This window comes from Chenopodium album, chromosome 27, assembly GCF_948465745.1.
Source record: "Chenopodium album chromosome 27, dcCheAlbu1.1, whole genome shotgun sequence".
In the NCBI taxonomy this organism is placed as follows: domain Eukaryota; kingdom Viridiplantae; phylum Streptophyta; class Magnoliopsida; order Caryophyllales; family Amaranthaceae; genus Chenopodium; species Chenopodium album.
The window spans coordinates 27,754,009-27,895,442 of NC_137860.1; the positions used below are offsets into that span (position 1 = coordinate 27,754,009).

Consider the following 141,434-nt stretch of genomic DNA (forward strand, 5'->3'; position numbering starts at 1 on the left):
CAGAAAAAGTGTAATTAACTGGGATTTGTTTGTAATGCCGCGTTGCAAACTTGCAATTTAGGTCATAACACACAAAGGAGTAATACAAAATAGTCAATTGATTATGTGCCTGACTATTTACTACTCTGAATTGAATTTACTTAATAAAAAATAAAAAAAAAATAGTTATTAGGGCATCGATAGTTGTGGAAAAAAAAAATGGTTCTCAGACTTCTCACACAATCATAGCCTCATCAGACATTATCAGTTGAAGTTAAACTTGCCAAAAAAGCATAAGTATCAGAAAAGAATTGCTAATTCTACTCTTCCTAGACTATGAACACAAGTAGACATGTGCACCGACTAATACTTACCAATAATGATCTATAAAAGTGAGCCTAGGCAAGACCAAGCACATCTTAACATAGATATTCATCAGGGGCAAGAAAAGTATAAAAAGAGAAACAGGCCGTTAATATAAATGCAGACCAAGCTAATGAATTCGCCTTCAAATTATTAGTTTTATATAAAGAAAACCATTAGCAACTTCAGTTGGACTAGCATTATAACATCAACCATTAAATTACGATAGTTATCACAATAACAATAGCACACCATATAATTGCAAGGTTCATTGCATTTTGTTTCAGGAACATCCTCTCACTTCTTTCCACTCTTCTTCAGTCCTGAGCCTCCGAACTGTCCCTTCTGAGATGCCTTTGCTCTAAGTTCTTTAAGAGCCTGCTCAAGAAAAAGAAAACCAAATCAGATGACTGTCTTTCCCACAAGCCAAAACACCAAAGAAAAAACATCCCAAGTACTCACCTTCTCCTCTTCCTTCTTCTTTTGAAGAGCGGCCTTGTCATCCTACATCACAAACAAATGAAGTCATGAAAGTATTTCAGCAAAAACTGATCCAGATACATGCATAAACAAGACCCAACACGACAAATTTTTAATAAAGTTAAGTGGCCAACATGGGATTGATGCATTTTCACATGTCCCCAATAGAAGAAAACATTTCACAACAGCTAGAAGAAGATATGATTTTACTTAAGGTACCATGGAAAGCCAGATACATGCATACATCCAACATGGAGATAAATTAGCACATAAAACACTACTAGGAGATCCTTAGCATATGAGAAATATATCAAGAGCTAATACTTGGTATTAGGAAGACGGGAACAAGAAAAATTAATTGTTGCATTTTGGAGCAGGAGAACAGCTTATAGTAATGTTTCCCACAGCAGCCATATAAACATATGGAATAATTGATGCCTCACAAAAAATAAATATTAGAAAAGGTAATCTTTTAGAGGGCCAATGATAGAAATGATCGATCAAATCAAGGAAATACAGACAATAGACTTCCTACTCTGCGTTAGATGTGGACTTTGTGACAGACACTCAACTATGTGTCCCAGGATAGCATAGTTAAACATAGTGCTAAAACAGAGCCGCTACACTTTGTTAAGTAGAACTGTAGAAGATTAACAATATAAAGCAAAGATCATGGTAAAGAACATATTGATTACTCAATACACCACTAAACAATAAACGGTACTCATCATGGATCAATCATGGCTCACCACAATTTTTGAGGCAAGAACACAAACAACCGAGCCCTCACTCTGCCAGTCTGCCTAAGGCATGAACCTTGTATCCGCCTTAGGCATGAACATTGTATCCGCCTTAGGTTTCACAGTAGTCATCGTGGATCAATAAAGTTTACTAATTCATATACAAGCTTAACTCAAAGATTTACTACATCCAGGGCAAACAGATGCAGCCTATAAGTAAAACCTCGACGAACGATTGTTCCACGGATTCTTGAGCCAATCTATACCATACTATCTAAGTAGCAGTTCAATTATTGAGTTGTAAAGACTCAATTTCTGGACCTCCGATGTAAAAAGTTCCACAAGTGACGCAAATATATAAATAAGGCACAAATTACTGATTTAAAAGCAAAAGAGTGGCAAAACAACTAAATTAACGTTCAAAGTTAGCTCAAAAAAGGCAATCAAACAACTTTTCATTCGACAATCACCAAAAGCAAATCAAACCACAATCAATACAGATCAAAACCTAATTTCCGATCCAAATCACAAAAAAAATCACACTTAAACAAAAAAAAGGTAATATGTACAATTAAATACCTCATCCAACTCAGTCTTATCCTTCTTAGGTTGCTTCAAGGGCTTCAATTTTCCACCTGCAAAAAAATTAGGGCAAAAATTGTCAGTTTCAAAGTAAAATTCGATGATCGATTCAAGTTAATTGGCGACAAAAGATGAGAGAGGAACCTTGCTTAGACATGATTGGGCGTTGTCTAGGGTTAGGGTTTGGTCTGGTTATTGAGTTTGAGAATAATTGGGGATTTTTTCCAGAAAAGATAAACCCAGTAACCTCCCCTTTTCGAATTTATTTTCAACACAAAAAGTCAAAAAGTAGAGACACCACGATATATAATAGCCGGACGTACCACCCACTTGACCCAAATGGAACATTGTGGGCATAATTTATCTTTACAAGGGTTCTTTTTTAGCGTTGGCTATACGATCATCTTGATAAGCGAATTTTATCAATTGAGGACATGTTTACTTCAGCTTAATTTCAATTTAAGTCTTGTTCTCATACGTTGAAATTCAGTTCAGTTCAACTCTAATTTCCTTCTCTTATAAAATATTCATTTCAGTTCAGCTGAGTTCAATCAATGAGAACAGGCCTTTAGTTTAGTTCAGTTCAATTCAGCTTTAATCAGTTCAGTCCAGCTCCTAATTATCTTCTCTCATAAAATATTCATTTCAGCTCTATTCAGTTCAGTTCAGTTCAGCTCCAATCATTTCTGTTCACTTCACTTCAGTAAATGTGAACAGACCCTAACAATGCATCAGTGCTTTACTATGTTTGCATGGTATGTACGGAGTATAATTTATTTTTATTGAAATTTTCTAAAAATACTTTGTTGTTTGATTGAAGGTAATTTTTCATTTTTTTTCCTTACTTAAGTGATAATGTTACCAAAAGTGTAATTAATTTGGTCGCCTATTACTCCGTATTTGATATGATGTGACAAATGAGGTAACACTCTAACCCTAGATATTTAGGGGTTTGCTCTGCCCTCATTAACTTCCATTTTAATTAATGATATATGTATAGATTTGAAGTATACAATGCATCATTAAATTTTATACCCTAAACAAACTAATCTATACTTAGGGCCTGTTCATATTTACTTAATTTCAGTTCAGTTCAGCTTCAATCAGTTCAGTTCCAATCAGTTCAGTTCAGTTCAGTTCAGTTCAGCTCTTGATTTCCCTCTCACATAAAATATTCATTTCAACTCAATTCAGTTCAGTTCAATTCAGTTCCAATCAGTTCAATTCAGCTCCAATCAGTTCAGTTCAGTTCAATTCAGCTCAGTTCAGTAAATATGAACAGGCCCTTAGTATTTAAAAACACAAACCGCATATTTTTCATATGACACATGTCATCATAAGTTACTCATTACTCCATATAACACATGTCACCTCCCTTAATCTTTTTGTTTAAGTCTATGCATTTTTTAACTTGCAAATTCAAGTAAGAAAATGAAGGGGTTCATTTCCACTATAATAAAATAAAATTAAACTAATTAATACACATTACATAAACATATAAATTATAATAGAAATTGTCTTTTCATCTCCTAGACTTAAAATATAACTTAAACCAATATGCCATTGCATATCCCACAATCTTCATGTATATATACATAATTAAATTCCTTTATCTTTTTCCACAATTCTCTTTCTCTTTTAAGTTTTAGCATTGAAACAATTACTTCCTCAAAAGTTTCAACTATTAAAAAACATACCTACATATGAAAATAGCCCAAAGTAACAACCCGTGCATCAAACGGGTCAAAAGACTAGTTCAATTTGAATCCTTTACCATCTCCCCTCATATTATTTGTCTCTTCAATTCCTTCTTATTTGGACACTCTCATTATCAAAAACAATTATTTCCCCTCTTTTTAAGACGATTGGTCTTAAATAAACATCACCATAAGTCCATAATTGTATCATACAAAAAAAAAAAAAATGTAATTACCCGATTTGAGAGAACTTTTTTTGAAGAAAAGTAAAATGTCATTCATTAATCAATGAACAATTTGTACATGAGAACATAAGAAGAGATTACAAGATCAAAAAAGTTTGATTTGAGTGCAACTTGGTTATATTTTAAATGACTAGAATTCAATTCCAACATGTATGAAAACACGGACGCAACTCAAACTCAATATAATATGGCTTGATTCTTAACCCAACCCACACAGTTGATCAGCACATAGTCACATATTTCTAATACTAGGATTACAAGCTAAAACTATAAGCGAATATAAGCATGCATCGCTTCAAAATATAATTACAATAGAAATAAAAAATAATACTCCCTTTGTCCCAATTTATTTGCAACATTTAAACTTGACATGCTTGCCGATGCAAATGTTTGACCTTCAATATCTTTATTATATATTTATAAAGTCTATAAAAATTGTATATTGAGAAAGTATATATTAAAATAAACTCAACAACATCTTATATGATTATATTGACTTTTATATATTGCCTCTAAAAAAAAATATATATTGACTTTTATATATTAGTTAAAAAAGATGGTCAAAGTGAGATATGTGAATAGTACGTACAAAAGTCAAAACGCTGCGAGTAATTTGAGACGAATGGCGTAATTAAAAAAAAATAAAAATAAAAAAGAAACATGTTGGAGTTCATGTTGGCCTATTGGGCCCCTGATTTATTCATTTTGGACAGCCATATTGGGCCTTTGATGGTCTTTTTTTATTTTTTTTATTTTTTATTTTTTATTTTTTATTTTTACATAATCACTCTAGTCTCTCATATTCTTTTCTTTTAAATGCGCATTTTCAGAATTACTGTAGTTTTTTTTTTTTTTTTTTTTTTTTTTTTTTTTTTTTTTTTTTTGGACTCAATACTTTCCTACATCCTCTTGCAAACATATACTGATATACAGAAACACTTAGGTAAAAGGTTTGAGTCAAACCTTTATTTACCTTATTAAACCTTCCATTTTGCCCCAAACCTATCCTAATCAGACACCATCTACAATTTATTACAAGGTATTACATTTGTTTCATAATAATCGCAATACTTTTACTGACATATATGACAATACATAACTTTAACCATTAATATTTATAATTATATATTATTAAGAAGTATAAAGTTATATATATTGAAAATTTACATCTAGACTAATTTCAAAATATTTACATGACAAAGTATGTTTATTATATATTCATAAAAAAATATAGTCAAGTTAATTATATGAATAGTGAACCGTCATTCAGACAAAGTGTTAGGATAATTAAATAATTACAAAACAGAGAGATTTTGATACATTTCTCCTCGATCAATTACCCTGAACCTCTCTTACAAAAAAGCTCATGCATGGTACTAGCTTATTCAGAATTAGCCTTTTGGACTTCAAACTCTTATCCCTAAATTTTTTCTCAACCAAACACTCAAATTAGAGGTTTGACGTTTGAGTTAGTCAAACAATCTCTCTCTCTCTCTCTTTTTTTCTTTCTTTTTTTCTTTTTTTTTTTTATTTTTATATTTTGTATCAAACCTCTCCTAACCAAACACTCGCCTCACTCGTAATTTCGTAAATGGATGACATGATAGTGTGTTACACGTCATCTTTCCAACATCTCAGGATGTCACATCATCACTCAAATAATGTCACATCCCCCAAGCAACCCTCAACCTCTTATAAGAGTGATAACTAATTCACCATCTAAGCCAATTATCTAGTATGTTATTAATATGTAAAAAAAAATTATATAAGTGCAAAGTTCAATTAAAAAAATATACTAAAAAAAAAAACTCAAATTTAGTTTGATAATGACAATTACAATTTTAAAAAGCCTTTAAAAAATTACTGATTGCAAGCTACAACAATAGCAACCCCGGACAATGTCTGAGCTACTCACTAGTTGGTATAATTATTGTTTTATCCATTTATATTATAATAAAGTAAAATATTTGAGTACAACAACTCAAGGTAGTGTTTAATTGCAAGCATTAGCTAATTCAAAATTAAAGCAATGAATCAAGTATAAAAATTAAACCTTGTGGACCAAGCAATTACAAAAACGCAAGTAATTGGACACGAAATTAAGGTAAGACATTCCATGTGATTTGTATCACAGCTGTTTTCCTCTCTTCCCACCCTCCTTTCCTTTGCTTTCCTCTAGTATTTATTTCGTCTCTAATTGTAGTAACTTTTGTTACTAATGGCAACAAATATGGACAACTTTAGGGTGTAATCTAATGCTTAACGAAAAAGGCCAGTTGATGTACAGACAAGAGTAAGTGTGGATTGTATGTACATTCATCTTGCAAGACCTAGCTAGCTACCACTTTCAACATTATCATCGTATCATAATCTAAGCATATATATCATGTAACATTCAGTAATCCCGCGTATATGCTTTTAAAAATATTTTATGCATGCATAGTGTGCATATAGATCTATTATTTGTAGCTAGAATATCGGGAAGAGCTAGAATGTATACTAACTTGTACTATATATGTCAAACTGCACTATAAAATTGTATTACTTGTATACAAAACTTTAGATGTACTTTGGGCTTGTTCACATAACTGAACTGAGCTGAACTAAACGAAGTTGAACTGATCTGAATATTTTATGAGAGAAGAAAATTAGGAGCTGAACTGAACTGATTGAAACTGAATTAAAATTAATAAGCTGAAGTGAACAAGTCCTTTGTATGTGCTTGGGTTAAATTAGTTGGGTGCATCTATCCAACTATATCTTCATTCATTAATTTGTTTGAGCCATTCAAAAGAGTTAAAGGTTGCCTCGATTAAGATAGCATCGGATCACTTAGCTTGATTCTGATTTTATCTTTGAACATGTAAAGGATATTTTCATAATAGTATATCATTATATTCATGATATATATGCTTAAATAATAGATCAAGTTGTAGTATTTGGAATGGAGGTTAAAAAAAAAAAAAAAATTTGAAAGTTTATTTAGCCTGTAAAAATTTTATTTAAAAAAAATTGACACTTGGCACACATTATTAAATGTATTCACTTCATGTACTGTGTTTAATTTCCATCCTAAATTCATTGTTTAAAAAAAAAAAAAAAAAAAAAATTCCATCCTACATTCAATTGTAACAAAACTTTCATGTTTGTACATGTCCTTTCAATTCAAGCGCTTAAGATCAAAAGCATAATAAGTAAGAAGTTTACACCCTTACACCGGGATGTTAAGTAGATAACTAGTTACCTTCATATCTCATATATATACTCCATATTTACAATCTAAAACCTTAGTAAAAAGGGAAGAATAAAACATTATACCATTATACAACAAGTATATATTATGTTGTATGCTTAGCTTAGGTTGAAGAAAAAGAATCCCAAGTATTAATAAGGGAAGCATAATTGCAAAAATCATGAACAAGAAGACCAAATCTAAAAGTATATACTTGTATAACGTAGGACAACGTTTATAAATAATTTGTGTATACCATATAGTAAGAGATAGAGAATCAGATAGAGCCCCCACCACAACCCTGTTCCGCCGGCTACGTAAGTATCAAGCATAACTTAATTAGTTTGTTACAACCCATTGCCTTGCAATCATCCAGCTCATTTCTAGCTTATCTATTTTTTCACCCTTTTCCTCTTCAACTTTATCTTAACCAATTAATATTCTTTGCTAGGTGAGACGATATTATAATGGTTATGATAAGTGCACTCGGATTACTTTGTAATTTACGTTGAATGTATCTGTTTAGAAATTTGTGATAAAATCAGACGTCGATTGATGTAATAATGACTTTATATCAAATACTACAACATGACGTTTCATCAAATCCATCAATCAATCACACATCATATTAATAATTAAAAATAATATATATATTATTTAAATAAAAATCCACAAGGCTATGTTCCTTGACTTCTCTCAATCCACCCTACAAAAAAATCACATACTTGTACAACAATTCTAAATGTTTGAATAAATTTTAACCATTTCTAGATGTTGGAAATAATTACCTGAGTTCTTAATTATTCTAGCTTGAACTTAATTAAACTTTGAAATATGGAGTATACATTCTAAATTGTTAGAGATATGATATATATTTCCGATATATCATATCTCTAACATAAATTTCTAATGTGTGTCAAGTAGCCATCCATAAATCACACATTCTTAATTTTTTTTAAAAGAGAAAAACCTATTTATTAAATTCCATTTCTATTTCTAAATACAGACATTCGAAAAAATTGTCACATTTCTATTTCATAAAGAATAATTATAAGAATTTTCCAATAATATCTTTAAAACCCGATTCGGCCATGGATATAGTCCCACACTACACCTTACAAATTGAAACCTCCAAGTTGAGGCAATCACAACAACTTGACATTAGAAAAGTTCAAATAATCTCCAACCATGTCCTAATTTCTTACACCCTGTTTTATCATTTTATAACCATATTGTATATTTTTGTATGACTATTACAGAGATAAACCAACTCCCTTATATTCATATCACCTTTGTTAACAGACTCTCTTGCCCTCTTTTTCAGCTTTCTCTCTCCTACGTGGCATCCTCCCTCCACCTCAGCTGCTCCTTCTTTTACTCTCCCTATAAATTTCATTTTTCTGGGTATTTTTTCTTCGTCACAGTTCATCAATTATCAGATTCTTTTCCTTATTTTGCTTTTCTTGATTATTAATTTTTCTGGGTTGAATTTTGTTCTTATCCAAAATTTTCCCTCATTCTTTCCGTGACTTGATTGGCTTAAACACAACCAATTATACTTCCCACATTCGATTGAATTTTTCATTCTTATTTTCTTTTATATATACTATAATATTCTGAGGATATCAAATTATTCAGAACAAATGTTGAACGGAATTTTTCGCAGTAATTTCAGAACAAAATGGTATGATTTTAAGAATTATTTTGATGCTCTGTTTTTTCTTCTTCGAATGATTTTTATTGAAATTTGTGGGTTTTTGTGTGGATTTTATCAATGGGATTTTGGGTTTTTCGGGGTTTATATTGATTACTAGTGAAATGCTTTTCTGGGTTTTTGCTGATTCCTGGTTAAAGATTTTTTCTGGGTTTTTTTTTTTTATTGATTGTAGTTAAAGATGTTCATGTTTTCTGGGGTTTTGTTGCTGGTATCAATTATTGCGAATCTGGATTTAGTTGTTAATGAAGATTTTTATTTAATTGAGTTTCTGGGAATTGCGATTTGATGTTGATTTGTGAATGTAAAACAGCAAATCGTTGTTGAGTCGCACAAAAACGCGATTAGAGGTGATAAAGAAGAGACGCAATGCAATGCAGAGGTTTTTGAAGAAAGATATAGCTGAGCTTTTGAAAAGCAACCTTGATCGTAATGCCTATGGCAGGGTATCTTATTATTCTTTCACCTATTGTTTCTTGTTTCGAAAATATTTCATGATCAAAACTCGTCTACATTATTAGCCCTCTATTTGCCGAAATAAAAGATATATCCGGTTTAAGTGTATTTGGAGCTTGCATGCCATTCTTTTCGTAACGTTTTGAAAATGATTTGTATGCTAATTGCTAAACCATATTAACTACATTTTAGAATTAATAGGGCTAATCATCATCAATTTAATGATTGTATTTAATGTAAAATAAACTTTAGGTGGATAATTAATAACTTGCTTTCATTAAGTACAAGCTTGTTAATTTCATATACAAGCACCTTGTTATAGGGTGAGTGCTAACATGCCCCATGTCATGTTGAGCGGCTTATAAAAAATATGATCAACATTCCTACAGAAAACTGGAGTGAGCTTTTTAGCTTTTTTATGGAGTCGTCTCGAATGGGCAAATGTTTTATCTATGGTAATTCTTAATGTTTTGGACATTTCTTGGTGTGATCTTCAAATGTACTAGTCGTACGTACATGATGATATTTAGGCGTGACATGATTTATGTGCCATATTTTTTCTGTTCATGTAGGCGGAAGGGCTATATGTCGAGTTAAACCTGTCTTTGTGTTATGGGTACGTAGAGCAATGTTGCACCTGCATCATCGAAAATCTCAAGGAAATGCACAGGCAAAGGTATCATTTGCATTTGGTGAATTGTGATCATAATGTCTATTTCTTTGTAGACTATGATTCTGCTAATTTATTTTTAGATAGAAGACTTTTATGACATTTTATTAACATGTCTACAACTATCAAGTTATGATTGTGATTGGCAAGCATGTGTTCTCTTCATTAAGGAGAGTTTACTCATAAACTTTAATTGTTTTACCAAGTATCTCAGCTATAAAGTAACATGTAAAGTCAAATTGGTTGTAGTTTATTTTTTAGAGATTTTGTTAAGTCAAATAGGTTGTTGAAGTTGTGGGTAGCAATCATATCAACTGCCTTTCATTTTGTTTTGACCCCAGAATAATTAATTCTCTCTTGTATTTTATACAAGGAAGGATGTCTAATATTCCCTTAGATGTGCAGATAGTCAGATACTGATAGTAACATACAGTTTGTACTAATTTTAGCCGTCCATTGTCACTTGTTATAACATACTTCGTAATAATGGTCCCGATTTTGTCATATGTCCTTTATAAGGTTGAGACAATATGACAACTAATTTTAAATGGAAGGAGTATAGAGGTTTTACCTTTGAAAATGGATTAGATGGTATAGTTTGTAAACTCGCCTAACATTAAAACCACATGTAATTGTTTAGACCATGGGACATTATGCTTGCTATAGGATTTGCAAATGGTACATTTAACAGTATGAAATTAAATATACTCTGTTATATGGAGTATGAAAGTACTAGTCTTTAAATTTAGAGATAACACTGAAGAGGGCCTAAGGGCTAAGACTTTTTCCTTAATTGCAAGGTCATTTCTTTTTTGTGCTTATGTTCATCTGTTTGCTGAAGACAATAGCGCTACGTACCACAGTTGTATTGATATCAACTGCTTTTTCTGCAGTGAGTGCCCTGAAGAATGCAAAGTTGCTGTGGCATCTTTGATACACGCTGCAGCTAGATTTTCTGATCTGCCTGAATTGCGTGAGCTAAGAAATCTATTCTATGACAAATATGGGAAAGCGTTAGAGCCATTCACCAGTAAAGAGGTAATTTTGATTGACTTACTGCTAATATGGCTTAAGTATATTTGGTCTGTAGTTGCATACCTGATCTTTTGTTCATTGACATTATGGTTAGTTCACGGAGAACTTATTGTCGAGACCTCCTTCAACACAAATGAAGCTGCAATTGATGCAAGAAATAGCACAAGAATTCTCCGTGGCATGGGATCCTGTACAAATGGAGCAGCAACTGCAAAGTCCTAGCCTTCCTACTCAAGTAAGTCGGTTCACCACCAGGTTTCATATACACGAGTACGTGCTAATTCTAGGCCATTATTTCTCACATAATACCAATCATTTTCAGGAAAAACCTGCAAAAACTGCTGCTGTAAATGGGGCTAGTGATGGCCAAACATTGTTCAGAAACAAGTCTACCACAGATCTAGTGAAAGGAAAACAAGTTGATGCCAAACAGAATAATGAAGAGCAGACTCTTCCAGTTAAATCCAGAAGGCGAAACTCTTGCACAGGACTGAAAGAAAATATTGCAGAGGAATCACAGGAAGAAAATAGCATGCAAGAAGAAAAAATTCCAAACAATGCTTATAGAAAGCCGTTCACTAATAGAATCATTCCTGCTCCTTACATCAAATCCAGTAATAATACAGACGAAGATAATAATCAGAAGAATGAGGTTGATGACTTGATTGGCAAAACTAAAGCAAGACCAAGATCAGTGAGAACAAAGTTCTTGAAGCCATCAACAAGCACTGCGAGCACAACCAGAAATGCTGAGCATGAGATTGATCCAAGGGGTAGCTTAAGTGCGAGGGTCACAGATTCAAGGAGATACGATCTTGATCTAGATGATGATGAGGAAGAGGAAGAAGCAAAACTCGATAAGTTTTTCACTCAATTCGGTAAAAAAAAGGTACCAGAAAGTGCTCCAGCTGCTCTAAGAAAAGAAGATAGTGGAACACCAAAATCTGAGCTGCCTCTACCTCCAGGTAGACGAAGATACTTTTCTTCCGAGCCTGATCAGCCTGCATCTCCAAAAATTAAGGAAGCAAACGACAGTCGAAGGAAACCGGACAAGAGTATATCTCTTCAACCAGATCAGCAGCAGTCTGAATTGCTTAAAACTTCAATTAGACACGTAAGATCTTCTTCATATGTCAATGATGGGCATGTGCATCCGAGGATGCCAGAATTTGATGATTTAGCAGAAAGGATAACTGTCCTGAAAAATGTACAAGGTGATTTTGAATTGTAAAAAAAAGATGCTGGTCCTTTCACCTATAAAAACTTCTAGTATTTTTTAAAATCTTGTTTTACACAGTTGTAGGAAGAAGTATACTAGTCTTTGGTTCTCTGTAAATTTTTTTTTTCCTGGGTTCTGAACTGTGTAAATTTGCTTAGTTCAATAAAATCCATGCTGATGGGCATTCCTTGAAAGTATTAATACTAACAGTGTTTCATTAGGAAAATCACTTAATTTTACTAGTTCATACAATTTGTAATTACATGTATCATATAAATATAAGATTTGAACCACGTCTTATTTTCTTATGTATCATATTATCATTGCGAAGTTTCCATAACAAAAAGTAGGGCTTCAAAACTATTTTGAGCTAAGCCTTAGCTCGGCTTTTGGCTTCAACCAGTTAGATTGAACAAACCATCAGTAAACAAAGTAAACTTTTTTTTTTTTTGACAGGAAATACAACTGAGTTTGACTTTTTAATCTAAATCAAGGTTACAGTCTTTAGCTTAAAGGCTTACTTAGAAGCTAAATGTTGGGTCATTTGATCATTTCAGTATATATATCTACCTGATATTTATTAAACTTAAATTATTATTTATTGCTAAATTGAAGTTTTTTACTACTCCAATTTAGCAAAAAACTTAATAATTTAAGTTTAATTTAGCAATAATAATTTAAGTTTTTGTAAAATTAAAGTATATAGCTCGTGTTATATTTACCTGATATTTGTAAATTTAAATTGAGTAAATAAAAGTTATTTAATTTTACAAAAAGTTGTTCGGTAGATTATTTTTATTGAATATCGAAGTATACACTCGAGGAAATACAAGTTTATAAGGCTGATATATATGAGGGGTTATATTGGTCGTTTCACCAATAAAATTACATGAGTACTAAACTACTAAGGCAGCCAGTTTTGAGTGAGCAACAGTACATGAATGGAAGAACACAAAAACGAATGTGCAAATATATCTATGGCGGAAAATGAGGAGGTGATGAGCGAAGTTCATCTGGGTTGCCCTGCTAACTTCTCTGGTCCTTACACCTCTCATTTCACCTTCTCTCTCCCATTTGGTAATCCCTAATTTCTATCTTCTTCGTTTCATTCATCTCTTCTTACTGTTTCTATGCTATTATCGCCGTTAATTTGAGTTTTGTGTCGTGTGCTCTATGAAGAATGTTGGGGATTAATGTTTAAGTTTGTTTGGATTGAGTGTTTACTACTTTTGGTTTGTGTTTTAATTTTAAATTACTGAATATAGCTTGATTTTCATCATGTATGAGGTTTTGGCTTGATTTTATGTTGTTTATAATGTTACTCGAATTGGGTATTCGTGTGATACATGGGTATGTGTCCAAAGTGTCAGACTCGTTTAATTTGTGAAAAAATTCCATGATTTTGGTCCAAAACTAAGTGTCGTAGGACTCATACCCATGTCATAGTGTCGAGAAGCCAACACAGGAACATTAGATCAAATGACAAGTTTGAATTGAATGGCGCGCTATGTTGGTATGAGGGAGGGATTGAATTGCTAGCTAATAATGTTTCTGTAAAATCACTGAATTGAATGAGGGAATAGGCTTTTATTCATTTATTATTTCGTACAATCAACTAATTAGGGGCCTAGATTGATGAATTTATTTGAATTTAGCTTGGGATAATGAACTGTCTATTTGAGGCATTAGTTATTTTCCGTCATCTGTGGAAAGATTTGATTCACAAATAGTGGAGTTTGTTAGAGAAAAAGCATTGTGCATTATAAGGTAGAAGTGTAGTAGGCACTATTGACTTACAGGAAAACCTTGATGAGAGGGAAAGAAGTAATTGTGGTCATCAGAAGAAAATTTGGGAGGGAATGTTATAGACTATTCAGTTGTTCTGCAAATTGGAAAATTAAGTCCGTAAATATAAGTGTCGTGAATCTTGTGACAAACTTATTACTTCCTATGCTTCTTGGATTTGATCATTGATTCAATGGTGTTAGAGACTGGTCTTATGACAAACTTATTACTTCTTGTTACTCAGACTTGACCATTTGTGTAGAGACTAGTGTGTATTTGATATAAATCTAAGAGTTGTGAATCTTATGACAAACTTATTACTTCCTATATTACTCGGACTTGACCATTTGTGTTAGAGATTGTTATGTATCCGAATTTTGGGCTATCTGTTTGTATGAAAAAGTTCCATGTTTTGGTTAAAAATGATGTGTCAAGTATCCATGACCATACCCATGTCAGAGTGTTGGATCTGACAGGGGTGCTTGTGAAGAAACTAAGAATCTGAGTAAGATAGATTCATTATTACTTGTGTGGTAAGTGTTGTAAACTTGTAACATGTAGCTAACAAACACAATCAGTTGTGACCAATGAAATCAGCTCTCCCTGCAAAGTAGTATAATATATCATTCAGTTAAGTATTTTTTCTCTAATCTCACATGAGTACATGACTCCTTTTTTTTTAATTTATACTTCTGCAACCCGGTTTGCTGACTTTATCCAAAATGTTCGTACAGAGTCCATAGATTTCTTGTTTGTTTCAGGGACTATATTAAGGAGCCAGAACTTGACCCAGGTGTCTCTTTGGTCATCTTTCGCAACATCATTTATACTGATTTATTGTGCCACTCAGTCACTGACAAGCCCTGGGTTTTTGTTTATATGTCTGAGGATATTTGGGGCTCTGTTGACATCCTCTGTAGTCAGCAGGCCATAGTGTTTATTTAATGCTTGATAAGATTCAACCCAATTTTTTTTGATGTGGAAAGGAAACTAGGTTAGGCCCTTTTTTAGGGCCAACCTAAAGTGATTGAATCCAGGCCATGGTACCAAAACAAGGATTTTTGAATGTCATCCAAACTAATTTCAGAATGATTGCAATTATTTGTCATTGGAACAAATCCTATGCTGAAATAGGCAAACAACTAGGGTTGAAATAAGACTTATTGAGAAGCAGCTATTTTTAAAACCAAAGCTTTGGAGAGACTAGAGCAAATGGAAAGCTAGGGAATGGTTGAAGGTGAACATATTAAAAAAGACAAAGCCACATGCTCTTCTCAGCTTTCGCAGTATACCTAATGGCACTAGTAACCTGTAGAGAAAACTTGGCGAGATAGAGGACATTAGGTATTTTAATAGGTTGTTCAGTTCAGTAATACAGAAAAATCCTTTTTATGTTGCAACCACTGTATTACATTGAAGTTGCACTTGTAGCTAATAAATACATCAGCAACTATGCTTTGAGCCTATGACCATACTTTGCTGGAAATGGACAAAGCTCATAGAAGTTACATATTGAACAAAAATAATTAGCTGTTAGATACTGTGTGGATAGAAGTAACTCTTTTCTGCACCATCAATTTTATAGTTGATTTTCGCATTGAACCCTCTTCAGCCTGCATTTTGGTGGAGCCTCAATTGTCGCTTATTTGTGCTCTTTTGTCTTAACTGTTAACTGGAAGAATTCCACCCATTAAGTTTCTCTTGTTTTTGAGTGTTATAGGAGATGACCTCACCGGGAGTAGACATGGTGACCATGTCAAAGATGAATCTAGTTCTCCAGAGCAAACTATTGATTTAGATGAAGATGGTGATCTCATTGTAGCTCGACGAACACGAACCAGTAAGTCAAAGCATGTCCACATTTATCATCCTCCTTTAATTGTGATTTTCCTCCTTTATCCACTTTTACTACTTCTGACATTTTTGTACGGTAGTGACCGGACTTTTGAGCTTACCCTGGTGCTTAATGATCGATATCTAACCAAACCAGTCTTTAAAACTTAAATTTTCAAAAAGTCAATTTCATTTGTTATTTGTCGTGTTACAGTGTCAACTAATTTCTTAAAGCTCACTCTGTTATATTTTGTGCCATATTGTCAAGTAAAGTATCTGTTGCTATTATGCCTGAAATGCCATTTTGATATGTGCCTTGTTCTAACATATCATGGAATGATTTGGCTTTAGGTCAATGGTAAGAAGTTAAATAGTGTTAGTTCAATTGTTTTCTGCTTTTATTATTAGAAATCTTGTGAGTGGCTTTAATTGCTGTATTTTTCCTTAAATAACATGCTTGGTAAAAAATGGAGGGAAGGATAGGGAAAAGAAGTTGAGGGAATGGAAGAAGTATGCTAAATCTTTCTTTCCATGTCTTTCTAGCAATGGAAAGATCTGGATTTTGAAGAGGAGAAGAAAAATGAATCCCTTTATTGCTTTTCCCATTCCCTAATTTATATTTGTATCGGGTTAAAGGAGATTGTATCCTTGACTCCTTTCCTTCTGAATTCGCTCATCTAGATACATTGCAAGTTACCAATCTTACCATACCTATGATTTCTGCTTGTCTGAAGAAATCTGTTTTTGTGCAGAACAATCTTACCACACTGGTGTTGTCAGCATTCAGCACAATATTACATCAACCATTCCAAGTGTGGGTCTGCAGGTGACTGTCCAATTCACTCAAACTAAAAGATAAGAAAGATAACTAAGGATAAGATGAAATGAAAATCTATTTATGTGTTCAAGCATTCAAGATTTCAAGCCATATGCAGCTATAAATATTTATGCTGAAAGCAGTACACAATCTGTCAGTAGTGTATGTGTGTTACACTGTTACTATTTGTATCATTATGCTCCAACAGTTGCATACTTGCATGTAGTTCACGGCAATGATGTAGTCAAATTTGGAACACGATTTAGTAGTTCACTTCACAGCTCATGGGAGTTTTATATGACTGTACCAGTGAAAGAATTTATAGCTTTTCATACACCATTTATCGACTTTACTCTTTTTGGGTTTCATGCATTTTACAGCTATTGTTATTATTATTATGAAAATGTAGAATACGAATGAATTTATAAGTGCTTTTCTAGACTGTTAGCTTTTTCTATAATTTTCCCTTTTCAGGTTTGGAGGGCCGAATTGATATTAGCAGATTATGTATTGCACAAGATGTCTTCTTCGTCTGTATTCAATGGTGTTGTTGCTGTTGAACTTGGTGCTGGCACAGGTAATGTTCTCTTATATGATGTGTTCATCATGATGACGTAAGAATTGGATGTGCAAGTCAAGCTTTTAGTTGTAAAAAGGATCTTGAATAATTCATCTTTTCCATAATGTTTGTCTTATTTGAATTGAGAAATGAATGGGATTTATCAAAAGTAATGCATTAAAACAGAGTTAAAGTTCCGAAAGTGGGACATCCATCTTGAAACATTTTATAAGGAAAAGGAGGATCATCATAAAACTGAGGAAATAGTATAATTAAAGTTTACCTTGATGATGTTGGAGCCCTTGGGCAAACTATTACTCTACACATTCTAACATGCTTAAAAATTCTATGAATCTGGATTTAAATGTGTTATGTGAAGCTGATGCTGGTAACCTAAAGAACCCTTATTCATTGTTTCACAGGATCCTGATTCTGTCTTTGTCAGGATTGGTTGGTATATTAATTGCACATGTTGCGAAGGCTGTATTCATAACAGGTAATTTTAATTAAATTGCTACTCAAGCTGCATTTCATGTCCTGAAAGTCTGGATCAAGATTATACAATTTATTAATTGTTATGCAAAATCTTGTGCACTATATGTGCTACTAATGATGCTCTGTATAATAATCATTCCTAGACCATGGCATTGAAATTCTCGACAACTGTGCAAGGAATGCTCACATCAACTCTGGATTGTTTGGAGGTGAATCTCCAGTCAAAGTACGAGAGCTTGATTGGCAGAAACCATGGCCACCTTTGGATTTGGATTCTGGAGTAAGGTAGAGAAACCATATTGGAGTGATTGCACTTTTCATTATAGATTTAATTTCCATTTACATTAGAGAAGGTCATCAGAATCCTCCACATTTGTGTTAACATATATTTTTCAGTGGGGAGGGTATGCTTATTTACAGTGGTAAATATTCCATTCAGGTATTCCTGGACATCTGCTGAGGTTGAAGAAGTTAATAGAGCATCTGTGCTGTTAGCTGCAGATGTGATATATAGTGATGAGTTAACTGATGCCTTTTTCAGTGTTCTGCAGAAGATCATGTGCCAACATTCTAAAAAGGTATTGAAAATAAATTGCTGTGCTGTATGCTAAATTCCAAAAAAAATTTAATTATAAATTTATGGCAATTTATTTTGAATCAAGGATTATTTTTAGTAAACCACCTTTTTTGAAGTCTAAAAGGAGGTGTAAAGACCTTTAATGACACTCCTATCCTTTGGACTTTGGAGCATTCTTCTACTCTTAGTACTTATGTGGTTGACATGTATAAAACAAAGTAAGTGGAAAAGTGTGGAGTTGTTTTGTTCGCAAAAACATATTTATTCACTCTATAGGAAACCCCTGTTTCCCTAGGTAATGGAACTTCCAGTGGCCAGTCAAACAATATATTGCACTTTCAAGGAAATGGAACTACACAGGATCGAACAACAAACTTTCTTAAGATACTACCTTCTAGATCTCCGATTTGGGACTCAACTGTTTGGCCCTTGGGTTTTGCAACAAATTTTTCATTACAGTGCAGAAATTCTGCTTCTTAAAAAATTTATGTGCCTCATTACCTTTCAATATCTCTTGCAATTGAATCTGAGGCTGGGATTTATTACTAGTGATGTTGACGCGCATTGTATCAGCCTGCTTAGTAAACAGCATGTTGTTCTGGCACTTCAATTTTGCTCAACCTATGTTAGGATTTAAACTATGTCGTGGATTATTGTTGTTTTGGCAGTATTAAACTATAGTAAAGCTTAGCAGGAAATCAAAGATCTTTCATAATTTTCTCCAAATTTTTTTATAACTTCCTAATTTCCTATAGCCTCATTGAAAGAGAGTTTCATCTATAATGAAGTAGATTTTGCTCCTCAGGTTCTGTATCTTGCGTTGGAGAAGCGCTACAATTTCAGCTTGCATGATCTTGATGTTGTTGCCAATGGGTACTCACATTTCCTTAGCTTTTTGAGGAACGAAAAGGGTTAGTTATAAATCATGTTTCAATTGAGGGTTAGTTATAAATCATGTTTCAATTGTGTTGTCATCTTGTTCTTAATTCTTGTATGGTTTGACAAACATTAGTTTTGTAATTGGATAACATGAAAGCCTCTCACAAATGTATCTTTTCCAGGTTTTACTGGCAAGCGTATCGATCTTTCAGAAATTCCTCAATATGTACAAGAGTATGAGAGAGGAAAAGATGTCGAGCTCTGGGAGATAAGTTATGTTGACCATAAATGTTAAAGAACTGAAGTTTGCTTGGTTATCTCCTACTGAACGATGCAGCCTGTACACGAAAGAGATACGTAATGACTGTATGAGTGTTGAATATTTACTGGTTTATTCTTTAGTTACCTTCCTATAGGCTTTTCATTTTCCTAGTCTGTTGATTTTGATCTTTATGGAATTACTATTTGGAGTATATACGTCTGTTTCCTTGGTCCAAAAATAGTGAAATGAGATGTATGTGTGGCTTCAAAATGAGTACAGTACATTTTTGGCTATATGATTCAACTTTTATATAGTGGAGTGTACGTAATTTTATTACAGTAATGATTAGTGTGTATTAATGCTAGAAAATATGGGTGCCAATACTTTTCATATACAATTGCAGATGTCAGAATAAATTGAAAACAAAACAAGCATATTTGGAAGGCCTTAATATAATACTATGTATAATCGTATAAAGGTTTTTGTTATATGTAAACCAACGAGCTACGTATAATCATCAACTAGTGAGTAGCCCGGGCGTTGCTCCGGGCTACTATTTTTATAGTTGTGTAACTGCTAATTTTAAGAGTATCTAATAGTGTGTATATAGTATGTGTCTTCAATACTTTATAGTATAATATTATTTATTGTGCAAGGTTAAAGCATAATTGACAATTAGTCTAGATGGTTGAACAATAACCTTTCTTTTAAGAGGTCAAGTGTTCATTAAGGTGTTGAGTGGATGACGTGGTATAATAAGAAATTGAGTAAGCGACGTGGCAAATTGACGGATTCTACGTGGCACATAGACGTTTTTAGTAACGCCTTTTAATATATTAGTATAGATTAGTATAGATATATTAGTATAGATGTATTCCTAATATTCAATATCAACCCATTACCTTAAAAAGGGATTAAATTTCTACTAATTATCTCTTGAAGTAATTAAGGAAAAAAGGGATTAAATCTACCCTTAATCCATTCCCTTAAAAAGTAGTGATGTGTTGTAATCAAGTTTAATCCAACCTAATGGTTCATAAGTAACATCATTTTAAACATTGCCAAAAATCCTCCATGACAACTCACTCTGTCAGTTCTATTGTAGCTCTCATTATCCCTTAATCAGCAAAACACAACTATGCCCATCTCCTTCAGTAATCATCCTTTACATTGCTTTTTCGCTCTCCACCATTATTCTCTTAATGCAGTATTTTATGCAGCTGCAAAAGAACTTGAGCTAGAAAACTTTTTTGTGGTATTGTCAATGCTCTTAAGAGATTAGTGAAGCCTTTCAGTTTTGTGCCGGTTAAGCCTACAACTCCTGTAAGTTGACAGTTCTGCTGCTAGAATTTTTTTTGTCTTTCGTTTTTGTTTATCTCTTTTAGATTTTTTATGATCTAGCTGTATAATAATAGAGAGTAATATGACTTCAAGTTTCTGCTTGGACTAAATTGTGTTTATTGCTTCGTTTAGGTTCTCTTATGCGTGTAAAACTGTAAATCCTTATGTTATCTTGTTACTTCTTTCTGTATGAGTGCAAGACTACTTATTATGCAGAATTTTTTTTCTGAACTGCACTAAAATCCCTTTGGCTTGTCTAGATGTTTGTTTGATTTAACTGCACTTGTTTGATTTAAATTAATCTACTTTGTTAAGTTATAATCTTTCCATTTTTCATTCTTTAGATCACTTTTTTGTGATTTAAACTAGTTGTACATCAGAAAATGAGATTACAAAAGGAGAACATACGACTATTTGTATATTTCTTAAAATTGAAACGAGGAAAGATCACCTCTGACTGAGGAATGAGGCTAATTTTCCTTATTAAAAACAATCCTTTTTTGTTTTTGTGATTCGCATGTGATTTGTAATTTGAAAGAAATTGTATCCCATACTTCGTATTTGTGAGAGTTACATGATTTGGCATGACATCCCACCCTTAATGCATCAGCTCTTCATTTTCAAAATAATGCTTAGGTTGGTAATAAGTTGTCTATTAACATGCTTGAAAAGGCTCAACAAAGTTCCTGTGAGTATTTCTAAGTTAAGTTATATGATTTATATCACTTGTTACTTGCAAGTTTTCTTACAGGGTTTTGACATTGTTTTTATATGTATTATTATAAGCTGAAAAAAGCGACAAAAAATTGTTGCATATACATTCACATACAATGGTAGATACCTAACATAGGAAATTGGCAAATTGCATAATAACCAAGGAAACTAAGTCTAAGAAGCCCCCTTTTTTTTTTTTTTTTTTTTTCATAAAAAATATAAGAAGAAATAAACCATTACAGTAAAAATTAGTTTAATGTCGTTCTCAGGTTTTAAATAAATAGACCCTCCATATATCATTGTTAAACTTCCCCAAAATTCCTTCCTTTACACTTCTGTGATTCTTTCCTTTTCTGCTATCTCATTGACTTGAGCAGTTGAGCTTTACAAAACTGGCAAAAACTTTACCTATGCCCATTTAATCATCCTAGTCATTTTTCTATCTTATCCATTTATCTCATCAAAATATTTGTATGCTGCAACTTCTGTAGAACCGTAACATAGCTAGAAGAAGCTGAGCATGAGCCAACTATTGTGCTTTCTTTTAATTTTTCTCAGTTACCAAGCGTCTTAAGGTACTTTTGTCCTTTATTTTTCATTATTTGTTGCTGGATTGAGAATCTCCATGGTTTGTTAGACTCTCTTTTTATCATTGAATAGACGGAGTTGAGTCATGATCTCTCCTTTTGTCATTAAAATTTCGATCAATGTTTTTGTACAACCAGATTAGAGGAATCCACTGTGTCATCCTACGATTTCAAGAAGTATTTTTTTTTTTTTTTTTCTTTTGTTGGGTGTCTCAGGTTGCTGATAATTTGAAGGGCATTTTAAGTTAAAAGCAAAATGACACATGTTTGTGAAACTTGTAAGGCTTTAGAGGAGGACAAATATTGGAATGAGATTCCACCTAGGAAGCACCGGTTTTTCAAGTTGATGATTGGTAATTTTGAGCAACAGCTGGTAAGTTAACACACCTGATACTCTGATAGGCCTAAAAGAATTCCTATGATTAATACTGTAGTCATATATTAGTTCTAACACAGTTGATTTTTGATAAAAATTCTGCAGCGAATTCCTAGGAAATTTGTTGAATGCTCTAAGGCAGACCTTTCAAGCTCTTGCACTCTAAGAGGTCTAAGCGGGAATACATGGAAAGTTCAAATACAAAAAACTGAGAAAGATGTCCTGTTTGCAGATGGTTGGCGCAACTTTGTGACTGATCATGGTATAAAGTATGGTTGTTTCCTGGTCTTTAGCTATGTTGGAGACTCTTCTTTTGAGGTATCGGTTTTTGATGTTACTGGATGCGAGGTAGAAGGTTCACACTTCACAAGGAATACAAACATGTCCTTGAACACTTCTTGTAGAAGCCTCTTACACGTGGAGAACGATGAATCTAAAGGTGCAAGAACATTGGAAGCTGATATTGATGGCTCTGTAGAAGAAATTGCAGTGGATGAGGAACATGATTCAGATTCTTCATCTCAAGAAAACAATTTCAGAGGCAGTCAGAGTGCAAAATGTGATACTGCAGATAAAGGGAAAGCGAAAGGGAAAGTACATGAAGAGGAGGACTTGGAATCATCATCTGATCACGAGAAGAGGTTTCATAACCTTAGTCTGAATGTGAGAAATAGAACACCTCAAGGTATAAAATCTATCAAACATTTCCCAACAAGAATTTGTGTATGTAATTGTAATCAATGCTAGTGTAATTAGTTCATTTGTTTGATAACTATATCTCTAAGTATATGCAATTGCGATTTAATTTATTTGCAGTAAGACAAGCTAAAAAATATTACAAATCAAAGAGGCGGAAGGTTACCAAGCAAGAGAAGCAATGTGCACTTGACAAGGCTATTAGTCATATGAGTAGGAGAGGTCACATGATAGAAATTGTGATGAAGCATACACATGTTTATCGTGGCTTTCATCTGGTATGGCATCCTTATACACCTTGTTTTCCATTGTAATTTACTTCAATACTTGCTCATCATAAGGACCTAAATACATAACCTAATAAGAGTGGCATAATCATCATAACCATTTTACTATTCTCAATGTAAAAGTAGAACATCTTAATATAATGGGAGAAGTGGTAAAGGTTTTTGTTACTTGATATGATAATAATCAAATCTAGTTTGGTGTACTGTGGCTGCAGACCATCCCTAAAGAATGGGCGGTAAAACACTTGCGTCAGAAGTCTGATCATGATGTCATACTCCGGGTTCCAGGAGTAGAGGAGAGCTGGACGGTGGGATGCAGATGGACACCTTCGCAATGTCAGTTCAGACCAGGGTGGTCGACTTTTGTTTTTGAGAACAATCTCGAGGAGCATGATGTTTGTGTATTTGAGCTGCTTCAGAAAGGAGATTTGGGTAACAAGAAAAATTCTGTCTTTGATGTTCACATTTTTCGGGTTGTTAAAGAAGTAGTTCCTTTGACTGTGTTGAGAGGCATTAAATCTAGTGTCTAATGTAATCATAAGTTCTGTCTATCTAACATGAGTTTATTTTCTAAGATAAGTACTGCAATCTAGAGCATATTAAATGTATTATCGCAAAACTTTGATGGGCTCATTCCAGAATTGAATGGTACTGTATGTTTGCCTTAATATGATCATAAAAGGAAGTATAGTTTTTAACTTAGTTTTGTTGTTTATAATACTTTCTAAATTGTTTCTAGTCCTTAGTAGTTTGGAAGCCTTTTCGAGTTAAAAGAGATGTTCATTTAGCTTCATGAATCATTAACTCTGCAGGAAGTTCAAAGTGCAACTGTCTTAAGGTTTCTTCTTATCAGGTCTGATAAAACTGCAGGCTTTATTAGTAGTGTCTTATAAGAAAGATCATACAAAACTTTTGTGTTTTTTTTTTCTTTTTCTTTTTTTTTTTTCTTCTGCAAATGAGATTATGTAATAGATGAACTGATTAAAACCTTAGAATTAGCCTTATAGGTTACAATTCAAGTTTAATCCAATAGCTAACTTTCTTTGTTATCTTGCACATATAAATTATGGCATTCATGTAGGCACGCCGATATCCAAAACCAATAAGAATAACCTAATATCCCTAAAGAAAAAATAAATCTAAGTGGCATTTTCCTTCCATCGTATGATTGTTACTTCCTTGCACCATTTGATTTTTGTATCGTTTTAAGCATTGGGACCGAAGTCCTTAGCTTTTGGTTGGAGCAATTTTCCAATCCTCAAATTACCCTTATGCCTTTTGAAAATGATTTGAGGCTGTTTCAATTTATGAGTGTTGTTCTTACAGTTTCTTGCAGGATGCAATAAATAACTGAAATAGATTGAAAATTATTACCAGCTCTGATAAAGTGCAGACTTCTGTAGTTAACTTCTGTATTAGTCTTCAAAAAAAGTTAACTCCTGTATTACTATGTATGCAATATTGCATTCTTTTCTGTAATAAAATTATATGATACATATGACTTGTACAATTTTTCTTACAGGGTATCAATTCAAGCTTAATCTAGTAGCAAATATTCTTCATTTTTCTTCCATTGATCTCGATTCGACAAAAGAATGAATCTTTACAACCAAAAGCAATGTAATTTATTTTAATTAATCTGATAAAAGAGATCTGGAAGTTAACTTGGTTGTGTTTTTCTCAAAATTAGTGGGTTGTGGGAGTGACAAGAGCCTTCTAGGCAAGGCATGAAATCTCCCTTTAAAGCCACTTTTAAAAGTACAAAACAAAAAAGAAAAAATAAAGATAAGATGAAAGCTTTAAAATGGGAGAACAAAAGAAAAGGAGTCTTTTGCTTATGTGATGATCAGATCTTCTCTGACAAAATTGAGTTTTTGTAGTGTTGGATCTCAATTTAATTATTTGGGGGTACCACTGCACATGTTATTTTTCCTTCTTTAGATTTGATAGTGATGCAATAGAAACAATTTGTAATTTGTCATAATTTTGAAATCTAGTTGTTTGAACAATTGAGGGGAGGTGGTTGTATTTTGAGGTTTAAACAAGCTAAACTAGTTCGTGAAATATTGAGCTCACTTCGAATCATTTAGGAGCTTAGCTCAACTTATTTTTACTTGTCAATCTCGTGAATAGGTCAAATGTGTATATGTGTTTTTTCTTAAATATTATATTTTTTTTTACTCTGTATGTTATAACATCTAACATGCATTGACAAGTAGTCAAAATGCAAACAATTATTGATGAGAAACTAGTAAGAATTACAGCAAGCTATCTTAAATTAATCAGTTGAATATTTTTAACTCAAATTTAAGTTTTGATGGAATATTGAACTTGCATCTAAGCTCAAAAAAGCTCGAGATCCAGCTTGAGTTTGAATGCAAGTGTAATGAGGAAAGCAACCCAAGCTTAGTCTCGACTCACTCAATTATAGCCCTATCAGTTTGATCCAGGCTCAAACGATATACTTCGTAATTGAAGCAAAACCGATAGATTTGACAAGAGAGATTTAAATGAAGCATTATCTCACCTTAACATCCTCCTTTTTTCTCCTGTCTCTTCAAATGTTTGCTTCTGTCAAAACATTATGCAACCATTCATTATTATTGCACAAAAGTGTAATTATGGACATCTGCATTACCAAATCCTGTGTGCAAATCACTATCTCATATCCCAATTTGTTTTGATGAGTTTTGGTAGGTCATGACATACCTTACAAATCACTTTCACCAATAAATTTGTCTAAGATGTACTTGACAACCTTAAATAATCAAAGCATTATGCTATATCAAGATAGCAAAATTAGTCATTGGTAGTGCAAACAGTTACAACATAGTGCTAAACATCCCACAGCCCAGGATTGCAGCTTAATCCCCACTAGCACAACCCCTACATCCACAGTGAACGCATTCTACGACTTTTTCCTCCCTCAGATGCTTGGGCACTCGGCAAACACAAGTCGTGCCAAAGTTATGGTCTCGTGGTTGTATGCAACGCAGGCAACACAGACGCTCATATCCTGGCTGCAAATCAGAGGCAAAACAAAAAACATCTATCAGCAATATTGAAACAGTGTCTTCCCCTAATATGAACACCACACTATCAGCATTACTTAAAATCAATACGAGAACAAGATAGTATAGATTCAATGGATATCAGTAATGATCAAGCAAAGACTACGCTCACAGTTCACACAGTTGACAGTTCCTAATATTCTTAACTTAAGCTCAATAATGGCTTGTTGATTCAGTCTGACAAAGAAATAGCTAAGCCAACCCAGAAATTATACTTCATCTGTCAAAAAATATAAGCAACAAATACATTGCACTGTATTAAGATGTCCAGACTAAACTGTCACACTTCTAAAAATTATGTCTTCCAATAGATTTTGCTGATACACCCTCTTTTAAATCGAGTAATGGGAATTGGGGAGAGTATGAACATAGTCCACTTATATAAAGGTCAAAACTAATCATATACGAGTATTCAATCACAATCAACAACAATGCAAACATATGCACAATCGCACAGGACAACGAAGTAACACTTTGGTCATTTGGTATTAATGAAGTGTTAATATTCAGAAATTCTACAAGTTTCGAGCTAGGTTACATACATGTAGACCTTAATAACATTGGTTTAACAACATCCAAGAAACTTAGGGTTTGTTAACATTTACTGAACTAAACTGATTAGAGCTGAGCTGAGCTGAACTGAAAATTTTATGAGAGAAGGAAATTAGGAGCTGAACTGAACTGATTGGAGCTGAACTCAACTGAACTGATTGGAGCTAAATTGAACTGAAATTAAGCTGAATTGAACAGGCCCTTACTAGCAAATTGGAATGATGCCAATAAATTCTATGAGTTTCAGGCAAGGATACATAAATTTAGACCTTGATAACATCCAAGAAATTTACAAGTAAATAAAGCAACGAATCGAGGAAACGGGTTGAGATGAAAGTGATACCTTCTTCCACTTAGCAATAAGGTTTCTATCAGCATAGCCTTGGTCCAAACAAAACTCATAGAGCTCTTTGGAAATCTCACTTCTTCTATAATAAAGATCATAAATGTAACGACTCTTTTGGTGAGCAATTTTGAAAATTGGCCACAATGTTTCACACTTTCTTTTTCCATCATGAGTATCCATTTGAGCTGCCAATTCAACCATAATCAATCAAACATCGTTTCGGGATTGCGAAAATAAACCGACGAATTCAAGAATTTTACAAGAACAAATTGAAATCAAATTAGGCAAAACTACCTTCTCTCATCTTAGATTCTAGCTCCTGAAGTGTTGGTTCAATTAATTCCCAACCTTCTGGGTATTTTACACGATTCGTCTTCACTTTCGGCATCTTTCAACTGCAAAATTGGTATAATGTAGAATAATTCAATATTTCATGGTAAAAAATTCAAGGGTTTTGCATCAAATTAGCAACCAAATTTGAATCAATCAACAAATTAAAGTCTTAGAAGAGTTATTAGATTATAACCAAAACATAGTTCAATAATCAATCCGAACCCTAAATTGATTCCACCTTACAAGAACCCTAAATTGAGCTAAATGAATGATAAGCAGTAGATTATGAAAATATCTTATCTCAGAAGCTGCTTCAATGGAGGAGAGAGAGAAAGCTCACAGAGTAGCCTCTTGAATGGAGAATTTAGAGTAGCTGCTTCAATGGAGGAAAGCGAAAGAGAAGTGCTCGAGAATAAGCTCCAATACCTTAACACTATTCACAAGCTGTAGCGTTTGAGGGCAAATTCGTCTTTTTACTGTTTGAAACTGACTTACTACCAAAGTACTGTCGATGTAGGATCGGATAAAATTATTCGATTTTACTAAGGGTCTGTTCACATTTACTTAATTTCAGTTCAGTTCAGCTCCAATCAGTTCAATTCAGCTCAGTTCAGTAAATGTGAACAGACCCTAAACCTTAAATATTATTAATTGCTTGTCAAAAAAAAATATTATTAATTACTTCGTATACTTTATGCTCGTATTATAAAATTTATATTATGATCCTATACCCTATAGTTGTCAAACGTGTCATGTCGACCAGTTGAATTTTTTTCGACTTTATCGTGATCGAAGTTAAATGGGTGGAGGACTTAAACACTAACTCGACCCATTTAATACACGCTTTGTTATATTGACCATTTGACCCATTTAATAAATTGTGTTGAAAATTCTTGACACTAATCCGCTATTTTTGTGCTCGATTTGTGTTGTGTCATAAATAAATATGTTAACCTCCTCATGCTTAATGTTTATCATAATTCCCAAAAGTTATTGTTTATTTTTCTTAAGTGAATTGATTCGTGTTAGGGCCTGTTCACATTTATTTAATTTCAGTTCAGTTCAGTTCAATTCAGCTCCTATCAGTTTGGCGAGGGAGTATTGGAATACAAGAAAAGCTTGACAGTATCACAATAGACATGATTTGGAAAGCTTTTGTTTTATACGGAATAAAACTAGACATAAATAAAATAATTGCTCAATATTATCATAATCTACTGTAATTAATATTCAATCCCTAAAAAAACAAGAACATAAATTAAAAAGAAAATACAAAAAATGCCCGTCAAAAAAAAAAAAATGAAAATACAAAAAATGGTTTCAGAACGGAAACAAACGTCACTCTCACACTTTGTTCAACCTGAGACACTCTTCTCTCTCCTCTTTCTCTCTCTCTCTCCAGCTCTTTCCTGTTCTTCAAGAATCTTTGCTTCACAAATTCTCTCTCCTCCTCTGCTTTTTCATTCACTTTCCTTTATTTTCATCCCAATTTTCTTCCTTCTTATCATTCCTTCCATTCTCTAAAAACCCCCCATTTCCCACTCTTCTTCATCATTCATCAATTTCCCAGAAATTACCCTCAAAATTGACCCAATTTCAGTCATACCCAGATAAATTCTCTGCAAATTAAGAGCAACCCAGATAATGGGGTGCTCTCAATCGAAGATCGAGAACGAAGAAGCAGTGTCACGATGCAAAGAAAGGAAAGCATTCATGAAATCAGCTGTTTCCGCGCGCAACGCTTTCGCCGCCGCGCACATCTCCTACGCCATGTCCCTCAAAAACGCCGGCGCCGCCCTCAGCGACTTCGCTCAAGGTGAAGTGGTTAACCCACTTTCTCTCTCCTCTGCTCCAGTGGGTCCCACCCCAGGTGGGGTTGGCCCCACAATCGGTGAACTCCCATCTCAGGCGCCTCCGCCGCCGCTGGAGGTGCGTGACTTGCCGCCTCCTCCTCCGCCTATCCCCGACATGCCGCGCCCGCTGCAGCGCGCTACGTCGATGCCGGAGTTTGTGGCCAAGCCGGGGCCGAAGCTGGTTCCGGAGGACACGATTGATGAAGGTGAAGAGTTAGACGCGGATGAAGAAGTCGAAGAAGAGGAGGAAGACAATGGCCGGTTGAGGCATAGGAGAGATAAGAGTGTTGGTGGTAGAATGGAGACTACTCCGAGTAGCTCTAATGTTGGTACTGCTAATAATGTGGTAATGCCCCCGCCGCCGTCGTTGCCGCCTCATGATGATAGAGGGAGCAGGACACCGCCACCCCCGCCGCCCGAGGTGAGTAATCAAACTTGGGATTACTTCTTCAATACGGAGGATATGCCGGGTGGGAGCTTGAGAGATGATGATGATGATATGAGAGGGGAGTATGACCGTACTGTGTATCATCAAAGGGCAATGAGGAGTTCGGGTCCTGCTTCGGTTACTACTACGATTCCGCCTTCGATTGAGATGGTTGAGGAGATGGTGATGCCGGTATCGGAGAAGCCGCCGTTGCCGATGATGGGAGGAGGAGGAGGGGGAGGGAGGATGATGAAGAAGGGGAAGCAGGTGGTGGGGCAAGGTGGGAGTGGTGGGGGTGGGGAAGGGAGAAGGAAGAATGTGAATTTAGTTCAGATTTTTAGTGATTTGGATGATTGTTTTCTTAAAGCTTCTGAGAGTGCTCATTTGGTTTCCAAGATGCTTGAGGCTACTCGGTTGCATTACCATTCTAATTTTGCTGATAATAGGGGTATATTCATCTTATCTTTGTCTTTCAATTGAATGTTTATTTTTAATTCTTTATGTCTTTGGTTTGCATTGTTTAATTACATTGTTTTCCTGATGAGTTGTATGATATCAAAGCGTTTGAAGTTTCATCTGTTTCGAACTGATAGTCGTATTGATAGTGTAATTTAGAATTAGTAAAGTGAAAACTAAACTCGATTGGAGTAGGGTGTACCGTAAAGGATGGAGTTAACTTGATAGGATGGGGAGGGATTATGGAGTAGATTGTGTGAAATGTGAAAAGTGAGCCTGAGATTGTTTGGACCAAGTAGTCAATTTTTCTACAGTTGCTTGTGTGTGACTGTGTGTGAGTGAGGGAGTTCGATAATGATGAAGAGTCGTGTTGCTTTAGTGCAAGGCTATAATACATGCTTGAAGTTTATCTTCTGTTGATGGTTTTATTTGCTCTAATTCTGTGATCTTATCTTACTATTTATAAATTGTCTATATTTTCAAGTTAGCATTGATCAACTGTGTTCCCTTGCACCAAAGTCTGACTTGTTTAGCTGTCTTGATCGGCCATTCACCCCCCCCCCCCCCCTCCTTAACCCATACACATCTTAAAGAAAGAAATTTGTAATATTTTATATTGTGGTAATTGAGCTTTTAAGAAGCTTACAAGGTAACCTCTAAATTACATTTGCTTTTACAGGGCATATTGATCACTCAGCAAGAGTCATGCGAGTTATCACATGGAATAGATCTTTTAGAGGTCTCCCCAATGCAGAAGAATTTAAGGATGATTTTGATTCTGAAGAGAATGAAACTCACGCCACTGTGCTGGATAAGCTGCTTGCTTGGGAGAAAAAGTTATATGATGAAGTGAAGGTAATTCCTTTTTCTTTAAAAGTTTCCTTCCTCAAAAATTTCAAAGGCTTTGCCTTTTCATCCTATTGTCATTTTAAAATAATTTGTATTTGCTGCACTTGTCAATTGTGGATAGTAGTTGTTTGTGTAATGAGCTATAGTCTCGTTTGCATCATCATTATAATGTTTATTTCGCTTTAATATATTGGACAGGCGGGTGAAATCATGAAGTTTGACTATCAGAGGAAAGTTGCACTTTTGAACAAACAAAAGAAACGTGGTGCCAACCCTGAATCGTTGGAGAAGACAAAAGCTGCTGTAAGCCATCTACACACAAGGTACATTGTGGATATGCAGTCTATGGATTCAACAGTCTCAGAAATAAGCCGGCTGCGAGATGAGCAGTTATACCCAAAGCTTGTGGCACTTGTTGATGGGTAAGTTTTTTTTTCATTACTAGACATCTATTCTGTCAATGTAACCACTCCTAAAAATTTGAATTGTTGTTTTCTGATTAAAACATGTTTATGAGTTGTTGCTCAGTTCTTATTCCTCTATGCCAGTATATCTGATTTTGGCAATGTTTTACTGCCAGTATATCTACTTTTTAGAGTAGATTCTTTTCTCTGCATTTGAAATTTTATAGCTCCCTTACGACAGTTTCTGCGAGTTGTGGATGCTAAAAACAGTCTTGGATTAGCAGATTAGTGAGTTTTGGACTCAAGTTTATATCCATTTCTTGCTCTCTCCCTCTTCAATCAACACCCCACCTCGTACTGCAGACATGTTTATCCTTATTTTTTATTTTTTTATTTTTTTTTTTACTTAGAATTCTTTTACCTCCCTTTACAGATGTCTCTACGACTCTACCTCTTGCATTCATTGACAGTTATGATTTTTAGCTTAATTGTTGATCTACTATGGTAAAATTTGGTCTTTGGTACAATTGATTTGAATGCACAAAGGAGATTCAATTTCTCCTTCAACTATTGGCATCAATACTCTGCTATAATTCAGTTTTTTGTTTTTTTTTTTTTTAAAAAAAAAAAATTTACGAATTTGGTTTTTGGGATATAGAATAGATCAGTTGCAGGAGTAAAGGATCAAGGAGATGTCTTTTGGGATTTTCCTATCTTACCTTTTATAATTTGTTGTCTCTTAGTGAAAAGGTTGGGCCTTTCCAAATCAATCTTTTTCCCTGTTTTTTTTTGGGACAGTGAAATTAGGGGAGCAATTTGTCCATTCTCTTTCCTCATTTGGCAATTAATTTTTCCTGCCTTCTGTTAAGGTTTATTTCCATTGTTGTTCTCTATCTTCCTTGAATGGGGAATCAGAGGGAATTGCCTTCTTCAAATGGTGGATTGATGGAGGCACTAGCTAAGGTTGAGGTGTGGTCTATAGGTGGTTTTGGCTGAGGTAATGAAGGCATTGAGGGGGCTTTAAAGATTCTGTAAAATAGAAGTAATAGTAGAACATTTTAAAAAAGAAATGTAAGAGTGGTGATATTGTAATATGATTGTATATTTGTGTTTTGAGAAAAGCCTACTCACATTTGTTAGTATCAAATTGTTATTCTTCTTGGTATGAAGCTGTTAGACTTGGAAATAAAAGTATACAAGTTACCTTATCTGATAAACCAGTATGAAACTAAGAATTAATACAAAATATGACTTTGCCACTTACTAAATGGTAACACCTTACACTACAAGTTAGACGTAGAAACTTCCTAGCAAATTATTGGATCTTAGGAATCGTATATCCATATGAGAATCATAACTGCTCTTATAAAAAAACGAACATTTTAAAACTATATAAGCACTTTTGAACAAGCCAAACCTATCTTTTGTCTAATGACCTCAGTTATGCAGAATTGCAAAGAGATGCATGGCATATCAAAATTCATCTAATTTTTCACCCCCCCCCCCCCCCAGGGTCTTTCTTGGTTTTTCTCATCTTGAGTCAATGTATTTCTTTATTTCTTGTAATTCTCCTCCTAATTCCCAAAGTTATAGCAATAATTACCTTAGCCTTCCTTGACTTAAGCATGGCTTCGTAATTGTATCCCATAATTGGCTTTTAATTTCCATTATTTTTCTAAAGATTTATAAAATGTTTCCAAATAATATCATTCAATTGAAAATATATCAGATGGGAAAGGGATTCAAAAACTGTTGATATGTTTCTTAATAATTTTTTACCCTCCCTATCACAGACTGATGCATTTTCCATCGCTACTTGGATCACTTCTTACTCTCCATTTGAGGCACCATGAATGAAATTAAAATTTGTCCGTTTCGTTACATGGATTTTGTGAATGGAAAATTTAACAACAATAATCCAACCTTTCATCGTTTCTCCCAAAATAATCCAACCTTTCAATTAACCCTGAATAATCCCACCTTTACTACTTATTCTCCCATACCACCCCCAGCAGGTCACCTCACCTCACCTCTTATGACCGGTTGCCAAGCCACGTGGCACTCTCTTATTGGTTGAAATTTTATTTTTTAATTAATCTTTTAATTTTAATACTTAAAATAAAATTAAAAATTAATAAAATTCCTATCTTCTTCTCCCTCATCCCTTTCTGCTCCAATCTCTCTCCTCCCCTTTCATGGCCACCATTAAGCTCAGCCACCACTGCCACTTTTATGACCGTCATTAACCACCATCTTGCCATCTACCACACCCTACTTCCTCTACCTAGACAAAAAAAACACCACCCTACAACCATCGTGGTGCTGGCGGCGATGGTAATCAGCCATTCCGGCAGCAGCTCAGACGGCAATTGCCTCTCCTCACCCACCGTTGAAATCTATCCACATCCACCAGAAAACCCTTTACCTTCAATCAAATAATCGGATTGTGAGGGTGGAGTTTGGGTTTGTCAAGAGAGAGAAAAGGAGAAGGTGGTGGCGGGGTAAATGGCGGCCATGGATGGCTTGGTATTCGTATTGGTGGTGGACTGGTGGTTCGTAGTGGAGAGGTGAGTGGGTGGGTAGTAGTTCAATTCGTGGTGGGGTGGTGTAGGGGTTTAGGTGACGGTGGATTGAGGTCGTGAGGGTGGAGCTTAGTGGTGGTGGTTGTGAATCATGGTGAGGTGAAGTGGTAATGGTGAGTTGAGCTGTTGAAGAAGGAGGATGAAACAGGAAGGGGAGGAAGGAGAAAGAAGGTTTTTTTTTTTAAACAATTTTCTGTTAATTGAATAAAAATAATAACAAAATTAAAAAGGAAAAATAAAAAATTACCGGTTGTATAGGTCACAGGTAAAATAGGATTGCTATGGGAGAATAAGTAGTAAAGGTGGGATTAATCTAGGTTAATTGAAAGGTTGGATTATTTTGGGAGAACCGATGAAAGGTTGGATTATTCTTGTTAAATTTTCCTTTGTGAATAAGAAGCCCCTTGAAGAGTTATCTAATGAAATTTAACAACGTTTTTGTGCCTGTTCTTTTGTCCTCTTCTCCAATAGCTGATCTCATATCTTCTCATTAAACTAAGGAAGTTAGCCAAGGAACTCTTATCCCATGCATGTTTAAACTGTCAAATTATTTCCATCATCACTTGGAAGCTATCAGCCTATCATAATTGGTTGTGATAAATGGACCCCTAAATTATTAAATTAACTAAAGCATTGTCCCTTAAAATTTCTGGCATACTGCATTTATTGTTTATTAGCTTCTTTCTTTGATATCATTTCAACCTTTAATCATATGTTCCAGATTAGGAGTGAAGAATGTGTCCGAACTCCAATGGGTCTTTTTATCTTGAATTTTAGCATGGGTTGACTACTTTAAATTTACTACATCACTATCTTCTTCCTCACTACCTCTTCGTTACAATATTTATCAAATAAAGCCATTCTCAGAAACATTTCACTTTCTTCTAATGCCATCTGCCTTTTCAACATTAACGTTTTATCTCTTTCGGTCACATGTGTGGACATTGAATCACGGAGTGAATTTCATCACATTTCTAGATCCTCCAATTAAGTGTCACCTTTAGTTACTTTATGACAAGTGAATGTTCCTCTTATTGGGATCTTGCCTTCTGTATTTCGAGTCGGGTCTTCAGGGTTCGATGATTACGTGGAGCAGTGGCAGTTATCACTGAACCCTAAATGTTGTTAGTATCTGTACATTAAATAAAAATGAGCCTCAGATTTTTTGGTCCTTAAAATTTTGATCATTCCAACTAAACACTCTGACTTGCTTTACAATTTTGCCAAATTTAATGATCTATGAAGCTCATTAAGTCTGAGCTTGCAACAAGTGCAATAAGCCGTCTCTTCTTTAGAATTCCTAATTTGAGGAGAATGGAGTTTACCTTATACTTCGTACATTTTACTGACTAGTATTTGGTTACTTAAGCTGTTTTACATTGTTTGGAGTTCACCTTATTATGGAAAAATCTACAGAGATGTAAAAATTGAGAAAAGAAATTCCGTAGAAATTGTTATTTTCACTTGTTCGGTTAAACATAGAAAATATTGGAAGGTTATTGAAATTTTCTATCATTTGGTTTGTAATAGAGGAAAACAACTGCAAACAGCAAATGTATAAGAAATTTTCTTGACAAATTTTTGCTCGACAGTTCTACTTAATTGTTGCTCATGGTGAATACATTGTTAAGAATGGTCTGGAGAATTTTTTTGGTTTTAAATAAAGAACTAAATAAGCTTTAGGACTTTGATAAGTTTTGTAAGAGGATCACCTCAAATGTATCTGAACTGAATGTGGAAATTTCCTCTCTTGTAGTATACGACTGTATTTTTGCATAGTTATACTATTTTTTTCTCATTTCATTTTATTTGCCTTGGTGTCTCTTAGGATGGCCACAATGTGGGAAGCTATGCAAGTGCACCATCAGAATCAGGTAAAGATAGCTTCAAACTTAAGATTGATTGACATCTCCCAGTCCACTAAGGAAACAACCGACCAACACCACGAGCGAACCTTTCAGCTTTGGGCTATAGTTCAGGAGTGGCACACAAGTTTTGAAAAAATGGTGAACCATCAGAAAGAGTATATCAAAGCCCTTAATAGCTGGTTGAAACTTAATCTCATTCCTATTGAAAGCAGCTTGAAAGAGAAGGTTTCATCTCCCCCGAGGCCTCAGAATCCTCCCATTCAAGTCCTCCTCCTTGCCTGGCATGATCACCTTGATAAACTCCCCGACGAGCATGCAAAGAGTGCAATCCATAACTTTGCCGCTCTTTTGGATACTATAGTCCAACAACAGGAAGAAGAAATGAGATCAAGGGCTAAGGTGGAAGAATCAAGAAGGGATCTGGATAAAAAACAGCGCCACTATAATAAATGGCTTAGCGAGTATATGCAGAAAAAGATTCCTAACGATGATGCTGACCCTGCTTCTGTCGAAGATGAATTTGTCCACAAGGATGAACTTATGGTGGAGAAGGAATTTGTGGTGGAGAATGCTAAGAAGAAACTTGAAGAGGATACTGAGAGTTACGAACGGCTATGTACTCAGGTTAGGGAGAAGTCACTGGCAAGCCTTAAGACTCGATTGCCAGAGTTGTTCCGAACACTTTCAGAATTTGCGCTTTCTGCTTCAGATATGTACAGTAATCTGAAGAGTCTCACTCACTCTTCTCAGAGTCGTAAACAAAAGGAAACCACGAATGCATAGAACTGGTATTTAATGGGATGAATTTGAAGTTAGTGTTTATATATTTTGTCAAAAAATTTATTTGATCTTTTCGGAGGAAGGAGAGGGGTGAAAAAATGCCCTACTAAAATATACAGATGTGTGTAAAATTTTGCGTTTATATAATTATATATAAACATTAAGCGGTAGTTGTAGATTTGTAGTTGCATTAGCCAGATTGTAATTGTGAAGATACAGAGGTTGAATTAACGAAGTTACTCTGATTATTATCCTCTGAAAGCATTTGCTGAAGTAAACTTGATAGAGGCATTCATCGAGATATCGATCTCACAAGGATTATTAGCTTCTTAGACCATTTTTATTAACTGCCATCATTTGTGAGATGAATTGTATATATGCATTTTAAGATCCTTTCTTGTAAACTCTGAACCAGAAAACAATTTACTTCAGACATTGACATCTTTGAGCCACAACAGTCTGTCATAGAGAAAGAATGGTCGATAGAATGGAAATCTATACTTGATCCAGGAAGGTATAAGAGTTTAGGAAGTCTTGTAAAAGTGTCACATTGAAAGTGAAATGGTAACCATTCTTTTTATTCAAATACTACAAAATGGTAGTATACAAAATGGTCTTAATTAAGAATTTTTTTATCATTATTTTTCTTCCGTCTGGACTCTGGAGATGTTCTGCCAGTGGTGGCTGGAATCGCCATGGACAATGTTTTTTTTTTTTTTTTTTTTTCATTTCTTGGCTATGTTAAGTTACGAGTTCACTTAACTAACATCTTGGCTATGCTATCTTGTATTTTCTCACCACTATAGAATTTGTTATATACACTCGGGTGTACCGTACACCCAACTAACCTAAGGTTAGTTTTTGCAATCATCAAAATGAGAACAAATACTCATGGGGTCTATGATACACTTGGGTGTATATAACTCTCCCACTATACACTCTTTAATTGAAATCAAATTATATACGAAGTATATATTTTTGAATGTCCTGTTTAATAAGTTTTTTTAGGTATAGTTAAATGATTTTGCAAGGTATGGCCTTAGGTACTTATAGTGTGAACTGTGAACTGTGAACTAGCCTCATTGTATGATTTAGCAATTATTGTTAGTGTTGGCTGTGTTGCTCCTTGTCTCAGTATGTATTTCAAGTATTGTGTGTCGAATACATGTATGGGATGATACCAGCAATGATATAGATCAGGTAATTGGGTAGGATTTTTACATTTAGATCATGTCCAATACTAGCCTATTACCCATATCATACCTGCTACGTGGACACCCACCTCCCACTTGACAAGACACCCATGTAGACCAACACGTGACATCTGCTAGGGCAGTTCTCTAAATACCCCAACATATCTTACTTTTAAGATACAATATTCTTATCCTAAACACTCTCAAATTACATTATTCTTCTCCATATCATACCAGTACCGACTTTAGCATCGAAGCGGTTATCCTCAGCTCGAAGGGCGGCTAATTTACATTAATTGTGCAAATACCCAGTTAGACGATAAATCACTATTGGTCTAGATACACGTTACCGGAGCTCACCCGAAACAATAGGTACGTTAAGTAACATCAGGTGTATCCGTACGTGTTTCCTAGTATGGAATAGTGGAATACATCAAGAATAATAATTCTCCGTATTGTTTAGCTTCCTCTTGACTCTTTTTGTATGCAGTGTCCTACTACTGCACAACAACGAATAAACCAACCCTAAAAAACATGATAATAATGCAACCTTTTATAAGATATAGACAAATTTATCCACTTTCCTCCCCTCTTTCCCTCTATCTGTCTTCTCCTTCTCTCTTTTCCTCTCCCTACAACCACCCATCCATGGAATCAAGCAAAATTCTCGACCCAAACCCGCTTATTCCGACACGCGAACCCCGACGACGTCCCCCAAACTACGTCGTTTTACACCTACCCTTCACCCTCCCTACTTTTGACCCCCCCATTTGGAAAAAAATCTACAAGACTACTCTCTTCCTACTAATCATTGCCACATCTACTTTTATACTATGGCCGTCGGATCCCGACGTAAAGATCGTACGAATGAGGACGCACCACGTAAGGATCCACACGCGTCCGCGTATATCTGTTGATGTTTCGTTGGATGCTACGGTTAGGGTGACAAACAAGGCGGTGTACTCCATGGACTACTCTAAACTCGACGTGGCGATCGGGTATAGGGGGAAGGAGCTAGGTCACGTGATGTCCGGTGGAGGTCACGTGAGGGCTAAAGGGTCGTCTTACGTGGACACAAGAGTTGAGTTTACTAGGGTTGAAGTTGTTAGGGAGTTGATTTACTTGGTGGAGGATTTGGCTAAAGGGTTTATTCAGTTTGATACTGTTACTCAAGTTGATGGTTTCTTCGGTTTCGCCTTCTTTCGAGTTCCCCTTAAGGTTAGCCCTGATCTCATTTAATCATTGTGTCGAATGTCGATAGTGTAATTTGAATTAATAATGTGACAATTAATTTAAAAGTCTGCGTGTTGAAATTTAAACAAATTAAACCTAACGTAACACTTCATTGCTATTTTTGTGTACATTGTGCTAATGTGCCATGTAAGATCTATGTTAACAAGTTTTATAAATTAATTATAATGAATTATACTAATGTAATTATGTAAATCAATAATCATGATACATTATAAAATTAGGGTCGCAGAGAATAATTTTGATGTATTCAATTATTGATATTTGGCTAATGAGATATACTTCGTAATTGGATGCATTATCGAATTCAAAAACAACTTAATTAGTACTCATGATTATGTGTAGATCATACAATATCTTTGATAAATGCTTTTGTCTCAATTTTTTCTTCCATCTCTCTTTTCTAGTAAATATTTTTGATTGTAACACTGATGTAAATTATCTCTCTTAGATCTTTATGTTTAATTTTCAATTGAAGAAGACTATGTTATTCATGAACATCAGATCAATGAGTTAAACATTATGTTATTCAAGCTCAGCTCGACTAAATTACTTAATGAGCTTAAGATTTTTGTTCAAACTTATTTATTCACTTAAGAGTTTAGACCGAACTTGTTCGTGAACATATTAGCTTAAGGTTCGTTAATGATCTATAATCTATAAACCTTTCAAGTTTCAATAAACGAAATTTTGGGAATATTTATGTGGGCTTCAATTCTCATTTGACAGGGTAAGATATCATGTGAAATTGTTGTGAGCTTGAAGCAGCAGACACTCACAAGTCAAAATTGCTACCCTGAGGTCAGCTTATTGTACATAATCATAATAATTATTGCCTAATTGCTTTAATTAAGATGTATAATTCCTTATAATTAAACTTGTTTTGTTGTTCTAATTTGATTGAAGGTAGCTAATAATGACTTAAACAAACAAAAAAGCATATTATCAAATTAAAGGTCTATTAACTATGTTTATACTTCATTTTAAGAAGGTAATAATTTAACTATTTTTTATTCGAATTGAATGTAATAAGCTCGAAATTCAAAAGAATCTTGCAGTTTAAAAAAAAACCCTAGTAAAACCATCACCTTAAATTAATTTATTTATACATTGTTTTATATGATCTAAGATAATAATGTGCCTAATATGTGTTCGCTCGGCTGATTATTGCAGTTGGAGGAAAAGTGCGAAGCCTAGTTTGGAAGGCAAGTAAAGGGCAACTCGATCGATCAAATCGTGTTAATAAGTATCTTGGTGAAATGCTATTACTATCTACACGTTTAAGTTTGGGTGCAAAGTTCTAGCTCTAAACAGAACTTTATACACATGTAATAGGTCATTAGGTCTTGTGCATAAAGGCATGTATTTATAACTTATTCGGCTATAAAATTATGTACAATTAGATGTACGTTAAACAAGGTTTTCTCCATGTATTGGGAGATTAATGGATGTGATCATATGAGGATTAATTCGATGGAGGGATCGATCTTTTATATATGATCCTAGTTGTGTAATCTACATCTAGTACTACGTATGCACGTAATTGTGTTACTTTGTACTAAAGACTAGTAATGTATTTTAACTCAAAGTCATTTTGCAACAAACTATTTTATTGACATTTCAGCTAGCTTTGAATGAGCCACGATAGATGATTAAAACTAGTTGCGCAACATGCATGTCACATGGATGTGTCAAAGGTTACATACACATTGCCTTCAAAAAAAAAAAAAAAAAAGAAAGATTACATACACACATTCGTGCCCACAATGTATGTTATAAATTATGCTCGATTTTAAACTCAATACTTCAATCTAAAATTATGAGGTGTGTTCTTAGATGATGTGAAAACAATCTAATTAAAGGTTTGTTCACATTTACCGAGCTAAGCTGAATTGAACTAAACTGATTGGAGCTGAACTAAACTGAATAGAGTTGAAATGAATATTTTATGAGAGAAGGAAATTAGGAGATGAACTGAACTGAACTGAACAGATTGGAGCTGAACTGAACAGAACTGAAATTAAGCTAAAGTGAACAGGCCCTAAGACACTGACATTTTTCTTTTTTCTAAAATTATTGTTAGAACCTTACTATATTATTGGAGAGAGAACAATCAAATCAAAGGCCATGCATTTTCCTCATAAAATTCCAAATAGTACAATAAAAAAAACCCAAGAAAATTACAAGTACAAACAAATTTACCATTCCACATACACAATTATACAACAATACAAACAAATTCAATATCTATACTTTTTATAGCATTCTTGTAAAGCATGGATTTGGAGCTTATCAAGATTTAGCATGACTAGTCCACTTATAATCAGAACGATGATTCCTACACCTAAAGGATCCTGGATGACTTGTGGGTGAACAAACACATTGTCCCTCTCTTCCATCATTACCGCGGCTTATAGCCACCTCGCGTTGCACCACCACCTCCACAACCATCTCTGGTGACCGTCGTGTGCCTCTCCTAGGATTGACCCTGGTTGGGAATGAGTTGATTGGATAGCACATAGCTAGGTATAAATCAAAAGGCCAAGTTTAGAAAAGAGAAAAAAAGTACATAGAATTTAATTTGTTGTTTCTTAAGGCCATATAAGAGTTAGATGTCGTAAAGAAAGACTATAAGAGTTGAGCTATAAGTTAATATTTGGCGTTTGTGTGGAGGGAATAGAGTCCCAAAAGTTTTGGATTGGAGTTATTTTTGTGCCATATGATTTGGGTGATGAACACTTGGCCAAAAAAATACGTTATAAAACCAGATATTTACATATATAGAGTGGTCGCACGTACGTACATACTGATATATACCATTTTGATTTACATAAATAAAGGAAATTTAATATGAAATGTACAAGTGAATACGACTACTATTCGATCTACAAGCCCCACTACGAGAATTATTTAGGAAGCTAGACTTTATATAGGAGTGGCCTTCTCACGTTTTATTGTTGATTTGTTATTTATGAATCTTTTTAAGGCTTAACCTCTCTTTAGAACCCAAAAAAAGAGGTTATACTAGATTATTTTCTTAGAACAAAATATACATTATGGAAGGTTAGATGTCTTTTCATTACAAAAACAAGTGATGATAAATTCAATTCAGTGTTATATGTATGTGGTCTATGAATACGTACTAAATCATCTGTGGTAGTGGTCCTCTTTTTTTCATCCATCAATTTTATGTTCTGAAGGAATTCCATCAAAAATCAAATAATAATATGATGCAATTAATTTTTATTTAAACATTATGCATATCATGCAATGTAGCACATCTACTAATTTGCAAACTTGGCATCAAGGTGCCGAGCTTGGCTAGCAAGCCTTGCATTTTTGGTCTTGTGTTATGTCGGGCTCATTTTTTATCTATCATAAAAGAGGCCCAAGTGAAATTTGATCCATGCAACTGTATTATTTTAGCCTTAGTACTACTATAATTTTAACGCTTGAGAATAGAGGGGAGGTAAGAAATACCCTACTCTCAAGCAAATATAGTTGGTGTTACACCCGGATCAGTGGGTCACCCACCTAATTAAGCTTCACACACACTACACCTCCACATATGTACGATATTATCCGTTTGGGGCCTAGTCCGCACGAATTTATTTTTAAACACCTTTTCGAAAAGCAGTGGCGGAGCGAGAAATTTTAAACCGTGGGAACAAATGGAAGACATTGCATGATGTGGCAAAAATGTTAAGAAAAAAAAAAGATACAAAAATAATTAAATAGCTGAAGTTCAAGTTGTTAAATATTTGACTTGTAAATTTTTATTAAGTAGTCGGAAAAAATGATGATTTCCTTCGGATTTCATTCTTTCTAGTAGGAATTTTCGAGGATCAAGTTGTTTTCATTTTGTCTTAGACTAGTTTGAATTAAGTGAATCACTTGACATGTCATGAATCAATTACCATATACTTCGTACAATTTTACAATCAAATTATCAAACTTAAATAATTAGTAAGTTAATTAACAGCCGACAAACCTTAATATTCTAATAGGATAACATAATTTTATACTCTGTAATATCTAATCAAGCAATGTGGGATTTAAATTTCAACATACACCTAATTCAATATATACGTATAAAATTTTATCATTCAAACAATTAGAAATTACTCCGTATGATTATTGTAGAAAAAATAGTATGAATTCGGAGTAGATAATTATAAAAAATATTTTTTAAAAAAAAAATTTAACCTGAAATTTTTTTTAAGTGGGGGAACAGTTGTCCACCCTTGTACCCCCCTCCCTTCGCCACTGTCAAAAAGTCTCATACTAATTAGACTATTGGAGTATGCTTCTACTTATAAGGATGTTCTCTCCTTCTTATGTCTTTCATGCGGACTTGGGATGAACAAGTGAATAACCCCAACAACCAATGAGACTCGAACTTGTTACCTCAAGATTACAAGGTGAGTTGTATGTTATACATGAACAACCAACACCGTAGTATGTTTGGTTGTAATACTATAATTTTATGGCCAAGTTGTCGACACAAAATCATGTACTCCATGCACCACCTGATTTATTAGGAAAAATAAATAATAATTCCACCTCAAATATTGATGGTAGAGTACATTAGTACCCTTCATTCAAAAAATAAAAAATAAAAAAGTACATTAATACCCTTAATTAAGTTGCTTAAATTAATTAATTAATTAATTAAAATGATAACATTATTAGCCTTTGACAAGTATGACAAATACCAACCCAATCCAGCCACCTCACACACAGTCAAACATACAAGCAACATATTACAAATGTTATTTTTCCAACTTAAGCCAGCTTACATTTCAGACTAAGCCAACAAACTTTATCTCTTGATTAATTAATATCTCTTCCTCAATTAATCTTCTTTTACATCAAACAAACTTATTATGAAATTCTTTCATATAAATTCTCCCTTTTTTCCCATAATATCCTAGCCAAATTATTATTATTTTCTTATGTTATTTATAATAATGGATGATAACAAACATTGGAGATCATTATCATGCTCTAGCAAAAACATCCCACAATCAACTTATCTTCTTAAAAACATCTTAGAACACCACAATGGCTGGCGGCGTCCCTCGTTCGAGCAACCCCGTGTCGAGGCCGAGGCCGAGACAAGGGCAAGGGCAAGATCAACCTCATCACTACCATCAATATCATCAATTTCATCAACATCATCATCCAAAATGCAAGGGTTTTTCAGAAGGATAAGAAGAAAATTTAGGAAAGATAAGAAAACTTATGGTTCAAACCCTATAATAGTGCCTTATAACTCTTATACTTATTCCAAAAACTTTGAAGACAAAGATTTGGCCTTAGCTGAGCCTGATAACTTGTCTAGATCATTTTCGGCTCGGTTCGCCACCCCGCCTTCGGTCATCCTAAGGGTTCAAACTATAAGATGAAACGTTTTTATGCATATTTGAACAAGCTAAGCTAAGGTTCTTCTGTATTTAGGTTGGTTATATTAAGAAAGATTATAGCTTTATGCATTTTTCTCTTTTATTTTTACATTTTTTTTTTCATTTTTTAAAACTCTAGGCATGCATGCATCATCCATAGATTTTATACCTTCATACTTAAGGGGGGTTTTATTTTTGTGTCATTTTTCTTATATTAATTAGATATGAAACTTATTATAACATATTAAACATGATTTTATACGTTTAGATGTTTATTGTACATATGTATATATGTTTGTGCATGAATTTATGTTGCACTAAGAAGACAATTGTCATATGTCAAATATTACAGTTACATAAGCACTTTAATTTTAGTAGATGGACAACTTTAGTTTCTCTAAAAAAAACGATCTTGAAATGATCGAGTTACTCCATTATATTTTTTTAGTAAATCACAGATAATATTTGTCAATTCTATTTCTAAATAAACACTTTTAGGTAATGTTTGGTTGATAAAGAAAGTAAAAATTTATATAAATTTGGAATTTATATTCATGAGATTTTTCTAAAGTTGTTTGATTTGTAATGTGGGAATTAACTTTTCATAGGTATTTAAGTCTCTACATTTTGTGGGAAGTGAAAATTTCCTAGAATTTCTACTTCCCCCGTTAGTTCAACCATTTTTTTTTTCTGTCAGCTAAACAACTCTCTCATATCTTCTTATGTCAACCAAACATCACTTTAGTTTCTACTAATTATACATTATTGTGATGAAAAGGGTAAACAGCAATTTCGATAAAGTATATTATCTTTGATTGTCAATAGATTGTCCTATTTTGCTCACCTTATTTTCACTTATCTCAATAAAATAAATAAATAAATAAAAGTGATAAAGAACACTACTCAAGTTTGATAAATGTACAACTAAAATAAGGTTCACTTTTAAAGGCGATAAAAGAGCGAGGGATAGCCCGAGTGAGTGAAGCTTCCCTCTTTGCAAGTGATCCAGGGATCGATAATTCTCATGACTCGCCCTTGTGACTCTCTAAACACTAAAAAATATTAAAGGTGATGAAGTTAGTATTAAATGGAAAGATTAGAACTAAACCGAAAGAGATTATTATTGTATGCATACATAATGAAAGAGATGTTCAGTATTGCCTATGAGTTTTGGTAATTTTGTTACAAAATTAGATCATAAGTTTGTCAAGTCAAGAAATTAGTGAGGGGGCATATAGCCATATACTATATGCTCGTAATCATTAATTTATTTTAAAGCTATTTCAATGATATGACATACTAGTATAAATTATTTTTGCTAGTAGATAATAACCATTAAAATCATTATGAAATGGTTAATTATTGGGGATTAGCAAATCAATCACCTAGGTCAAACATTCTCATCTATCATAAGATAAGAATAGCTGAATTTTTTAGACTTTAAATCATTGAGAATATTCTACATAATTATGACATAGGACTGGTAGGAGTACAGTATAACATAATTAATTAAAATTTCTAAAAGTCAATTAAGAACAAAATAAAAGTGACAACCCACTTTATTTAGTAACTAGTCAATATACACAAACTATTGCCTCTTGTTTCATGAATTGGTATTACTTGGTATGATACTGGGCTCCCAGTATTTGACATTTCTAGAATAACTTGTATTTTCTAATTTTGGCATGAAACTAACAACTAACACATTATGATGAAGCTAAGCAAGATCGAATAACCAGTATAATAACTATGGCTAAATATAATTCCTTACTTTTCTCGTAAATGGAAACTAATCCAAACTCGAAAGATAGTACTCGTATTTTTTTTTTCCTACATGATTTTAAATGGACAGACAAAATAAAATAAAGGGAGTACATAAAGTCTTACTTTTTAGTTTTTACCTATAATATACGAAGTATAAAATATGAGTACTCGTATATATAAAGTTGATTTCTATATACAATATATAAAATAAAACAAAAAGAAAAAGAATATTTCAATAATCACCACATCATCCAATTTACAATTCAAGTAACATGTTAGTTATGTAGCAGCGTCATCTTCAACCCCTCAAAAAAATGGACTTATGAATTGTGATAATTGATTAACAATCATTCGCTAGGGCGGTGAGATTGGTGGCTGGTGAGGCTTCAATTGTACTCGAGTAGCTCGACTCGAACTACGAAGCCTTGAAGGAAATCAAGCAGGCCAGGCCATTTATTTGTAAAGAACAGCAATACTTAGTAGCATAAATTTCAACTGAAAAGAAGTATGCTGATTTGCAAACTCTTCTTTAGAGTTTTAACACATCACTAGTTCAAATCACAGTATAATTAGTATGTACGAAAAGATTATGTATCACAAATAAGGTGATAAATTACAAACAGGGATAAACCAGCTCTTCTCGAATAAATCGAATAAATCAGGTAGATTTACAGGTATACAGAACTTAAGTGAAGGGGTCCAAAGGCTATTTACAAAGACAATTAGTAATGAAGACCGACGAATGTTAGTGTTACAAAGTTGCAATCAAACTATACAAATAAATTAAACAAAATGGATCGCCAGACTAAATTAGAGTTGCCAAGGAGAGGATGCAGATCACAATTACCACATAAACACTGAAATCGATAAATACAGCACGGATAGTCTGGTGAGCCACTAGACCTCTTTCCAACAACGTCTCTGCTCTTTCCCAATTGACTCCACCTCCCTTAGGAACCCCTGTATCTTCTTCAGAGGCTTCATATCTTCGTTTTTTGAAAATAAGGTATGCAATTATGACAGTGATTTCTGTTACTGACAGCAAATATAGTGGCCTCAAAGCAATGATGCTTTTTGAGTTTACAATGTTTACTCCAAGTAAAGGATAATCAATGAAAGATAGAACCACCAATAGAGCTATTGAAACAGAACAGATGATACGAGTACTTTCTGACGCTATGATGCTGGAACTTAGTTCCTTCGCAGTGAACAGAAGGGGTCGCTGGGGGCCTTGTTTTGGCCTTGAATCTTTGTCCTTACCAGAGAGCCTGCCTTCAACAATGGAAGCAAATCGTATGTCCTGTTCCATATTCAAAGATCCTCGCCTCAAAGCATCCCCAATTGTATTGTCTTTCGTCAGGCCTAAACCATGAGTGTCATTAATTATTTGATTCATACTATGTAACTACATTTACAGATAAATAGAAACGGGAAATAAGGAGCTGTATTAGAAAATATGCTCGTATGACAGAAATTGATAATCTTCAGCATTCTTTGTAAATGTGGTTAATGCCAAGGAATTGAGCAAAAAGAAAATTAAAACAGCAGAAAGATGCAAGTTAAAATTAAAAAATAAAGATGAAGATATTACTTTTCTTTACAGCATTTTTTCTACAGAATACGATCAATGTACATGCATATTAGCAGCCAAAACATAGATTTTGACATCTGAAATGAAGTACAAGTATTGAAAGTAATCTTCCTAAAGGGTGCAGTAGGCCTACCAAAGTTCAATTTATAACTAAAATAAGTTCTAATTAGGTAAAAATGTTTAATAAGTTCAAACTAGTTCGGGTAAGTTCAGATAAGATCAACCAGTTTCAAATTAGTTCAGACTTAATACGTGAATAACACACCCTAAATTCAGATCAGGGGGATTATAGTGAAAAGAAATCAGCCCTATTTAGGCCAAGCTGCCAAGCACATGCTGCATTCAGGATAAAAACTTCAGAGCTACAGCATATAATGCCATGAGTTTGTAAATTTGTTTATTTATCCTATAGCATGGAGAAAGCTATTGATATACATAACCGAGTATGTCTTACCACTTAGTCACTTACAACTAGAGAGATTCTTTAGGCATGCTTACATGTGCAATTCAAGGCAGAGTGCAAACATACATGAGAGGAAGGAGATGCATGCAATAGATTGTTGAGGGGTTAGTATATTTACTAGTTAAAGCTAGATCATTGAAAAGTGTCAAAGGCCAACGCCAGCTAGTTGAAAGATGAGTACACCACAGGCGAAAGTAAGCACTCCAAACACCAAATATCATCACATACAATACAAGTCTGAGGTATCATCTCTCTCAACAAACTAAAGCTGAGGCAAGCATAACAATCTATAGTCTGCAGATGAGATCGACTTAACTCGAGCATATATAAAGTATAAGCCATAAGAACAGAAAGGGTTTAACAACTCGAGCAAGAAGTCAGCTTAACATAATCTTGTAAACTTTTGTTGTTCTACAGTCTATGAAAGCTCTACGATCTCCAAGGCAAGCAAGCTTAGCCTCTCTATTCGACTAATTTTTAGCTCGAACTCCTAGGGTAGAGAAATTATGAAAGCAATAAGAGCATGTGTGTGGCTTGATAAATTTCCTCATCTATCAATTGAAATAACACGACAAGCAGAGATAGTTGCGGAATTCCATCTACTTCTAGATGTTCAGTCAAGTATACTGAATACCCTTAGAAACATTGTATGCTTTTCACCATGGATTACCATTCAATTCAATGTATAAGGTAAATTTAATACCATTTAAGAGAATCTCTCATTTCCCATTTTATGTTATTTTTATATATATTGATCCCAACATTACCAATACATTCAATTGCTCTTACACTTTCTGAAACACCCAATTCTTATACCAAGTATGTGAAATTGACAAAAATGGAAAGAAAAGATATATTCCAATGTACATAATTAATCCACCCAAAAAAAATAAAAATAAATTATGTACAGAAAGGTCAAAACAGGAGCTCTAATTCAAAGGAAATCAAACTAATTGATGTTAGAACCCTAGAAATTATCATTTCTGCAAGCAGTCAAACACCCAAAATTTCATAAAGACAAATTAATTCTGTAACTATTTTTCTAAACAAAGTTTTTTAACAAGCTCAATATCAGAAACCCAGAAAATGCTCCAATTAGATGAATCTAAAACAATACACGAATTATAAGTAGCTTAAAACCCAAAAAGATTGAAAATTTAGAGAGTGAAAACTACAGCTTTTACGAAAAATATAGAGAAAACAAATAAAAAGGATGAGGGGTTTACCGTTGAGTTGAAAAGGATGATCACATGAATCATGTTTGCCAATTCCAATTTCTTCCATCAATTTTTTCTTTTTACCAAAATCAAATTGTTGTAAGAATCTTGGGTGGCCAGCTTAGGAGTTAGTTAGGACATAATGGTCAATCATCTTCCCTTCTTTCTTATACATGATGATTGAAAAAATGTCTTTATAAAAACTCGACTTATTTGTTAAACTCGTGTCGTTAGATAATTAGATAATCTACTTATTTTGTATTTTGATCGTGGCAAGTTATCGTGTAGGATTAAAATATCAACTTAATTAGGATTGAACATTAAAGGTAACATTGGTCGAGCTGGGCCATGATACAAGACGAGCCAACACGGAGATACCATGGCGTATATTTGTTAGAAAAGAACAACACACTCTAAAATAGGTGAAATTTAGCTTAGCCATGCAAGTCGAACATGATACGATGACATGTAGGCTTGAACTGTGTCTAGGCCACCTTTTATATTTTACGGCACAACTAATTGCTTTAGGGGTAATCAACAGTTTACCATTTTCTAAGGTTGAGGTGATGGAGTAGTAACATCACTCTCATCTCGTATCCCTGAGGTATAGGGATCAAACCTTATGAGACTCATTTGAGAGATTTTCCTAATCCCCCGCCCCACCACTTAAATAAAAAAAAAAAAATCAAAAAAAAAAAAGTTTACACACATTGTAGAGTTGGGATCATTTTGTAGGCCACACTTTGTAGCAGAAAATATCAAAAAAGCTGGGCTAGAATGGTTTAAATTGGGCCAATACTATTAGGCCAATAAGGCAACAACTTAAGTAGATATTCAAGCAGAGGCACACTTCCAAAATGGCTAGACCTTTCAAATTAGGCACAATGTTGAACAAATGCATTGATAGAACAATATTTGTAGTGTGAATAGAAATTTTTGTTTCAAAAATGGATATGGTGTAATATTTTCTTAAAACCAAGTGGTGTAATATTAATAGAAAGGAGAAAGTATAACATACATCAGTGAACTTATTATATTTAGTTGAAATTTTCTTGGCATATTTCCTTAATTGATATATTTTGTATAACCACCATCGTTGAATCAATTTTAAAATTGTAGATTATTTCATTGAATAATGATTTAAGATATCTACACCTTCAACATACAATAATTATTTTCACTAAATTCATTTTTAACTAGCAAGAGTCTGTAAAAATTAGTATGAATCAATACATATTAGTCTGAATGAGTCAAGAGTAATTTTAGTCTATGCGTGAAAATACTCAGGTGTCAAATATCTAAGTTTTAATCCGTGGAATTTATTATATTAAATCAGGTGAAATGAACATGATCGAGTTGATATGCTTGGTGATCAAGAATAATATGGTAAGTAGCATGATGATTGATGGTGAGTTGATGATGGATTAGTACATGAAGCATGAAAAACAACAAGCATCCAAGGATGTTGATATAAGGCGTGAGGGAAGAGTAGAGAGCCAAACTTATTGATCTTTGGTGGTTTTCTTGCCTTGTTAAGATAAAACATGATGATGCTAGATGATGTTATTGATGTAGCTATATTTATTAAAAAAAAAAATTAATATGTAATTAATAGATGATGTGGTTTCAAAAAAAAAAAAAATATATAGATGATGTAATATAGGGTTTTGACTTTGTATTGGGCAAACAATATTTCTTAGGAAAATTTTAGATATGAAAACTTAGTCAATTGGACAAATAATAAGAATTCTATCAAACCACAAAGTTGGGGAAAACAAGAATTGAATTTTTGATGCCGTGGTTGAGAGGTGTGAGTTTTACCATTGACTTTCAAGCATTTAAATCTTATTTGCATAATTTGAGTGCAAAATTTTACTGATCTTGAATTCAATAATACAAAGTACGTAATAAATTAAAGATATTCCTTTCATCTTTAAAATTCTCCCTATTTTGACTTTTAAAAATTCTCTACTAATTATTCTTTCCATTTCTTGGTTACCTTTGACTTAATTAAGAACAAAATATATATATGGAAGCTGATCAAAGTTCGAGTTGATATTGTGAAGCAACTTTACAATCCAATCAAAAATTGGTCTGAATGACAAAAGATGAATTGGTATGGGCAAGCTCCAATCGAAAAGAACCGCACGTAGACTAAGAAGACATATAAATAAGTCTTCTTTAATGATGGTTCTCTTTTACTTTTCGTAAATTTTCTTTCCATACTGGTGGTGAATCCAAAGTTATTAATGGTTTATCCAGATTGGTTCGTCGAATCACGAATTGAAGTAACAATTCTACATATTGTAAGTCACTTTATGCATATATACTACGTATATTACCTTAAGTAAGTTATAACATACTCAAAATGTTATTATTTTATTCTAAGGTACAATTTTAGTTCATTAATAAAAAATGACTACCAATCGATCAATACATAGAAAAAAATCCTATTCATCTACATCATAATATAACTTATTAATTTTTTTTATATAGAAACATTATCGCAATATAATTGCAAATACAAATAGACATAAAAATCCCAATTACTCCAGTTAAAAACTTAAAATAAAGTCCTAATTTTGTGACCCAAAATTAATTCAATGCTACTAGTTTTAGCCCCTACACATTATGACGTAATGCAAACATAACATACCAACATTATTATATTTCACATATTTAGAACAAAATCATTAAATAGCCAATAGAGTAACTTTCCTTAATATTGCATTTATACTCTAACAAAAGATCTTAAAGAATCATATCTTTGAGCATATATATGGTAACAACTCTTTCCTGATTCCATATTCAGGTGGATTTAGCTATTTAAAACCTTTGATTTCATAAGAGCATTGATACAAATATCTTATGGTACCATATATTTTTTTTCTTTTGGAAAAATAATATCTTATTTTACCTTGGAAAGCTCCTTAAGAAATCAATATAATAGCAATCTAATTCTTTGTATATATTTGCCATCAAATTCTACTTCCCCATATAAAATCATACCAAGCTTTGGTAAATTAGAGAGCCAAAAAATAAAATAAAAAAAATGTCTAAGAAACTCCAAAAATCCCTTCAAGATTACCTCTCAAAGATCAAAAAACAAACTCCACACCTCCAATTTTCTCATAGTTCCCTTTCCTCAACCACTAGAAAGATCGTGGCGGGGTGCAAGCACCCCAAGAGCCTCTCGTTCACCGGCAAGGACCGACGCAAAAACCACCATGATCAACAACACCACGATGAGGAGGTGGCCACGGCGGCCACCTTGGAGGACATTGATAATTTTCTTATTGAAAATTTCAAGTCATTGTATGGTCAAGGTCAAGATAACCATATTGATGATGGTTATGAGTCTACAAATGAAGGGCAAAATGGGAAAAACATTCCCCAAGAGTATCAACTTGACCAAAAAGAAGATATTAGTAATCTCGAGGAATTAGGGAGACTCTATGAATCTCCAAGATTTTTTACTCTCCCTCGCGATCTAAGTGGGTCCAAACGTTTTTTTTTCACCTCTTCCTCCTCAAGTTCACTAGTTGAGGAGGCGAAAGGACGTGGATTTGGGGGGCCCTCGTCTTCTGAAGAGGACGAGGGATCCCCCTTAACACCCAAAAGGGAGACCCAAACCCAAACCCACCCCCAAAATTACATTAAGGATGACACGTCCGCTATCCCAAGAGGAATAGAAGATTGTATCGCGCTTCTAACAGTGTCACCAAGTCCATATGAAGATTTTAGGAAGTCCATGCAACAAGTGTTAGACGCCAAGGTTAACAACCAAGAAAGGGTAGATTGGGATTTCATGGAAGAATTATTATTTTGTTACTTAAGGTTGAATGAGAAGAAACAATATAGGTACATTCTTAGTGCATTTGTGGATTTGATTGTGGTTTTGCGTCAAAATTCGAGCATTAGAGGGCCGGAAAGGTCACGCAATTAAGAGGTCCAAAATTAACAAAAAAAAAATTATAATAATTAGGGAATCTCTAAAAATGTTAATTTGCTAGTATAACATTTAGTTTGTACTTTAATTCCTGCTTATGTTATGCATATTACTGTACTTGTTTTCTCATTGACCAATATGTTTCATTGGTTTAAATCATAAATGTGAAATTAAATGTAACTTTCGAAAAATCTTTGATCCGGAGCATTGATCATTTGATATTTTTGTGAATATTATTTGTTGTACATTCTATGTTGTGTTAATGGGATTTTTTTATTAGTAAAGCTTTCATTTTAGGGCTCCCGTTATAATGTGATAAATAATTGATTTTTAAATACTCCATTTTAAATGCGTTTGTAAAGCTTTTATTTTTAGGCTCCTAATATGATGTAAAAAGTAATTGATTTTTAAATACATTTTATATACGATGTTATAAAAGCTTAAGAGAATCGAGAATAAAATAATTTATCAACAGTATCCCCGTGCTTTGAATTACATACAAGTATAAATTTGAGAGCATGTTATTCTCACCAACTTTTATATGTAGCCAGCCATTAAAAAAATTACTCGATTAGTGTTATAAATATTACTTTGTTCTTTTTGTTAAAAAAAAAAAAAAAAACTAGGTGAATTATTTTGTAGACTACCTAGAAAACATTTGAAACAATTGAGTACTATCAAGCGAACACAGTTTATTCTAGCAGACTACCTAATAATGAAGGCCCCCCCCCCCCCCCCCCCCAAAACAAAAAAAAAAAAAAAAAAAAGTATAAAGGTTCGATTCCTCAAAGCCCCCTCATGGCCTCAATCCCCCCACCCCCCAAAAGCGAACGCAGTCCCCGTAGTTTACCGTTTTTAAAAATAAAAAAAAAAGTTTATAATCAAGACTTGGCTAAAATTTCTGTCACGGAGCATAATTACAGCCCGAAATGCCTTCAGCTACGGTGGCCTTGTTCCTCGCCCTGTAAATTTGGCATGGCCCATAATCAATGATACCAAAAAGAAAGACCGGATAAAGATCCCAACAGGTGAAGGGCGACAACAGATGTTCTTTCAGATAGAGGACTATGCAAATCCTAATGATACGTTTTTTAGCTATAGCACATTTACATAGAGAATGAATAATTTTCTTCAACGCTGGCCAAATCCTTCATTCCAGTATAGCACAAATCGAATGGTAACAGCTCAGAAATAATATATTATCAACAAGCAGATATTCTTACAATTTACGGTTTTTCTGTTCCATCAACTGAGTTACAATATTCCTCATACAAAGTATGATACTTCTCTGGGATATATTGCTTGAATCTGTCACAAATCAGCAGCACAATCACTCAGACATGAACATAACATTTATTGCTAAATTGCAATAATACTGAAATGCAGAGCAAGGAATACAGGATAGAAAAAAACATAGTTATGTTAATCAATAATAAAATAAAAAAATACGGGTGGGGATCACTCTGGTAATCAGAATAATTGATGCAAAATAATAGCATTTCTCGAATATCCTATATACGCTGTTGATCATAATGTGGTTTAAATTTCCAATTAACAAGATTTTATGCTAGGGTACAGAGATAGTGCAAAAAGGAGAGGATAAACATTCAAGACCATCAGTATTGCTGACTATTGCATACAGTTTGAGCATGTAGTAAGTAATACGCTGCCAACATAAGGACAGGCTTACCTTTTTAGAAGAGAAAGCCTTTCTTGCCCAGAAAACAGTTTTGCAATAGATTGCAAAACAGAACCTATTTTCATAGTTTTTGACTTCAGTGCCTTCAAATAACCAACAAAATCTTTGTACTCCGACTCATTAAGTTTCTGTTGGACCTGCGGTCAAGAGAAAGCATTTGCAGTTAGCATTTATTACATCTTAGATCATAAACCACATACAAAGTAATTAATAACAGCTCTGAGCCTATTTTTTGGTGTAGAGGAAAAATGAGAATTCCTGGATATTACCAATGGTTAACATTCGCCTGCAATTAAGCATGATAAACGATACAAAGCACACAGAGAGTCCTCCATTCCAGTGCCAAACTTTTAAAAAATGCAAGCCAAAAAACATACACTATTGCATGTCAAAGAATTGCGACATAAAAATCGTCACTTGAAACTCATCATACCATACCACTAATTCACTAATGTTGGGGCAAATAATTGCTAAGCCACTTACAGGCAACAGAAGACTGACACAGGTTCTAATTTATTCTACGTCATAAAAATGGAGAAGTCATAGTCTGAGATTAGATAAAGGAAATTCACCACCTCCAACTCCAGTCCAGGATTAATTTTCATTTAAATCATTAAATGAGCTAAAAGGTTTGGGATGGGTGGGTGAAGAAAAGAAACTTTTTATTGCTTAGAGTTAGCACTTATGGTGGAAGCCTGGAAGATAAGTCTCATAGTTTTATACAGCCAAATTCATCTGATAATGAGTCAAATATCTTAGTGATAGATAATTCTTATCTCCAACATCTTACACATATATACTGAAACCCCCTTATAACTTATCTGACATTTTCAGTCGTGAATTGAGCTTGGTAGATCTTATCTGAATAAAGTTTCCCTACAATTGTCTATTAAGGTGAATAATAAAGGGCTACGTATCCACAAACTATGTATCATAAGTACAACTGATTATATCATAGGGGTAGGCAGAAAGGCATATCTCTGCTTCAGTAGCTCAGAATACCAAACAATTTTGCATCATACATGAATAGGACATTATCTGGAAGTATTCATAATAAATGCAAAGACAATTACCTGAGATAAAAAATTATGTCCCTTAGCTTCATCATTCTGGCAAGATGAAGAAAGCGTACCCTGATTTGCCTGGCTGGAAGATGTTGCTTGTGCAGTCATATTATCACCAACCTCTATTGAAGGACTAGCAATGCTACTTTTCAATTTCTTAGTCAAACTAATTGGACATTTTACTTCTTCCATATAGCCATTTCTTAGCACAGTTTCTTTCAATTTCACTTCTTTGTTACCGGAGGTCATCTCCCAAGGAGCCTTTTTATACTCCGTATTGTCAGGCTTTGATTCATGAACTCCCTTTCTCTTAGAAGAGCAACTAACAATCGATTCAACATCTAAATTTCGATTAGAAGAAACATCACTTGTCAAGTCAACTATTTCAGAGGTCATATGCCTATAATTAGTCCCAGAAGGACGCAGCTTGCTTCCACTCCCAAGTAAGATACTCGGTTGCATTTGCTTTTGACGCGCAAGGGACGATCGATTAGCAGGAAGAAATTCATATAGCTGCCTTTCACTTTTGCCTTTCTCAGCACTGTTTCTGGCAGATGACGACACCATACAGCAGTCTTCATCCACAGCCTACCAAAAAATTCCAAAAATGTAGTGGAATAGTTAGTCGGAAAAGCATTCATTAATAGCATATCCATGTCCCAGCAGAAGGTTCCAGATCATGCAATATGCAGCCTTACCACAGTTTTGAATTTCATTTCTGAACAACAATTGTCACGAGATAGAGAGGCCTTTTCGCTGCATGCCTTTCCTGCAGAAAGATTTCAACTGTCAAGCTTCAACCATTATTCCTATAGTCCTGCTGTAACCAGTGATATAGAGTACAATAGTAATGGTCTACTGAACAGCAATGTGCAAAGTCGACAACATGATAATATATTTTTGTAAGAAAATGAATAAGTAATTCACTTTAAAATCACAGAAACATCATTGAGAGCTCTCTTATATAACCCATATAAAATTTTCTCTCTTGGTCAGCCTTCCCTTCCATGGTTCCGTTCGTTATATAACTTGCTTCCTAATGTCTACCTTCAGTACTTTAAACCTAAGTCTCTGGGTCATTATATTAATACTGCTTTTTATTCTTCAACTTCCATGGAAGAGGCAATAACCCTGCAACAACACAGAACAAGTGCCAATCTACAACTTAGCCTCCCCCCAAAAGAACCTCAATACACCAGTATATCTTTAGTTCAGCAAATGACTGAGTGTACAGGGGTATCTTGCAAAGTACAGTATTATTCTAGCAAATTTGTTGACAATTCTTCATGTTAGGTACTATGAACAAAATATATCAAAATTACATTTCCTTCAGAGATGTGAATTAAGTAGCCCCCAAATAATTTTGGGACTAAGGTTTTGTTGTTGTAGGTGAATTAAGTCACAGAAAGAAATTGAACATTTTTTATTTAGTATGATCCTTGATTGGTGATCTTTCATAGTGGCATAAAAGGCATGATAAAATAACCTAAAGAAAAAACGATTCATTCTTGCAGCCATGTGATGACACAAAAGTTACTAAGGGCATAAGTGACAAAGTAACTGATTGCAAATTAAGAGACTTGAGAAAAACTGCAGTTGTAGGGCACAGCAGTACAAACAACGTTGATGGCCGTGAATAGGACAATAAATTAATACATCAGAAACAGAATTTACATGAAAAAAAAAATCACCAACAAAAATACTTAACCGTTGTAAACAGCTTCTACTGGCTCAGCCTTCACAGGGAGATGAGCTCCAGCACGAAAAAACCGGGTTAAGGAGTATACAACTTCTCCAAATTTGGAATAACACTGCAAGATGAAATCGCAAATTTTAGAAAGACCAGAACTAGAAAATGAAAATCTTCACTATTGTACGTCAGATTGAAAAAGAACTTCGCAAATGCACCTGGATATGAGGCTGTATCCAACGTGAAACTTGGGCCTGACGATGTGATGACGCAAACCTGTTTGAAACTAAAAAATTAACCATCAACTAAGCCAAAACTATGATCACTAGTTGACTAATCAAATTACACATGACTTCCAAGTTGCACTTTCTTGCATAAATTTACATGTTTTAGTGATTTACACAATAGTCTAAGACATACTTAGTCCAATCAAGTACAAAGTAGGATTGTTCAAAAGAGAAGCCAAAATCTTATTATGTACAAAGTAGAATAAACAAGTCCACAATTCATAATCCTTAATTCATCTCATTGCATTTTATCTTTTCCATCTTGTTTTACTCTTCCTCTTAGTTCCCCTTAGATGTGCAGAAATTCAGGACCAGTTAGTCAGTCACTGAACAGATCATAAACACTTTTGGGATAAAAATCAGAACTATCCACCTACTCTTTCAGTTTAATTTATGTCCCTATTCACCAACCTAAAATGCTAAATACATTGCCAGCCAGATAAGACAGCAAGTTCCCATGGATAGTAAGTAGGAAAGCAATGAAATATGGGTTCAACGGGCCGGAATCAATTGATGGCTAATTCTCCAGTACAAGATTGTGTACAAATACACAATTTGCTACCGATTATAAATTAGGCCAAAGTATACCACTTCAATGTATTTATACTCCTTAATCAGTTGCAGTTCGCGGGGGGATTAGGGAATCAGATAATTACGATTGAAGATGTAGCATTTATAAAGAGAGGGTTTAGACGCTCACAGATAATGATGTGCTATGAAATAATGTCACTATCTGGAAAATTGTAATCAACCAAGAAGATTTTACTTCGCTACAATTACTTATTGGCTGGTTGAGTAAGGTATAAATCAACCTTTATTTCGGATGGATCAATTAAGGGAACACTGTAACACACCAACGACCACCTATTGTGCACACCTACAGCAAAAGAAGGCAGCAACAGAAGGACACAGGCAGCCCACAACAACAAGCAGGAGACAACTAATCAGAACAGAGTTGCTTTTCAGTGGTTCTTTTGGCATATTATGGTAGAAGACAAAAGTAGTTAGTATTAGCAATTAAGGGCTTAAGGCTCAGTCACATGTGTAGTATTATAGCAAGTTAAATAGCAAGGAGTAAGGGGAAAACAATTCATTCAGAAAAGTTATAATAGCTTAGTTTAGCAACTGAAGCTTAAATGTTCCTTCAAAGCCTTTTGGCTATATCAATTTACAATCAACGTCTGCTGCCTTATTTTTCTTCTATTGTGTTACCTTGAGTTATAATCTCGAGCGCGCAGTCCGTTGCAAACACAGAAAGCATGAACATCAAGACATCACAATCTCTATATTCAAGACAACTGGGGAGAGGAAGCAGCTTTGGATTAAAGTCACTCTACAAAACAGGTTTTGAAAAAAGGTGATGCGTAGTGCATACAGCTGCATGACTGAAATAAAAGGCTTCCTTTACCAATAAGAGTTGCTAGAATCCTAATGTCCCTTCTGTAGCTCTATGGAATGGCAGACTCCTTCAAAGGTCTCATCTCAAAGAAAGATTCCATTTTTTTCCTAAAGTTCTTTCCCCTACAAACTTAATCATAGTTAGGAGTTCTAGAATATAAGAAAAGAAGTTCCAGTGGCTAGGAAAAGGAAAAATTAGTTGCCTAGGATCACAGGACAGTTAAACTTGGCTCCTTGAGCACGTAGTGGTGCATGTAAAAGGAGAGGAGCAAAGGACATTTGAGATTGAAGTTTCATCTATTCAGATCAGTGAGTGTAAGTTGTCAGAAGGTGTTGTCTAGCTGGATCCAGTGCTGCTTTATGAAATAGCAGGTATTCTCTTATATTTGTGGTATTAAGTAGAAGATAATATCCTGACGACACCAAAAGAATTTAATTCTCAGCCCTCCGCTTGTGCATGAATGGCATTACGTAAGAAACAGGAAAGTCGCTCAGGTTTCTGCTGTCATTCTATGATCACTGTTGACAGACTTTTTGTTTTATATTGAATGTACTATGTATTCCTGACTGTACTCAATTATAGTTAAGAGTGGGTAAGTACTGTGATGAGCTTCATTTTTCAGTGGTTTTAATAAAACATATTACACCCAATTGCCACACTGAAATTATAATAATAACAATAATAATAATAATAATAACAGGTCTTATCAAGCAAATTGACATGACAGACAGATAAAAGAAACTCGGATAATAAATGTTAATGCTTAGGAAATTGATAACAAAGAAAAGGCATAGCAACCTATCATGCAAAAAAAAATGAACTTTCACTGAGTCGCAGCCCTTCAGGTAACATAGCAGATTCACAATTTACTGTGATTGGCAAAAGTGGAAAGAATTCAACAAAAAATGAATAGGGACTAAGTAAACCTTTCATCGCAGAATATTATTGCTCCATAATCATGGCGATGACGGATTACACGTCCAACAGCCTGATTTACAGCCCGAGAAGCTTGTTGATCATACCATGCTTCTCCTGTTAGAGGCTGCCATTGAAGATCTTCAGTTAGCAAGAGCAAGAAAGTCCTTTTCAGAAGCAATCTTATATGCTGCATCCACATACCTTATGACCTGTATTTTGATCCCGTGCGTGTTCATCCAAAAATTCACGTTTAAGTCGGACCTACAGTTAACAAATCGTGGGAAGAACTTCAGACCCAATAACAAGAACAAACGATGGAAGCAAGCGATCATATAAATAAATAGGAGTAACTTAAATTTCAAGGGAAGAATAAACAATTGAAAACCACACAATTTTGTTACCCTCTAATATGTTTGGATTGACCATTCTGTAATATTCAAGGCCAAACTATTCAATTATGTATCACAGATCGAATTAAAAGAGATCAACAATTATGTTCAAAAGAATCAGACACAAAACAACAAAGAAGATTAGTGGAAAATCAATCTGTTTAACCAATATGCTAGGCATCTCATGCAAATCAAATTCGAGATATATTTAGTGTGACATGCCCAATATTACTCAAAAGCAAAATCAAATTTCCATACAAATTCTTAATTAAGATACTGAAGAATTAGCGATGAGAGGTATGTTAAATTTTTGCTCCTTTTATATAAGATGAAGGCTGTTAATACTTAATAGAGCCAACTTCTCTTCAATCACAGTAGAAAGGTTGTGCAAGCCATCCCACAAATTCCGCATAAACTACATCTCAGACTCTCAGTACTAAGTTATTTCAAACTCATTTTGTGTGTACATATTTTCCAATGCCTATTATGGAAGAACTTTCAGGGGGTATTTTCTCAAATTACTACCTCCACTTCATATTATGTGCAATATTTACTAAAAACGGTTTCTACACATTATGTGCAACAAATGTTTTATTTTTTTCTTTTTAAGTTGTCATTTCTTTCTATCTCTCACCTCTCATCACATGCATCTCTATCTTCCTCGCTTCATTCAACACTCACAAACTAATTTTGCCAAGGAGTCCGTACAAACTCATTTGTTGCACACAATATGAAACAGAGGTAATAAATACATTTTCTATTGTTCCTACTATCTCTCCAAGCAAAGCTCTGCATCACAATGCTTATTGTATCAGTTTGACTTTCTATAAGTGGAGAAAATTATGGGCCAATAATAAAGACATTTACTGTATGTTATTGATTCAGCACAAACTACAGTGTCCAAGAAGATATTCATATTATTCTTTGAAACCATTGCAATATGATATAGAAAAACAGTCTATGATGCATAATATTAAACACGAGTTATAGTACACTAAGTACAGCATGCCGTGAATGGAAATCTCAAATTCTGTTACTGAACAGCTATTACGTAAGTGGCAACCTTATTTTAATTCAATGGTGAATGAGCTTTTGTTGACTATCACAAGTCTGGTTTGGGGAAGTAAAGACAGGATCACAGGAGGACAACCTGCTGTGATTAATAGAACATAATTTAAATATATTGCTCAACATTAACCATCAAAGAGAAAAAGGTCATGTCTGAGATGATATGAACCACCATATCCTCAGTTCCGAAACTGCATGCAATTATTCTTTACCAAACATCGACGGAAAGTTGAGTAATCTATAACTTCATCAACACTATGCAATTGATACTAAATTACTAACTATCATTTGGAAGTTAATATAAAAAGACATGAACCTTAGGATCTGTCCTTAAGGCAAATGGCAATCCAGTAACGACCACAGCTCTCCCAGATTGATCTGCAAAATCCAATCCTTCACTGACCTGTAAATAAAATAGAACACACAAGAAAGATAGTTGAAGAAGCTGTAGTTCATTTTCAACTTAAACATGAAAATAAACAGCAATATGCCAAAATAAAAATTAAAGCCAATAATCGGAGTTGGAAATTTCTTTAAGCACACTTCTCCCAACGGCTCAAGGATATAAGTTTCATTACTGGATACTGAACCAGATAACCTAAATGGTTCAGCTCGCAAGTATAGTCCAGACCAGCAATGTGCTTCTGACATATAATATGTGTACAAAATTTAACTACATTTACAAGCATAAAGAAGAAAAAGAGACCGAAGGAATTGAAGTTGGGCCAGCGAATGAAAAGGCTCAGGACCAAAAGTAACTAATCTTTCTTATGTTTGTTGTCTGACGCATTGTAGTACTAGTACATAAAATTCGAGTATGATTTTCTCAAACTAGTATGGTTTCCCGATACCACCAGGCCACCAACTTCCCTAGATCTTCCAGTCGTAGAAAAGTTTTTGGCTCCTATATCTTTTTGAGTGGCTGAAATTTCAAAATTAGAAGGGGGCCGCAGATTGACGGTCAAGCCATCGCCAAGATGTCCCAACTAATCACACGCTCCATACTCACAAAAGTTAGCCGTATCCATTTTCAGTGAGACGTCCCGGGGACGTATTTAGGCCATACCCCATACCCAATACTTCCCTGGTACGGGAAACGCCTTTGATCTGAATCCTCCCTTTACTCAATGTTTTGGGCTCATCTTCTCACATTTATAGGTCAATTTATTTGCATGGAAGCATATATCACATAATCAAGTATCCTAGATCCTTTATTTCAGTGTGCCAGCAAACAACATTGCATTGAGAGCTACATCATCACTATTTCTTAATTTGTACCTTGCCACGACAAACAGCAAAAAACACAGCTCCAGATGTAGATGGATTGTTTAACTTGGATGTGAAATCCTGCAATTAGTACCATTGCATCAGGTTCACAAGTTGAAAATAGCATAAGAAAGGAAGCCAATTGACGAAACTGAACAGTTAAGTTACCTCAATCGATGTAGAAAATAATGAAGACTGTCTAGGTTCAATCACAGGTTGTTTAAATTTGCAAATTCTTTCCCATATAGTACTTTGAGTAGCCAAATTTCCACGAGACTAGCAAAATGAAGCTTAAGGTGAAATCATTTCAATGAAATCTAATCAAACACAAACTCTGAATAAACAACTTATCCAATTTCTTACATGATCCTTCCAACAACTGATACAATTTTCCATGATATAGTATGACGGGAAAAATACAAGCAAGCCATCGGGCACTATCCGAGCAAAATTGACTGCAATATGAGTCAGTAGGACACAAATGTGAGAAACAACATGTAAAAAGAAATTATAATAAACTTTCACACTGCATAAAGACTGAAATGATACAATATCCCCCCACCCCCAAATCCACCACATACACACACAGCACAAGCCCTGATCTTAGGATGTCCAAGAACTCAAGCAGAGCTCCAACCAGCTGAGCTACTACTAAAGCTCAACAGGGAAAGGTTAATTGGAAAAGGCCATAATGTAGTATCCTGCAGGATTATCAAAACAAATTTTCACTCCCATTCTGTTCAACGGTCTTAATGTTCTCTCGCTACTATCATACATCCATATAAGACTGAACATAGCTTCTGAATTCTTTGAAAAGCTAGATTCATCCTCTAAGATATACAACTGATGCCATAGGTGAAAAGGTCTGTTATTTAACTAATTAAAGCATTGGTCTTTTAAAAGGCGGATAAAATTTTATAGGCCTGGGATTGTGTACAATCAAAATGATAAGCTACTTCCAATAAATAAGTAAACAAAAAATATGTTGAACTATAGGTCAATCAACTCTGAATCAATGTATCTTTACAGTATCCCATGGAATATATTGTTTGAAACACCCAAGCTAACGTAGAAACAGTCAGCCCAAGACAGCCCGGCATGCGGAGATGAGGATCTTCCATTTTGAAAATTCTACAATCTCTTTACAGCCAGAAAGCGATGTTTGACCACATAACAGAGAACATAATGTATATGGAAATTGAGTCACAGTCCTGCGCCAAGACCAGATTATACTTTCCTTAAAGAAGATGAGGACAAGCAATATCAAAAGAGAAAGTACATATTATACATCTCTCAAGCCAGAGTTTGACAAAATGACAAATACAAGCCAGACTTCATTACATGAGATCCACAATAAATTTTTCTTCTTTTTCTTTAATCCTGATCCCTCAAAACAATAGAGAGACATGATATCTCTTATCATTCACATACTATATCTTTCCCATACACAGTCATAACTCATCACAGAGGTTATAATCACAATACGCCTTAAAATGTATCGTCTATCAAATTTTAAAAGGACAAATGAAGAATATTCAGTCCAGCATACCTATGGCATTCCCCAATTCCTGTTTGTATTCTAGGACATCACGAGTCCGGTAAGAAGAGTTGAAAGAATAATTAGATGGGCCCACTGGTACAACTCCAGCCCAGATCTGACTTGACGATATAACATGAGGATTCTCCAATCGTATGGGGAATTCCCTGATATGAAGAGAAAATTACATTTTTTTTGTGGCAAGAGAGCTATTAAGAACATAGTAGTAGTGTAACATAGAAAACCAGCAGTCCCAACTTACAGCTTCAACTCATATGCAAATGAATCCATGGGAGATAACGTTCCTGATGTTAAAATGATTGATCCAACACCTCTTTTGGAGAAGTCTTCCATGCTAATTCCTGGATTGAAGCACCACCAACTGAGTGTCCTAGCACCAGACACATTACCTGAACCGTAAAATAAGTGAGCACTTTTTTCAAACAAAGAACACTCCTGAGAAAATAGGAGAACTAGAACAAGTAAACTAGCAAGAAATTACTTCTATGTTGTCAGACAATGAACCCTAACGATCACAAAAACAATCTTCTAACATGCCAAGAAAATATTTGGAATTCTCTCAATTGAAATTTAGAAGGCATAGTATTTCAGTAATTGGAGATTTAGGACCCAAAAAAATTAGAAAATACTCAATGGAAGGGTCATGATGTCAAGAGAAAAAAATAATTAGAGACCAATAATAGCATGGACCTAGGACCACGGTGTGTGCATTCTGGTCCCTCATGCTAATAGAGTTCAATAATTATGAACATATATGTTCAAATATAACAAACATGCGCATCATTTTTGAAATACACATTCACTTCCACTGCTGAAATTTTGTCTTCTTTAAAAACACTATGACCTATATCTCCAAAAACTATGAACTATATGTTACCTTTGAGCTATATGTTTATATGATTCAGCTATATCTTTGAACAAGACTTCCTCGTACAATGAAGTTCTTCCAAAATTACACTTAAGGTTGATCCATGAAGTTCTTCCCACTTTTTCTTTATTTCTTTTTTGCTAAAAGAATACTATGAGTTTACCCACTTTGGCCCTCTTTTATTTACCATATTTCTTATTACACTGTATCTATCCCCTCAAAAGTAAACACAAGTACCAACTTACATTACTTTGTTTATCTTCCTTGGTATGACACTATGATTTTTTTTTTTTTTTATGATGATAACTTTTTTTATTTTTAGGAAAAGAAGAATGGAAACTCGCTCAAGGGGGTAGATAACTCAGATAAGGGAAATCCCTCAAAAAAGTTCCACGAGGTTTGATCCCTAGACCTCAAGGATACGAGGTGGGGAGCGATGCCACTACACCACCTCAACCTCAACATTGGTATGCAAGTGTATGTATCTACAATAAATGGGAAGAACTTCGTGGAACAGAGGGAGTATATTTGTAGTTGCTGAACTATAAGTTCAACATTATTAATGTAATGTGAAGAATATTTTGGGGATGGAGAGCATACAACCACTTAAGCATAGAAATACAAACTCCCAAGTCTACTAGTATTATTCACCAAGCATAAGAGTTTGCAACCTTGCCCATTTGGTTTCTCCAGCTTGATAATAATAAGTAAAGAAAAATAAAATGCCAGATTTTACTCATTTGAGCTATGAAACAAAAACAGATATCACATCAACTAGAGTCAAAGTTTAAAACCAGTGCTAATGATGCTGAACTATGAGAGAAGATGTCCTGACCCTGACAAGTGACAACAATTCCTAATAATGTAGAGTAGACATGAATTTTTTTCATATTTTCACCACCTATCAGTTTATCCCCCCTCTTCCAAATAAGCATCAATATCTCTAACTCAAGTTTCACCGGAGTGAATCAACTAAACAGTACTCAAGCTACTAAGTAGTGCAGGGGCTAGTGATTGCAGAAAAGTCATCAGGCTTGTTCATGCTAGACCTTGACTGAAAATGCAGACTGGAATTTATGTATGGAGTACATAGTTAAAATTGTTTAGAGAATGACATTTAATAGACTAATAATGCAAATTAAAGATTATAAATGTGATATATGGATCAAATGACATTCCCTTGAACATTAGAGCAAGTCAACAAACTTCATTTCTTCTATAAAAACATTTAAACTCCAGATTTAAGCAACTCATGAAGATTTACCTTTATTAGCATCAAAATCACTTGCCGAACGCTCTTGAACATGGAACTGCAATTACGCAAAGTGGACTTGTCAGACATCACCTTTTTAGCAAGGAAAGCAAATAAACAATGGAGCATGAGACCGAGGATAGCAGAACTTACACGGTAATACTTTGCATGAGAAGTATCTCCATCTCTAAAGATCATATTCAGAATATCACCCAAAGTCTCCAACTTGCAGGAGGTTCCATGCGACTCTTTACTTTCAGTTCCGTTGGCATCTACAGCAAAGACATGGATATTGAGAGCAAGCATATGATAGTATTAATGGTAACAGTCTTCACATACGCTTATACATGGATTCTCAGAAGTACAAGCATCCATGCACACAAGCATATCCACACAAGGTGCAAGGGGGAAGGGACATATATATGATTGTCAGTAACTCAGATCATGCAAGCTTGTCAACTAACAAAGGCTCCTTGTTTACCTTCTTCAAGAAGCAGAACAGCTTCTTCAATATTTCCTGTGAGCATGCTTACAGTCTTACTGGTGACATTTAAATCAGCAAGTAATTCATAAATATAAGGGCCGGGTCTAGTAAAACCAAGTTCCTTGGACTCAATTGGCACTTCAGCTATTCTCTTCTCAAGCTTCAATAAAAGGGCTGTTTGAACAACAGAGCAAAAGTATCAAATTCAATTTCAGGGCAAAGGCCAGTGGAAATCCCACATAAAATAAAACAAACTTATTCTAGTGAAAAACTATGATAGTCAGGTTTTAGTAAAAACTAAAAAATCAAAAGTCCCCATATATCAAGCACTACCAGAGTACCAGTCTACCAGTCATAGATCTGATACCTCTAAGAATAGCAAAGTTGTCAGGATTAGAGCTCTTGTCACTGGACTTTTCTATATCTCTTCTTTGGATAGATATGTCAATGCAGCTTTTTGCTTCAGAAATGCAGGCAGACAACAATGAAGAAGGCAAGTCAAAAGACGCTGCATCAGAACATATGCTTTCCTGCATTTTACACAACAGAGAGACTTCAAACTCATCTGCTACTAAAAATTATTTATATTTGGTGCCAGGCTAAAAAAGCAAGAAACTTCCATTTCAACCTAAGCAATATAAATAGCATATAAGGAAGACATATTTTTCCACTCTTTTATGAGTCAAAAAATGATATGGATTGAACTGCAAAAGGCTGAGTAACTGCATAAAAATACAAGGTATATAATTAACTAATTAAGTTATAAACTTCGAGTTTTTTTTTTTTTTAACTTGCAACCAAGTAGAAAGGAACACAAACCAAAGAAAAGGTGAGAGCAAGTGAAAATGACAAAAATAACATAATACCACATCATCAACCAGTCAACCTCTCTCTCCTTACCAGATAGGAGACCACTGCCAAAGCTCACCTGAATTCTATATTACGCCAGAAAACCACCTCTAATCTTTTACATTTATAGCCCATTGTTTTGTTTAAACCAAAGTTCACATACACCAAATTCTATTTCACAAGAATGAGATGAATTTCTTCAAATATGAAACCCAAAATTTCAGAAATTTCCCAAAAAAACATCAGTTAGAAACAAGAGAATGTATAGTTCAAAGATTATTTTGGTGAAACTTGAAGGGATAGATCTTTCTCTAACTGTAGGTCATGTTGACCAAAACGTAGTTGTACGGGTAGCTGCTAGCTATGGAATAACAGTTAGTTGTCAACAAGTTACTAGCTAAGCAGATAGATGATTAAAGTATGAGTGTTCTGTAAAGTAGTTGTTGACTAGCCCGTCAAAATGTAAAATTAAATATATTTTTTCCTAAAAAAATATAATTAAAAACAAAATTAGAAATAAAAGGAGAGAGAAAAAAAGAAAACATTTAACTACAATTACTTTTTGAAAACTAATAATTTTAGCTTTTGATAAAAGCTACCTCCACAACTAAGCACTACCCCACCACTACAATTCCAAACACTCAACTATTTTATTTAAGTTTGGTCAAACTACTAAAAGGTACTTAAAAGATACTCAAAAGCTAGAGCCGAACACACCTATTGTAGGACAAAACTTGATGGCAAAGGTGGTTCCACTCTTTTTCTCCCTCTCTCTTTGTGTCTTTGAGGTCGGTGACAGTAAATGTGGTGGTTGATCATTGCGACAGTATGGTGACAATGACGATGGGAGTCAAAGACATTTGGGGAAGAGGTATGCTTGCGGATTCTCTGAAAAGGGTGTACGACTGACTACCTATGGTGGTGGTGGTGGTGATGATGACTTAGGGCAATTCAAGTGGGGTGGCAAAGGGTGGGTCTTAAGCTTGGTGTTGGGATTAGGGTTAACTAGCAAAGAAGGTGGGTCTAGTTGGGGTTAGGGTTAACTGGCAAAGAAATACTATAACATATTTCCACCTAACAGTTTATTACCTAATTGTCACAATGAAAATATAAAAATGAAGAAACAAAACAAGTCAAGGAGGGAGGTGGAATAAATTCCTCCAACATCATCAAAAAAGAAAGGATTTTTTTACTTTTACCACCAAAAAAAAATCAGAAAATTGTTTTATACCACCAAAACTTTTTAAACTTTTATTTTACCACTAAAAAAATTTCTAAAAATTGCATTTTACCACCTACCGTCAAGAAAACCATTAAATTTAACGGTTTAAAAAAAAAACTTCAATTTTCGTGCGTGAAACATGTTATTCATAGGTTTAGGGGGGCATTTTAGCTCTATGGGTCCAATTTGAGGTCAGAATTGACAAAATATGATCAGAAATACCTTGTTTTGCGGGTTACACGCAAATCAAGGTATTTTTAAACACACAAAAGGAAGAATTTCCGATCATTTTATGTCAATTATGACCTCAAATTGGACCCAAAGATCCAGAATGCCCCCCAAAACCCCTAAACACCATGTGTTTGACACGAAAATCGAAGAATTTAAAAAATTTCCGTTAGGTTTTTGACGACATGTGGTAAAAAACAATTTTTTTGAACTTTTAAAAGTTTTGGTGGTAAAAAACAATTTTTTGATTTTTCTTTTGTGGTAAAAGTCAAAAAAATACAAAAATGTTCTATGGGAAAAAGAAGGGCGGGGGTGCTTTGCACAGGCCACAAGGCTGAAGCATTGTTAGTGGAATTGACAGAATAATCAATCATGAACATAGTAGTGAGCATATATCCATTGTTGACATGAATTATTGAATCTCTTTTGTAATCTAAGAAAAAACAATCATAACTATTATTAAAGCATGCGAATAAGAATCAGAGTGGCTGGTTGGTGGACCGTAAGGACAATTTATTTGCCCACCCTTGGCTGATTGGATAGATTTTTATGGACATGGGTGTGAGGGAACAAGGAGAGGAGAGGAAGGAAGAAAATCAAGAAACTATGTAGATTAGGTTCAGGGTTATAACCTGCCTGGAATTACCTGGAGCCCCAGCCATAAGCAAGGTATACACTACCGAGACGATTATTAAAATTATGATTAAGCATGCACACAATAAAACTGTAATGAACAATATAATTACATACAAAAGTACTAAATAGTAATAAAATGAAAAAGCCAGTTGTATAATAATGGAGACTTAACATAAACCTCCATCACAAACAAAATACAAGATATCCTACTCACCAAATTATGAGCTTCATCAAATATCAATATACTGCTGTTCCACTCTATTCCAAGGGATTTTTTATAAGCGCGTTCAATGAGATAGTTGTAGGGGGCAAACAATATGTCAACAGATTTAATCAGCTCACGTGACACATAGTATGGGCACCTACACAAAAGTAACTGGTCACAAATCTTGCTAAACAATAATAAAATAGCATACAAGCAAAGCTCATCAATGGCTTGTCACCATTAAGTTCATACGAGAGAGGGGGTGGAGGGGTAGGAGCTCAAGGAAGAAAAATAAGTTTACTAGTATTAACACCTACGGTCCACAGCTTTTCCCAACATTAAGTAGATCCTCGATGTCAATAGGTTCATCTCCAATGTGAGGATTGCTTTTGACAAAATCTGCCAAAGAAAGAAGTAAAACACACAAGTGTGGACACTATAAGATGTCAAGGTGAGACAATTATATACAAATCTATGCCCAACTAGAGGGAAACTTCTTAGAGACAATTATCACTCAATTTCCAATAATAGATTCAAATGGGGTACACTAGTGTAAATGTGTAATACATGCCACAAACCTACCAAAATCACAAGGAAACTTTAATCATTAAGACATAAATACAAGGAGACATTGCATCAGTAAATCACAAGGAGACATAGCATGAGGGGATTAACAAAAAATGTGAATTAGAAGTCATGAGAAGGGAGAACAATATGTAAGCACAATCTTAACAATGGAAATTTAAGCCTTGTAAATGCAGCACAACAAAATTAATTTCATAAATTTTCTGAAATCTCAACTTCAAATAAATCCAATGAATATAAACAACGTGCACATGGAATGGAATATTTTCAAAAGAGAACTTTAGTGACATTGTCAATGAGCCAACTAGCAATTTTTTTATTAGGGCCCATCTCATTGCTCTAATATTAAATTTGTAGAATAGTCCTTTAGGCCAAAATCAGTAGTCAAGTACTCAAATATATAGTATACTATATTAGGATGGCATGAATTAAATGCCACATGTCCTACATATAAATTTTAAAATTAGATTTCCAAAAATAAACTGTTAAAATGGAGAGACTGTAGGAGGATTTCTTGGTAGAAAGTCAGAATAATGAGAGGTAAGGGCAATGGGGCATAAATTTGTTGATAGGAGTAATTCATTTTCACAATTCTCTCATGCACATTCAAAACAATCATCTATATCTTTATGAAAAGATGTCATATAAAGGGAGAAAAAGATAATACCGGGTGTAAGCTTGTGATGTTTACAATAATGTTTGCTCCGTCTTTTTCGAGCAAAAGAGCAAGCATTGGTTTGTGCTCTCCCTTTAAGTAATTTGACTTTATCATGAATACAAAGTTGTTCACGAGATCCTAAAATAGTCATTTTCGGTCTGCACAATGAACTCATGAATCAAACAAAGCATATTCATATAATAATTTGATAAGGCAGCTTAACATAATCAACTAAGCATCTGTTCCACACATTCAGAGAAAATGAATGTGAGAAAATATATTATTGAAGAAAAGTAAAACATAAATGCTAGTAGGACCAAAATCAGTGGCGCATATTGTGATGTATAAGACTACATTGCAAATACTAGATAATTAGTTAATAAATTTAATGAAATGGCAGTAACCAAGCCCCCAAAAAAATCATATAATTTAAAATTAACAAGGAAAATAATCGAAAAAATAGATCTTATAGTTGTAGCTTGTAAGACATTCAAACAAAAAACATACGTCTCGGCTGGCAATAAGGAACGGAAAACATCAAAGAAGAAAGCTCAGTACAGATAAGTGAAGATCAAACCAAACAAATCTATGCCAGCACAACTGCACATTAAAGAAAGGACTTTGATTCAAACTAACACAATTTCTTTAGAGAGAAATCAGGCATGCATTCAACATATTCACCTGTAACTTGTTTTCTTCAACTCCTGAATCACCTGTCGTAGCTGACTATGAGTCCGAGAAGTATATACAATTTTTGGCAGCAGTGAGCCAGCAGACTGCGATGATTGGCTACCTGACGACTCGTTATTATTTACAGATAGACCAGTGGCGAAAGGACCCAAACTTGCCCTATAAGCCAATGTAGCACATAAAAGGCACAATGTTTTCCCAGTTCCTGTAGGACTCTCTAACAATGCATTGCTTTTCTGTCATATCAAACATCATTTAAATGAATCATACTTGATCATCCACCAACAAAACTAATACTGCCCACTACACTAAACTGGCCAATTCGAACCGTGATGCTTGCCAATTAACCAATTCCCATAAAAATCAAAAGCAGTATATACAAACAAGATAATTCAGTGTCTCAAATACTCAAACTCCCGAAAAAACCACACAGTATACTCACTGCATCCCGAATTAATAATTAACAGTCGTAATTTAAACTAGTAACGTGACATTTAAATCTCACATTTGACCATCCATCAACAAAATAAATACTGCCCACTACACTAACCGGCCAATTCGAACCGTAATGCTTGTCAAATTAATTAATTCCAATCAAATTCAAAAGCATAATATACAAACAAGATAACTCAGTGTCTCAAACCCTCATTCAACTACTAAAACTCCCGAAAACACCACACGGTATCCGTATACAGGTATACTCACTGCATCACGAATTACTAATTGACACTCATAATTTGAACTAGTAACGTGACATTAAAATCCGGAATAGGGTTGTATTTAATTTAAAATTTTATTAATTAAAACAATGTCGAAATTTTCTGTGATTTCTACAGCATTTCTACAATTGAAGAATTAATTCAAATAATATACAGCAATAATTATCCCCCAAAAATGAATTGAAAAGGTTAAAGCTTACTTGTTGAAGTGATTGAATGACTTTATCCATGTAATCGATCTGAGAATCGTAAGCGTCGTAAGGGAAATCGACATTGATTCCTTTGATGTTGTATATCGGCATTGCTATTGAATAATTAAAATTATTAATTTGGGGAATTGAAAGCTAATAATCATTTATCACAGAGAACATAAACCCTAGAAATTGGAGGGGGAATTGGAGTTGCTTAAATTGAGAATATAGGGAATTTCCCGCCAATTTGTCCCGACTATGACTAACCAAGGTTGTGTCGTACGGAGGCCCTGTTCTTTTGAGCTTCTGGGCAGAGCAGAGCAGATTGAAGCAGAGCAGATTGAAACAGCTATTTTTAAGTACTATTTTTAAGCAGAGCAGAGCAGAGCAGATTGAAGCAAAGCAGAGCAGATTTTAGCAAAGCAGAGCAGATTTCAGCAGAGCAAAGCAGCTCTAAAGAACGGGGCCGGAGTAGCTTCTTAGGGAAACCTTTGCTTTAGCTTCTTTCATAAGTTTTTTAGTTAGGTCATGTTCTCTTCACCTTAAAAAAATAATACTACGTATTAAGGCCTTGTTCTTTTCACCTTAAAAAAATAATATTAAGTAAAAATAATTTCAGTTCAGTAAAAATAAATTCAGTTCAGTAAAATTAATTTCAGTTCAGTAAAAATAAGTTCAGTTCAGTAAAATTCAGTTTTCTTAAAGAAGAATTATAATAGAAAATCAGTAAAAATAATTTCAGTTCAGTAAAAATAATTTAATTTCAGTAAAAATAATTTCAGTTCAGTAAAATTAAGTTCAGTTCAGTAAAAATAAGTTCAGTTCGGTAAAAATAATTTCATTTCAGCAAAATTAAGGTGAATCAAACAGGGCCTAAGTAAAATAATTTCAGTTCAGTAAAATTAATTTCAGTTCAGTAAAATTCAGTTTTCTTAAAGAGGAATTATAGTAGAAAATCAGTACAAATAATTTCAGTTCAGTAAAATTAATTTAAGTTCAATAAAAATAATTTAAGTTCAACAAAAATAATTTCAGTTGAGTAAAAATAATTTCAGTTCAGCAAAATTAAGGTGAAGAGAACAGGGCCTTAATCCAACACTAGTAGCCTAATAGGTGGTTGAGTGGTTGTAGGTCCAAGACCCTACCCTAAAATATAAGTATGTGTAATTCCCCGTATTTTTAAATATTTTATAAATGAAAATTTATTTTATTTATAATATTTATTTGTTATTTTTCATAATTTAATTTCAAAATTTTCAAATTATTAATCTGGGTCGAAAATTATTTGAACAAATTATTTTATGCACCTTTATTCTACAATTTATGTCCAATCACACAAGTCTAACCCATTTGTTTACTTAATCGACCCATTATTTTTATGAGGCCCAATCTTTCTTTTTACCCTAAAATAATTCTTTCCTATAAATACCTCATGAATCTCCAAAAAATTTCCCACACAAAAAGGTTAGTCTTATTTTCATCCTCTTTTGTTTCATTATTTTGCTTAATGTTAATTTAATTGTTTTGGATTTTGATTTTAGTATAAAAATTATATTTTTAGGATCAAATTATATTTTAATGGTATAAAGATTATAAATTTCAGATTATATTTATGTTATAAATTTCACATTTTATGAATTATAAACCTAGGGTTTCAATTTATTGAAAATCATGATTTTAGGGTTTTTATGAACAATTGATTTAGGGATTTTATAGTAATGATGTTTTGAAATTTTGGTGATTATAACTACTGATTAGTTTAACTTAATTCCAGATTATTTTGAACACATAGATTCGTGTTTTAATTTTTAGATTTTCGTTCGTTAATATTAATCCCGATCAGATTCTAAACTCTCGTGGCCAAATTCAGCCTCTAAATATGATTTTCGGGCAGTTTTTGATTTTAACGAAGTTTTTTTTATACTTAAAATATTATCCTTGAGTTTGATTAATAAAATTAATTATGTTTAAAGTTAATTAAGCATAAATATATGTATTTATTGAAGTTTTAAGTGTTGGAAATAGTTTCTAAGTACTACTTTTGATGTTTTATAAAGAGGGTTTAATCACCCATTAAAAAGGGAGATTTTTAGGGGTTTTTATATAATTTTTAGATTTTTATTAGACTTTGAACTTGCTGTAATTTCATGTATAAGAGTGTATTTTAAGGTTTTTATGAAGAAAAATTTAAAGAACTATATATAAGCCTTTAATTTTAACAAAAGGGAAGGTTTTAAAGTGTTGTTTGATTTGGATTTTGAAGGTTTTAAAGTAAGTTAGTATTGCTGTAAATTTGATTGATTGGGTATTGATTGAGATGTTATTATTTTGCTTAGGAGAGGAGTTTATTGAAGGTGATTTCTAGTTAGTAAAGTGGCATACCAATTCGTTTGCTCAAGGTACATACAAGTTACAAAACCTTTCTTTTAGGTGCATGTTTAAGGACGACGGATCGAGAACTTAGTATCATGTATAGGGATGACTGAGTTAAATTGTTTGGTTATACATTGTGCATTTCGTATGATGTGCACTATTTTATATTGCAAGTATTATTTGTGCTCTAATTATGCAAGGTGCGCTTAGAGGCAAAGGTATATGATTGGTGTAATGATTAATTTATTACTCGTTCATGATTATGCAAGTAGGATGAGTAAAGGAAGAATTTAAGTCTTCTAAGACGAGGTTGAGGTTTTGGGGTGCCTTATGCACTCAAGGTGTTTATACACCGAGGTAGTAAAGGAATAAATAATAAATGTTGCTTGCCACTAATAAATCAAGAATTGAAATTGAAAAGTTGTTTTACTTGATTGAATTGATATTGGATTGATTGAATTGTTATGCATATGAGTCATCACCAAGTCTAAACCTGTAAATCACGTAAAGTGCAAGATGGATGAGCAATAAAACTCTGGATTGGTGCACTTCTGGAGTAATGACAATCAGGGGTTGGGGTACATGGGGTATTAGCCGTGTACTTTTATCGAGGCCGTCTGATCTACGAGTCTCTTATTTCAAATATTTTTCAAAACTAGGAGTTAGGTGAGATCTCATACTAACTACGGTCACGGAGTCGTGCCTGTGGTCGTTGGATGTTTATTGATGTTTCCGAAAGGAGGCATGGGGTTTTTCTTTTATTGATGTTCCAAATGGAGCATGGGTTGGACAACCTTGTCTACTGCGTAATCCAATGAATAAAAATAATGATTTATCTATTATTAATTAATGGAGTCTTAGTAATATAATTAGTTGAGTCGTGTGTTGAGTCTATAATTTAATGATGCATGATGATTGATTATTAGTAGCATGTTATGGATTTCTTAATTTATTTTGCAGCTTGTATGTACTCAGCTTTGCTGATTGCGTGCTTTGTGTGTCTTTCTTTGGTCATGGCCTTCGCCTTTCAATGACCATGTGACGATCCAATTTTTACACTTGTAATATTGGGGAGCAGAATTACCACAGGTTCTTACACATGCAGCATTCATCAGGGTTGTGGGATCTTGAGTTGAGAGTTGGTTGTTCGCATTTTATTTCTTTTGCAAGTTTGAATTTATTTTAATTCGATTTTTATTCGACACTATTTCTTTTGGGTTTGAATTTATTTGAACACTGAATTTAATCACTTACTACTTTTATTGGGTTTTGAATAAGGGCCTTAATGATTCCAAGCTGTATGACTTAATTTGGTTTCATTCGTTGGTTTTGAAACTTATTTATAACTGATTTAGTTTTTCCGCTGCTATTTTCTGATAAAGCCTTAACGTTTGAACACGTGGCGGTAGCACGCCAGTAATTCTCTTGAATATTGTTCAGGGTCCTCACAGGTTTAAAGAGAGAATTATTGGGGTGTTACAGTATGGGCATAGGTCTTGTAGGTCGGATCCTACCTTACAATATGAGTATGGGTATAGGTCGGGTAGAGTATTGGTTTAGGTGGCATCAAGTACGTTATGGATTCGTGTATAATATTTTCATATTAAATCATACCCACAAGACGCACACTCGAACATAAACTCTTCATAATTTTCGTCACTTGACTTCTGTCATATCTATAAAGAAGGCAATCGAGCAACAAATTGTGTTGTTTCCACGGGGCATTTATGCAAGCTCACTAGAATATTGATCCATTCGTAAATAGTTAATTTTCTGATTGTCCTAACCATGGGCTAGCGGTTGCAAGTGGGGTTTATTCGAGGTAGTGGAGGCGAATTATTACATGAATTATTTGCCTTAGCTGGGTTATTGTCAATTTTATGAGGTTTTGGCGATAGCGTGGAATAAGGGGCATCGTAAGGGGCAACCGTGCAAGTGAATGTGGACTCAAAAGTGGTGGTTCATATGTTGGTTGGTTCAACTCCTCTCACCTCTCCTTATGTTCTTATCATCTGAAAGTGTAAGTCCCTTTTCGTGAGAAGCGATTGGGAAGTCACTATCAAACACTGTTATAGAAAAGCCAATAGAATAGTCGATTGGTTAGCTAACCATGTCGTTCACTTGCAATAAAAAAGCTAGTCATTATTGAGTCGATTCCGAAGTATCTTTGTGCCGTTTTATTGGATGACTTGGGTGGAGTGATATTACCACGACAGGTGACGGTGAAAGTTTTTTTTTCTATCTGTAGTGTTTTTTTTTTTTTTGTGTATGTGCCTTTGGTTTCGTAATTTTTTTCCCCCGTCAGTGTAAAAAATAATAATAAAAAACTTATTGAGTGTATTATCATATTCAGTAGTACAATATTGCTATTAGTTACTCGTACGGGCCTGTTCATATTTACTTAATTTCCGTTCAGTTCAGCTCCAATCAGTTCAGTTCAGTTCAGTTCAGCTCCAATTAGTTCAGTTCAGCTCCTAATTTCCTTCTCTCATAAAATATTCATTTCAGCTCAATTCGGTTCAGTTCAGTTCAGCTCAGTTCAGTAAATGTGAACAGGCCCGTGGTGTAAAGACTTACTAAAAGGCCAGAATCTAGCAGTGTAGATAGAGAAAATGTAATCTACTATTTGTTTGAAATTTGAATAGTAAAATTAATTATAAGTAGTTATTAAAAAGTCATATGATATATGCAAAAGAAATCGAATTTCACAAATGCATAACATACGTAATCACTAATCATATAAAGATTATTAATTCATAAATACTACGATCTCCGAGTAGATCTTACACACTAGAACATCTTTCGCTTATATAGTTGGAAAATACAACCTTTTCGAAAGACAATCTAACAAAGCCTTTATAATTGTAAGGGTGATTATCATCTAATTTATGAGATTGTATTAAAATGTAAATCAGGTGTCATTTGATTGATTAAAAAACCACGAGAAATTATTTTCCATAAGAATTATAATTCTTTTGTGGTGTTTTGGTTGACAAGTTCATAAGAAATAGAAATCTCAGGGAATTTTCACTTCCTACAAAATGGAGGAATTTAATTACTTACTAGATCTATGTAAGTAGAATTTCTCATGGTTAACCAAACACTACTTAAATTTTTCTATGAAATCTAATTGCACGAGAAGTTAAAATTACAATGAATTTGCAGTAATTACCCAAAATTCATAAGAATCTTATTCATTCACCACATAGTTTATAAACAATTTATTTTCTCTATTTCCATAAACGAATTTTGCTTTTCGATCTAACTTTTATAATCTGCAAATAATTGTAAACTTTAAATCATTATAATGATACACGCACAATTGCAAAGTCCAAAGGTTCTTTTAACAATGTTTAATTTGGAAAGATTCTGAAACAGACACGTAATTAAGGGACAGATGAACTAGTTTGTTAATGAACATAATCAAATGAGTAATCTTTTTTTTTTTTGGAAACGAAGTTAGAAATTCATTAATTAGCAGTCAAAGAGTTCATCAAAACGTAAGGAGCGACTTCTTGGGGACAACGATTTTCCCAAATTTGTTCAACTCCAAACGGAATAATTCTAGCTAGAGCATAAGCGACACAATTGCCTTCATGCTTTACATGAGACCAATTAACAAAAGCAAAATCAGAGCTAGTAAAGAGAATATCTTCCAAGACTTTATCTATGTCTGCAGAGAAAGTAACACCCTTCGACAAGTAATCCACCACCACCTTACAGTCGGATTCAAGGATAATGTTCCTCAAATGTCTTAGTTTTAGTGGAAAAAGAATGACCTTAGCTTCAGCTACTTCAGGGGCACAAAATGCACCGCATTCTACGAGTTGCAGCAAAGAGAACCTTGCCATCGTGGTCTCTTGCAACCACTCCAAGTCCTACCCAGCCCTCATCTGCTAGAGAGGCATCCACATTCAACTTAATGGTGTACATAAGAGGGGTAACCCAGCATATTGGACTAGCAGGTGAATGTGTGAGTGAGTTCTTATAAATACGAGCAGCATAATTACCTTGTTCCTCCACGTATCGCCAAACACGATTCACAAGCACAGAAGAAATTTGGAGTGATTTTGTCATTAAAAAACCTTTAAGTTCCTCTCACCCCAAATGCATCAAATGAGTAACCTATAAGCATAATGAAAATGAAAATCTTTTTCTGTTGTGAAAAGTGGGACAAGTCCTATGAAAATGAAAAACTTTTCTTCAACTTAAATAAACATAAACGAGATCATCCATATTCATTTTTAATCTCATTTTGTCCATTTATTACACAATCTTCAAACACATGTTTGAAACTCGACTCATTTATTCAATAAACAATCCTATATTCCTATTACCTAAAGGGCCTAAACAAGCTTTAACCGCGCTCGATCTCAAGCTTAATTTAATCCCACCCCCTAAACACCCTAATCACCAATAAAAGACAAGTAAACGCAACATACTTCTAAGATCCACGAAGATGTTTCTAGAACAAACCATTTTCTCTAGAGACGTCACGAAGTAGTTAATTACATATAAACCCTTGACCATTCATTTGGTTCGATATTTAAACCCTTGTAAATCTCCCCCATTCTCTCTCTCTTCCGCCTTACAACACCACCACCTTATTTCTCTCTCTAAAAAGTGCTTATTTAGGGGATTTTCCAGAACCCCCGTCGTTTCTCTCTCCTCTTCTCAGCCGTCCGATCTTCTTTGCGCCATTAGATCTTCTTCTTCGCGGTCAGTTTCATCTATAAACCCTAGTTTTTTCGATTTTTTGTTTAGATTCAGATTTGTTTTTGGTTAATTTAGATCTGTTTGCTTTTTTCGCTTGAGATTGTTTTAGGTATGAATTGTAATTTTCTGTCGTAATTTTTGTTGCTTTTGTAGACGTAATTTATGATGTAATTTTGTAATTGATTATGCTGGAATTTGATTAGATTCACAATCACGAATCTGTATGAACTTTTGATGAACGCATTGTGATGGTTATACACTTATACTTATAATATCTGATTACTTGGTGAAGGATTGAAAATGGTTTTATTTAATCGGAATTTTTTGAATTGGAAACGTTGAAAATGGAAAATTTGAGTGCTTGTTTGTTGCTGCATTTGTCTATATGAAAGGATTGAGCTGCTAAAATTACTGATAGTTTGTTTACGGTTTTATATTGATAATTTGCTCGTAATTAGTGTTTCGGGTTTTTCGGCATTTTGTTTCTGCATGTTTTCCCGGATGTTATGGTTTAAGTGTTGATTAGTGAATTGGAAGACTCGATTTTGACAAAGCAACTTTAACCTATGGATCCTGTTTTCATCAGGTTGATCGCGTATCGTTAGAAAGATGAGCGTGGTCGGGTTTGATTTTGGTAATGAGAGCTGTGTCGTTGCTGTCGCAAGGCAAAGAGGGATTGACGTTGTGTTGAATGATGAATCTAAAAGGGAGACCCCTGCAATTGTTTGCTTTGGTGACAAGCAGCGGTTTATTGGGACAGCTGGAGCGGCATCAGCGATGATGAACCCTAAGACCACTATCTCACAGATAAAAAGATTGATAGGTCGGCTATTTTCTGACCCTGAGCTGCAGAAGGATTTGAAATCAATGCCATTTATGGTGACTGAAGGGCCTGATGGATATCCTTTGATCCACGTGAAGTACTTGGGAGAAACCAAAACATTTACCCCGACTCAGGTTTTGGGTATGCTGTTTTCGAATTTGAAGGGCATAGCAGAAAAGAATTTGAATGCTGCAGTTGTTGATTGCTGCATTGGAATCCCAACTTACTTTACTGATCTTCAGAGAAGAGCTGTGATAGATGCAGCAACCATTGCTGGACTCCATCCTTTGCGATTGATTCATGAAACGACGGCTACTGCTTTGGCTTATGGAATCTACAAGACAGATCTACCTGAAAGTGACCCAATAAATGTTGCATTTGTGGATGTTGGACATTCGAGTTTGCAAGTATGCATTGCTGCTTTCAAGAAAGCCCAACTCAAAGTGTTGGCTCACTCCTTTGACCGGTCTTTGGGTGGGCGTGACTTTGATGATGCTCTTTTCCAGCATTTTGCTGCTAAGTTCAAGGAAGAGTATAAGATTGACGTTTATCAGAATGCTAGAGCTTGCCTCAGGCTGAGAGCAGCCTGTGAGAAGTTGAAGAAGGTTCTAAGTGCTAATCCAGAGGCACCGTTGAACATTGAGTGCCTTATGGAGGAGAAGGATGTGAGAGGCTTTATCAAAAGGGAGGAGTTTGAGCAAATTTGCATCCCAATTTTGGAGCGTGTGAAGAAGCCTTTGGAAAAGGCTCTTGCAGAGGCAGGTCTTACAGTTGACCAAATTCATGCTGTTGAGTTGGTAGGCTCTGCTTCTAGGATTCCTGCTGTTTTGAAGATTTTGACCGACTTCTTTGGGAAGGATCCTCGCCGCACAATGAATGCCAGTGAGTGTGTAGCAAAGGGCTGTGCATTACAGTGTGCAATTCTCAGCCCTACATTCAAAGTCAAAGAATTTCAGGTGAGTGATTTACATTCCACTTTGTCTTTTTTAATGGATATGGTGGTCTGCTGCTGTAACTGTACACTCTTTTGCAGTCTAATGTGTTCATTGTGTGGCTTCTGTTCTGGCTACATTTGGGTTCCATTTTAAACGTGTCTTTTTCATGAGATTGTTGTGATGTAGTTGCAGCTGACCTCTGGTCTGTCATCTGTGCATTAAGTGTCATCTGTACTCTGCCATACTTTGTAAATTCCTGTACAGAGTTTACATTATCATTATGTGTGACTTAAAAGGCACCTAAACTACCATGTGTTTGTTAGGGATACCCTCAATGCTTAGTGTTATATTGCTGCTGGATTATTTTCATATCATTTCTCTTATGCTTTTTTTCCCTGCTGCAGGTTAATGAAAGTTTCCCATTTCCCATTTCATTGTCATGGAAAGGGGTTGCTGCTGATGGTCAGAATGAAGCTGCAGAAGGGCAGCAAACTATAACAGTAATTCCTAAAGGGAGTACTATACCCTGTTTGAAGGCTGTAACAATCCTTCGGTCAGGTACTTTTGCTGTTGATGTGCAGTATGCTGATGTCAGTGAGTTGCAGGCTCCAGCAAAGATTAGTTCCTACACGGTTAGTAGTACTCTTGGCTACTTTGTTACGTACTTCTCATATGTTATTACAACATGCAATTATTGTTGGTAATCCTGCTCTACTGCTATTCTAAATATGCTTTTTTGCCCTCTATATATTTATGGGGTGGACAGATTGGCCTCATTCAATCAACTAATGGTGATCGTGCAAAGCTTAAGGTCAGAGTGCGGTTGAATCTTCATGGAATTGTGGCTATCGAATCAGCAACAGTGAGTCTACTACTAATTTGATTACTGCTGAATGTGGTGATGTAAGTTGTATTTACTTTCATGTTTACATGACTCGTGGAAATTCTTTGTTATTTCAGCTATTGGAAGAAGAAGAAGTTGAGGTTCCTGTGGTGAAAGAAACTACTAAAATGGACACTGATGATACTGCAAACGAGACTCCTGCTGGTGAGGCTGATGTGAACATGCAAGATGCCAAGGGTGCTGCGGAGGCAACAGCAGCAGAAAATGGTACCTCTGAGGCTGCAGCTGCTGATGATAAGCCAGTGCAGATGGATACTGATGCCAAGGTACTTGTGACCTCTTTCACTTGCTTCTGTCGTTTAGGTCCGGTATCTACGCAGGCTTATAGTGCAAATTTACTTGTAGGCGTTAGCTATGAATCTTTTTCCTAACAAGTCACTTTGATTTTACTGGTTATAGTCAAAACTGCTCAATTATTCAATATAACTCTTAATTGTTTGAGAAGTTAATGTCTAGACTTTGATGTTACCTTTTGGGTTGCACGAATTTGTGATGATTATAATTTTTCTCTGTGTAATTGTCTATCTAAAATGTGGCACCTTGGTGGGTGTGGGCTTCTGACTTCAGAGTCTCTATAATACTGAAATGCAGTTTAGGCTGACCCTTCTCTGATTTTTTTTTATTATTATGAACTTTGCTTTGTAATTTAGATAATTTCCTTGCTCTGTTTCGCTGATGCTGAGTCAAGCTTCTCATTTTATAAAATAAAGTTTGGGAAACTTTAAAGGATCTTCAAACAGATAGCTTTTAAATAGATGATTAATTTGAATTGGTTTTTGCGTGGAAAGCTATTGCAATTGAACTCCTATTAAGTTTTATGATGTTGCACTTTGGAAGTTGTGTTTATAGTGCTCTTATGTTTTGCTGTCTTCCTTACAGGTTGAAGCTAAGAAGAAGGTTAAGAAAACAAATGTACCAGTCACTGAGCTGGTTCATGGTGGTTTATCACAAGTTGATTTGCAAAAGGCAGTTGAAAAGGAGTTTGAATTAGCTTTGCAAGATCGTGTGATGGAGGAAACAAAGGATCGGAAAAATGCTGTTGAAGCCTATGTCTATGACATGAGAAACAAGGTATGTGGCATAGTGTAACTTAGTGGATTGTTCTTTATGCCCAAACTATAATGTCGTGCCTGAATTTTCGTTTTCTTTTGTTGTATCCAGCTTAACGACAAATACCAGGAGTTTGTCACTCCTTCAGAGAAAGATGAGTTCATTGCTAGACTTCAAGAGGTTGAAGACTGGTTGTATGAGGATGGTGAAGATGAAATCAAGAGTGTCTATGTTGCTAAGCTTGAGGAGCTGAAAAAGGCAAGATTTCTGGATTTATGTGATTGAAGTTCCTAATACTGTCTTTCCCTTTTGTATTCATGGTAAGGAATTTTGTCTATAAATTTTTGCTGACATTTATGGTTTATAAACTGCAGCAAGGTGATCCGATTGAAGAACGTTACAAGGATCACATGGAGCGGGGAAATGTTATCAAGCAGCTTGCCTATTGTATTAATAGTTATAGAGATGCTGTAATGTCAAATGATTCCAAATTTGACCACATTGATATTGCGGATAAACAGAAGGTAGTATACGTGGATTTCTTTTGCTACTGTGACACGTATATGTTATCTCAGACACTTAATCGGTTTTTGTGACCTTTTGGAATGTTTTTAGGTCGTAAATGCCTGTGTGGAAGCAGAAGCATGGCTCAGAGAGAAGCAGCAGCAACAGGATGCGCTTCCTAAATATGCGACTCCTGCTCTGAGGTCAGCGGATGTGTTGAAGAAAACTGAGGAGCTTGACAGGTAATTCTTCATGTTATTTCTGTTTGAGTTCTTTCTTTTCGAGGAGTTTATTATTTATCTCACTGTCCAAGATTTTACCATGCATCTATTTCCAGTGCTCAGTTTTGCAATTGTGCGTTACAATTTACAATATGGAGGAGTTATTAGTACTTTCTGGGAAATTTAAAATGATTTTGTTTATCAATTAAGTGTGTGTACTTGAAAACACATTTCTGGTTTTAAGCTTGTAGCTGATATGCAGATTTATGTATGAAGCGTGTGATGTGTTGTAATTTTGTTTCTTTGTGCCTAATTAATAATGCATTGGTGAATAACAGGCTATGTAGACCGATAATGACGAAACCCAAACCAGCCCCTCCAAAGCCAGCTACTCCTGAGCCACAACCTCAGCAGGCCCAAGCTGGTGAGGCTCCCTCTCCAGGTGGAGATGCCAATGCTGATGGTGGTGCTGATGACAGCATCGAGACACCAAACGCAGAGCCCATGGAAACTGAGAAGCCGGAAACTGCTCCAGGTTCTGCCTAAGTTGATGTATTGGGTTTGCTTGAGGATAATTCTTTACGAGGGGTTGGCTGGTTTTTCTTCTTGTTCAGGTTTACGTTTCTTTTTTGAGCCCATAGACCTTTGTAGAAGGGGGCTCTTACAGGGAGGAGCTACCAGATGTTTTTGTTCTTCATCCGGTTAGAAGATTGTAATATTGATTTCTCATTAGGAGTGCTTATTATCTACTTTTATAGGTGGGAAGGGGTGTGTGACGAGGTTCCTTTAAAATCCAGTTTTATGAATGGGTTTCTAAGGAATGATGAGGGATTAGAAGACTTTTCTTAATGCTTTTACTTGAATTTTCACTTCTATTTGTTACTGAATAGTAGTATTATTAAGCTATTTTGAAGTTCAATGATCACGAAATTTATTTCTTTGAGTTGCTGATATCTGTTTGTCGGAAGTTTTTAGATTTGTTTGAGTCGGCTGGTCAGTGTTCGGCTATTCACGTAAGGGCCATCTGAAAATTTAACATTTGAGTACATAGGGATCATAGGTTCAATGGATTGTCAATTGTGTGTATGACAACCTTATAAATCCTGGGCGTTGTACTCGACCTTTATCTCCAATAAAACCCTTGATCCGGAAATTGGAACCCGCATTCTTAATACGTAGTACCAAAAATTATACTGTAAAAAAGTTATAGTGGAATTTATCGTGTTTTGAATAGTTATAATTAGAATTTTATGCACATCTAAAAAATGTGGCTCATTTATGTGTTGAAAAAAGTACATATCTTACAAATAAAAACAATTTATTCAACAAATAACATAAAAAATTACATGAATTTAGATGTGATACAGAGGAAATATTATTGTTAGCTAATGATTTAGAATAATTTTTTTGTAATAATAATAATTATTTTTTTTTATTTTATAACAAATATCATTGTAGAATGTAGATAGTATAAAATTAGGAATTCATGATAAAAATTCGTATAAATCAGTGTTATTAGAGTTTATATTTTGATATTTGTAACTAAATACAATATTTTAGTGTGTATTTAATGCTTATATGTAGCCTTAAGGGCTATATATATAGCATTTTCCTAATAATAGGGTAATTTCCTAACTTTTTTTTTTTTTTTTTTTGAGGGGAATTTCCTAACTTTATAAAGTGTAATTAGTCTAAAAAATGTAATAATAAAAAATAACTCCTGCCTATAACCTCTTTTACACATGGCAAATTGGACATTTTGTTAATAATGAGTATACTCTAGTTATTAGAGTCTTAAAAAATTTCCAAAGGAAAAAAAATATTTCCAACAATAAAGTATATTAGTGTTTTTTCAAAATTTCATTTCGATTAGATTTTTAAATAGTCAATCTAAATGGCTAATATGGCTTGGATTAGATTGAATTTCGTATCCGAATGCCGAGCATCATAACTTTACACCTTAAAATTTACTTCACATAAAATGATACAAGTACCAATAGACACAGAAAATTTGAAACGAAGTGTTCATATTTGTTCTTTTGAGCGGAACAAAGTAGAGAAGGGATCATCAGACAGAGTAAGGGTCTGCTCATATTTACTGAACTAAGCTGAATTGAACTGAACTGAACTGATTGGAGCTAAACTGAATTGAACTAATTATTGATTATCTATTATTAATTATTAATTACAAGTTAATATAAAGCCGAGCAAAACCGAACTTAGGCCTGTTTTGATTTTTCTGAACTGAGCTGAATTAAATTGTTTATAAATGAAGGAAATTAGGAATTGAGTTGAACTGAGCTAAGTTGAACTGAACTGAGATTATGCAGCCTTTAGCCAGATCAGTTGTCAACATAGCATGTTTAAACATACTGTAGCACCGCAGAGACCGGAGTAATAATCAATTTTTCCAATAAAAATTAAAATAATTAATACTACCTCCGTTACAGGTTATGTGCAACTATTTGCATAAAGTAGAGAAGAAAAATGTCTAATCGTTATACATAACCTGTAACGGAGGTAGTATTAAAGTTTTTCAAGTGCGCCCTCTTTCCTCCATTGAAGCGTTCTCTGAATCCTCCATTGAAGCGGCTTCTGAGCTTTCTTTCTTCCATTGAAGCGGCTTTTGAGCTTTCTCTCTTCCATTGAAGCAGCTATTGTGAAGTAAGATGTTTTTCTTGATCATCAAATATCAGTTTCACAATCTAGTGTTAATCGTTAATTTAATTCAATTTAGGGTTCTTTTATCGTGGATTGATGGTTGAACTATTACTTATAATGTAATTACTGAAATATCATTACGATGTTAGAATATTGGTGTTCGTTATTTGATATTTGAGTCAAATTTGGTTAATGATGTGTTGCAAAACCCTTAAATGTTTGGACTGAGCTATAAATAAGGAATTATCAACCAAAGCAGCTGCCCCTCTTGCCCTGACTCAGCGATGGGTCTGAATTTGTTCGTAAATTGAAAATGATAGCAATGTGTTGAGTATCCCAAAGTGATGAACTCTTCATTTAGGGTGTTTTTGTTTGTTGATGTATTCTATCATTTGACGAGGTTTCGTGTGAAAATAACTTACTTGTAGGGGGCTTAACGCGGGGAAATGATGATTGGTGTGGCTACTGGAAGGCGAGCAATATCAACGATTCCTAGATTATGCCAACGAATTAAACAAACAGGTAGAGTGCGCGCTTTTTATTCCTTATGTAAAACTCGGCTAATTTTGGAATTTGTTGTTGTTTATATCTGCATATTGAATGTTACAATGTATGTATTCTGAGCCTTCTGGCTATTCATTCCGAAAAGAAAACCATGCTAATTTTGAACTGCTGCTTTGATTTGATGGGAAGAGGACGGAAGAGAAAAGAAAGTTAGGAAGTGGCATTTGAATTGTTTGGTTGATAAGCGGGATTTGCATGATTTTTGGTTTGACAAAGACATAGCAAGAAGTGAACTGAGTTCAAGTTATCTCCATTTTAAGAGAGCCATTCAACCAACCTTATAATTTATTTTTCTTGTTTTCTTCCCAATTCTTAGGACTTCATATAACTTTTTTTACTTTGATTGTTTATAAACGCATTCTTGAAAAAAGAACTGAGCTGATTTTTTTAGGCATTTTAGTTCGCGTATGAAATGAGTGCACTTCTAGACAACTCTGATTTCTATAGCATCAAATGATAGTTGAATGGAATATCAGTTCTGATTTCTGCTCTTCTCATTGGTCGAGTGCTTTATGATAATAAATGATCTGGGTTCTGTTTCTTGCCTGCTATCTTCTATCAGTAATATGTCCTTCACTTTATACACATCTGAATAACGTGCCTTCACTCCTACATCTCTTTTGTTACACTGCAGATAATGAGATTGTTAAAATGTTTCTTGTACAAGATCCAGTGTCCGATTCCCTAAACACATCACCAAGTCGAAAGAGTTATGCTCGAGCATTAGACGAACGATTTATCAGGATTTTGAAAGTATTTAAGTGGGGACCTGATGCTGAAAAGGCCTTGGAAGTACTTAAGCTAAGAGTGGATCATAGATTGGTGTGTGAAGTTCTTAAAATAGATGTTGATATAAATGTCAAGATTCAGTTCTTTAAGTGGGCAGGGAAAAAGAGAAATTTTGAGCATGACTCTACCAGTTACATGGCTTTGATCCATTGTTTGTTTGAAGCTGGATCAGCTAGTGAACTTTGGAAGACGATCCAAGACTTTGTCCGAAGCTCATGCCAATTTAGCCCATCTGAATTCACTGAAGTTCTGAGAGTTCTAGGCCATGCTAAGATGCTAAACAAAGCAGTTTCAATCTTCTATCAGATTAAAAGGCACAAGTGTAAACCAACGTCAAGCACTTACAACTCCCTCATCTTGATGTTGATGCAAGGAGGTCATTATGAAAAGGTGCATGAGCTTTATACTGAGATGTGTAATGATGACAGCTGCTTCCCTGATACAATAACATATGGTGCTTTGATAAAAGCATTTGGAAAACTGGGCCGTGATGATTCTGCTGTGAGGCTGTTTGATGAGATGAAGGAGAATGGGTTAGTTCCCAATGCAAAGATCTATACAACAATATTGGCCATTTATTTTAAGCAGGCCAGGGCTGACAAGGCATTGGATCTGGTCAAAGAAATGAAAGAAAAAGGGTGTTCTCTAACTGTTTACACGTATACTGAATTGATTAAGGGACTTGGTAAACTTGGCCGAGTGGATGAGGCTTATGACACCTTTTTAAGTATGCTAAAAGAAGGATGCAAACCAGATGTTGTCTTAATTAACAACTTAATAAATGTTTTAGGCAGGTCTGGTCTTTTGGCTGAGGCTCTTAAGGTGTTTGAAGATATGGAATCTTTGCAGTGTGTACCAAATGTGGTCACATATAACACAGTAATCAAATGTTTATTTGAAGCCAATGCTCCCCTAGCTCAGGCCTCTGCATTGTTCGATAAAATGAAGGGAGTTGGGATTGCCCCTAGCTCTTACACGTACTCCATTCTGATCGATGGTTTTTGCAAGAAGCATAGAGTTGAGGAGGCTTTGATGCTTCTTGAAGAAATGGATGAGAAGGGTTTTCCTCCTTGCCCAGCAGCATATTGCAGTCTGATTAATAGCCTTGGAAAAGCGAAACGATATGATGCTGCAAAGGAGCTATTCCAGGAGTTGAAAGAAACCTCTGGTACCTCAAGTGCTAGAGTTTATGCCGTAATGATTAAACAGTATGGTAAAAGTGGCTGTCTTGATGAAGCTATAGATCTTTTTAATGAGATGAAGAAAGTTGGCTGCAGTCCAAATGTTTATGCTTATAATGCACTCATGTCTGCGTTGGCGAGGGCTGGCATGATAAATGAAGCACAAAGGTTGCTTCAGACTATGGAAGAAAATAGCTGTGCACCAGATATAAACTCACGAAATATTATATTAAATGGTGTGGCTCGAACAGGTGGTCCAAAACAAGCAATTGAAATGTTTGAGAAGATGAAGAATTTACCTATCAAACCAGATGCTGTTTCCTACAATACTATGCTTAGTTGCCTTAGTCGTGCTGGTATGTTTGAGGAGTCTGTGAAATTGATGAAAGAGATGACTAATAATGGTTTTCAGTATGACCAAATTACATATTCATCACTTCTTGAGGCAGTGGGAAAGATAGATGATGAGCCTACACCACCAACTTTTGCACAGTAGTCAGGTATACTGTTTGTTTGTTACTGTTGCTGCCTTAATTGACTATTCACTTGTTTAAAATTTCAAGGGTTATGAAAGTTAAATAATAACCTTTCCAGTATGGATAGGTCGATGTCTGCATGATTTATGAAGATATTTTCTTCATAATGCTTTGTTGGTTTTCAATTTAGTCTGATGAGCCATTTGTTACAGTATTGGATGAAGTGAGGCTGTAATATCCTAATTTTATTGATGAGTAAGCATCTCTTCTACCAATTCCTTTCTGGATTTTATGATCAGGCTAGTTTGCATTTCTGATTTTCTAGCTACTTCTGTTTTAAAGTGTTGTTTCATGTATAACAACCAAACAAGTCTTCGTGTTCCCAATCTTACATCTCAAGCAACAACAAAATCATGCACCTGTAGAAGCACCTTTTTGGTGTTAATATGTCATCTAAGGAGTCAAATTCAGTTTTAAGAACTCCCACTATTCCATATTTCTTCGCACTTGCTTTTTTATGGTCTCTAAGACAAGGTTTTTTGTTTGTTTGTTTGTTTGTTTTTAATATTTTAAATTAATGGATGAAAAAATCACTCATTAGAAGTCCATATATATATATATATATATATATATATAAAATCTTGACTTAGCACTGTTCACATGCTCTACTTTGATCAATGTTAGTGAACTATCATAACAAAAAACATAATCACTTGGGAATTGCAGAGCATATGGAATGGAGGACTGATTTGTTAGAGGATTATTTTAACGAGAGTGATCTGATTGATGCAGAGCGTATGGAATGGAGGACTGATTTGTTAGAGAATTTTTTGACGAGAGGGATTAGAAATGCATACTTGCTATCCCCATCATTAGTGCCCTAAAGGATGAAATCTCGTGGGCTTTTTTGAAGGAAGGTGAGTACACTGTAAAAAGCTGTAATTTAGATGATTTTCATAACGCTTGGGTTGAAATTTGGAGCCTTGATGTCTCACCTAAGGTCCGCCACTTTCTTTTTAGAGATTGTGTACCAACACAATTCCTGCATGAACTATTTAATTATTTTAAAGAGCTGCTACCTGATTCAGGATTCTTCATGCACTTGGTGCCAGTCAGAACAAGAAAGTCCATGGCATGTACTGTATGAATGTATCCGAGTTAGGAGTCTGTGGGAGGAGACTAAGTGCAATATCTTGATGCGGATGGGGAGTTGGGGACTCGAAATCCTTATGTGAGATGCTGGCAAACTGGAGGAAGATTGACACCAAATTAAAGTATCGTGGTGCCATCCTAGCATGGTGCTTATGGGCTGAACGAAATAAGAAAGTGTTTGACAGTATAAAAAATGCCAAACACTATCTTAATTAACCGTGTGTTTAGGTTATAGGAAGAACAGGGCAAGTATGCAAAACAAATTTATTCCAAGCCTTTGATGAAGAAACCCTCCCATCAGAAAACATGGTCAGCCCCTCTTGATGGTGTGATTAAGCTGAACGTTCATGTAGCCCTGAATACTGAAGGTTGGGCCGGATTAGGAGTGGTGGCGTGGGACAGTCAAGCGGAGGTTCTGCTTGCTACTGTGCGCCGCATTCAAGCCTAGTGGTGCCCTAGTATAGCTGAAGCTAAAGCCATAGTAATGGCGCTCTGTCTTGGTAGAAGATACGGACTGAAGGACATAGTGGTGGAGTCGGATTGTGAACTACTTGTGAGCAGATTGAACAGAGCAGTGATTTTTAACACGGACCATGATGCCACTCCGGAGGACATTCTTGTTTTGAGTAATAGTTTTACTTCTGTATCGTTTTATCATGTTAAAAGTGATGGGAACACCTGCCCATCATCTACCTAGAGTTAATCCTTTTGGAGTTGAGCGTGGGAAAATCACTCCTCTAGAAATTGCTTCTTTTGTACTGATGGACAAGTTTCTCAATAATTCCGTATTTTGGCTACATAACTATTGTCTTTTAAAGCATTTATTTATTATAAATATGTACGAGTAGTATTTATTGTGACATTTTTTTTTTTTTTTTTTTTTTTTTTTTTTTTTTTTAAATTTTCTGTAGTAATGTATACTTCATATTATATTTAATTAAAATGTTTACTTTAATAACATGAATATGTTTATATTTTTTTTTTGTTTTTTTTTGAAATATTCACAAGACTAGAGCATTTGCATTGTCTATCTGAATGCATGTGACCTGTCTTAGGATTATATGACATCCTGGAGATGTCAAAAACCTATTTAAAATTTGGCCTGAAATTGCTGTTGAGGAAAACTTCCTTATAGAAGCATTGGGAACTTGTTCTTCATTGTGTATTGCAAGGTTGCACCTTGACTGAACTGAAGTACCGGGGTCTTGGATGGTGAGGGAGAACCAGTACATAAAAAAGCTTGATCCATATAATGTCTTCACAGCCGATTGCAAATGTTACAAAGTTCATGACCAATCCTGTAGCTGGCAGTCCTTGAAGCACTTCTTAAAATTTTCACCTTGCTTCACTCTTTGATACTGATTACTGCATCATTCAATCTCATGTAACAGATCCAATTATTTATATGTTTAACACCTTGCATTCAATATATTGCTCTTCCGCAGTTCCACTTCAACCATCGATGATCATGTTTCAAGTGTATAAGAGTAATTGTCATATTGGTGGTCGTTAAGCAGCAAATTCGTGGTGAAAGAAGCTCTCTGCAGCAAAGTTATAACTATGAATAGCAGGCCTAAAGGACTTAAACAGGCATTATAGTTATAAAATTCCATTGATTTGGAATACTGAATACATATGGTTCTGCCAAGCGTTTGAAATCTTTGAATTGACTTTTAACCTAAGAAACTCTGATAAACTGTCAAATGAGGTGCCTGAACCTGTAAAAATACAACATGTTCATGCTAACCCCCTATTACAGAATATGGTACAACATTTAGCAGGCAATTGATGAACATGAATTACATTATTTACGAGCTACAACTGAATACTAACCACTACATATTAGATCATTATCCACTGAGGTTTTCAGCAGAGAGATCATTTTCTTCATCATCATCATCACCTTGCCTTATTTTTGCAATCTCGGCTTGAGCTCTCTCCAGAATTTCCCTCCTCTGTGTTTCTAGTTGCCTGTGGAAATCCATCCTCATGTTTTCCAACTCTGCCATCTGCTTTCTCTTATTAATTTCAATCTTCTCATATATCTCACTGAATTTCTCAATAGAATCAGCGAGCAATTGGACAGAAGAACTGTCAACTCTTCTCCCTTTATTCTTCTTTCCCTTAGGTGGGAGTCCATCTGTATCATTGCCGTCCTCATCTCTCAGATAATCTGAATTTCCCGGACTATCTCTCATCTCATCCAATCCATTCGCATGATTCAAGTACACGTTAGAGTTCATAAATACATACTCCCCCGAGTCAATTCCACATGAAAGGCCAGTTTGCTGATGTGGAGAAGACATCAAAATATCCATCCTTCTGTAGAAAACCCACTGGCTAACGCCACTTCCACCTGCTGTCAACCTGGTTTTCTCTTTTTTGTACTTTTTCTTCAATGTATCCAATCGATTTCGACATTGAGCATCAGTTCTTTCAACATTTGTCTCCTGTGACACCTTTTCTGCAACTTCTTGCCATTCATCTGAACGAAGACTCTTCCTACCTAGTCTAAGAAACCGCTCTCCCCATGCATCTAATAAGGCAAAAGTCTCTTTTTCAGTCCAATCTCCCACAGAATTTTGCCCACTCGATGTTGGTTGAGCTTGAGGCAATGTAGCTTTCTGAACGGTAGGGGTGGGCACACGCGGAGCAAATTCATAATTCGATATTATAGTTTTTAATTTCCGCTTCTTTCTAGGCTTTCCATTGCTGATATCCTCTGCCTTCCCATCAAATCTTTTACCATCCTCATGATCATCATTGTCCTCCTCCTCTTCATCATCAGAGTCATCCTCCTCGTCCTCTTCCCCCTCCTCTTCCTCGTCCTCCTCATCATCATAAGTATCTTTGCCTATCATTCGAACACCATTCCTTTCCACATCTTCTTCCCCTAATTCTTCATCTTCTATATCTTCCTCCTCATCACCGGGATATTGAATACTCTCCCTACGATACCTATCACCGAATCCAGAACCCTTGGGGCGGAGCAAGGAGCCATACTCTTGCTGGTCATTCTGACCATATGCTTTCGGAATATGCCTAGAACCGTTATCCTTATCATCATCCATTTTCAATTAACTCTCAATCAAAGCAACAAAATCACAAGTTACCCTCAAAGGCTCAAACTGTTTTATTAAGATTGCATTCCAACCACAAGAGGATAACCTTAAATCAAAATTTTACAATTCAGGCCTGTTTTTACTGCAACTATATGAATTTCTGCACCAAATTTCCAAACAACCCACAATGCATCTTCAATCAGACCTCAAAATCCTTCCATAAAAAGGCTAAATTCCTACCTAAACTAATCAAATCTGCTCAGAATTACAAATGAAATGTACATGCAATTCAAAACCCTTTATTGAAACATCAAGGAAATCTACAACAAACAACAAAACAAATACCCTAAAAATCTCAAGATTCAGTAATAACCCACAAAAATTCTCCATTATATAGACTAAAAAACGAAAAAAAAATTCCAGAATCTCACCTCAAAGATTGCATCTTTTTGACCCAGAAAAAATTCCCACAAAAATTACAGTTCTTGATTGGAAATTGACATTGATTAGCGCCCAATTTCAAGGGTATTGAAAAACCCCAAATAACATTTTGGTGGAAATTTGTTTATTTTAATAGCAGTCAAGGGTTTCAGATGAAATTAAAAAGGGAAAACTTAACAAATTTGGATGAGAGAGAAAAAGGGGTTTCCTTGAAGATTTAGGAAGGAGAAGCAGGGAATGTGTCCCCTGCTAAAGTGAGCTGAGTGCGTTATCCTCGGCCAGCTGATGGTGATGATCTCATTTTTGTGCTTCAGCTAATCAGTTACCGTTCATGTCATCAGATCACATGTTGGCTCTTACTTCGAGCCAAGAGATAGTTGTACGAGATTGGGCGACAAGATTATCCAGTTAAAAAGTGAATGTCAACTAGTTTAATTGCTTGTATTTATGTTGAAGTGTTTAAAGGTGATATTGAAATCATAAAGCTTGTGATCGGAATTTATAGAGCAACATCATCAACTCTTAAATTTGTATTGCTTTAGTTGAACGAGGATTGTACTTTGTAGGGTGAAGTAAGTCTAGGTAGAGCTATTTCAGGTCACAATGGGATGTATATCAGTATATGTGCCTTAGTATGTCGTAATAGGTAGCAACAACATCGATGCGCATTAAGACAGACAAGCAAATTTTTTTTTTAGTGTATAGAGAGCCACAAGGGCGGGTGATGAGAATCGATCCCAGTATCACCTGGACTGGGAGGGGAGCTCTAACCACTTGAGCTATCCCCCACTATTACAATCAATTAAACATGTTGGCGAAAAGATTGTCTACAACACCATAACAACGATTTCTTTGGTCATTAAAACTTGCCATAAAATACGTGTAGGGGTTTATAGGTACTACGCAGCGGAAATAAACAAGAATCATATTCATAAAGCACCTAAACCAAGGATCATTGCATAACACATAAAGAACACATAATTGTACTTTTGAAGCGTGATTCCACGTGCGATCGAGCAAGAACAAGGGGAGATAAAAAACCTCAAGCGTGATTCCTCTACTTGGTCCACGGGCACAAGTTAAGACCTCCACTAATGCTAGTTAGTTGCAATTGAAACCTTCAATTGACCTTCTACGGAGAAGAGCGACATACTAACCAAGAACCACCACGAACCACCACACGCGCCACCAAGGGGTGGCCGGCCGTGAGTCCAAAGGGGAGGAGGGGGAGCCGTGAGTTAGAGAAAGGATTGGGGTTTTGGGATTGGTTGCCTTGATGTCAAAATTCACAGTGTGTGAATTATGACGGCTTACTTCAAACCCTAGGCATGGATCTTATTTATAGATCTCATCTTTAAATAAGAGCCCATGTCAAAAGCCCAAAACCTAATTCCAATCTAACTATGCTAGCCCAATCCAATTCATGATTAGTTAATTGCTCATGAGGCCCATTAATGGGCCTCTTACTTGCTTAACCCAATACCCTTGTGTGTGACCAATATAGGATTCATTCTAAAGGGCTTTGGACTATTTGACTAGTCCAAAGATCATCTCTCATAGTCTAGCAACAGAGGATGACGCCCCAATAGAATGAACTTATTATCTCCATAATAGTGATCCTTGATATATCTAGTAATTGCACTTATCGAATACATAACTCCTTCAATCTCCCACTTGTCTGAGACAAGTGCGCAATATTCAAATTCCTTAAGTCAATGTGTGTCGATTTGATAATATGATTGCATCTTATGTCGTGATCCTATTAATCTACAAATCTTTTCTTGAAATCTGAGTTAGAATTACAAAACAAATGGTTACTATGTAACACATTTGAGCGCGGCCATGCATTTTCTGAATTCTCCCTCTTCAAGGGGCCAAGACACATTCCTAATTAAATAGGTAGACTCAATCCAATCTTATGGCAACCAAAGCTCCCACTCAACTTCTGAAATAACCGGGAAACACCCTTTATAATCTCCAGTTACGGGCAGACGTTTGAATGTACCACAGTTATAACATCCATTGAATGAGATCAATGTTCCACTCATGTCAAAGGAATCCACTAATATATCCGGAAGCTCTATACTTGAACTTCAAAGTAGGTCTATAGTTCGATCATGCATCATTCATGCATATCCATGTGATTGACCGAGCATCACTACGCTCCTATAGCCCATGAAACTGCGCTATCCAATCAATCTTAACATGCTAGTCCATTGGAAATCATTTATGTCCAGTTTAATGATTCCGAACTAGGAACTTAAATAATATATGAATTTAGTTCACCTGTGGGGTTTCATTCAAAAGGTCATCAACCTAGTGAGCCCATCAATTCATAATTATTTTGGACATTTTATTTAATCTTGAAACCATGATTAAATAAGATTGAAACTTTGTTTCAATTGATAAACATAATTCTGCAAGCTAATGTATTTACTTTTGTAATATGCTTTCTCAAAACATACACAACTAAAATTACATAACTTGCTTCAATCCAAGAACCTTAGTATGACTCTCATACCTTGGTCATGGAAGGGGTTTAGAAAGTAGAGTTTATGAGACATTCTCATAAACATGAATTTTGCAATTTCTAAATTTTATAATCATTTTCATCTCCATACACTAAGAATTTTCGTTCTCCCTTTCGCAAGGAACTTTGGAATTTCTAATTTGTATTCCAACGTTACATTGGATTTAGATTGTAATCTACCATCACTTGTTCTAAGAACACGTGAATCAAATAGACGAGTATAGTCCATGGTATGCATGATGCATCCTTTGCGAATTGCATAAGGATCATCACTCAAAATCTTAATTTCATCAACCTTTCTCAAGGTATTGAATCATTAAGCAACGTGCCATGTCACATGGGATTGAAACTCTTTTCAATATAATGTTGAACCTTATAAGAATCTTATCAATATAAGTTTCTTAACCAAAACTCAAACATCCTTCGAGATCTATCTATATAGATCTTGAATCCCAAATGTACTCATCTTCTTCTTCAAGGTTTTCATACAAAATGCATTAGCCATCTTTTGATCCTTCAATAATTGCTTTCTGTACTATACCAAGAAGACTTCATAGCTCCCACTAAACATCTTGTACACACAAGACCTTTTCTTCATTTTACAAGAACATCAAACGATTTGATTAACTCACAAAATTAAGAACATTAACTCCCTGATGCTAATTAACTTCAATCCATTATGGATCTTTTATGCATCCCTAAGATCATTGGATCTTCAAACTTTTGATTGTATCATATACAAATCTTATTTCATGAACAATTTCAAGAAAAAGTTTTGAAATCCATTTACCAAATCTCATAAGGTAGTAATCACTAAATATCTTTAATAGATCTTTGCAACATGTAAAGGTTTCATCGTAATCATAGTCATACTGTGAATTAGTTGAATCCTTTAACAAGTCTTTGGTTTAGTTAGAAAACATTTTTCTTTCTTGTCTGTTTTGCTTATATTGGGTTTCACCCAACTTAAGCAAATTACTCAAGTGTCTTACACTTGCTTACATAATTAGAATCTACTTCAGATTTCCTGGTTTTAAACCACTTGGAGTTATAACTTGTCAAATCATCTTTATTACTTGCATAATCATCATGTTCCAAAATAAATATTTTAGAACTCTTGGTCAATATGAAATCATATTTCTCTGACTAAGTTTTACATATGCTAGTCATCATTGTGGGTTCTTATGCAACAATTGAAACTCATACAACAACTTTGTTTAATTTAGTTTTCAATGAGAAACGACAGTAGAGGATGTGCACTTGGAATGTACTACCTTCGACACATGGTTATTAATCCCATTACACTTAATGAGACCACACGTTGTCATTTGTAACATGAGGTGAATCATGCTCATATTGTTGCTTTTATTCGATTACTTCTCGAATTTCTTCAAGATTTTCGAATTCACTTTTCTTGAACTCTTTCAAGGCTCTCGAACTTTTCGAGATTCTTATACTCCCCTTGCCTTTTGAGGAGGCACATTTTGCATAGGGTGAACCAACCATGGTTTGAGCCATGTTTGTTTGTTGCTTTTCTCAAACTCTTTTGAGATTTACACTACTCCCACTTGACCTTTTGGAACAATTTCCATAAGGGCACCTACTTGAGCAACAAACATTTTGTGCTAAGTATGGTTGTGTAGTAGTACCCCGTGCTCTATATAGGAATAGAACGTGCATTAAACATTTCAATACAACTTTTATTCCTTATTTTGTAGAAAGACTTTATAAGAACTCTTCTTATCCATATCACATATGAAGCCTTTTGCTACATTTTGATTTGACCTATGTAGTTTTTGTTTAGTTTTGTAGCTCATCTTAAAAGTATATCCTTTGATTCCCTTTGAACAATGGTTGGAAGATAGGTAATTTACATCCATTATCAAAACATATCTCATATAGGTTGATAGCTCCCTTCATAAACACTTCTCAAGGTTTTCTTTCGGAGTTTGTTGTAAAACGATTTCACAACTCTTGGATGTTTATCAAGATCTTGGCTTAAATTCCATTATTACGATCATATCGCAATATTTCGAATGTGTTGCCAAGTACATGTCTTGACTTAAATTTTCACAATTACAATCATATTGTAATGTAATCATTTTCTTGTCAAGTTGATGCTGAACTTCATACTGAAAATTTTGAACTTTTCAAAATGTTCACTTTTATGCTTCAACTAAACACAAGTGATCATATCACAAATGAAGTTTCATTGTCCGTCTCTAGCCTTTGAATCTTTGGTTTTCTTACATCGATATGTATTCGACCTTGAGTTCTCATCATCATTTCTCTAAATGGTGACTTAGTCAAAGTTTCAAATTAGAATGATAATTACATATATCAATGGATTCATAATCCAATGATATTGAAAGTCCATCCCTTTGGATCTTCCGCATGCAATTTTCATTTTCATTTTCATTTGAATTAATTGACTTATTAGAGACAATTTATATATATAGAAATGGTTTAATTATTTCTATCATATAGAACTTTAAACCCATTTAGCAATCCAAAACACATTATGACCCAAAGAAGCATAGAATAACATTTATTTAACGTTCTGAATATTCGATGTTTAGTCATTACTAACATTGAATGGTGTTTTGATAATGACAAGAATGAATAACATTTATTTAATTCTAGCCAATTATTAGTGGTGAAATACTGGTTCTACTTGTAAAGTTGCAACTTTGGCTTCCAGACTTGTAGATTCTACTTGTGAAGTAGCAACATTTGCTTCTAAACTTGTAGATTTATTCCTCCTTTAGCTATATTCTTCCTTTAGTTCAATCAAATTGTGCAATGAGTGATCTAAACAAGACATCATATGTCCAAGAAGTAGCAATATGCTAAATCAATTTCTATAATATAATTCTTAAATTGGAACATTTCCATTCTTTTAACTTCCAACTATATGAGGTAGTTTCTAATCAATTGGAATTGGTCCATTTAATTTGAAACATTTGTAGTTCATAACAACTTTTAGCATGTAAGTAGTTCTAGTTTTGAGAAGTAGCAACTTGTTTGCATTTCTTGGCCTATAACATCTTAATGCAATCCTCATATATTCCTAAACCTTTCCCTTTGAGCCACTTAGAACATTTCTTTTAGGTTCAAAATGATACCTTGCTCAACTACTTTAAGTATTTTTCATGATTTTGCTAAGTCTATTCTATCATTATTTATATTTGAGTTTAATCGAGTATTAAACTCTATATAAAGTAGATGAAGAATACTGTCATTTGATCAACTTTTGATCATAGAGATTTCCAATCACTTTCTTATATTCAATCATATTGAAGATAAGAGATTTTATTGGACTTGTACGTACACTTGTCTTTTGAGGGATTGTACCTCTTATCTCATTATATCCCTTGAAGCATTTTTCAAAATGAAGATGTGTTGGTATTTTACTCAAACATTTTGAATAAAACCAACCTTAGACATGTGACATGAATTTCTAAAACTTGCCTTTTAGAATAATCTTAGCAAAATTGGAATATAGGTTTATGGATTATCTTTTAAACTTTTGAGAACGTTTCTCAACTTTATTTTCAATCGAGGAGATTATATATAATAGTAAAATTAGAACGACATGTTACTTTTAAGTAAACGTAAAATTCAATTATGTTTATTAAATTTAAAGTGCCAAAAGCGAATTAAATTGGTAACTTTAAAACACTCCATTCAATTTAAGTGATCCCAACTTGAATTAAGTGATTCCAAGATCCTTTATTCGTGCAATAATTGACCAGAGTGAGGCCCTGCCATCAATCATTACATTTTCAAGGTGAGTAAACTCTTTACTGATTACAACTCTTTTAACTCTTGGTTGAATAATTAACCATCACATGTTTAATTATTACCCTTAGCTTCAAGGTTCTAAACGCTTTAGGTAACCTTGTTGAATATAACCAATTAAAAGTGTAGATATGCGGTCCTACCCCCACTTCCCCAAGATATATTATGATGCTCTGCTGAGGGCCGACCTATCATAAACGATCGAAGGTTTCGTCGGGTTTTTAATTGGAAAAGCTGCATCAATATTACTGGGATCTAGATTTATTATGTTGTGATTAAATAGTGAACTCTAGCGCATCATCACAAAACATCAATAAAATCTAACATGCATAAAATACTGAATGCATAAATAAGACTTAGCATGACCCCTAATCCTAAGAGAACTAATAAAGTAAATACTCCCACTTGAATCTTCATGGATCTCATCCACCTTGCTCCTTTGGGCCTTCACTTCATGGGCTTCTTGGATTATCTGCAACCTGTAATTCTACTCTATTCTATCTACTACTTAAATAAAATAAAATAAAATTACAAAATACTTTATCGGTTCGTAGACCGTACTAAGATTACAAAAATACATCACGATGCGCAGATCGTATTTAGCAATCTACTGGGCCATACTAGTCATTATATAGCAATAAACAACATCATATATTATAAAATTGCCACATAATAAATCACTCATCATGCTTTCCTAAACTACAACATCGAATGTTCACAATTAAGGAAACATGGCACCAAAATATCTCATATTTTAATTAATGCAATTAGATAATATCATATATTATTCATGATCATCAATAAAATATCATATATTCTAAATTAGTCATGAGATAGAATCAAATCGTATTTTAATCTTAAAAGATAAATCATATTTATCCTCAAAGATTATCCTAACAAAGTTAGGAAATTCTATCCTAATTACTAGCCAATCACAATATTTTAAATCAATTATATCCAAAAATAATTATGGGATAATCACATTATTTAAATCAATCTTTATCTTTTTGGAATATGCTCAAATTATTCTAACAAATCCTATCCAAAATTAACAACCTTAATTAAGGATAATTATCAAAAACCAACTTTTGAAATTTGATTTTATCCAAAATAAAATCATATTTTATTTTGAAATTATCTTTAAAACAAATTTATTTAATAAAAACATTTTTTTTTTTGAAATCTGCTGGAAAAACCGTGACTGCAGCAGCCAGACCAAAGTCCGACCACCGCAGCTACCGCGGAGACCCAGCTAGCGCAGCCAGACATTAAGCCCAGCCACGCAGCCACCGAGGCAGCAGCTAGACGTGCAATGCTTGCACTGTTCAACCACCACCCGTGGAAAATCCGAGCTGCCCTAAAGTACCTGAGCTGCCTCGCCGTGACTAAGCAATCCGCCCAGCCACACGCAGCTTCAGCCGCAGCCAGGCCGAAGCCCAGCCGCAGCCGCGGCCAGTCACGCAACCAGGCAGAATGCCCAGCCACGCCACCAGCCTCAACAGCAATTTCGTGCTGCACCTCCCTTAGCTCGGCCATCCCCGCTGACCACCGGAGCAGCCACCGTGGCCCACCAGCAGGTGGTTCTGCCGCCCAGCCGTGGTTGCTCCCACTCAACCTCTTTTTTTTTTTGAGTTAAATTAATTATACAACTTTTGCAAAATTAATTTTGGTGACTTAATTAAATTAAACATAAACATTTTATGCTTAATTCAAAATTAATCAAAATCCTTATTTCAATTAAATTGGGGTTTTCATAAAATTCAATTCTTAAATCACATAAAACATTTTTATATGATTAATTAATCAAACCAAAACCTTTTAAGTATGAAAAATAAAATCAAATAATATGAAAATAACACAATTAAATTCGAAAAATTAGGGTTCATAACACCAAAATTTCGAAAAATTAATTAGGGCTTTAGGGTTAAAATAATTCGACTAGGGCATAGAAAGAAAATTGAGCAATTAAATCATATTTAATCATATTCCAAAAATTAAATCTCCATTTAATATAAAGATTGAACCATAATTAATTATTCTCCCTCCTAATTGAATTAAAATTGTGGATTATCAAAGAATTATTGGCAATATGCGTAAATGCAATAGGCTAACTGATACCACTGTAGGGGTTTATAGGTACTACGCAGCGGAAATAACATGAATCATATTCATAAAGCACCTAAACCAAGGATCATTGCATAACACATAAAGAACACATAATTGTACCTTTGAAGCGTGATTCCACGTGCGATCGAGCAAGAACAAGGGGAGATAAAGAACCTCAAGCGTGATTCCTCTACTTGGTCCACGGGCACAAGTTAAGACCTCCACTAATGCTAGTTAGTTGCAATTGAAACCTTCAATTGACCTTCTACGGAGAAGAGTGACATACTAACCAAGAACCACCACGAACCACCACACGCGCCACCAAGGGGTGGACGGCCGTGAGTCCAAAGGGGAGGAGGGGGAGCCGTGAGTTAGAGAAAGGATTGGGGTTTTGGGATTGGTTGCCTTGATGTCAAAATTCACAGTGTGTGAATTATGACGGCTTACTTCAAACCCTAGGCATGGATCTTATTTATAGATCTCATCTCTAAATAAGAGCTCATGTCAAAAGCCCAAAACCTAATTCCAATCTAACTATGCTAGCCCAATCCAATTCATGATTAGTTAATTGCTCATGAGGCCCATTAATGGGCCTCTTACTTGCTTAACCCAATACCCTTGTGTGTGACCAATATAGGATTCATTCTAAAGGGCTTTGGATTATTTGACTAGTCCAAAGATCATCTCTCATAGTCTAGCAACAGAGGATGACGCCCCAATAGAATGAACTTATTATCTCCATAATAGTGATCCTTGATATATCTAGTAATTGCACTTATCGAAGACATAACTCCTTCAATACGTTGGTTCACTTGAGTAGTGAGGATATTGGTTTTAACCAGATAAGTAAATATGTCCATCGAACTATGTGCCAACTTTGCGATTGCCCTCTAAAATTAGCACCACTTTGCATATTGTGTACATTAACCATTAACGAATGAAAATTATCGTTTTTGCTCATAACTAGAAAATATTATTTTTTAGATAATAAATGTGTGATGATTTATGTGTATTTCGGTTTGAAGAAGGAATGAGTTAAAATAAGCTAGACATGGAGAATAAAAACAGGTAGCAATTAATTAGAGGAGTAAATCACGGAACATAATCGAACCCATAACAAAATCAAGGATCAATTAAAGTAGTAATTGATTTGTAACGGGCTAACGACTAAGAAATCTCGCTAATAATGACAAGTCAAAAATTCCGCAATTCATGAGAAAATAAAAAAAGATAGGTCCTAAATCAGAATAAGGAACACATATGCAAGTCCAACCCCTAATAGTTCACGTATGTGTTCCACTAAACCTTTTAGGCGTTCTAGCTCATGTTTAAACATTAGGTAATGAAAAAGAATTCAAGCTTATCCCCTAAATAAACTAGAAATATTTATCCATCCTTAATTTTGTAATTTTGCGTTGCAAAAGCAAGGGTAAAGTCGGAAAGTAAGTTTTATACCACTTGACAGTACACAAACGCTTATTCACGCCTAGGTAACCTTGGGTTAAACCCTAATGCCCATTGTCATCATCAATCACCGTAAACCTCCCTCATTCTCTTTCCACTCACCGCATTTCTTCGACAAATTCACCTCTCGAAGCTGAAATCGGGAGTGAATGGGTACCGAATCTTCATTATCTTTTGTATAATTTTTGTTGGTGTACCCGTTGTGCTATGTTTTATTAGTGCAAATCTCCGACATTAATACGAGATGGGTTCAGATGCTTTTTTTTAATTTCCACTACATTTTCAACTTACAAGAGTTACAACAATATTTAAATTAGGATTAGAAAATTAAGGAAGATGCAATAAAGTAGGGTGATAAAATTAAGGGACAAGCACATACAAGCTGAAAAAAATGAGCATCGCCATTGTTGAACCTCTCAATTTCACTCACCTTTTTAGTATGTTTGCAGAAGAAAGGGGAAAAAGTGAACTGAAAAGTACTATTGCGCACTAAACGAGCCTTAAACCTCTCTATAGTGTCATCAGCCTTAAACCCATTTACAACCAATTGCTTTCTTCCCTTTTGACAGATCAACTAACACCCATGTTCTGTTTGCCTGCAATGTTGGAATTTCCATTTCCATAGCCTGAATCCAATTAGGGTCTATAGCAGCATCTGAATCTTCTAATCATGGGTTAATTTAACACAACATTGTCAATTCGAATGTAACAAACATTACTTTTCGTAGATGACATGGCATGCCTACTTTTTCTGATTGTGCAAGTTGCTTTTGTACAATTTTTTTATGCCATGGGATATACATGGTTTGTTAATCGGGGAGATTAGTGGGGGCATGCTCGTAAAGAGATGCTCCCATATATATGCAAGGTAAAACATAAGTATTTAAGCTACATGAAACAATGAGTTTCAGTGTTTCACCCACCCTTTTTCCTCTCTTTATACGTGGGTTTTTTCTTTTGAGCTTCCCATCGAATTACCTATAAATAACACTTATGACACATTTAGAGGGCATCATGATGGATGGAGACATAAAACAACTCGTTTATGTTATTTATGTGTCTGAATTATGAATTGAATGTAATTAATATTTTGTTTTGTTTGATTAATGCATCATAAATTCATAATGCTTTGTTGAGGGGTGTATTAAGGTAATATAATGACTAATAATTTTATCTCAATTTATGAGTCTAATATCTTATATACTTATGATATGCGATAAAGATAACCTTTTATTTATTTTTTGTTAAATTTTTTTTTATTAAAGTGTTTAATCATCACTCAGGGCCGGTTCTCATTCAACTGAACTGAAATGAAATGAAATGAATATTTTATAAGAGAAAGAAATTAGGAGCTAAACTGTTGAACTGAACTGAACTGAATTTTAACGTATAAGAACTGACCCTCACTCAACTCACTCACTTCTATCCTTTAGACATGGCTAAAAGGGGTTTTTAAGGGCTCCAAAAATTTCTCAGGTGACAACAAACTGATAACACAGTATCACATTCCAATATTTATTCAATTCCATACTTTTAGATTTCATCCACATTTCCTCATCTTATTATTTGTAGAGAAAAATAAAATAAAATAAAATAGAGATAGAAAGAATCAATAAAACCAAACCATTGAACCAAGGTGTCAGTCTCTGAGCTCTTCTCTATCTCAGAAACAACAAAATCATCCAATTCCGCCATTGTTGATTGACACTTAACAATGGGAAGCTCTCACTTTTTACACTCTCCTCTTCACCATTTTCTCTCTCCTCCTCCTTCTCATCCTTCTTCTTCTTCATCTCTTTCTCTCTCTTCTCGTCCACTCTTCCTCTACCTTCGAAATGCAGAGGGTAAAAAGAGGAATAATAAAAATTGCAGAGTTCCAATGGCTTCTTTGCATCGCCAATTGACCACACAAGATATTGATTCCTGCAAAAGGAGAGCTTTGTTGCTTCTGGGCATCTCAGTTTTCCCCCTTTTGCCTTGGAATAATGATGCTTTTGCCTCTGGTAAATCTGTTTTAGGGTATTGATTTTAAATTTTTGTTTGGAATAGTTTGATGTATTTGCTAATTTTGGTATTTGATGAAATGGGTGTTGATTATTTTTGTTTAAATGCTGTGATTTTTCTGGGTTTTAATCTGGTGTTTCATGCTCTTTAACTCTGGAATTCTGCATGTATTTTCACTGTGTTTGTATGTTGAATTGTTTGTTACTATTTCATCTTTTACTATATTGTGTTGAATTGTTATTTTCTCAGTCATATTGATGTGAAATAGTGTAGTTGAATTTTCAGTTGTTGTAGTATTAGAATCTTTGTAGGAGGTTGGGGGTAAATGGGGGAAAGATTAACTAATAATTCGTCGGCTTTTCAATGTTATTCCAAATCACAAGGAAAGGAAGTTGGGCAATGTTTGGGTGATCTTTTTGACAGGAATGTGATGGTTGTGAAGGATCAGCATACATATGGAAAGTAAGTTAGGCAATGTTTGGGTGATCAATTGACAGGAATATGATGGTTGTGAAGGATCAGCATACAAAATATAGTTTCAGATGGAATTATAATCCTTTCGAATGATGGTGAGAGAAGATTTGGTGGTGGTGAAAGAATGTGCTATTTGACAGTGAGGTATAGAATTAGGAAGTGGATCAGCAGCAGGTTTATTTGTTGCTCAAAGGATTTTGTAGATTATTATTGGCCTAATCTCAAGGTTTCAATGCTTTCAAGTGACAATGCGACATGCCTAAGAGTCTTCATGACCAGCAAAGATATTTTGATGTGGAGCTAAGTCCTTGAGTATTTATGGTTTGTTTTTGTCCTTCTTTCCTGTTAGTTATCAAAGATTTTTAGAGGGGCATACGTGAAACTTGCAGTCTGATGAAAGAGAGGAGGTGAGGACTAGCCATTACATCATCTTTCATCTTCTTGATTACCCTTGACTGCCTAGATAGTGGGTAGTCTGGATTCTGTTTTCCCATCTTTCTGCAGGCTGTAGATTTTTTTTAGTTCTGTTCAAACCACTATCTCTTCCCAACTTCCTAATATAATTTTTTAGTGCTTTGGGCTACCTCTGTTTGCTACCTGTGCATTTCGTAGCCTGGTGTATTCTGATTTCTCATATTCTCTCTACTTGCAGATCTATAAATGATTAGGTCATTATGGTTCCTAGTATCTAAAATATCTCTTGGACACTCCTTATATCTTTCCTGTTTGATATGGTTCTAATGTCACATTATGTAATAGGAGTATTACTAGAATAGGAGTTATTCTCTTTTCCTTAAACTAGGAAGTAGGAATTTTGTTAAATTTACAGTTGCTTACCAACCAATTCATTTGTTAGCTGCTGATATATATAATGGACGAGCTGTAATTGATCCTTATGTTGAGAATGATAATAATCCTCCTCCTTTCTCTTTATTTCCTCTCTTTCTCTCTCTGTCTTCCTATTAGAGCTGGAGGTTGCCTCCTTGAAGCTGCCATAAACAGCAAGCTTGAACTGTTACACATTATCACCTATATGTTCTTTTATTTGCAAAAGATGAGCAGATATATTGGTGCAAGGCTTGTTTATGTGAATTCTTATTGTGTTTTCTTTTTTCTTTTTGTTTCATCTTGGTGAGACCTAGAGAATTGTCCGTCATAATTGTTGATCACTCCCGACCGGAGGAAGGACAAAGCCTAGAAACTAGTTCCTCACTTGTGGCCAACTCAATTCCCTCTTTAGCATATCCTCATGTGGTGGTCAAATCTTAGGAAACATATTGTCTTATAGTCAAACTCAAACTGTAAGAAGCAGTAATGGTCTAGGACTCTAGGCCCTAGGGACTGAGGGATTCCACGATCCTCTCAAATGATGATATTTAAGTAGGTGAAGGTGATGTTGATCTGAATTGTCCTGCTATTAATTTATTTAAGGAAGTGAAAGTCCTTGGAGGAATTTTAGACAGGGTCGGTTGGGAAATAAGATAATTTGGAAGAAAGTAGGGGTTACATCTGTTGAGAACAAGATGAGGGAGAATCACCGATGGTAGTTTGACCATGTAAAGCGGAGATCAAGTGAGGCTCTGTTAAGGAGGCTTGAAGAGTGGCAAAGTGATGGGATTGTGACTTGTGAGGGGTAGTAGGGGAAGCCCTTAGAAAACTTGGAGGAATGGTGGCTGAGAGTGATATGAGTTTTTTGAGGATCAAGGAAAATATGGGATTGGGATAGGGTAGAGGAAAAAAATTTACGTTGAGGACATGTCATGACTTTAAATATATACTGTCTTTCTTTTGGTGGTTCCTAAACTCATTGTGTTTTGCAAAGTCTATTTATTTCCTTCGTTAAGGTTTTCTCAAACTTTTGTATTTTGACTATTTTCACTCGAATTTTTTCCTCTCCTTTTATCTCCCCTTGGCCCACATACTATCAAAAATAAAATTTTAATATTCTCTTTTTGGGCATTTTCTTACACTGCTCCCTTTTTTGCTTACTATGTTTTTTCTCATTTTTTGTCCACTTTTCATTGTATCATTTTCTTTCTATATTACATTTTTGCGGACGGTTCCTTATTTGATTCATGTTAGCCCATCCCGAATCATTATGGGACTAAGGCTTTGTTGTTGTTGTTGATGTTGATGAATGTTTAAGCTACATTATTCTTATCAAGAGAGATTGAGACTGAAATAGATCCTTAACAGAGATGTATCCCTCAGTTTTAGGCTGTTTGTAGTTCTTACTGCACTGTCCCCCCCCCCCCCCCCCCTCTCTCGGTAATAATGTATACTATATTGTTCGTTCAACTGATTAAATTTGTTCTTTCTTAATAAGCTTGGCTCATCGATGACACTTATCTCATTGCCAGAAATTGGCCTCACAATTTAATTCTGGACAAAGAACCCATTAATTTTTATTTATTATTTATTACGAATTATTAATAACTTAGGGTTCATATTCCAAAACTCTCAGTTGACAATCTTGACATTCAGATGCATGTATCCTACATGAATTGGTGAGAAGATAGGTTTGGTGATCTGCGTTGAAAAATAATACTTAGGCCCCGTTCTTTAGAGCTGCTCTGCTCTGCTTTGCTCTGCTGAAATCTGCTCTGCTTTGCTCTGCTCTGCTGAAATCTGCTCTGCTCTGCTTCAATCTGCTCTGCTCTGCTTAAAATTAATACTTAATATTGAATTATTATAATAATAATGTATATTTAATAATAATAATAATAATAAATAATTAATACTTAATGATAATAATAATTAATATTTAATAATAATAATAAATAAATAATATTTAATAATAATAATAAATATTTTAATAATAATAATATATAATTAATATTTAATAATAATAATATATAAATAATATTTAATAATAATAATAAATATTTAATAATAATAATATATAATTAATATTTAATAATAATAATATATAAATAATATTTAATAATAATAATAAATATTTAATAATAATAATATATAATTAATATTTAATAATAATAATATATAATTAATATTTAATAATAATAATATTAATAATAACATAATTAATATTTGATAATAATAATATTAATAATAATAATATAATTAATATTTAATAATATAAATATTATTAATTATAATTAATATTTAATAATAAAATTTAATGATTATAATAGTAGTAGTATTAGTAGTAGCAACAGTAGTAGTAATAATAATAATAATAATAATAATAGTAATAGTAATAGTAATAGTAATAATAATAATAATAATAATAATAATAATAATAGTAATAATAATAATAATAATAATAGTAATAATAATATTAGTAATTATAATAATATTAGTAATAATAATAATATTAATATTAATGAAATCTGATCTGATCTGCTCGGCTCTGCTCTGCTCTGCTCTGCTTCAATCTGCTCTGCTCTGCTGAAATCTGCTCTGCTCTGCCCAGAAGCTCAAAAGAACAGGGCCTTAGTCTGTGCTGAGTCCAATAAATACGTAGTTCCGTATTGTAGCTGGATATCTTCAAATCCCTTGTCTATTTTCTTCTTAGATGAGCGTGTGTGAAAGGTGCAGATTGAGGGTTTAATAGTTTTCTGTGTAGAATGAAACATGGTAACATTCTTGATTTAAGTTTTGAATTAGCTGCTTAAAATGGACCTCTCAGTCCTAATTATGCAGATCTGCCTCTGGGAAAAAAGATTCTTAGACCATGTGCAATGGTTATTTAGAGAAGTTTTCCAAGTGTTTCACTAAGGAGAGCAATTGGAGCACTAGTTCTATCGTGACAATGGGGTTCTTGGGTGTAACTTGGGTGGCTCTCAATGGAGAGACTCAAAGGCTTTTGGCCAATAGCTTTCCAATCTTTTTGGCCACACTTGGTTGGATTTCCATGGAGAGACACTCACCATTGTCAGGGTTTTTTGGGATGGTATCTTGAGGTTATTTATTTAGGGGTTGGGGGAAGATAGATGTACCAGTATACACGCTTTAATGGTTCTGAGTTTCTTACATGGTTCTGTAACTTCTTTTGTAGCAGAAGAAAAAGAAAGAAGCGGAGAAGAAAATCTAGCCATTGAGGTTTGTTTGTCTTCTTTCCTTGTGATAAATACTTCAAATTGATGAACTTTTTTCCCGTGCTGGCGTAATTAGCTATTAGCTGAAATGAGGAATTTTTATTGGCAGCAAACACGTCAAAAAAATCCATCATCGAATCCTTTTCTATCTCTATTAAATGCAATAGGACTCCTTGGTTCTGGTGTGCTTGCTGCTCTCTATTCTTTGGCGCGAAAGGACAAGGCAACATCAGAAGCGAAGATAGAATATGTAAGCAAGCCACTATCTATTTCATTTATTCTTACTGATTATTTTTAGGTAATCTTCCCTTTCCCTCTATTTTTCAAAACGTCTGCTTTCATCTGTATATTTAGTCTCTAAGGCTTCCTCATGTGATTGATTACCTAACTTATTTTAAAATGTCACCAAATATTTGATGCAACATGTTAATTCTTTTAGTGTGTTATTGTCTTATTGAACGGTCTTGAAACTTGCAGCTTAACTACCAACTGAAGGAAAAGGATGCTGCCATTGTAACCTTGGAGAAGAACTTTGAGTCAAAATTATCATACAAACAGGAAGAACAGGATAAGCTACTTAACAAAGCAAAAGAAGAGCAGTTGTCTTTGGTAAATCGTTTAGAGTCGGCAAACAGCACAATAACTGGGCTAGGTCAAGAGCTACAAGATGAAAAACAGAAAATAGAACAACTGCAGCTCGATATTGAAGATCTTGGGGTAAAACTTGATAAAGCTGCAAAAGAAAAAGGTTCACTTGAAGAGACAGTGAGGGAGAAGGATGGCTCAGTTGCAGTCTTGCAAGAAAGAGTTAACTTGTTGAGTTCAGAAATAAAGGAAAAGGAGGAAACTATACAAGGCCTTAACTCCTCTCTTGCACAAAAGGATTCTGATCTGACCGAGTTGAACTCTTCCTATAAACAAAGTAGGGATGAAGTTGATGATCTTAAATCACAGATTATAAATTTGAATGAAGAGCTGTTGAAGTATCAAAATGAACTAGAGCAGAAGAATTCGATGTTGGACGATCTGAATGTTAGGGTTGATTCTTTGACGGTGGATCGTGACAATTTAAAATTAAAGCTCAACACGCTTGAGCATGAGTATGATGATCTGAAGTTATCATCTGAGAAAAAGACAGCTGATGATAGGAGACTTCTAGAGGAGAAAGAGAGTGAACTGAATGCACTTAAAGAAAAGTATGAGCTGCTTGTGAACGAAGCTAGTGCTAAGCAGGCTTTGATATCTGATCTGACTCAAGACAGGGACAACTATATGGAACTGCTTGATAAAGAAACCAAATTTGTGCAAAGTTTAAAACAGGAGCTTCAACTGACAAAAGAAGCTTTTGAGTCATCAAAAATGGAAGCATCTGATCTGAATAAGCTATTAGAAGAGTCGCGAAAGTTGTCTTCAGGGCTTGAGGCTGAACTCTCGAAAGTTCAGGCAGAGTTTTCAACAGCAAGGGAGTCGCTTCAGAGAAGCCTAAATGAGGCTACTTTACATTCAGAAACACTAGCTGGGGAGCTAAGTTCAGTGAAGGAGGCTCTGAATAGAACTAAAAAGGAGCTCGAAACTGTGTCTAAGGATTTGACAGCCACATCTAAAAATTGTGATAACCTTCAGCAGGAATTGGTTGAAGTGTATAAAAAGGCTGAAAGTGCAACGAATGATTTGACAGAGGAAAAGAAGATGGTTGCTTCCTTGAATAATGAAGTACAAACCTTGGAAAACCAAATACTGGAGGACAAGGAAGCAAGAAAATCTCTCGAGACCAGTCTCAATGAAGCAACTAGATCACTTGATGAGATGAATCAACAAGCATTGATGCTTTCTAAAGATCTTGAGGTGTCTAAGTCCCGAATTTCCACTCTCGAGGAGGAAAAAGAATTCCTCAACAATTCTCTTGAAACTGAAAAGATGGCTGCCAGATTAACCCTAGAAAATTTTGAAGATGCACAGAGTGTTATCATGAGGCTTGGTACTGAAAGAGAGAATTTGCAAAAGAAAGCCAGAAAACTGGAAGATGATTTAGCTTCTGCAAAGGGTGAAATTTTAAGATTGAGAGCTGAAGTAAATTCCTCAAAAACTGCATCTAACGGTAAGCCTAAGCAACGAAAAGCGCCTGGTAATAATAGTGACTCCGAGGAAGAAACCGAATCCCAAACTCAAACAGTTGTTAACAACCAACCAAAGCGAGAATCTGAGCCTGCTATTGATACTACTGCAGCACCAGTAAAGAAAACTACCCGGAGGAAAAGAACTAGTAGCCAGTGAGAGCTCTCGGATAAATTGTCCGCCTTCTTGGGTTCTAATCATTGATTTTTCTCGTGCATTATTTTACTTGAGCCTATAATTTCTTTGGCTTCTGTAATAACACATAATATATTCTAATGCCATTGCCATGTAAAGATGAGTTACTAGAAACTGATGTATGTAAATCTTTTTTGTCAAGATCCACCGGCACATTTGACTGAAATTTGAGTTATTAATCTCTATTGCTCTAAGCTTCTACTTGCTTTTTTTTTTATTTTTTTTTATTTTAGTTTTTTTCTTCACTTCAAATCAGTAGATTGTTTTTCCTTGTTCTATATAGAGTTCTTAGAGATAGAAAATTGTTTTTTAAAAAAAAAAAAAATTATTTTTTTATAAGACAGTCCAATTATTTAGGGAGCTAAATTTATTTTGGTTGTACTTTACTAATTATTTTCATGATGAATGTTTTTTTGGGTAAGTTGATATTTTCAAGGTGAATCACTCGTACCCAACGCAAGTTATCTTAATGTTTTAAAATTATTTATTGAGTTTATATATTCGTATTTCACAAGTCTACAAAAATTAAGCCAACTTAAGTTTAGCTATTGCCCAAACTCAAAACTAGTCACTAATATATTAAGCCTCGTTTTCGGCATAAAGCAAAAATAGTAATTAAGCCGACTAAAATAGATCACAAACAAAAATACAAATTCGACCACAGTGGGAGTCGAACCCACGACCTTTTGATCCGAAGTAAAACGCGCTAATCCACTGCGCTATGCGGTCTGTTGATGAATATTAATGTCATAATCAACTTACATAAATAATAATTCTTAATCAACATAATATAAAACCGATTTTCTCTCTCCTCTCTTCCTTTCTGTTTATGTGAAGTGGAAGAATCAGCTGTGTCTCAACGGTCTCCTTTCTTCCCCCTTTTCTCTTCCGATTCACTGATTTTCCTCCAATTCTCAAACCCTAATTTCAACAATTACAACAATTCCTCCCCAAATCAGATCTTCAACTTTCCAAATCACTTCAACATTCACACAATTGGTTAATCTTTCCTTCACATCTGATTCATCGGTGTTTTAATCCAAAAGATCCGAATTTTGATTTCATGGGTTCCGAAGAACCCTAATTACTGTAATCGGAATTCATTGTTGATCGAATTTCAGTTAGAAAGAAAGAGAAAGGAAGGAGAGAGAAAGTAGAGTCATGTTCTATGGGGCGGTGGTGTGGGACCCATGGTTGATCGTCGCTCAAATTGTGTGTTTGCAATGTTTGTATTATGTAACTTTGGGATTATTGTTTGCCCTTTTAGTAGGAACTAGGGTTTCCAGAATGAGCCTCTTTTATTTCTTCGATTTCGCCGCTGTTACTGCTTCTACCGTCACTGGTTGGTGTGTCATTGCTTCCTTCCTCCTCACTTCCCTTGCTGGGTAAGCCCATTTTCCTTATTTGTTTCAATTTCTTATAATTTTGATTGTAATTCATTAATTATGTTGTAATCATAGTTTCAGATGTTTTGCTGTATTTGGGGTTATTTATTTATTTATTTGTTAGGTGGGTTTGTATTTTATTGTTAGGTTGAGCTTGTATTTTGAGAATTATGATCTAATTTGGACCAATGGGGTAGGTAAATTTTCTGAAGATGGTTGAGGGTTGATGAAGTTAAATGGATTTGGTAATTTGGTTGATTGATTTGGTGAGTTTTATGAAAGAGTGATGAAGGTGCTTTCTGTACTAACTACTAATAATGATGTTTTTGATCTGATTTTAGATTTATGATTATGCCTCGCGGTGGTGGTTGAAAATTGTTTAAATGAAAAAGTGTTTTGTTACTTGGTGTTTGTTGGATTAAAAATCACAGAAAAGAATTAAAGAAGGGTGGGTGCTCAATTATGGATTTTGATCAATTTCTTTTTGATGAATAGTTTTACGTGGTTGTGGTATAGTGGTATTGTAATGTGGCTTTGAGGTTGGTCTGTTTTTGTGCACATGTTGGAGGAGAGTTTTGGTGGGCTTGTGTTCTCGTTCATTTCTTACTTGGGATTGTAGCTAATTGTGAAATATGTGGTTTTTGTATCCTAATTATATAACTCCATTCAAGTGAATTAAGGACTTATGTAGGGGCTGGATTGGTTTGCTCTTATGTGGATATTGAAGTATATGAATCAGTCTGATGGAGTAAAAATTCTGGAGATTGTTAGAGATGTTGGAAGAGCAAAGTTCTATGGACTAGTTATAAAGTTTTCTGTGATTGCAACCAAAAGCTAGATGTATGAAGTAAGAAACAATTTTTTATCTTAGTTCCCTAGATGGTTAAAAAGAGGAGTTGTATGTTTCATGAATAAAGGATGATGAGACAATAGGAAGTTAACATCAGATCACCTCTTAATATGGCCAATAGTTTAGAGTTGAGAATTTTCTTATTAGTTTGGAATATTTTTGGTGGGTACCAAGACATAAGTAGTGATGAGTAAAAGGTCTTTGAGTGTGGAGGATGTTGAAGACTATTAGTGACATAGAAGTTTGACTCCAGACTCCATTGCTAGCTTTCTCTTAGATTATAATAAAGAGTATTGTTGAAGGTATTGGATGCTAGGAGAAAATGAATGGGTAAGAAGGGCATGGATTCTAATCGATTGTGTTGGCTCCTTTGAAATGAGTCTTAGTGGTAAAATATTACGGGAAGTATTTAGACAGAATGAAAAAAGCATCTAAGGATTGCTCCTAAAGAGAAGGATAGCATAGGACTGGTCCTTTTAAAGACATTTAATATGAAGGTGTCATCTTCGCCATCTTTTCTGGCCAATGGGGGTAGAATGAAAGTAAATGGTTACGGTAGAATGAATTCAAGTTATTTGGGAGGGACTCTTGACTGTTCATTTGTATTTTGTCTGATGTTGATCTTCTCTCATAAAGGTAACGATAGAAACATCTTTTTAATGTGTAATGCTGCTGGTTCTTAATTTTTTTTTTAATTTTTGGGGAGAGGGAGGAGGGGTAAATTGTAGCAAAAGGCTACAAACAAATTGTGGAAGTATTTGTTCCTCCTTAAGTCCACATTCCTCAATCTTAAGACATGTAAGTGGAAGTACTGAATGTATTTTTCTAAGGCATGAAAGAAGGCATTTTAACGGCTGAATTGCCGGCATTGATGGGTATTAAGATTCTATTTGGATTGATCAAATGGTCAAATGAGTATGTACGAGATATTCTAAATTTTAGCTTACATGTTGATGATCTTTCCTTCTCTTGCAATAGCCAAAGGCTGCCGTGCTCTACGAGTTTATGAGTTTGAAATTAGTGAATGATATGTACTATTTTTTTATGCGTGGAATAGAAGTTGATCCACATCAAAGTTTGATCTCTGTTTTAACACAAATTAGCTATATAGGAAATTTATAATGAATATCGTGCAATTTAATTTACCATACTGTTGCAACAGCTATGAAGACAAAATTGGGGAGGGGAAATTAAGTGACTCAACTTTATACAGCAGCTTAGTTGGAAGCCTGAGGCACTTTATCATTACCAAATATTGTCTTTGGAGTTGATCATGTTAGTAGATATGTTGAGACACCTATTATATCCTATTGAAGCGCTGCAAACAGGACTGGATGGTTAAAAAACATCTTAAATCACGCGATGATTTATGCTTTTAAAGACAATTTAAGGCTAGTTGTAAAATTTGATACTGATTGGGTTGCTGACCAAGATGAAAGGAAAAGTACTACTAAATGGACTTACACCTTTCATCTGGACTTTGAAAAACAGACAGAGGTACGTTGGTAATGTAGTCAACATGTGAAGAGTATTTAGCAGCTTCGACAACAGTTGATGCAATTTGTTTGAGGAATCTTTTTCAAAAATTAAACTGTACATATTTTAATAATCAAATTAGCCTAGAGTTTAATGCAATAGGGAAGAGCAGACACATTAATGCAAGGTTTCTCTGAAATTTTTTATTGGTCTGTGAATCGGGAAAAGGCGAGTTTTGTACTACTAATCAGTGTTCTGAACTAGAACAAAGTCCAATGGGGTTAGATGGGGCCTCATTAAACCATCAACTATGATCAACAGATGGTTAAACCACCTAATGCCTAATGGATATGAAAATTTACTACTTTTTCATTCTCTTTCCTTACAGGGACTTGTATTACTAGCGTATTGCTTAATCTTTTGCTGACTTGATTGTCTTTTATTTATTATTAAAAGTGCATGTTAAGCAATGAAACAATTTATTTATATTTGATCATATTTCTTAGATGTCATTAAAAATCTAATTAATGAAATTTCATCTATGATCAGAGCTGGCTATCTACTGTATCTGGTTGAGAGGGCAAAAAAGTGCTTAGATTTTTCTGCAACTATCTACATCATTCATCTCTTCATTTGTGTTGTGTATGGTGGATGGCCTTCGTCATTTACATGGTGGATTGTTAATATTGCTGGACTTGCAGTTATGGCATTGCTTGGTGAATACTTGTGCATAAGACGTGAACTTCGGGAGATTCCTATTACTCGTTTACGTTCAAGTAAGCAGATAATCATTTTACACCTTGGCATTGAATTTAGGGAACTTATTATTTCAAAACTCTAGTTTAGTAATCCATGGCTTTATTTTTTATTCCGTGTATATTTGTGATATACTTGTTATATGGCTGCTTCAATAGGTGGTTTTTGATCTTTTACTTCCTAGTCCTTTCATTTTTCTTTCTAGGAAACACCTATAATGAGCATGTGAGAAGACAATACCAACTCACTGCTTTTGTTATCTATAGTTACTAACAAGTGAAACAATATCAATTTTTTTAATGCTGTTTCCAAGGCTAGAATATACCTGCACCAAATGGGCTGATAGCAAATAGCCTAAACTTAGATTGAAAATTCTTGCATTTTTGTGATTATTCTGATACATATTATGATATTACCCTTATACTAGACCAGAATGAGCTTGTATTTTGAACCTTTTGTTTTTGCACTTCAAAATGTTGTTGTATTTCCTAGGGAAATTCATGCCCCACTAGATCACTGACATGAGTAGTCTGGGTTTGAAAGACCTTAGATCTGAGTCTAGGTCTGAATGACCTGTTTGTTTGAGTTTCTTGTATCTCCCTAGTGTCATTAATTTTTTAAGGTCTATCAGGAGTTGTGTGTCTGGACTTGTAGATCCACTGTTGTAGGATTGTTTTGCAGTGGCTACCAGAGTTGGCAGCTGGCGGACTGGAATTTGTAGGTTTCACTTTCTACCTTTTTTTTTTTTTTTTTTTTTTTGGGGGGGGGGGGGGGGGGGGGGGTTGCGTTCAGTTGTTAATCACAAGATATGGTCTTGATGGGATAGGGATTTTCTGGTCTTGATGGTATCGTGAATTACCTTGTGATATATGCATCGGATAGGGTTTCTCAGCAATATAGTCTGGTTTAGTGAGATTGGATGATAAACTGCATTACATCTTGTTTTAGGTCTCATGTAGGATGAAGTTGTTGATTCAGATTAAGCAGATACTAAGTATTAGGTGTAGTTAGGGTGTTTCAGTGTGCAAAATGGTAACTCTTATGAAGATGATTGCTTTTGTCTTCATTTCTTGGGAGTTGTTTCGCTGCATCGATCTTCCCATTGCTTTGCCTAATGGGATCAGTTGAATGGGAAGTAGTGTTTCTCTTACCACTGGGCGATCTCCCCCTGGAATACTATTATATCAGTTTGTTCATTTGTTGCATTGTTCATGGTTGAAATGCATACCTTAAAGTTCAAAGTTGAGAGCATGCAGTTCTTGTGCAATTGTTTTGGTTAGTTTGTTTGCTTGTTCTATCTGCTATAATGTGGTATAATTGACTAAATATCCAAAATGAATACTATCCATAAATCGTGTGTTGATTGACACTTTGCTTGTACAGATGTATGATTGACCAGAAAAACTTATCTGTGAGAGAATTGTTATTCTTAACTTGGAGTTGGTGGCTTTGCTCTCTGAGGCGCTTGTGGAGGAAACTTGAGTATATATAGATTATCAAGTTATATTTCACGAGGATGGATTGACTGGAGCGCTTTACATGGAGCACTTATTGTTTTGGTTGATTCCACATGGGGGCAGCACTTAGCAAGAGTTAAAGAGGTAATTTGAATCATAGATCTTTTGCTGTTACTAGGTACGCATAGCTTTCCAAGAACTTGTAAAAATTCTACGCATCTTCTCAAGAGGATCAATTAATTGTTCAGATTTCATCAAATCAAATCTCAAATGGTTCATTGGTTCATTGGCTGTGCATTGTTTTGGGCCATTATTTTTTTCTTGATAATAGAAAATCTTTGGTATTGCTGACATGAACTCCTGTACAACTTCTGGCTTTCTTTGTTTGTCTCTGTTTTTTTGTGCATGCATTCATCTCTGCACACTTGCTTGCATTTATCCTTTGCACAACTCAAATCACATTTGTATGCTCTAGTTTGCTCGATCGTATGTCTGCCTCATTGAAAGAAGCTATTTCGGCTTTCAATTCATTGTATCTCCTTGCGAAAGAGGGGACATTATTTTGAGACCAAGAACTCTATATTCTAACAATTACTGTATCAAATCTACAGAATTATCTACTACCTCCGTTACATATTAGTTGCAACTTTGGGGATTATTTGTGAGAGATAAAATATTCCAAAGTTGCAACTAATATATAACGGAGGTAGTTTGTAAATAATCGAAGTGGAGCCACAAAAGAAGATAGAATTGACATCTTAATTATCCATGTTGTATAGATAACAATTATTGAAATGCCATGTTCATTTCATTGCTCTTTGTGGGTGGAGAAAATCATAGGTAAAAATCTAGAAGCAAGTAAAAAGTAGCCAATTGTCTCAGTAAGTGTTGCTGCCCTCTTAACCATATCCATTTGTTTTTCCATCTCCTTTTACACAAGTCTATAATACATTGATAGGACATAAAGAAGGTACACCCAAAGCTAAAACAATTGGAGTCATCAAATCCATGTTCTAGAGAGTATGAACTTTCCCTTGTAAGTACGCTCCAGTTGGTGTGAGGAAATTGTACGTTCCCTGTTTAGCAGTTGAAAGTATAAGGCCGGTTTTGGCTTGTGTCAAGATATGGTGTATTATGCAAACATCATTTTTGGGTAGTTACCGCCATAGAGATTGGAAAATAGTGTACATCTCACATGAGTGCTAACACATGTAATTTGGCTCGATTTGTTTGTGTTGCAAAATTGCGTATGTAATATGACACTTCCCTAAAAAGAAAGTGTTGCAAGTGAAAAAAAAAAAAAACACGACAGGTAGTTTGTATTGGGCAAAATCCATAAATAGGTGCATTTATGTTTAGGTGTTAAGGATAAGAATGTTTCAACATAGGTGTTAAAGATATGCTTGTTCAAATTTTTGAGCTTTTATCAATCATAGTGATAATTATTTATCATATTTAAGCACTTTTACACTGTGGAATTAGTGAACTTTCAACTTTATTAAGTAGTTAAACATAAAATCATTTACACTTGTGACAAGGAGATAGATCAATTTTTGAGTGATTACTACTGCTAGTCTGCTACATCCTACTATCAATGGTTGAGAGTAAACTCATCAAGTTGGAAAGTTGAGCCCCATCTCAAATATTGCATTTTACCAAAAGTATATTACGAGTACAAACAAAGACTTCTATATCATATCAAAAATATTAGTGCTTACTTCTTTTTTTTTTTTTTTTTTTTTTTTTTTTTTTTTTTTTTTGTGATTGATAAAGATTGACTCATCTTTAAGATGAGAAGGCATGCAGTTTTCATGGCTTCTATTTATCAAAAAAAGAAAAAAAAAATTGATTCTGCTTTGAAAAAGAAGAAATGTGGTAGGGTTACCTAGTCTATAATATGCTTATCAACATTCATAAATTGGCTTAATGGTTTGTACTGTTGCTTGTTCTAATATTATTTTTCAGAATCTTGTTAATGGGGTATCCCATTTTGTGTCAAAATAATTGTACTAATCAGCCAAATTTATGTACACACTTTTCTTCCCTTTTCTCCAACCTTTCATTTAACAATTTGAAGCCTTTTCTTTCTAATCAACAGATTAATTATTCTTTTGATAAGGTTTTATAATTTTATGAAAGCGAAAACGACAAAAAGGAAGGAGAAAGAACATAAAATTAACGGTATTTGCCTACCGTCACTAATTTTCACTATTATTAAATAGGTAATCACAGGGTGTTTTGGCTATTTTGCGCAACTTAATTTCCATTATTTTTTCTCCGAAAGGACAAGGACCTACTGATTTTAACAAAAACGAAAAAGAAATGGCCTCAAAATCTCCTCCTTGAAAGAGCTCGAACTTGATGGTTCACATTAATTACATATTTATGGTACTACTACAACTCTGCTAGACTAATTCTAACCTAAAATGATTCCAATTATATTTTATGTCTACTTGAATTGCCTCTTGGAGGTTGGTTAAGGTTGAACTTTCCATGATGAGGAAATATCAGCTATCGCTTCTCCGACTGTCAAGTAAAGCCCTTGTGAGCCAAAGGATTCTATTACTTTTGAAAGGTGCAGTTTTTCCATCACATTTCCTGCTGGATTTGCTAGTACTAGCTGCAGCGATGCTCTATCAAGCATCTTCTTGAGCTCGCCTAGCAGTTCAATCCCACTTGTATCTATAGCTGTCACGGCTGCATAAAGGAAATTGCAAATGGCTGAATTAGGTGGTGTACTTACGCGTATCATTCAGTATAAGGTGGGTAGTCGGGTAAGGGTTGGACTAGACAAGCTCGACAACATATCTAACACGAAAGTGACTGACAAAATTGTGAGATTTGCATAGTTCAATATAGAGGGACATTATGTAGCAACTTTAAAGTAGTTGCTTGAGCTAAAGAAAACAGGGAATGCTTGATTTCAACTTACCACTCATGTCTAAGATTACGCATTTCATCACGCTGTCATTGTTAGCTTTAACTCGCTCTTCCTCCTCTCGAACCCATCTCAGTATTCTGTATCACAAGTTGTATGTTAAGTTAATTGAAATCAATAAGAATCTATATCAGAATACCATGAGATTAGTATAGTAGTCGAACCTCTCCTGAAGATATGTCGAGTTTGCAAAGTAGATTGGAGATTCAATAGCGAGGATGAGGAACGAAGGGATTCTCATTGCTTCTCTATATCTACCAAGGCTTTGGTAAGTTTGAGTTCCGGGAATGTTTCCTAGAACATTTGTGTTTGGCCTTGTGACATGAAGCAAAATTTTGAACACCGAAATTCCTACCTGTAAAATGATTAATTTCATTATATCATGAGGCGCCATTCCCAGGACTTTATATGATCTTTCACTTAAAAGAGTATAAAACAGATTGACTTACAGCAATAGCAAGTCCCAGAGGAACTGAAACAAAGAGGACGCCGAAGAAGGAGCATACACAAGCCAAGAAATCAAGTTTGTCGACCTTCCACAAATGGATAGCAGCTTGGTAATCGATCAAACCAATGACTGCTGTGATGATGATAGCAGCTAAGATAACAGTCGGCGTGTAATGGAACAGAGGCATGAGAAACAAAAGAGTAATGAGGACTGCTGATGCCATGACTATGTTTGAGATCGCGGTTTTAGCTCCTGCATTATAGTTTACTGCAGACCTTGAAAATGATCCTGCAAACCATGATTAGAAGAAATAATTAGCTAAATTTCAGGAAAAAAAAAAATCATAAAATGTGTTCCTCAAGAATAGATTATAGAATATGAAATTATTACCTGTTGTGACATAGCAAGAAGAGCAAGAACCCGCCATATTCATGAGACCAATGGCCATCATTTCTTTGTTACCGTCAACTTGGTAGTTGTTAAGGGCTGCAAATGTTCTTCCAACAGCTATTCCTTCCTACAAATAAGAAAGGAGACGAAAGATATATGTGTAAGTTTCGATCATTTGCAAGAAAAGTACTTCGTGTATTGTTGGATAAATGGTTCATGATTGTAAAATAAATAAATTTGTATGCAGAATGCTTACAGTGAGAGCAAGAATGCCGCTAACAAGGCCGGTTTTGATGGCAAGAATGAGATAAGAGCCACTGAAATAGAGCATGTTTGCTGAAGGTGGGTTGAGGCCCTTAGGCAAGTAACCAATCTAGTATATTGCAAAAGAACAGCATGATATTATTAGATATCTAAACAATGTCTTGAATTCTTCAAATGTACAATTGTTTTTTTTTTAATAATATGATGTAATTTATGTAAGAAATACAAGTATTTATATAATTTTCTTACAATTGGGATACGTTGAGGGTTCGGCTTGATGGCGAAAACCATGATTGTAGAGACAATAACTGATGTTAATGGTGCAGCTGCTGATAACCAGAACAACTTAGGCCTTGTGGCACTCTGGGTAAAAAATTAGAAAGAAAAAAAATGTGTCAGTACATAGTATAAATCACATAAATAAAATTGTAAAAAAAACAACAAAAACAAAAGAAGATAAACAATAGCAAAAAAGTGCTACTTACAATATGTCTTGCTGAAAGAAGAAAGAAAAGGAAGCATAAGCCCATTAAAATTGTTGGCCAAGCCCACTGTCATTCCAAAAACCAAAAAAATTATCAATATCAACCTTGTTCATTAATATAATATTTAATTTTCGATAACTATAAAATCGTCAATAAAATTACAGTTCTAGACAATGGACATTATTCTTATAAAAATACTTGTACTCGTAGGTTATACTCCGTACAAGACCTACGAGTACAAGTACAAGTGTACACCGATAAAAATGAGAAGGAATATATACGGAAAAACATAATCACGTAGAATACCTCATCTTTGTACTTCAAAACAGAGGACAAAACAGGAATGATCTGCATTTGGTTAGTAAAGTGGACCATCCCAAGTAAACCCTTGAGCTGTTGCAATGAGACTATGATTGCTGCCCCAGCCATAAATCCTATTAGGGTTGCTTTTGACAGAAAATCTATCACAAATCCCAACCTGCAATCAAACCCACAGATTTTTGAATTTATTTCTTTCAACTACAAAATTACAAATTGCTACTTTAAATTAATTTATTTTTTTTCAATTTTGGGTATATCTCTTTCTGTAATAGTCCAAATTCCTTTGGCTCTTTCAATTAATCATCCCACCGCTATAAAATTCTTTATTTTGGAAATATGGAGTAATTCATTGCACTATCATAACTAGGGATGGAAATGGATCGGGTTCGGGGCGGGTGGACCATCACCCGCATCCATCACCCGCCTCCATCCACCCCACCCGATCCATCCACCACCCGTTATAATATCCACCCGAATCCATCCATCCATCACCCGCGGGTGAAACGGATGGTTCGGGTGTTAATCGGATGTATAATAATTATGAAAAATAAGGCAGAAAATTCGATAATTCGTGTAGAAAATGGTAGCAAATTCTTGAATAAGAAAGGCATCAAATTTGTTAAAAAAAAAATGGAGCAAATTCATAAAATTAACCCTAAAAACAAGTAGCATTATTCAAATTAATTTCAAATAAAAAATGCAGAAATTAGCAACAACAATTACAATAACTCAACAACATATATAATTGAAGTAAACTAGTAACAAACAAAATTCATATGAACAAATTAATTTCATTTATTTTTGTATGAACAAATTACTTACAAAATTCGTATGAACAAATTACTTACAAAATTCGTATGAACAAATTACTTAAAAATGGAGTGAGTTTAGAATTTAGAATGGAGGCATTGTTTTCCTTGATGTTGTTGCTGCTACCGTCAACCCACCTTGAAGCAGAGTCGCAGAGAGCGGCGCGCGAGAGAGAGAGAGGCAGTGAGCGTTGTTTTTTTCTTTGAAATGTTAGGGTTTAGGATAGAGAATAGAGAGGCAGAGAGAGTTAGGACATTAGCTTCATTTGGGCCTAGCCTAGTATAAACAATTCAGAATTTTTTTTCTTATTTTTTTTTTTAATATTCGAGTGATGGGTCGGGTTAACGGATCGGGTGATGGGTGAAAATTTTCCACCCGAATCCGATCCGTCACCCGCATCCGTTAATCCATCACCCGCCTATCATCCGTTTAAACCGGGTTTTTCACCCATCCAATAAGACGGGTGGAGCGGGTGAGCGGGTGATCCACTGGATATTTCCATCTTTAATCATAACTTAGTGTGGAAGAGTGTCTTAAATATGTAGTACCGACATAGGATGGATGTCGATTGTCAACTAGTTTAGCTCGTAATTCTAAAAAAAATTAACTTTTATTTACTTTTTTTTTTGTAATATTAAATTACTTGTGTTGTCTAACCAAATGACGGACCCCTTAAATCAGGAGCTACTTTTTTCACAATATATAACGGTTATAGTGATATTTTAAAACCGCTTACATACCATCACGTACACACGAAAAAACTTGAATTTTCTTACATACCATCACATTTAAATGTTAGTTTGTAAGTTATTTTTGTTTTTACCTACTGTGTTTGCTAAAAATATTTAATTTTTTAATTTATTTTTACAATTTGATTTATACATATCGATGGTCAAAGTTATACACCATACTATCCTGTTAAAATGATGCAAGTAATACTACGTATGACTGTATGAGACAACAACAATTATGTACCAATATGTCATTAATATGATACATATTATGCCTAAAACATTTTCACATGTAAGATCACATACATATACATAATGATGATTTTCTCCCATTAAATGTATTTCAACCATTTTTTTCCAACCCCACCCAAAACAAAAAAGAATATTCCTAGAATATTCTTCACAAAAAAGTGTTGAAACCCAAAAAAAGGGAGAAAAAATAACAAACCTGAGAAAACCAAGAGCAGCTTGAAAAACACCAGCAAAAAAGGTAGAAGTAAAAGCAAGCTTAAGATAAAGAGTTGTTTCTTCTGTTGGAGAAACAACTTCACTTAGCATTGTTCCCATTACTAATGAAGCTATTGAAACTGGGCCCACTGCTAAATGCTTTGAACTCCCTAGTATTGAGTATATCAATGGTGGCACAAAGCTTGAATCTGCAATTACACGACGGACCATCGATGTATAAACAGGAAGTACTTTTAAAAACGGATGCAGTAAAAATAAAAAAAAATAAAATAAAAAACATGTGAGTAACTTACATAGGCCAATGATTGGTGGTAGGTTGGCTAGCTTTGCATAGCTGATTCCCTGCAATCCAAGTAATGAAGTAATGTAAGATTTTGTTAATTTAATTCTTTGACTAAGACTTCTCATTTATTTCTGTCATCATAAAAATCAAATTTAAAAAAATAAAAAAGGTCGCGCTATGTATAAGCATTAAATATGTTATCGACCACTGTATTGTAGTACTACGCATAAAGTTGGGCAGCTTCTAAAATCATGGATCGTTCCATGAATTTAGATATTTACTATTTTTACTTAATTTTCATACTCTACTCATTCATAAGTCATAAAACCAGTAAAATATCAAAATCTTTCAGGAAAATTATGAAGAAAAAAAAAAAAAAATTATGCAGTTTTATAACAAAATAGTAACAACCCATTTTATCATAAGATTAATTATGTAATTCTAACTTTGTTTTTCTGATAAAAATAAAAAACCGACGTGTGCTGTGTACGAACAAAACAAAAAACACATACCTGAGGGATGGCAAGGCTAGCAATGGTGAGGCCAGAAATAAGATCAGCCCTAAAAAGCTTAAGACTATAAGTGGGACCCCATTGAAAAACAGGGAATAAAAACTCAAGAGTAAGAATAAATTTCTTAAGCCATGTTTGGTTGTTAAATTTATGGAATGGATTATCAGGGAAGAAAATATCAGAAACCCTGTGTTTTAGTTTTTGGAGAGTACTTCTTTTTGGTGGCAAACAAACACGGTGTAATTCTGTTGGAGATGAAGGGTGATTTGGTAATTGCACCACCATTGTTTGTGCTGTTGTGTTATTATGTTCGTTGTTATGATTTGGGATGATATTGAGAGTGGTTTCAAAACAATGATTCTCATCTTCTACTCTATTTGAGTTTACTCCCATTTTTCTTTTTGTTTTTTTTCAAGAAAAATGGGAAAATTATGAGGTTTTGATTAAAGGATAGTTTGGAGAGAGTGAGTGTTTTGGGTTGAGGGAAATGAGAGGGGGTTGGAATTGGAATTTATAGGGGTGGGTGTTATAGGTGGTGAGAAGGGTATTTTGGTAATTTTATGTTTTTATATTTTTAATAAAAATTAAAATAATAAGGGATTGTTTGGAGAGTGTGTGTTTGAGCTAGAGTTGTAGGAATGAGGGGTGATAGGAATTGGAATTTATAGGGGTGGGTGTTATGAGGAGAATTTGTGTTAGTGTTGTAAAGGGTATTTTCGTAAATTTGGGGTTTTACTTTTAACAATTTTTTTTTTTGAGGGGGGACAAATTAAATAATTAAGGGATAATAGGATGTAGTTAGTGTTTCTTTCAACAACAACAACAAAAAAAAAAAAAAAAAAAAAAAAAAAAAAAGAGGATTGATGTAGACCAATAAGGTGTGTACATGAATTTTACAACAAGGGTTTAAGCCATTTGACTAGAAGAGTGTGAGTCATTTATGTTTCAATTTGGATCTATGTGCGTGTGTTGTGCTCATGGAGCTTGTAACACTGGTTATTTTTTTTCTGATCATTTGCATGCTCCCTTGTGTATAAATACCAAACAATGGTTTGGAATCTACGGAATGTACCAAAAGAGTACCTTGTATTGTATGTAAATTGTAAATCTTAGTTGAAAGTATGAGATAGGCATATTACTATGTTAGTATAGATGTGTCTTATTGGATCGATTGAATTTGCATAAAGAGTTAATTGGATGTAATTTTACAATCCAAGTTAAATGTTACTTTCCACGTATATATAGTATTTGTTTTATACGGAATATACAAGTTTCAACTTGATAACCAATTTCATCGCCGCTTAAAATTAAATAAGTTGTGTTATTGTGTTAACTTAAACTATGTGACTTTTTATAAATATGAAAATAATCCATGCCGCCTTAACTCAACTCGAAGTTACTAAGAGAGACTCAAACCTAACCCAACTCATACACGAATAAATTGCCCGACCTTGATCTGATTGGATAAAATTATAATGCAATGCGGCAACAATCCTACTTTTATTACATACTACATGACTCTTGACATATTTGGTGAATAATCAAGTTAACATGAAAACACACAATTTGTTTATCCGAATTGCATCTCACTCATACTTTAAAAAAAAAAAAAAAAATGAATGAAGATGTAAAACAAGTTAAAAGAAGCTTTAACAACAATTTTTAACAACTTATATATTACAATTAATTTTTATCTTTCAAAAAAGAATTTTTATCTTTCAAAAAATTACCATCAAAATAGGCAAATGGGTAGATAAAAAAATAATTCAATCATGTAGTACTATTCTACTATACTATAGCCTCATCATTCGAAAACCAAAATAAAGACAATTTTCAGCATATTCCATCTACGTACATGTTTTTCTCGATTAGCTATACATTGAACATGAACTCCTACTTATAATCGGTGAAAGTAGTTGCATTATTAAGATCTCCATCAACAAATTAAGTAGAGTAGATTTGACTTTTGTGGTCAAATAATATTAATTACTTAATCTTTAACTTTTGTCATCAACCATACATTAGAATTATAAATCTATAAACTTTGATGAAAATATAACTTTATCTTCCACATTCAGTATTTCACGAAATTGTTAATTATATACGATATAATGAACAAATGTAGTTTTAATTTATTATAGATTGTTTTGTTTTATATATTTATATGCCGACCTCCATTTTAGTGTTTTAATTGATTTTCGCATTATGTTATAAAATATTGAGAAAATAATATGATAATTTTATTCACCAACTTTTATATTTGGCTAAGCATATAATGGAAGTTACTTCGCCAGTGTCATAGGGTTACTCGATCGGTTAGTGTTAAAGAGGTTACTTGATCAATAGTGTTATATTGCTGGCCTAGTTATTCATCAGTAGTTATATGAATTATTTTGTTCTTTTATAAATGGCTACAAAATATGACCAACCGCACACAAAAGAGAGATTGTTATATACACCACATGATGCACCCAAGGGTATTTGTTTGCTCATTTGATGATAAAATGAGTAATAATCATTAAAATGAGCAAACAATATACCCTTGAATGCACGGTGTACCCGGATATATACAACAATTCTACACACAAAACACGCTGAACTTCATTTCGCCCTTACACCGAAATATAAGTTGAAATAAACTTGCTTCGTGTTTACGTATAAAACTTAATTGTTTTCCTCCAACTTACACCGAAAAATAAGAATCTAACCCATCAAAATTAAGAATCCAATACATATTGATCACTTTTAACCAGCTTAAAAATTTGAGTGCATAAGATTCTGACCTTCCAAAAGAACAATTATAAATGACTTTTCACACTTCACGTTTACTCTTTGCTCTTTTGCAAACGCTCTAATAGTTTATTCCTTAAATAGTCCTAACTCTTTTTCTTTTTATAAAACAATTTTGTTTCTCTTTTCTTTTTCTTTTTCTTTTTCTTTTTCTTTTTTTTTAAATGTTTAACAACAATTTTACATCCCTTCTTTTAAACAAGAGATTCTTTGAATTTCCTAAATTGTGAGCTTGACTTTTTTTAAATTTGCTTTCGGTTATGATTCTCTTATTAAAATTAATTCCGTTCATATATTTATGCCAAATATTGAATTAATGTTTTATAAAAATTTTAAAAAAAAATTATGGAAGAATTTCAGAAGGGGAGATATTTTTCTCTAGAAACCAAACATATGGTAAAGTTACTTTTGTTTTTTTGTATTATTGCAAATGGTTTGGGTTGAATTTTTATATGATGTATGATAGATTGATAGATATAAGAGTGTGCATGATGTGCACGTAACTGGTCCATCGTGATGATAACAAGTGTACCGGTATAGTTCATAAAGCTAAGTTTAAAGAATGAAGTAAACCTAATTAATTAATACGTAAAAAACATAGATGCAATTAGGGCAATCTAATGTTCAATGTTCAACTAATACTTGAACATATTCGATTAGTTGTTTCACAATCACAACACTAATTATTTCAAAATTAAGAGCACATTTGGTATAGAGTTTTTGAGCACGGTTGTAAATTGAACTTTGATAAACTTTTAAAAATCTTATTAAAACTTATTTGAATTTATAATTTCAAATTTTATCTTATCTTAAGGCATAAAAATAAGTGGAGAAAATTATTTTGATCGGCAATTGTAAATTGTAGTGAGTTAGGAAGCTCTCATTCACCCTTTTCTAAACTTAATTAATTTTCATAAACTTATTTTATCGGGATATATTTATTTTAATTTACAATCATTTTACTTAAAAAATCTTTTTCAATTCAATAATACTACTTTGTATTTTTGTGGGTGTACCTACATATATTTTGCTTCCCCTTGATTATCATAAATAATACACGTATGTTATGTTAACAAAAAGGGCATACAATATCTAAATTATAATTTGCATTATTAGATTAGTAAATCCTACCTGCTTGATAAAAGATTAAAGTGAGGTAATTTTGTACGTATTTATATTACAAAAGGGAGGAAGTTTTAATTTTTCCTAAAAGAAAGTATTTGATTATTTTAGTGCAATCTTTAGCAAATTATCAAGGCCTACCTCAGCCAACCATTCAGATTTCATTATACATTAGGCTAAGTCAGTTAGTTGGGCCGACATGTTTTTGCAGAGATGATTAACGAAAGCAACCATTATATTACGAAGTACTTCCTCCGTTGTCTCCGTTGTTTTAGTTGACACATTTCTTTAATCACTTTTGCCGATACACAATTTTAACTATTATATCTTTAATTACCAATCAGCAAAAATTATAAAATTTTCAACCCTTCGTATTATGAAGTAGAAGTTACTAGTCCGGCGAAGTTTGACTTGCTTGCTAAGACTTGTTTTCTTTAGATTTTTAAAGGTTTGAGTTTAAATCTCTTTAAGTATGAGTGTTTAGGGGGCTTACATTTCCCTCCTATTTCTAGTTAAGTGTTTGGTCTGTAAATGTTGGATTAAAAAATTTTGTGAGGGTTGAGGTTTGATCAAATTACTACGTAGATATGCATTTGACGATTTGAATTATAAAAAATATACTTCGTATAATATAATTATTTTAAAAGAAAATACAAAAGTAATGGTATTTTAGGCTCTAAGGTGAACAACAAACTTTTCAAGAATTGTTTGTAAATTAGATATTAAGGACCCAATTAAAGATATGAATGTAACATTTGCTACTATATATTTTACTCCGTAGTAGTTGATAAGGAAAACCAGAAGGTGAAAAGAACTAACAATCATTGATTATTTTCTCACGTTTTGCTATTGTATTGGATAAGAGCAAATAAAGGAACTTAAACATATTTTGTAGATAAGAAAATTTTAATCCACGATATAATTTGTCTAGCATGCTTTCTTGTCGAGTTGTTTGATAATATGTGTGAATACCTTCGTGTCAAGTGTTGTTGTAAAGGCTTGCATGTTAAATCCTAATTATTATCCTCACATTTTATTTTTAAATTGGTAAGGAGGATCCTAACCATGCCTCAACCCTCACAAATTTTTAATCTAGTATATAAGGGCTAGTCACTTGGAAGTAAAGGAGAGGGTAAGGGAATCCCTACCCCCAAATACCCTAACTTGGTAAGATTCAAACTCGAACCTCGATCTAAGATCAGAGGTAAGAACCTTACCAAGTGAGTCATCACTTTGTTGGCAATAATTACCCCTTGTATAGTGTATGGGTTTTGTTGCATTAAAGTTCTAGGAATCTAGCCAAGTACGTAGTAAGTTTTAATTTCTATAACTTATTTTTAAACATTGATTTAAATATAAATTTTTTAAAAAAAATTTGTAAAAATATCATTGCATGTACATAGTACATAAGAATAAAAAATATAAACACTTAGTAATCTAGTCTCATAAAATATACAAAGTAATTTGTACTTCAAATGGATTGTTAGAAAAAAAATTCACTCCAAAACGTATTATGATTATGTTTTTATTTACAAAATATTTCACCGCTTATAGTGTGTATTATTCACCTGATTTGCACTTATATCATCATCTTGTCAAAAGTTACATGAATTTATTACACCTTATTAAAATTTGTTGTAGTTGTAATTTAAATTTGGATGATTGATTAACTTCTATCATAGCTTATATTATCATCTTAATTTATTTAATTTTTGTCAAAAATTTAGAGCCTGTTCACATTTACTTCAGTTCAGTTCAGTTCAGTTCAACTCCAATCAGTTCAGTTCAGTTCAGTTCAGCTCAATTCAGTAAATGTGAACAGGCCTAAGTCCGGCTGAAGTAGATAAAAAATATATACTCCAAATCCTAGCCAATAAGTAAGGTGATACGAGTAGATCAGTAACTATCAAGCTTTCCATTTATATTTTTAAGGAATCAATCATTCAACTTGGTGACCAAAATATTACTAAAATCAGTTACTAAAATAATTAAGGTCGACTAATCTGAGTGTGATTTTGTTAATCAAATTATACTTTGTACGAATCCTTTTTACCTAATTGAGCTATACGTATATCTCATTGGCCAATTTCTCAAACTTCCTAACATTATGCTCCCCCTTAGTTTCCCCCTAAATATCCATAACAATCATATGTACTTTTTAGGTTGGTCCTTGTTTTACTTTTGAAAAGTGACATTTTTTTCTACACAAATTCTTTGTAAGGTTATTTTTCTCTAAAAAAAATTGTTAATTAAATGAATAAATAGATAAAAAGAAAGAAGGTTACATAATCTTTATAACCAATCTCTGAATTTGTCTTATATGACTTAGAGATCAAACTACAATTGAGTAAATCTGATCAAGATATTATAACAATGGATTTAATATATACATTGTGTATTAGCTCGCTAAATGGAGCTAGATTACACATGTAAAGGTTAAGTTGTTAAAGATCTGCTGAGAAATCGTAATTAATCACTTAAAACAACAAATAATTAAAGATGGGCAACGGGCCGTGCCGTGCCGCCGCGGGCCGTGCCGCGGTGGTGGGGGGCTCCGCGGCGGGCCTTGCCGTGCCTAAATTTGGCACACCCAGCCCACGGCACAGCACGACCCACGTGCCTGGCGGGCCGTGCCGGCCAGGCCGCGGGCCAAACCGTGCCACTTTTTTTTTTTTTTTTTTTTTTTACAAAAATGAACGTAAATAAAAAACGATATATAAACATTTTTAAGTACAGCTTAATTTTATATAAATGATGTTATTAATGTATGTTTATGTTAATGTTAATTATTTTGTTTTGAACAACTTTATTTTAATTAAGGTTTTATAAATTATTTATCTAATTATGTTTAAGTTTATATAAATAATTTTATTAATTTAGCAAAAAACAACAACACATATAATAAAAATTAAATTACTAGTGCCGTGCCAGGCCGTGCCACGTGTCGTGCCGGCGTGCCGACCCACGGGCCGGCCACCGTGCCTCGTGCCGATTCCCTGATTTTTGTTCACGGCACGGCCCACAGGTGGGCCTCCGTGCCGTGCCGGCGACCGTGCCGTGCTGGGTCGTGCTGGAATCGTGCCGGGCCCGTACCGCCCGCGTGCCGGCATGGCCCATGCCCATCTTTACAAATAATAATAACAATAATAAAATTGAACGATCGTATGAGAATAAGAATACTAGATGCAATATAAAATACATACATGCCACAATAGGTGGATTAAACTACAACAATGCACTAATGTAAGCAAGCTTAAATTTAGAATTCTATGGAATGTTTCTGATAAGTTGTTGATATGGTCTACAGTATCTAACATCCTATAATAGATCAAAGAGAGGTGCAAAACACTAATCCAATCATGAGATGATTGGACTGACCGAACTTGGAAAATAACCTAATTCAAATTTTGATCTACATGAGCACAATAATTTAGCATAATTCAATTTCGTTTAGACTCGGCCTGATCCCATCACAATAGTGACCCAGATTGATCTGATACCTATGATAATATTGAAGCAATACATGAAACAAGTAGGGATTCTACTAATTAGCTAAGGTACGGACTAATATATCACATGTTCACATGTTATATGTGTGGACATGGAGTGCCCTATCTAGTGGCACACATTACATACATCATGCATGCATTATGCATGCTTTATTAGCCAAAGCATTGCATGGCCGTGCACAAACAATCAGGATAGGACTCTTCTCGATGAGCACTACCATTATATTGGCACGGGCCACAATAACCTTACCTTGCATGCTATTGCTATACTACGTATGTTAGCACATAACACGTCCCTTATATATTTATCAATTAATGGCAACAAGAAATTAACACTACATTTATAAATGGTCCTCATTCAAGATATTGTACATGATTTATTTACATAATTTCAAATAATGTATTAATAGAAAAAAGACCACATATTTATTTATTTTTGGATGAAAATGCTATGTTAATTATTAGAAATGGCATGGTTCTAGAGCAAATTATATTCTGTATTTTATATTATATGTAATTGTATTAATCGATTCTTTTAGGCTACTAATTCAACAATGTTGTTATACACTACTAATTCTTCATTCGTATATTAGCAACAGTAGATTCATATACGAAGTATATAGCATCTCCTATAGGCTAGAAACAATAGTTGCCAATTTGCCATGTACATCAAAAATTCAAGAGTATGGGAACGATCCAACTATTATAACCAATCACAATACTACTCGATGGCTTAAAGCTCATCCCTTTAATTGAGAATTTTAATTCTTTCATTAATTTCCCCTAAAAGAATAGTTCGATTCACCAGCTAATAATACTTAAGAAGTTTAATAGGATATTCTAAAATATGCTAACCCTATGCCATACTATATGTGGTCAATAATGTAAACGAGTTGGAAAATTTCCTCTAGTATTATGAAAGAAAAAAGAAAAAAAAACTATCTTTGAACGGTTAAAAATTAGAACCAATCTTTTTGGTTGTCAATTGGAGAATCATAGCCAGTCAAAAGTTTCAACTTCTTAAACTACTCTATTTGTGCCTTCTTCCAACATGACATGAGGAACCACTACTGATGTAATGGTAATGGAATATCTTCAACTATGACTAATTTCATTCAATTGACTTAATATAAACCTATTTTATATCACTTAATTGAACGGATATTAATTAATTCGATGATGGATACTTAAAACTATCCAATATTAGAGGGTGCTCGATCAACTTCTTGAAGATAATTATTTTCACTTGATATTCACTTATTTGAATTTACAAATTAAACTTATAAAAGCTTACTTTGGCTATAAATTGAATTGAACTAACTTGAATATTCTTTATTAACCTTATTCAAACTAATCTGAACTTATATTAAATTAAATCTCCAATTCTCCTAAAATGATCTCTTTTGAACCTATTTGTATCACTGAGACTTATTTTTTTCCTGAAATTAACTAGTAAAAATAAGGTGAACAGAACAAGACATTGATATAGAATTTGTAAATCAAATTATGATATGTAGTATATTCAATCAATTCAGATTTAGCTATCATATTGTATTAACGTTTACCAATTTTTACATATATGATAGTTATTGAAACTGATAGATTATAAACTAAACTGATCCTAAGTTTCAACCATCAGATTAAGTTTTTGGTTAACTTGGTCCTCTAACTATAACTATACTTTTATCTACATCTATACTTGATAATTGAAGCAAATAATAATTATTAACATGACTATTTAATTTAAACCCAAATTATATTGGAAATTTTTGATCATAGTTGTATTTTGGATCATTTTAAACCAACTAGTACTTTTAAAAGTAAAGACAAAGGAACAAAAATGATATTCTCTATACGCGGCGAGAGGTTGGAGCTTCCATGTAGCACATACCCATATTTATAGGGTATAAAAAATACCCCATTAAAACTTATGCAAATTGAAATTTAGTTTATGGGGCAACCACAATGGATGAACCAAATTCAACCAATTTATTTTTTGTTAAGGATCTAACTGTTTTCTCCTGTAGGTGAAATGGAATATTCTTCTCCTATTTTTGAGGCCAAAATATGTTATTATTTGTACACTTGTCACACTACCATTGGGATTTTATATTCTTTAATAACTTTAATTTGATATGTGGTATAAGCTTTAATTTTGAAGCTAGGGTTTGCAAAAAAATTTTGCTTATATATCACTTGGTAGGGAATTCGATTCTTCCATTTTGTGTATGCTTGAGTATGCCTTTAGTTACGAGTTTGATAAGTTAATAATAAAGTATCTATAAACATAATATGCGGACTAAAGGTTTCGAAAGTGTGCAGTGTGTGATAATTCATACATATCTATCAAAAGACATTGTGTGCATGTTGCTGATTGAATCTATCTATTACGTGATTGTAAGAGTAATTGTTTTCAATTACATATAGTATCTCGTTTTTCCAAGTTCTACCCATTTACTATTTAAAAGGTCAGTGTTTTAAATTATTGACCATATTGTATAATTTTAACTAATGCAATTATAGATGGTAACATGCAAGTACGCAACCATTAACTTTATCCTCAAACATTTGCACAATTTTACTTGACTTAGTAATTACTACGGAGTATAATGTATTCTTAGAAGTAGATTATTAGATAATGAATTTTTGAAGAATTGATAACAAAATTAAAGTTAGAGTAGTGAAAGAAATTAGGGAAAATAAATTAAAATCTAATGTTAGAGGTGGACCTCCAAATCTCATGGTGAATATTCTATTTTGAGGTGAGTTTGGGGCCCAGAGCAATGCTGCCCTTTGAACATGGATTAATCAATTTTGTAGGATTTTTGGTGTGCCGACCATATCTTCACCTATTTTAGGATCATACACCATTTAATTCATATATATGATCACCTATTTTATAGTGTTAATGTGTTATGACGTTACATGCATATTATATATTACCCATTTTATTTAGAATTTTAATTTTTTGTAATTTTCAAGTTACAATACATGAGGTGAATAGTATCTTAAATGGTGGAGGGTACGCCATAATTAAACTGGACTCTTCAAACCAACTAGAACTCAAAAACCCATTTGTAATAAAATTGTTTTGTAACTTCTTAATAGATCAAACTTATAAACGAACATTGCTGATTAATTAATTTTCATTGTGGGGCAACTCGTAGTACATTTTCATGTAACACTAACCTTTCATATAACGCTTCCTAAAATGAAAAATTCATATCCATTATAACGTGCGATTTACAAGGATTTCAAAGAACTCCCAATTTTAGGAATTTATGAATGAAAGTATCTTTAATTTGTTTGTAGTTTTAGCTAATTAGTCGGTAGTTTCCGAGCACGAAATAGTGGTAAGGGTTGTTAGAGAAGATGGATATGCTAAGGAATATACCAACACACATACATTTATGCGGTTAGCCGGCTTAGCCCTATACCTATTCATGCTATCATGTGCAATTGTGCAACCCTATATCCAACTTTCAACTCCACTTTTTCAATTTACTCCTATAGTTCTATTCTCCTCACAATACTTATGTCACATAATAAGCTAGTCTTTCTAATGAAAAAGTCATTACCTTTCTAACGACTTTTTTGGACTATGAGGTCTATGACTATAATATTTAAATTACTTTTCATTATACTAAATGATTAAAAAAAAAAAAAAAAAAAAATTATGAGAATGCTTAAATTATGATACATCGTTAATTTTTCCCAACAATAATAAGGGGTTTGTGGTATTCAAGAAAGAATGTATGTTACTCATACAATATAAAGTATTTTCTTCATTTTCTTTTTTAGGAGGTCTTGTGAGTGACTAATTGTATAGTGTGATCATATTTGTTTATAAGAGTAACTCTATTCTTATATTATGAGTAACCTTAGTTACTCATCATAAAGTCATCTTAATTTGTACATACATTAACCTTGATTCATTATATTATACGAATTAAAGAAAAAGTGACTTCATTTGGTAATTCAATTCAAGTAATTCATGCTCTTTTGCTTTGAAAATTAAAGGAATAACTCAATTTGTTTATATAGGTTACCCTATTTCTTTATTATTGGAGTAACTCCTCGCTGTTAAGTTAACTCGAGGTGATGATCTCAGTTTATTATCATATGTATGAATTGGGCAAACCATAAATTAATAGTATGATTGATCACATATAAAAATTTGTGTTTAATTTCTCATGATTATCATGTATGTAGTTACGTTTACCAGCTCAAAAATTCGTATTGCTTTCTACTAGTAAAATCATTCCGTATAAGTTGATACATCATAAAAAAAAACTATATGCAATGTTAATACTATTTATTTATTATATTACTATAAATATAAAAAAAGAAAATATATTTGAATGTAAAAAAGGTAATGTAGGCAGTGTAGTTACATATTGTTGGAAAAGTACAAATATAGTATTAGGGACTCAGGGTAGGAAAAGTGCATATAGATATACTCATTAACAGGAAACCGGTGACGAAGATCATGAATTCATGATTATGTTACATGCATTTGGTAGTTCTATATTTCTATCTGATGTCAAAAGTCATTAAAGTCAACTGCCTTAAGCTAAGTGACATCAATGGAATTGGAAGTCCAGTGTCCAAACTTGTGGATCGGATAAGCTAAGCTTAACATATTTTTAAACAGGAATACAGGATTAGCCTCGAGAGGAGACACTTTTAATCTCGGAGCTTTGACTTGAGATTTGTGCTTCCCCCTGGTTGTAAATAATATTTAACGAAGGAAGTATGTAAGTTGAGTTGAGAGGAGAAAGATCCTAAAATAGGGTCACATAACTATAATGACTAGATTTATGATAATAAGGCGGTTTTACCACACACATCCACATCTACTGGAAGTAGATCTCTAGAGTTTACAATATGAGTAATTAAGTTCTTTGATTTGACCTTCTCACGTTGGTATGATCACTTATTGTGCACAAAGGTGGGGGCCGAAATTTAAGCTAGAACTTTTTTATTTATCAAATTATATTTCAGTCAAATTGAAATTTAACACAAATAAGATTTTAGTGGATCACTAGACATTTAAATAGGGTCAAAAAGCATTGCTTCGACTAAGTATGCACAAATGACATAAATAAATCAAGTCTCAAATCTTTAGCAACATAAACAAGTTGAAACTATTCCATTGGTTTAGGGCATTGGTCCAAGCTAATTATGCCAGATTCATCTCATTTTAGGCGTGTGAATGTGTCAATATGGCTAACACACCATCATAAACTTATATATGCTTATTTACAAGCCGAATTTGTGTAAAATTTGAAATCTGTTTTCGCTCTGAATTAATTATCGCATTATCTTATTTGATAAAACTTTTACTTTTAAGTTTTCTTTATGTATGTAAAACATTCAGTACTTGTTTTCATTTCCTCTTTTATTCTTTTTGTAGAAAGAGTCACAAAAAAGTAGCTGTGTAGATGAAATTTCAATTTTAGATCTAACACGCATATTATATATACCACCTCAAGTGCTTCTAATGCATCTATTATAAAATGTACCAAAATAATTTCCTTATCTTAATAGTTTAGTTCAATTCACTTCTTATCTTAATTTCCTTCTCTCATAAAACATTAAGTTTAGTTCAGTTCAGCTCTAATAAGTTCAGTTTAGTTCAGTCAATCAGAACAGGCTTTAAGTATTTCTATATAAGACGGAGGGAGTATCAGTTTACATTTGTCTCGTACTTATAAAGAAACTCTTTGACTTATTAAAAGCGAATCAATGTTAGAGATATGATGGGTCCATTGGACAAAATTCAAGTTGAAACAAGAAGAAAGTCAGACAATGAACACACGAGTAGAGCGTAGAGTCCAACATGAGCCACAAAATGGCAGCTACTGCTAAACCGTTAAGAACAGCCATGCAACTTAATTTTACTTCAGGTTTGTACAGTTGGACAGCTCTGCCGCTT

The 141,434-nt window shown here is 34.2% G+C and overlaps 16 protein-coding genes, 1 long non-coding RNA gene and 1 other non-coding gene across 21 annotated transcripts; 10 read left to right on the forward strand and 8 right to left on the reverse strand.

The window, feature by feature from the left end:
* Positions 1-432: 432 nt before the first annotated feature.
* On the reverse strand, positions 433-2,431 carry LOC145620604 (uncharacterized). The gene is made up of 4 exons (XR_014108260.1): positions 2,289-2,431; positions 2,142-2,197; positions 805-846; positions 433-720 (listed from the first exon to the last, which is right to left on the reverse strand). It is a non-coding gene; the product is annotated as an uncharacterized LOC145620604 (long non-coding RNA).
* A 6,234-nt stretch (positions 2,432-8,665) lies between these two features.
* LOC145621189 (uncharacterized) lies at positions 8,666-12,589 on the forward strand. The gene is made up of 6 exons (XM_081675926.1): positions 8,666-9,002; positions 9,346-9,478; positions 10,061-10,164; positions 11,052-11,196; positions 11,288-11,428; positions 11,516-12,589. The coding sequence occupies exons 1-6, from the start codon at positions 8,962-8,964 to the stop codon at positions 12,422-12,424; spliced, it is 1,473 nt and encodes a 490-aa protein (XP_081532052.1). The 5' UTR covers positions 8,666-8,961; the 3' UTR covers positions 12,425-12,589.
* Positions 12,590-13,316: 727 nt separating this feature from the next.
* LOC145620972 (uncharacterized) lies at positions 13,317-19,913 on the forward strand. Its single transcript, XM_081675712.1, has 9 exons — positions 13,317-13,489; positions 15,918-16,037; positions 16,783-16,856; positions 17,322-17,424; positions 17,852-17,902; positions 18,045-18,186; positions 18,341-18,479; positions 19,284-19,389; positions 19,540-19,913. Exons 1-9 carry the CDS (start codon positions 13,354-13,356, stop codon positions 19,650-19,652), a joined length of 984 nt encoding a protein of 327 aa, XP_081531838.1. The 5' UTR covers positions 13,317-13,353; the 3' UTR covers positions 19,653-19,913.
* Positions 19,914-21,977: 2,064 nt separating this feature from the next.
* On the forward strand, positions 21,978-24,150 carry LOC145619925 (B3 domain-containing transcription factor VRN1-like). The gene is made up of 4 exons (XM_081674604.1): positions 21,978-22,634; positions 22,743-23,364; positions 23,454-23,611; positions 23,836-24,150. The coding sequence occupies exons 1-4, from the start codon at positions 22,518-22,520 to the stop codon at positions 24,148-24,150; spliced, it is 1,212 nt and encodes a 403-aa protein (XP_081530730.1). The 5' UTR covers positions 21,978-22,517.
* Positions 24,151-26,267: 2,117 nt separating this feature from the next.
* On the reverse strand, positions 26,268-28,312 carry LOC145620744 (protein BUD31 homolog 1). The gene is made up of 4 exons (XM_081675452.1): positions 28,263-28,312; positions 27,884-27,984; positions 27,587-27,774; positions 26,268-26,640 (listed from the first exon to the last, which is right to left on the reverse strand). Exons 2-4 carry the CDS (start codon positions 27,975-27,977, stop codon positions 26,485-26,487), a joined length of 438 nt encoding a protein of 145 aa, XP_081531578.1. The 5' UTR covers positions 27,978-27,984; positions 28,263-28,312; the 3' UTR covers positions 26,268-26,484.
* Positions 28,313-29,241: 929 nt separating this feature from the next.
* On the forward strand, positions 29,242-37,394 carry LOC145619349 (protein ALTERED PHOSPHATE STARVATION RESPONSE 1-like). The gene is made up of 4 exons (XM_081674024.1): positions 29,242-30,650; positions 31,338-31,513; positions 31,706-31,929; positions 36,322-37,394. Exons 1-4 carry the CDS (start codon positions 29,567-29,569, stop codon positions 37,142-37,144), a joined length of 2,307 nt encoding a protein of 768 aa, XP_081530150.1. The 5' UTR covers positions 29,242-29,566; the 3' UTR covers positions 37,145-37,394.
* Positions 37,395-38,889: 1,495 nt separating this feature from the next.
* On the forward strand, positions 38,890-41,203 carry LOC145621319 (uncharacterized). Its single transcript, XM_081676057.1, has 3 exons — positions 38,890-39,552; positions 40,315-40,386; positions 40,759-41,203. The coding sequence occupies exons 1-3, from the start codon at positions 38,983-38,985 to the stop codon at positions 40,780-40,782; spliced, it is 666 nt and encodes a 221-aa protein (XP_081532183.1). The 5' UTR covers positions 38,890-38,982; the 3' UTR covers positions 40,783-41,203.
* Positions 41,204-47,336: 6,133 nt separating this feature from the next.
* On the reverse strand, positions 47,337-50,174 carry LOC145621490 (uncharacterized). Its single transcript, XM_081676222.1, has 2 exons — positions 50,035-50,174; positions 47,337-48,116 (listed from the first exon to the last, which is right to left on the reverse strand). Exons 1-2 carry the CDS (start codon positions 50,090-50,092, stop codon positions 47,560-47,562), a joined length of 615 nt encoding a protein of 204 aa, XP_081532348.1. The 5' UTR covers positions 50,093-50,174; the 3' UTR covers positions 47,337-47,559.
* Positions 50,175-53,077: 2,903 nt separating this feature from the next.
* LOC145619220 (transcription repressor OFP14-like) lies at positions 53,078-53,971 on the forward strand. Its single transcript, XM_081673865.1, has one exon. It carries the CDS (start codon positions 53,078-53,080, stop codon positions 53,969-53,971), a length of 894 nt encoding a protein of 297 aa, XP_081529991.1.
* Positions 53,972-54,878: 907 nt separating this feature from the next.
* Positions 54,879-74,068, reverse strand: LOC145619926 (regulator of telomere elongation helicase 1 homolog). The gene is made up of 24 exons (XM_081674605.1): positions 73,909-74,068; positions 72,981-73,225; positions 72,309-72,457; positions 71,374-71,455; positions 71,066-71,213; positions 68,284-68,446; positions 67,914-68,090; positions 67,586-67,704; positions 67,445-67,490; positions 65,554-65,701; positions 65,304-65,458; positions 64,118-64,209; positions 63,923-64,030; positions 63,767-63,835; positions 62,805-62,891; positions 61,233-61,292; positions 61,040-61,155; positions 58,646-58,703; positions 58,446-58,548; positions 57,436-57,506; positions 56,747-57,325; positions 55,665-55,810; positions 55,205-55,282; positions 54,879-55,122 (listed from the first exon to the last, which is right to left on the reverse strand). Exons 1-24 carry the CDS (start codon positions 74,008-74,010, stop codon positions 54,879-54,881), a joined length of 3,345 nt encoding a protein of 1,114 aa, XP_081530731.1. The 5' UTR covers positions 74,011-74,068.
* A 5,674-nt stretch (positions 74,069-79,742) lies between these two features.
* Positions 79,743-80,123, reverse strand: LOC145619927 (uncharacterized). Its single transcript, XM_081674606.1, has one exon. It carries the CDS (start codon positions 80,121-80,123, stop codon positions 79,743-79,745), a length of 381 nt encoding a protein of 126 aa, XP_081530732.1.
* Positions 80,124-80,843: 720 nt separating this feature from the next.
* Positions 80,844-86,368, forward strand: LOC145618907 (heat shock 70 kDa protein 14-like). The gene is made up of 10 exons (XM_081673515.1): positions 80,844-80,991; positions 81,575-82,767; positions 83,151-83,378; positions 83,513-83,608; positions 83,707-83,916; positions 84,530-84,721; positions 84,812-84,958; positions 85,075-85,224; positions 85,316-85,446; positions 85,764-86,368. Exons 2-10 carry the CDS (start codon positions 81,598-81,600, stop codon positions 85,969-85,971), a joined length of 2,532 nt encoding a protein of 843 aa, XP_081529641.1. The 5' UTR covers positions 80,844-80,991; positions 81,575-81,597; the 3' UTR covers positions 85,972-86,368.
* A 1,588-nt stretch (positions 86,369-87,956) lies between these two features.
* On the forward strand, positions 87,957-93,396 carry LOC145620480 (pentatricopeptide repeat-containing protein At3g16010-like). 3 transcript variants are annotated; one of them, XM_081675166.1, is made up of 5 exons: positions 87,957-88,089; positions 88,515-88,608; positions 89,285-91,120; positions 91,823-92,013; positions 92,185-93,396. In XM_081675166.1, exons 2-3 carry the CDS (start codon positions 88,533-88,535, stop codon positions 91,114-91,116), a joined length of 1,908 nt encoding a protein of 635 aa, XP_081531292.1. In that variant the 5' UTR covers positions 87,957-88,089; positions 88,515-88,532; the 3' UTR covers positions 91,117-91,120; positions 91,823-92,013; positions 92,185-93,396. The 3 variants fall into 3 exon arrangements, with proteins under 3 accessions (XP_081531292.1, XP_081531291.1, XP_081531293.1); XM_081675165.1 differs by having other exon boundaries at positions 91,889-92,013; positions 92,185-93,395; XM_081675167.1 differs by lacking the exon at positions 87,957-88,089 and having other exon boundaries at positions 88,533-88,608; positions 91,889-92,013.
* A 445-nt stretch (positions 93,397-93,841) lies between these two features.
* On the reverse strand, positions 93,842-96,136 carry LOC145621483 (trihelix transcription factor ENAP2-like). Its single transcript, XM_081676216.1, has 2 exons — positions 95,742-96,136; positions 93,842-95,470 (listed from the first exon to the last, which is right to left on the reverse strand). Exon 2 carries the CDS (start codon positions 95,317-95,319, stop codon positions 94,099-94,101), a length of 1,221 nt encoding a protein of 406 aa, XP_081532342.1. The 5' UTR covers positions 95,320-95,470; positions 95,742-96,136; the 3' UTR covers positions 93,842-94,098.
* An 11,053-nt stretch (positions 96,137-107,189) lies between these two features.
* On the forward strand, positions 107,190-114,702 carry LOC145619306 (MAR-binding filament-like protein 1-1). Of its 2 annotated transcripts, none has more exons than XM_081673974.1 (4): positions 107,190-107,655; positions 112,152-112,195; positions 112,301-112,441; positions 112,669-114,702. In XM_081673974.1, the coding sequence occupies exons 1-4, from the start codon at positions 107,367-107,369 to the stop codon at positions 114,463-114,465; spliced, it is 2,271 nt and encodes a 756-aa protein (XP_081530100.1). In that variant the 5' UTR covers positions 107,190-107,366; the 3' UTR covers positions 114,466-114,702. The 2 variants fall into 2 exon arrangements, with proteins under 2 accessions (XP_081530100.1, XP_081530101.1); XM_081673975.1 differs by having other exon boundaries at positions 107,191-107,655; positions 112,155-112,195.
* A 454-nt stretch (positions 114,703-115,156) lies between these two features.
* On the reverse strand, positions 115,157-115,230 carry TRNAR-UCG (transfer RNA arginine (anticodon UCG)). The gene has a single exon. It is a non-coding gene; the product is annotated as a tRNA-Arg (tRNA).
* A 115-nt stretch (positions 115,231-115,345) lies between these two features.
* LOC145620423 (uncharacterized) lies at positions 115,346-120,782 on the forward strand. The gene is made up of 3 exons (XM_081675099.1): positions 115,346-115,886; positions 118,762-118,988; positions 120,352-120,782. The coding sequence occupies exons 1-3, from the start codon at positions 115,663-115,665 to the stop codon at positions 120,357-120,359; spliced, it is 459 nt and encodes a 152-aa protein (XP_081531225.1). The 5' UTR covers positions 115,346-115,662; the 3' UTR covers positions 120,360-120,782.
* A 1,888-nt stretch (positions 120,783-122,670) lies between these two features.
* On the reverse strand, positions 122,671-128,682 carry LOC145619273 (putative sulfate transporter 3.4). The gene is made up of 12 exons (XM_081673934.1): positions 128,076-128,682; positions 127,574-127,622; positions 127,261-127,468; positions 125,257-125,428; positions 124,951-125,016; positions 124,715-124,828; positions 124,458-124,574; positions 124,202-124,328; positions 123,813-124,099; positions 123,528-123,718; positions 123,358-123,443; positions 122,671-123,122 (listed from the first exon to the last, which is right to left on the reverse strand). The coding sequence occupies exons 1-12, from the start codon at positions 128,466-128,468 to the stop codon at positions 122,902-122,904; spliced, it is 2,031 nt and encodes a 676-aa protein (XP_081530060.1). The 5' UTR covers positions 128,469-128,682; the 3' UTR covers positions 122,671-122,901.
* Positions 128,683-141,434: the final 12,752 nt, after the last annotated feature.

What these genes read in the sequence shown, in the direction of transcription:
- LOC145621189 (XM_081675926.1), top strand. Translation starts at nt 8,962, where the DNA reads ATGTTGAACGGAATTTTTCGCAGTAATTTCAGAACAAAATG. An exon ending in AGTAATTTCAGAACAAAATG is followed by an intron (nt 9,003 to 9,345) that starts GTATGATTTTAA and finishes AATGTAAAACAG; the next exon opens with CAAATCGTTGTTGAGTCGCA. An exon ending in AGCCATTCACCAGTAAAGAG is followed by an intron (nt 11,197 to 11,287) that starts GTAATTTTGATT and finishes CATTATGGTTAG; the next exon opens with TTCACGGAGAACTTATTGTC.
- LOC145620972 (XM_081675712.1), top strand. Translation starts at nt 13,354, where the DNA reads ATGGAAGAACACAAAAACGAATGTGCAAATATATCTATGGCGGAAAAT. An exon ending in AGCTCGACGAACACGAACCA is followed by an intron (nt 16,038 to 16,782) that starts GTAAGTCAAAGC and finishes GTTTTTGTGCAG; the next exon opens with AACAATCTTACCACACTGGT. An exon ending in TGTGCCAACATTCTAAAAAG is followed by an intron (nt 18,480 to 19,283) that starts GTATTGAAAATA and finishes TTTGCTCCTCAG; the next exon opens with GTTCTGTATCTTGCGTTGGA.
- LOC145619925 (XM_081674604.1), top strand. Translation starts at nt 22,518, where the DNA reads ATGACACATGTTTGTGAAACTTGTAAGGCTTTAGAGGAGGACAAATAT. An exon ending in CCCAACAAGAATTTGTGTAT is followed by an intron (nt 23,365 to 23,453) that starts GTAATTGTAATC and finishes ATTTATTTGCAG; the next exon opens with TAAGACAAGCTAAAAAATAT. An exon ending in TTTATCGTGGCTTTCATCTG is followed by an intron (nt 23,612 to 23,835) that starts GTATGGCATCCT and finishes CTGTGGCTGCAG; the next exon opens with ACCATCCCTAAAGAATGGGC.
- LOC145620744 (XM_081675452.1), bottom strand. Translation starts at nt 27,977, where the DNA reads ATGCCGAAAGTGAAGACGAATCGTGTAAAATACCCAGAAGGTTGGGAA. An exon ending in AGAATCTAAGATGAGAGAAG is followed by an intron (nt 27,775 to 27,883) that starts GTAGTTTTGCCT and finishes TTGAATTGGCAG; the next exon opens with CTCAAATGGATACTCATGAT. An exon ending in TTATTGCTAAGTGGAAGAAG is followed by an intron (nt 26,641 to 27,586) that starts GTATCACTTTCA and finishes TCTGATTTGCAG; the next exon opens with CCAGGATATGAGCGTCTGTG.
- LOC145619349 (XM_081674024.1), top strand. Translation starts at nt 29,567, where the DNA reads ATGGGGTGCTCTCAATCGAAGATCGAGAACGAAGAAGCAGTGTCACGA. An exon ending in TAATTTTGCTGATAATAGGG is followed by an intron (nt 30,651 to 31,337) that starts GTATATTCATCT and finishes TTGCTTTTACAG; the next exon opens with GGCATATTGATCACTCAGCA. An exon ending in CTTGTGGCACTTGTTGATGG is followed by an intron (nt 31,930 to 36,321) that starts GTAAGTTTTTTT and finishes GGTGTCTCTTAG; the next exon opens with GATGGCCACAATGTGGGAAG.
- LOC145621319 (XM_081676057.1), top strand. Translation starts at nt 38,983, where the DNA reads ATGGAATCAAGCAAAATTCTCGACCCAAACCCGCTTATTCCGACACGC. An exon ending in TCTTTCGAGTTCCCCTTAAG is followed by an intron (nt 39,553 to 40,314) that starts GTTAGCCCTGAT and finishes CTCATTTGACAG; the next exon opens with GGTAAGATATCATGTGAAAT. An exon ending in GTCAAAATTGCTACCCTGAG is followed by an intron (nt 40,387 to 40,758) that starts GTCAGCTTATTG and finishes TGATTATTGCAG; the next exon opens with TTGGAGGAAAAGTGCGAAGC.
- LOC145621490 (XM_081676222.1), bottom strand. Translation starts at nt 50,092, where the DNA reads ATGGAAGAAATTGGAATTGGCAAACATGATTCATGTGATCATCCTTTT. An exon ending in TCATCCTTTTCAACTCAACG is followed by an intron (nt 48,117 to 50,034) that starts GTAAACCCCTCA and finishes CTCATGGTTTAG; the next exon opens with GCCTGACGAAAGACAATACA.
- LOC145619220 (XM_081673865.1), top strand. Translation starts at nt 53,078, where the DNA reads ATGTCTAAGAAACTCCAAAAATCCCTTCAAGATTACCTCTCAAAGATC.
- LOC145619926 (XM_081674605.1), bottom strand. Translation starts at nt 74,010, where the DNA reads ATGCCGATATACAACATCAAAGGAATCAATGTCGATTTCCCTTACGAC. An exon ending in CCTTAAGGACAGATCCTAAG is followed by an intron (nt 61,293 to 62,804) that starts GTTCATGTCTTT and finishes TGTTAACTGTAG; the next exon opens with GTCCGACTTAAACGTGAATT. An exon ending in GGATACAGCCTCATATCCAG is followed by an intron (nt 58,549 to 58,645) that starts GTGCATTTGCGA and finishes TTCATCTTGCAG; the next exon opens with TGTTATTCCAAATTTGGAGA.
- LOC145619927 (XM_081674606.1), bottom strand. Translation starts at nt 80,123, where the DNA reads ATGGCAAGGTTCTCTTTGCTGCAACTCGTAGAATGCGGTGCATTTTGT.
- LOC145618907 (XM_081673515.1), top strand. Translation starts at nt 81,598, where the DNA reads ATGAGCGTGGTCGGGTTTGATTTTGGTAATGAGAGCTGTGTCGTTGCT. An exon ending in TCAAAGTCAAAGAATTTCAG is followed by an intron (nt 82,768 to 83,150) that starts GTGAGTGATTTA and finishes TCCCTGCTGCAG; the next exon opens with GTTAATGAAAGTTTCCCATT. An exon ending in TGGCTATCGAATCAGCAACA is followed by an intron (nt 83,609 to 83,706) that starts GTGAGTCTACTA and finishes TTGTTATTTCAG; the next exon opens with CTATTGGAAGAAGAAGAAGT.
- LOC145620480 (XM_081675166.1), top strand. Translation starts at nt 88,533, where the DNA reads ATGATGATTGGTGTGGCTACTGGAAGGCGAGCAATATCAACGATTCCT. An exon ending in CCAACGAATTAAACAAACAG is followed by an intron (nt 88,609 to 89,284) that starts GTAGAGTGCGCG and finishes GTTACACTGCAG; the next exon opens with ATAATGAGATTGTTAAAATG.
- LOC145621483 (XM_081676216.1), bottom strand. Translation starts at nt 95,319, where the DNA reads ATGGATGATGATAAGGATAACGGTTCTAGGCATATTCCGAAAGCATAT.
- LOC145619306 (XM_081673974.1), top strand. Translation starts at nt 107,367, where the DNA reads ATGGGAAGCTCTCACTTTTTACACTCTCCTCTTCACCATTTTCTCTCT. An exon ending in TAATGATGCTTTTGCCTCTG is followed by an intron (nt 107,656 to 112,151) that starts GTAAATCTGTTT and finishes CTTCTTTTGTAG; the next exon opens with CAGAAGAAAAAGAAAGAAGC. An exon ending in AAGAAAATCTAGCCATTGAG is followed by an intron (nt 112,196 to 112,300) that starts GTTTGTTTGTCT and finishes TTTTATTGGCAG; the next exon opens with CAAACACGTCAAAAAAATCC.
- LOC145620423 (XM_081675099.1), top strand. Translation starts at nt 115,663, where the DNA reads ATGTTCTATGGGGCGGTGGTGTGGGACCCATGGTTGATCGTCGCTCAA. An exon ending in CTCCTCACTTCCCTTGCTGG is followed by an intron (nt 115,887 to 118,761) that starts GTAAGCCCATTT and finishes ATCTATGATCAG; the next exon opens with AGCTGGCTATCTACTGTATC.
- LOC145619273 (XM_081673934.1), bottom strand. Translation starts at nt 128,468, where the DNA reads ATGGGAGTAAACTCAAATAGAGTAGAAGATGAGAATCATTGTTTTGAA. An exon ending in CTAGCCTTGCCATCCCTCAG is followed by an intron (nt 127,623 to 128,075) that starts GTATGTGTTTTT and finishes CTTGGATTGCAG; the next exon opens with GGAATCAGCTATGCAAAGCT. An exon ending in TTCTTTCAGCAAGACATATT is followed by an intron (nt 124,829 to 124,950) that starts GTAAGTAGCACT and finishes TTTTTTACCCAG; the next exon opens with AGTGCCACAAGGCCTAAGTT.